Below are 121,896 nucleotides of genomic sequence, written 5' to 3' on the forward strand. Positions count from 1 at the left end.
AGTTCTGCGCCTGGATGAATAATGAAGTTAGAGATTTTTGCTTAATGCTGTTTTTTCTGTGAAATTAAGTGTCAGTGTTTTTCATTGTGCACCCAATATGGATAACTGAATTTGCATAGTGTAGTGTTTAATGTTTAGAGCTTTTACTCAAAGCTACTGGTTTGATTCCCAAAAGGAACAAGTAGTGATTTATCATTGATGTGCCTTTGAGCAGGACACTTAACCTTGGTTGCTCTAGGATGATTGTGGTGCTAGTCTAGCGTGACATGCAGGGTCCAAAATTAATCATCAGTTAAGCATGTGGTGTTAAGAATTATAGCATAATATAACATTGGAAAAATAGACTTTCTTGAGGTTCATTTAAGCAGTTTAAAAAATTTGGAACCCATTAAGGAAATATGTCAGATATAGACTAGTCATTGTTCCAAAAAATGTATTCTTTTCCTTTTCTAAGTTTAAAGTGTATTGTGAGATACAGATTGTACAATGTCAATTTTTGATAAGCCACATTCAAATGTACCTTTTTATTTATTGATATGTGCACAGTGTTTTAGTGGTTAGTACTGTCACCTCACAGCAAGAAGGTTGCTGCTTCGAGTCCCAGCTGGGCCAGTTGGCATTTCTGTTTGCATGTTCTGCCTGTATTGGTGTGGGTTTCCTCTGAGTGCTCTGGTTTCCCCCACAGTCCAAAGACATGCACTATAGATGAATTGGTTGAACAAAATTGGCTGTAGTGTTTGACTGTGTGTGTATGCGAGAGTGCATGTTTTCCAGTGCAGGGTTGCGGCTGGAAGGGCATTCTCTGCGTAAAACATATGGCGGAATAGTTTGTGGTTCATTCTGCTGTGGCGACCCCTGATAAATAAGGGACTAAGTGGAAGGAATATAATTATTTATGTAATTATGTATTTTTGTCCTTTTTTACCCTAATTTGACATAAAATATATAGATAATAGATAAAAAATGAGTTGTAGCATTGTACAGTTTCACCACTGTTCTAAAGTTTGAAGTGAGTTAATGTTTAAAAAGAAGCATTGCATCCTCACTATTGGGCTGATTCATTTTATTTGAACAATACAGTAAAAATTAAAAGTCTTTTAGTCATTCTATTTCAATACTTTTGCTACTATGCGATTTGACTGTAGAGCTACTTGAATTTGATAACTTCTAGAAAGGCCATTGCAGTCATTCTGACTAAACTAAATTGTCATATTTGCATTCAAATCTTCTATTAAAGTATATTTTCATATGATCTTTTTTGTCTTATGTAATTATGTAAAAGGTACTTGACTGGCTCTGAAAATGCATTGCTATTGCTTTGGATCTGACAAGCAGTATGTTGTTTATGAAAGTATAAATGCCAATAAATATGGATTGAAGCTGAATACTTTAGTAGATAAAAACATGCTTTGAATTTTGAAAATAATTGCAGCTTTCTTTCTTTTTTACAGATTTACTTTTAGATTTTATGGGGCCAAGATGCAAATACACAAATAGCTAACGGATACACAACACAAAATGAAAACTATTTTAAAACACATGATTAATTAAACTGTATTTAACATGTTCTAATTGCATTTAATGTTTAGGGTTTTTTTTTTCTTTGAATATAGATTATTATAATTGTGTTTTTGTACTTTCAGAAATGGATACAATCAACTATCCCTAATTAAAGTTTGTATTTTATTATTTGATGGTCTTTTTGGGGTGACACTGTTGCTCAGTGGTTAGAATTGTCACCTTACAGCAAGAAGATTGCTGGTTTGAGTCCCGACTGGGCCAGTTGGCATTTCTGTGTGGAGTTTGTAGGTGTTCCCCATGTTCTCCGGGTGCTCCGGTTTCCCCCACAAGTCCAAAGACATGTGCTACATACTGTTGGTGAATTGAATAAACTTAATTGGCCACAGTTTATGTGTGTAAATAAGAGTGTATGGATGTTTCCCAGTACTGGGTTGCAGCTGGAAGGGTATTTGCTGTGTAAAACATGCTGGATAAGTTGGCTGTTCACCCCTGATGAATAAAGGGACTAAGCCGAAGGAAATTGAATGAATGAATGGTCATTTTGACTAGATGTGTATTGCAAATGTAAACTGGGTAATGTAGTTTTTTATTCTAATTACTCTTACCCAAATCATAATCCCTATTATATCACACATTCAAACAGTATGACTTATATATATATTATATTTATATATATATATATATGACCATTTTTTTTGGGGGGGGGGGGGGGGTCTCTTCTCAATTATCAATGAGTTCCTACATTTCCTTAATAACACAACATTCATGCGATTTGTCTTTCTAATCCCTGATTTTGGACACTTTATAATAACTACACACTATTAATTCAGAATTAGATGAGAATTAGCATATAGTTAATTCATAATTTGTAACGCATTAACTCTACATTAATAGACATTAGTAAGCAGTTTATAAATAAACCTACAAATGCTGTAATCTTGACTTAAAAGTACATGTATAATGTGCTTAATTATTGTGTTTGCCGCTCAACTATTACTACTGTATGTACCTGAATAATATGATGTATAAATGTTTATTTAAATAGTTTATTAATTATTTACTTACACATTCTGAATGATCTTTAAAAACCACCAACTATTTTTTAAATGACTGGTTTGTAAATAATGCAATATACAATTTAGTAATGAAAAATGAACCAACAAAATATGAAAATACAATCATAAAGCACATTATGTGTGCGCTTGTGTCAAGGATAGAGCATTTTTTCATGCATTTATAAACTGCTTTCTAACATCTATTAATGTAAAGTTAATGCTTAACAAATTATCAATTAACTAAATAAATGATTCATAGTGTGTTATAATAAAGTGTTAGCCTGATTTTATCTGTTCTCCACTTTCAAGCTGTGAGTTTTCGGATAATACGCTGCATGAATCACACAGACAACACACATCCAAAGTCCTGACCCTTTACTTTACCATACAGTCATGCCGATGTTTACTGACATTGGATGAAACGGCAGCCACACTGCAGCGCCGGTTCCTGTCAGGTGGACGCATGCAAGTAATCAGAACATAAAACCTGCTAAATGACAGCGTGTGGTCTGTGGGCTTTGTAGCACTCAACGTGACACTCGGGTCTGAGCTGTAACAAATAGGGCTATTATTTAGCTATCAATTCTCAGGAGCTGATGTCAGCTCATTTCAGGATCCTGTGCCACCATCAGTATTGGGGAGAGACAGGTACTCGTTGATCATGTCAGGATGTCTTATACATGCTGCGCGTGGTCACTAATGTAGAGACCAATGCGACAAAGAAGCCTGTCTGAACTATACTGGGCCTGCTTTGTTTGTGTCTTCACCAATTCTTGACGGACTGGACAAAACAAATTCTACTGTATGTTCATTGTTGATTTTGACATTTTTTCAAGTTTATGTAGAGGTGATCACTAGAATAGTATCTACAGTTGAAGTCAGAATTATTAGCCCTTTTCCCCAAATATTTCCTAAATGATGTTTAACAGAGCAAGGAATTTTTCACAGTATTTCCTATAATATTTTTTCCTTCTGGAGAAAGTCTTATTTGTTTTATTTCGGCTATAATAAAAGCAGTTTTAATTTATTTTATAATCATTTCAAGGTCAATCTTATTAGCCCTTTTAAGCAATATTTTTTTCTTACGATTGTCTATAGAATAAACCATTGTTATTCGATGATTTGCCTTATTACCATAACTTGCCTAATTAACATAGTTAAGCCTTTAAATTGCACTTTTAGCTGAATACTATTATAGTTATTAAAACTATTATGTTTAGAAATGTGTTGAAAAGAATCTCCTGAATCTTACATTAAACAAAAATTGGTGGAAACAAGGGCGTAGGTTTGCACTTGACGTTGGTGGGGATGGGTGATTATATTTATTTATATATATATATATACATACATATATGGTATATATATATAAATATATATATATATATATATATATATATATATATATATATATATATATATATACCATATATGTATTCATCTGGCACTGGCAACCTTTAAAATGAAATGCCTTTAGATATTGCTTAGATTTTTTTTATTTGAGCATTGTGAGTAAATCACTTGGAAAGCATCTTTGTTCCCCTATACCAGGGGTAGGAAACCTATGGCTTACGAGCCACATGTGGCTCTTTGACCAAAATATGTGGCTCTCCAGCCGTTTCCCTTCAATAAAAAATTTAAACTGTCACAAAAAATCAGTTTCCTATTGAAAATAAAATTGAAATGACCTTTTTATTGTATATTTTTACAGAAAAATGAATAAGAACAAAAGAAATAAAAGATTTTAACCAATGCGCGTGTGCGGCGCTATGGATTAACTTGAATCACGACACCAATAAAGGGCATGCCACTTACATTTCTATGGTAACCTTGCGCCATAAAATTCAAACAAAATGTTCATGAGTGGTGAAAAGAAAGCAATTCTATAAATTGTCCTTTATTAATGCATGGACTTGCTCAACATGTGATGCTTCATATATATATATCCAATGGCTCTTTAAAAAAATGCATTTGCCAAAAAAAATCCGAAATGGCTCTTTGCTGAAAAAAGGTTCATGACCCCTGCCCCGTAATGATGCTCAGTTTGAACTTAAGCATATTGTCTTGACCATGTCTACATTTAACCTTTGTGTGGTGTTCAAATTTATAACTCAGCCAGTATTCATGGTTCTGGTGGAACTGCTCCATTTTTGGGTCAATTCAACAAAATACTTTTCATACCGTTCGTCCTAATTTGAAGCAAAAAATAAATAAATAAAATGAAGCCTAGTATTTTCCATTTACCCTTGTTAGCTTTCATACTTGAATGAAAGTGCTACTCGTTTTTTGCTCTATCAGCCCTATTGCCCCAACACATGAGGGGCAGATTTTATTGTGGAACGGGATGTGGGTCCACACATAAATTTTGACACTTATTTTAACCTTGGGTCTATTGGACCCAAACATCCTCTGTGTAATGTAAATGTGTAGGGGGGTGTACAATGTGTGGTCATTGAAAATGTATTCTTATTTATGTTTTTCATTGAAAATGAGCCAAGGCCAATCAGTATTATAATGACTACATTTTCATTCATTCATTTTTCTTCGGCTTAGTCCCTTATTTATCAGGGCTCGCCACAGTGAAATGAACCGCCAACTATTCCAGCATATGTTTTATGCAGTTGATGCCCTTTCAGCTACCATACAAGGGTTAAATGCTTTAAGTTGTTGCCACATTATTGCCCATTATAAATGCATTGACTAGTAGAATATGTGTACCTAATAAAGTGGCCTCTGTCTGTACACAGTATATTTGGATTTCTTTGCTGCTGACTCAAGTACAGTTGAGTTTGCGTCTATATTTCATACAGGATCTTAATCCACTCTTCTGAATGTTTGGCTGTGTTCCCCTGGAGAGCCTGGTCATTAATTTCACGCCTCTCAGGAAAATTGTAAATGAAATGTTGAGTTGTCATAAATGGGTTTCTTTATATAACGGAGGTGCACAGGTTTCAAAGCTCATTTATCTTTTGGTATACAGTAGCATGAGACAGTTTGTGTGAAGTGTTGAGCATTGTGATATGCATACTAATGATAAAATGCTTTAAAGTCCTTCCTTTTTTGTTGGCTAGTGTTATAGAGAGATGGAGATTTCTTATTGTCTGGAAATGAAATGATTTTCCTGCATTTTTATTTGTGCCTGTTTATCTTTGTCTCTTCTCCAGATTTGGACCTTCGGTATTTCTGGAGCTGGAGTTCTTTTGAGGATTATCTGATGTTTTGCTTCGCCTTTACACTGCTGTGCGCTTTCATAACGTTCCTCTTTTTGGATTGGCTGCTGTTTGTGGAGGCCCTGGGCTCTCTGGCTGTAATGTTTGAAGCCATGTTGGGTCTTCCTCAGCTGCTGCAGAACTACAACCACCGCTCCACTCGAGGCATGAGGTAAACAAAGCCTATATACTGCTATTTATTTTTCATTAAATTGCCTGATTTGGATTGCTAATTTGCCTAATTTTGCATTTAAAAAACTATACAGTAACATGCTTTATGTCAGACTAAATTGGAAGTAAAGTTTGCTGTAAATATTAGGGATGCACAATATAATAATGTGCAGTTGTATGTTGTCATGATTGTAGTTTTTATTAATAGTTTTAGTAATTTCTAGGTACATGGAATCTGCGCACGCAGATTTTTAGGCCATCATTGAGTCTATTTATTTACTTGTGTAAATGTGTGTTAACGTATATTTATTCAGCTTTTAAATTATTTCCAGTATTATTATTATTAACGAATATGAAAATGTTTATATGATTTAATTACAGTACAGTTTGTAAAGTAATATGTTCTGTCTTTTGGTAGATATATTATATGAGAGACTTTACTCCCTAAATTTGCACATTTTTACAAAATTCTGTGAAAAAATTGCTAAAAAAGTCTACAGATTCTGTCTGGCACTAGTCATTTCCTATGTTTATTTGAAAGTTTTGTTGTAATCAATGTTTTTTTTTTTTATTACAGTTGCAATCAGAATTATTACCCACTTTTGATTTTTTTTTTTCTTTTATTAAATATTTCCCAAAGTATGTTTAACAGAGCAAGGACATTTTTACAGTATGTCTGATAATATTTTTTCTTCTGGAGAAAGTCTTATTTGTGTTATATAGCTATAAGTAAATTTTTTTCAATAGTCTACAGAATAAACCATCGTTATACAATAACTTGCCCAGTTAACCTAAGCTTTAAATTGTCAAAAAACACTGTATAGAAGTGTTTTTAAAAATATCTAGTCAAATATTCTTTACTGTCACCATGGAAAACATAAAATAAATCAGTTATTAGAAATTAGTTATTAAAACTATTATGTTTAGAGATGTGTTGAAAAAAATCTTCTCTCCGTTAAACAGAAATTGGGGAAAAAATAAACAATGGGGCTAATAATTCAGGGGGGTTAATAATTCTAATTGCAACTGTAGCTGTAGTTTAAATTTAAAATAAATGAAAATAAAAAATACTTTCTGTGCAACTATCTAAAATTATAATAGAGTAAAAATAAACATTTTATTCAAGCTGATATTAATATTATATGAATATTAGATCCAGAGAAACTGATAATTTTATTGCAATCTCACATATACTGTGTATGTGTGTACATATATATATATATATATATATATATATATATATATATATATATATATATATATATATATATATATATATATATATATATATATATATATATATATATATATATATATATATATATATATATATATATATATATATTTTTTTTTTTTTTTTTTTTTTTTTTTTTTTTTTTTTTTTTTTTTCTCACATATATAGCATTTTTTCTTTTTTAAATATTGCCCACGGATAATCAACAGGCCAAGGAATTCTTCACAACATTTCCTATTTCTTTTCTTATGGAGAAAGTCTTGTTTGTTCTATTTTGACTACAAAAAAGCAGTTTTTTAAAACCATTTAAGGTCAATATTATTAGTCCTCTTAAACAATACTTTTTTGATTGTCTACAGAACAAACCATCATTATAAAATGACTTGCCTAATTACCATAACTTGCCTAATTAACCTAGTTAAGCCTTTAAATTACACTTTACTTACTAGTGTCTTGAAAAATTATCTAGTAAAATATTATGTGCTGTCATCATGGCAAAGATAAAAGATATCAGTTATAAATTATTAGTTATTAAAACTATTATGTTTAGAAACGTGTTGGAAAAATATTTCCATTAAAAAGAAATTGGGGGAAAAATATACAGGGTGGCTTATAATTCAGGAGGGCTAGTAAATCTGACTTCAACTGTATATATCTTTTTTTTTAAACCTCAGTCTGAATTAAAACGTTGCTTCTTTATTTCTTAAACAACCATGTTGGAAGGCCTCGCCCATGTTCCAGCAATACACTGATTCACTGGCCTCACACTTTAAAAGGAGGCTTTATTTTTACAGTTGAATTGACCACCAATTGACCTGAACCCAAAATATCTTGAGATGTGTTCAAGAGTGGTTCAGTCAATGCTATAAGTCTTTGCTTACTTAAATCCAAATAACTACTTTTTTAGACTAGAGAGCAGACGTTGAGTATGTTTACATGGACACCAATAAACTGATTTTAATATAATTAAGACAATACTCTGATTAGGAGTCTACCATGTAAACAGCGATTTTTGATTACCTTAATTTGACTTAAGTCATAATCAAACTAAACAGAAATCGAATTAGGACATGTAGAGTATGCTGATTTTAGTCGCATTATTGAAGTGCAGTATAGACATGTAAACACCACAATCAAACTATTACTGTTTTGTAGGATTTTCCCCACTTTTTGCGACAAGATAGTCTGTACACACATGGCTGTTTGACACTATTCTCTGCACCTACTGTGTCAGTAAAGGACCACAGACACCTACATTGCGAAATTCTGAGGGTTTTTTCCCATACGTGTGCGGTATCAAGTCCCATTAAAATTACACTCTTCCAGCAGTTCATACTCGCATAAAATATCTCGTTTGTCATGGGGGCATGCATGAAATGTTCCTGAATGAAAGCGAAAGTGCCAAACTGCAGTTAAGGTCGACAAATTAAAAATGAAACACCCAAAATAACATGAAACTCTGGAGGAAATATGGATAGCGTCGTTGATCAGGAAAGGAACATACAAAAACAACTCATGTAAACACCTTAATCATATTATTGTTTTGTTCAGATTAAGGCAAATAATTCGATTACTGATGTCCATGTAAACGTAGTCACTGTCTATTTATTACAATATATTTTTGCCCATGTTGAGCAATCACAACTTCACCCCCGTCTTTGCATGTTAAGTTCCACGTATCACCCAAAACACCTATCCCAATCTCTCGTGGCAGTTTTTGCTCATCGATTGCCATAACACAAGTAGAAGGAGGGAAGGTTAAATTCACACAGAGTGCTTGTTTGCAAGACATGCCTAACCCGAGACATCACTCATTACAGGCGCATCATGACGATAATTAATATTAGACAGCTAATGAGCTTGTTAATTGATGTTACAGCCCACTCTGCTCAAATCTGAAGACTCGATAAAACAAAGTTGACCTTAGTGGTACTTTCTGAAACAAAAAAAAGCCTGAAATGGGAGCCAGAGAGAATTTAGAGTAAAGCTAATATCTTTAGCCCCGGGCTTCAGTCAGCATAATAATCACAGCTCAATATCAGCTTCACTTCAGCTGAAGCCAGCTCTTTTTATTTAAAAAAAAAAAAGAGAAAAAGCCCTTCATCTCATGGTCTGCTCCAGAGAACTCAGTGTGACACACGCTCCGGGCTCGTCTTTATGAGCCAAATTAAACATTGTGAGCACAGTTTAGGCCAAGAGAGGGAAAATGGGAGCTAATGTAAATGGCATTTCTGCCGGAAATCCATCTTTTCTGAACACAATGAATGTGTCACTGCCATCGTGTGTAGTGTGTAATGCATTTGCCCTTGATGTGATTTCAGAGTGTCCGCAGGCATCGGTGGCCCTCGACCGATCACAGCACTGACATCTGTGTTTCTTTGCCTATGTGTGTGAATATATTGTCGCCAAAGCCTTTGGAGACTGTATTTCAAATAGCCGTCCTTCAAAATCTATGAGTCTAGATATCTTTCACTAAGACAGCATGCCAGTGTTTGTGTGCCTACAGGTTATTGTGTATATACATCAGCATATACATACACTCACCGGCCACTTTATTAGGTACACCTCTCCAACTGCTTGTTACCGCAAATTTCTCAGCCAATCACATGGCAACAACTCAATGCATTTAGGCATGTAGAAAGGGTCAAGACGATCTGCTGCAGTTCAAACTGAGCATCAGAATGGGGAAGAAAGGTGATTTAAGTGACTTTGAAAGTGACATGGTTATTGGTACCAGACAGGCTAGTCCGAGTATTTCAGAAACTGCTGATCTACTGGAATTTTCACGCACAACCATCTGTAGGGTTTACAGAGAATGGTCCGAAGAAGAGAAAATATCCAGTAAACAGGAAACTGAGGGTACAATTCGCATGGGCTCACCAAAGTTGGACAAAAGAAGATTAGTAAAACATTGCCTGGTCTGAAAAGTCTCTATTTCTGCTGCGACATTCGGATGGTGGGGTCAGAATTTGGAGCATGGATCCATCCTGCCTTATATTAATGGTTCAGGCTGGTGGTGGTAGTGTGATGTTGTGGGGGATATTTTCTTGGCACACTTTGGGCCCATTAGTACCAATTGTGCATCGTGTCAACACCACAGCCTACCTGAGTATTATTGGTGATCATGTCCAACTCTTTATGACCACAGTGTACCCATCTTCAGCCATGTCATAAAGCGCCAATCATCTTAGACTGGGTTCTTGAACATGACAATGGGTTCACTGTACTTAAATGGCCTCCCCAGTCACCAGAACTCAATTCAGTTGAGCACCTTTGGGATGTGCAGCTGACAAATCTGCAGCAACTGCGTGATGCTATCATGTCAATATGGACCAAAATCTCTGAGAAATATTTCTTTGTTGAATCTATGCCAAGAAGGATTAAGGCAGTACAAAAGGGGGTCCAACCCGGTACTAGTAAGGTATACCGAATAAAGTGGCCGGTGAGTGTATAAATATCTAATGAACCACAAGGCTGCACTTTTTATTCACTAAAATGATTAAATGCACCATACTAGACACCAATATTAGAAGAAGAACTCACCCACAAATTATAACTCTGTCAGCATTTATTCATCCCGAAATAAAACATGCATTGTGCTAGCATTGACAGAATTGGTTTCGATCTGCTAAAGTCTACAAGATCTTCAGTGGGTGGAAAAAAGGGGGGTTTTGAATAATTGAGAAATTACAGAGTTATCGTTTGACTTCAGGGCACTCTAAATGTAATTAACAGGCTTAATAGACCACTTCTCTACCTAGTGAGCAAGATACAATAGGCAGTGTCTTAGATCTGAACGAAACTCAATTCATAATTTAACCCTTGGATTGAGTTCTTAATGAGGTTATTATTAAATGCACCAGTTCAGACAGAGGAGAAAAGTAATACAAGCTGTTGGTGTTACACTGCAAGAAGTGTTAATATGTGCTGCAATCTGCTCTGATTTGTATGTATATGTACTTTTTGGGGTATTTTTGCTGTCAGACAAAGTCAAATCAGTGACCCAAGGTTGTACGATGGTGTCTACGTTAGCAGTTCTTAATGTTGTGTGTTTGTGCTGCTGTGCCCTTGTAGAGAGAGTTTTATGAGGTATCATGATACACATCAGTACCTTCACCAATGACATGTGCGGCATTGTCTTTAACAAGACCGACCATCCATTCCCCCCTGCAGTCCTTAATGTGGGTCAGTGAATCTGGGAGGGTCCAGCACTGTGCCCTTGAGCCAGACGGTTATTGAACCTGAAGGATTTAAATGGTACCACACCAATCTTGATGACCTTGTTTGAACTTCGGTGATCCTGCTTTCACTTGTGCTGCTGGTTAAATTCGTGTTGCTCCAGTGGAGAGACTGGGATGAAGTGAGAAGTGTGTGTCTCAGACTGTGACTGACATTAATGGACCAGGTATCCAGTGACACACTCACTCTCCCATGAGGCTTTGCCCCATGTTTTCAGACCCTCAGAAATCTTGACAGGGGCTTTTTTGTGAGTTAACATTGGTATTTATACACAAAATGACTCCTAATCTTTATGTTTCAGCCTGAGGGGTCTGTTGATGCATGTTAGCAAAACTAGCTCAACCTATTTACTGTATCCCTTAAGCTGTATCTGACAGCCATATTAAGTACGATTTTTTTCTATTCTATTCTATTCTATTCTATTCTATTCTATATATTTGTATTATTAGATAATCTAAAAGTTTGCGTAAATTATTTTGTTGCTTGTTAGGGATCGAGCACCGGAACGATGCGTTATTGGAATTGCTCCGTTTCTTATTATTGTTCTTTTCTGGAACAAATGACGATTTTGAGGGTCTAAAAATGCCCGAAAACTCACAAAACCCTGCACACATCCCAGAAATGCGAAAATGTATGTTTGTTATAGGTTTCGGAAGTGGGTGTGGCAAAATGACTCGACAGCGCCAACTATGCACATTAGACGGACTGGCCCCCGAGCTACGTTTCACGCACACGTACAAAAATTGGCACACATGTCAAACATGCCAATACCTACAAAAAAGTCTCATGGAACGAAATCTCAAACCCAACAAGAAGTCGGATATTTTTTACTTTCTGTCGTTTTCGCCATTTCCAGGCGTTCTATTTTAACAAACTCCTCCTAGGAATTGAATCTGACCAACAACAAAATTGGTAATTGTCATCTAAAGGCCTTGGCGACGTTAAATTGCATAGATCTAGAGTTTTCGTTGGAGGGCATGTCCGTTGCAGCCTCGCAAACTTTGATTCGCCACGAAACAGGAAGTTGTTATAACTCAGACATGCATCGTCCGATCTGCCTCAAAATTCACACATTTGATAACAGTCTTGACCTGAACACGTTTACATGCAAATATCTAGTTACAGTTATAGAGCCACCTGCTGACAGAAGGAAGTTTGGCTTTTAACTCAGCCACACAATGTCTGACCTGCCTGAAAATTCATGTTCGATAACATTTCTCTCCTGGAGGCATCTACATGCCAATATTGAGTCACATTCATAGCGCCACCTGCTGACAGAAGGAATTTTGGCATAAATCTGTGTTTTTTTTATATAGATCAGCTTAAATTATTATTGTTTGCTGTTCTCTGTCATCCTGAGGCCATCAGGTGGCGGTAAGCCCGGGTGCGAGGTCCCTTTCATCACTGCTTGCAGCTTTATTTATAATTATTTTTCTGCTGGTTGTGCATTACATCACAATTACAACGATTAAATTATCTTCAAAATGTGATAAAAAAGGAATCAAGTGACTTTTTAGACTGTTAATTAATTGAAATCGCCTTATGTACTATACTCACATTACACAATGAGAACCAAGCTGTTGTCTTTCACCTCATGTCTCTCACTTCTCCCATTTCAGACACCTCCACAGGAGCTCTAAAATCTTTTCAAAAGTTAACAACAAAAAAAGTTTGCAGCACTCAGCTCAAATGTCAGCTGAACCCAGTTTCAGGGGTCTGGGCTCCATGCTAAGTCAAGAGCGTAGTTAGCATCAGGATCCTGCTGCGTTGATGAAGCCGAGTGCGCTGTAATCTGTCTCCCTAACAAGCAGGGACATGCAGCCAGATTCTCCCATGAGACGAGCTTCACCATGGGCCTCGCTGCTCACACAGAGCCCTGATCGGCCCTGATTACCCCTGGGAGTTTCGCACTCATCGGAAACGTTTCCAGTATTTATAAAAATAAGGAAGCAGTGGATGTAACTTAGCTGTACGGGGTGTCTGGGGAACGGAAAGTGTCTTCTCTAGCGTAAATGCAGTTCTGATTTGTTGTTGCTTTTGTTATGACAACTGGTGGGAGCTATTTGTCTTTCTGTGGTCTGCTTGTGCATGTGATCTACCTTATATTTGCTTCCAATGGTGCTCGGTGATACACCCAGGTGGCAAAAAGACATTTATCATAGCTAGCGAAGCAGCGTCCATGAAACTAGACACAAGCAGAGTGAAAGAAATGCTTTATTAAGCTCAAACAAGTCAACAATGGACTGAAAGATGCTGTTTATTTTTCTTAACCTCCAACAAAGCAGGTTAGGATGGAATACTAGAAAGCATAAGTACACCTGTTTAACTGTTTGTTAATGCATAAATGCTAAATCAGTCAATCACATGACAACAACTGACTGCTTTTAGGAATGACATGATCAAGACAATCTGCTAAAGTTAGATTTTTGCTTTGTCAGGGTCAAACTTTGGAATAAGCAGCATAAAGGCATGAATACATCTAGTCTAGTTTCAGCTGTTCTGGTTGTTACAGTGGTCTAAAGGTGTAGGGGTTATTTTCGTGGTACTCTTTGAGCATCTGTGAACATTCTTTAAATGACACATACAGTGAATATTGTTGCTTACCAAGTACATCCTATTATGACCACAGCGAACCCATCTTGTGATGGCTACTTCCCTTTATGCACCTGGTTAAATCCAACCCAGGCTCATTCTGATTATGTACCCCTATATATATTACCGGAGAGAGCAAAATGCATCCCAGGAGCAACATTTTTTTACAGTTTTTGTTTTCGCGAATCCTCCAGAGGCCGCTGTGTATGCATTTTCAGATCTCAAATTTCTCTTGCGAGTGCCATTTCCGCCTGCTGTTTTCACATAAATTCACCAGAGGCCGCTGTTGACTGACTGACTTACTGACTGACTGACTAATCCATTCCCCCACCCTCCCCCTTCCCTAAATAGTGTTTTAAAAAGCACCGATTCACCCGCCCACCCCTTCCCTAAACCCAACCACAGTGTTTTAAAAAGCAATCTAGAAAAAGAAAAGCCTTAGCCTGATTTTTACCACGTTTTCAGATCTTACCACATTCTCACCCTGTTATTTACTTTCTTATTTAATTTTTTAGCTTTTGTTTTTGTCTTACGGTTGCATTCACATGCAACCGTTCTTCACTGGACTCGAACCTCATTGTTGCGATCAACTCTAATCTGCTCTCAAGTCTGCCAACATACATGTTGAGCTATCTGACATACTGGTAACAGTGGGAAAGCCATCCATATGGAGGTAAGAGGCCAGCTAGTTAGCAAGAAAAGGAACAGTATCATACCACCCTGTAGCGTTCTTTTTAAAGACAAAATGCATCCATATGTAGCTCTGGCTACATAATTCGCGATCTCCAGAAATGTATATAGGGCTACATTTCAAGAATGAGCCTGTGTTGGTTAAATCTGTGCTGTGAAGTCTTTAGGAGGTTTTTGTTAGGTGAAAAAAAAGTTTACAAACGTAAAAGTTTATGTTCACTGCCTTCGACAGTGTGGGTAATGCAATTTCTGAATATAATTGACCATACTTTGTATATTTTACGACTAGCTACATGTACCTAATTAAGTACATAGTAATGTGGTACATCCTGGAGAAATAGTTGGGTTGTATACTATTCTAAATATAGCCATTGACTTTCTGAGGCCTGAAAGTGATGCTTCACCTCAACAGACATTAGCAAAGTGTCTACTTCGATCTTTGAGTTGCGATTGCTTAGAGGCATGCAGACATGGAGAACTTTGTCAGTAGAGTTGTTGCCCTCACAGTCATTGGCTGTCATGTCTGGGTTAATTAGAAAAGAAAAAGCTATTGGAGTGGATCCCCACATGACCCAAGGTGAGCGGAGCCACACCGCCTCCCCTGCGCAGTCCCCATTGATCAGACTGAGCCGTGTGATTGAATTAGAGAAGCCGCTAGCAGCCACGGCTTGCCAGGACCAGTACCGCAACAGAATTATTCACATTCCCTCTAGGGCAAAGCACTGGAGTAGAGGAGGAGAGAAAGAAGAAAAAGAAAACAGCAGTGCTGGTGTACTGGGGGAAATACAGAGGGGGGGAAGTAGAAACCACTTTTCAGATGTCATGACTATTTGTATAACATAATCATAACTCCTAATGGGTTTGTGTTTACAGAAGTAGAAATGTAGCACAGGGGATACTGTAATGTCCAACCATACTTGGACTCCACTTTATTTCTATCTATATGTCCGTTCATCCATCTATCTATCTATCTATCTATCTATCTATCTATCTATCTATCTATCTATCTATCTATCTATCTATCTATCTATCTATCTATCTATCTATCTATCTATCTATCTATCTATCTATCTGTCTGTCTGTCTGTCTGTCTGTCTGTCTGTCTGTCTGTCTGTCTGTCTGTCTGTCTGTCTGTCCTTCTGTCCTTCTGTCGTCTGTCTATAACCATACTCAAACACCACTTCCATCCAATCTATCCATCTGTCCATCCATCTGTCCATCTGTCTCTCTGTCATCTGTCTATAGCCATACTCTAACACCACTTCCATCCAATCTACCTATCTGTCCGTCCATCCATCCATCCATCCATCCATCCATCCATCCATCCATCCATCCATCCATCTTCTGTCTATAACCATCCTCTAACACCACTTCCATCTTATCTATCTATCTATCTATCTATCTATCTATCTATCTATCTATCTATCTATCTATCTATCTGTCTGTCTGTCTGTCTGTCTGTCTGTCTGTCTGTCTGTCTGTCTGTCTGTCTGTCTGTCTGTCTGTCTGTCTCTGTCATCTGTCTGTAGTCATACTCTTACACCACTTCCATCCAATCTATCCACCTGTCCATCTGTCTGTCTACCCACCCATCCATCCATCCATCCATCCGTCCGTCTTCTGTCTATAACCATACTCTAACACCACTTCCATCCTATCTATCTATCCGTCCGTATGTCTGTCCGTCCATCCGACCGTCCGTCCGTCATCTGTCTAAAACCATACTCTAACACCACTTCCATCTATCCATCCATTTATCTATCTATCTATAAATAACCATACTCAAACTCCACTTCCTTCATAACAGCAGTGCATCTGGAAAGTATTCATATCTCTTGTGAAAAATGTATTAAAAATAAAAACCCTGAAAAATCACATGTACATAGAAGTTTGAGGAAATAAATGAATTTAATCCGTTTTGGAATAAGGCTGTAGCATAAAAAAATGTGGAAAAAATGAAGTGCTATAAATACTTTCCGGATGCATTGTATTTATCTGTCTGTTTATCTGTCTGTCTTTTGTTCTATTCTATTGTTATTCTATCATTCTGTCGTTTAGCCTATCTATTTGTTAATCTAACATTCTATCTGTCGTCTTTCATTCTATTTGCCGTTCAATCTATCTATCCTTTGTTCTATCATTCAATCTGTCCTTCAATCTATCTACCTGACGTTCTATCATTCTATCCATCATTCTATCATTCTATCAGCTGTGTTCTTTTATGGCTGTTTTGATTGGCTGTGTTTTCATTGTAAGGCACTGATCTGTGTTAGACCGTTTATTTGCCATATGGTACACAAACATAATTCGATTTGCAGACTTTAATGTCTCCATCACCTTTTCTCTTTCTTCTTCCTTCCAAGTTTATTATTTTGTGTAGACTGGTTGCTTTCAGAAAGTGTGCAAACTCCCCTGTGTTTAAGCCAGATGGATCGATCTACATGCATATTTTATATTCTTTTTGTTAAGGAAGGCCTGCCTTTACCTTCACCAGCTGTTTGATTTCATCCTTCTTTAAATGTGCCGAGTTTTGAAGGACTCGCTTTACCTGCAGCCCATGAATGCTTCATACCACAGCTTTCTCAGATAGAGTCTCAAGGTTTTGTTTTCATTTTTTATTTCCATGGGTGAACAGCGACTAGAAGCAGATTATTAAACTATTTTCTCTTCATTCCCTTTGTGAGCATTTCTTTTAAGTTTTTTAGTGCAGTTCTGTCTTTCAGAGGCTTCTCGCTAGTCATGGTTTATCCCTCCATAAAAGTGAACTCGCTAGAGATAAACCATAGAGACTGTGATGAAGGAAGATACATCTGTGTCAATACATCTGTCTGGAGCAGATCTTCAGGATGTTGCCCTTTCTTAGATGTCTCTAGCAAATGTCAAAACCGAAATCTCATCACAAGTCCAGGAGGCTTGCCTTGCTTCTTATATGTCTGGTGTCTCTGTAGCCTCATGCAGAACTATCAACATGGAGTCTGCTCCACTGTGCAGGTTATTCTGACCAGGTAGATTGGAAGATTGGAAACCTATCTATCTGTCTATGTTGGTCGATAGATCTGTCTGTCGTATTGTCCATTCATTCATTCATCTTTTGGTTTCAATTTCAAATGAGTTTTATTGGCATGACTGTGTGTTATCTAGAATGTTGCCTAACTTTCTGTAATCTATATTTTTTTGTGGTTCCATTTTCCAACCGTTGTTCCATCCATCAATCCATTCTTCCCATACATCTCTTCAATTCATCCATCTGTAATCTGCCTGTTGTTCCATTTATCATCTAACCATCTGTAATCTATCTGTTGTTCTATTTATCATCCATCCATCCATCCATCAATCTGCAATCTATCTGTTGTTCTATTTATCATACATCCATCCATCAATCTGTTATCTGTCTGTTGTTCCATCCATCCATCCATCCATCAATCTGTAATCTATCTGTTGTTCTATCATCCATCCATCCATCAATCTGTTATCTGTCTGTTGTTGCATCCATCAGTCCATCTATTAGGGGTGGGCGATATGACCTAAAATTAATATCACGGTATTTTTCATCTTTTGAACGGTGACGGTATAATATCATGGTATTACTTTAAATTGCAAAATAATATACATCTCAAGGAAGAACGAACAAAAGAAAGTCTCACTTCTATCTTTTAACTCTTTAAAAGTTTGGGTTTGGGTCATTGTAAATGCTCAGTCTCGTTATGAGCTGATCTTCATTTCTCTGTGTTGGTGGAATAAAGCAGCCAATTTATGAGTAGACAGAGCAGGATTCTCGCGATGACCACCAGCGCAATTCCGCTCTTTGTTATGAGCCGTAGTTTCAGTGTAAACTTAGTAAAGGTGAGTTTCTTTCGCGATGATGTGTACAGTGTTAGATTTTATATTTAGCGGACATTTGCGCTGAACACGCGGTGAATGCAACGCATCGAGATTCGGGCACCTTCTCCGAAAACACTCGATTGATCTTTGGCGGATCAACATTTACCTCATGTCATGATCGCTGTCATCTGCGCCATTATTATTATTATAACTTTAGGTGAGGTTTGCAAACCTGTGCACTTTTCACTCTGCAGCCGTTTGCATTTCCTGCAGTAACAGAAGCTCCCTGTTATCTGACAGCGGGAAGCGTTGAGTGACTGACAGCGCAACCCGATCTCATAACTTTGCGTACAAATAACACGACTTTCCACCTTCACAGCAGCAGGGTAGAGCGATTCAGCAAGTTTTTAGAGAAAATCAAATCAGATTGCACTACAACCATTATATTCAGACACACAAATGCTCCCAAATATATTATGAGGGCGCATAGATTAAATTTCGGGCGTCATGCGACCAAAATGGTTGCATATTCGAGCCCTGTAGTATAAGGACATGTATTCAGACCACAACTGAACGTTTGAAGAAAATTGAATGCCTTATTATTTAGAATTAGCTATTATTGATGTAAATGCAGCCGTTCAAGGCGCATAATTGATTTATTACAGTATTGACGGTATTAGAAAATCCATGTCGTGGCGCAATGTCACACCGGTGATGACTATGACATCGGTGTACCGCCCACCCCTACCATCTATTTGTAAATAAGTCTGTCGTTACATCCATTCATTCTCAATCCTTTCAAAATCTGTCTGTTGTTCTATCTGTCCGTTCGTCTGTCTGTCTCTATTATTAGGCTATTAGATGTTGTCTATCTGCCCGTTTATTCTTTAAGTTTCGTTTTTTAATGTTTGACCATTCTAATTTTAAATCTGTATTTCTAATGTTTTAGCATTTATTTTTTATCTTTGTACTGAATATTGTTCTATCTTTGTCAGTTTTTTTTTTTGTCTATCTTTCCACCATTCTGTCATTCTGTTCTATTACTCTGTCTATCTATCTTTCTGTCTATTTGTTTCACTCTCATCATACTGTATATGTTACCGGCAACGTATGAAATTCCTATATTGTATAGAATGCCTTGGAAAGTATGGAATGCCTGATGGTTTTAGGGAAAGTATGAAATCTCATTTTTTCTAAAGATTTCGCAAACTTTTCCTAAGCATTCTATACAATTCCTATTATATAAAATCTTACTGTTTTCCTTTCTTTCTTCCTTCCTTCATTCCTCCCTTCTTCCTTTCTTCCTGTCCGTCCTTCTATACTATTCTTTCTTTCTTTGTTTCTTTCCATCTTACTCTTTTCCTTTCTTTCTTCCTTCCTTCGTTCCTCCCTTCTTCTTCCTTCCCTTCTTTCTTCCTGTCTGTCTTTCTTTCTTTCTTTCTTTCTTACTTACTGTTTTCCTTTTTCTTCCTTTCTTCGTTCCTTCCTTCTTTTTTCCCTTCTTCTTCCTTCCTTCCTTCCCTTCTTCCTTCCTTCCTTCCTTCCTGTCCGTCCTTCCTTCCTACTTTTCTTTCTTTCTTCTTTCTTTCTTTCTTTCTTTTCTTTCTTTCTTTCTTTCTTTCTTTCTTTCTTTCTTCTTACTGTTTTCTTTTTTTCTTCCTTCATTCCTCCCTTCTTCTTCCTTCCTTCCAGTCTGTCCTTCTTTCCTACTTTTCTTTCTTTCTTTCCATCTTACTGTTTTCCTTTCTTTCTTCTTTCCTTCGTTCTTCCTTCCCTTCTTCCTTCCTTCCTGTCCGTCCTTCCGTCCTACTTTTCTTTCTTTCTTTCTTTCTTTCTTTCCTTCTTTCTTTCTTTCTTTCTTTCTTTTTCTGTCGTTCTTTCTTTCTTTCGTTTGTTCATTTATGTCCATCTTTGGGTGTAGAGCTGATAGTGTCAGTTTGAAGTGGATCAATTGAAGTCTTGTCAGGGTTGAGAGCAGAGCTGTTCAGCGTGGACCGAGAGTGCTGTAACCGTGGCCTTAGTTCTCCTAATCAATGCAATAATCACTTCTACCCCTCTCACAGGCCCTGAAGCTCAGCTCGCTGTTTGCTGAGCGTTTCTTTCATCTGCTGTCAATCCACAAAGGGCTTGGTGTGGGAGAAGATAGCGGTTTGTTTTTGTGAGCGAGGAAGGGTGTGTTTGTCTGAGAATGAATATTTGAGAGCAATTGCAAGTGTTTCTGTTATCCAGATGGAAGATGGAGAGCTTTTAAGTTTTTTTTATTATTGTATTGTGTAGCATCACTGTTACCAGTGCTCTTGTGTAGATGACCCAGTCCCCTTAATTACCTCATTAATGTTTCATCCTCATTAATGATGTTTGAAGAAGGTCTCTAGAGTAAACTAATGCAAAAGACAAATGAAGGAGGAAAAGAGAGAGGGATGTAACTTTGAGATCAGATGTAGAGGACATTTTCTCTCCAAGCTCATTTTTCTCAGACAGGACATTTTAATGGAGATTTCTGTGTAAGGAAAGTAACATTTAATGAACGTTATTTCAAATAGATATGATAATTTTCAGGATCTATATTTCTATTTTTTTAGACTGTGGAATAAAAAATAGTTTCAACATAATATTGTTATTTTCTACTCTATGAAATGCTGTGGTAATCAGTTTGGTTGCCAGTATTGTTCATCACTCTTAATTTTCTTGTTGTTCTATACAATTCAATTCATCTTTATTTTTATAGCACTTTTACAATGTAGATTGTGTCAAAGCAGCTTAACGTAGAGGTTCTAGTAAATTGAAACTGTGTCAGCCCAGTTTTTAGGGTTGTAGTTTAGTTCAGTTCAGTGTGGTTTAATTTTCACTGCTGGAAGTACAAACACTGAAGAGCAAATTCATCTATGCACAGCTATACAAGCCAAACAGGTTCTGAAACAACATAAGAGGGAGCAAATAATGGCAGATTTTTGGGTGAACTAACCTTCTAAGGTTTGTTTTTAGGAAAGAAGTAAATAATTCATGAGTAACTAAAAAATGTTATAATAATTTTTTTAAAGATATTTCTACTGCATTCTGGATTAGAGGAGAAAGATTTACCTTCATCTCTGTATTTATTTTTAAAGTCCAACTAATAAATAATAAAAGCATTATTTCAAATGTCCATTAAGGAAAGTGATGCATCTTTTCAGTAGTTAATGGGATTTCCCATAACAATACTGGTTTTAGTCCCTTTCGATATAAAAGTCTTTATGACTGATGGAGAAACACTGTAACATACACCATCAATCGCCAATACAAACACAGACCATTTTTGTAATACAAACAACTTTTATTTAAAAGTTTTATTTTATAAAATAGTATTTATTGAACTACATTTTATAAAAAAAAACATTATAAAGATGCTCAATATAAATCAGTCAAAACCAAAATAACAAAACAATGGTCTTGTATTGATATTTAATTATTATAGTTGTAAAAGCATAACCCCTGTGAATATTTTGTCATGGTCAACCATGGTGAACACACAGAGAATAAAGGCTCTCGCTTTTGCACTTCTTTATTTCGGACAGTGCGAGAATCAGCTTCTTTTCAATGGTGCACGACCAAACTGAAAATTCTGTGCGACTGCCACGTGTGGGCATATTCAGACAGTCGTGTCTAAATGTCATGCGCAGTGGAAAGGTGGCTTAAGAAACTTCAAAAATATGTTATGACATAACAGCATATGCCAAACTATAGTGTGTTTAGTCCTTTTCTCCATGAAACTCTCAGTGAGTGAAACAGAGGTGAAGCAGTAGGCTGTTATTTCTTCACTGCAAAAATAGCAGTGTTATTTTAAATCTAACAGTTCAAATCAACTCAGAATGAGTGAACATATTGTCCCAATATTTTCAGTTAAGACTAAATTCTTAGGAGAGTTACTTGTACAACACTATACATGAGTTATATTTACACCGAGTTAAAAAGTAACTCTGATCTACACTACTGGGAGTTGATTGTTCCCTGACTCTAGTGTAAAGAATGAAAATTCAACACTTTAACAGAGAGAATTTAACTCTGAATTTTTTAAACTCTAGTTTACCCTGTCAAATTACAATACTCATGATTGACAGTTAAAATAACTGATACAAGACAATTTTCCAAGAATGATAGAATAAATATACAAATACAATTACGTTATTAATAATTTTTATCAACAAAACATGTTAACGTGACAGCCCGCACTAGAAAATTTACACTTTTTACAAATTAATCTTTTTAAACACTTCAAAAGATCTTAAAAATGGCATGACTTTTATGTTCCATTTAGATTTTTGGTCAAATGTATTTGTCCGGATGTTGGAAATAAACACCATCAAGTGTCAGTTAGCTGTAACTCCATGATTTTACACCGGATCAAATCAGCTTTGAACTCTGATTGTGTTTAATTTATCAAGATATAACTTTATAATGTCAACACTTTACTCTGAAATGCTTTAACACCGAAAATTTAACACTGATGAATTTGATGTGTAGAGCATTAGAGTTGAGATTCTGAAAGATCTGTTCTATATATATATAAAAAACATCTAATTCTGTCTTTTTAAATGCACTTTTTTCCTAAAGTGGCATCTTGTGCTACATTTTTGTTTTCTTGGAGCAGAAACTAAGAAATTTTCTGTTAGCTTTTAAGTTATTTCGGACTTGTATGTATCTAATCTTTGTGATTTAGTAGGGCAGTGTCCATAACAAACCCTTGTAGCACCGTAATGGATCTGAGAGCCAGATAAATGATATTTCACGCTTCTGCTAACAAACACAGCTCCTCCTGCCAACAAATGTTCCAGCATCTTCATTAACAATCACCAAAGCAATGCACAAACAGTAATAAGGAAGAACATAATGCACTAGTCAATGTCATGTCAAGACGGGTGGCTTTGCAGCATCAAAAAGACAAGCAGGCCATTGCATTATTGTAGAGTTGTCTGCTTCGGCTGCCCTGTGGTGTTTAAAAGACTCATTTCTCTTGTCAGGACGACCGCCAGGAGTGTGAAAAATCCACTGCTCATCTCTCTCTTTACACCACCTTTCCATCCATACACCTGAATGAAATGAATGAACTCATTCAGCATAAATACCGCTGAGAACGCAGCATCTATCCTCTTGCTCAGGAACATTTTGGCTGCCTCCAGGAAGTTTTCAAAGCTTAACTTTTCTCAGCTTTTCAGAAAGGAAAAGTAGGTTTTGACATTTGCAAAATACTGTACTTTGGTGGTTCCCCCAAGCATCCCGCAGGTGACCCAGTCCTTTCTCTGACTAATAAAAGAGCAGGTTATGTCCCAGGATGCACTGTTCCTCCTGTGTCATAATCTCACATGAGCATATTGATATTTCAGTGTAAATGCTGCTGCATATAATGAATAAATGGATCTATTTATAGCATTTAAGAGCCATTATATAACTATAGTTAGACAAATTACACTCAAAAAAAATATTTTGCTTAAGGATGCACCAAAATTAAAATTCGTCTAAACCAAAAACCGAAAAAGAGGAAACAAGGCCAAAAAGCAAAGCACCCAAATAAATTATGCCAATTATTAGTACCATTGCATTTATGGCTATGACTGTGTAACCTTACTAAAATCAAGACATTGGATTTGCATGAATTAATATTAATGTTTAAAAGAATAAATCCATTACAAATTATTAAAATATTTATGTAGCACATTGGAACAATGGGTTATCACTTCTGAGGATGGGGACGTATTATAGTAAAAGGTTTACAGTAAATTGTATTTTACCCAATAAATGCATAGATAATATCCACAGATTTTTATATAGTCAATCAAATTAACTTAAATGATTAAAAAATGTAACAAATCTTTGCTTGGGCCCGATCTACAAAACTAAATTTTAAAAATTTTAGTATCATCTTTGCTTAAGTTTAATCATGTATAAATATCATTATTACTATATTGTATAAATATTTCTGAAACTATAGGCCTACATCAAGCTGACAATCAAAATCAAAATTACATGATATCACTGGCAATTTTTCTGTTGTCTAGATAGATTTTAGAACGAAAACGATCCACGTCCACACTGATGTTTCACCTAGCATTTCTAAAAAGATCTCTCCTTCCACACTATACCGCTGAAAACGCACAACACGTGACCACACACACACAAACTGTGTCATGTGCAGCAGCGTCTGAGCTCCAGCAGTCAGCCCAGAGAGCAGTGCATGTCGGACAGTTTATCAAGGATGTACCGGTGGATTTCGTCTCACTATAGTTGTTAAAGTTGATATTTAATTAAACTTGTCTCTATTTAACGACTCTTCAGTCTTTTGAATCTATCAGGTAACTTGTCAAAGCACCAGTACGCAACTTCAATCTTTCGCTTTCACGCTTGTACTTAGTAATTTTAGTGAAAACCTCAGATACTGTTGGTTGGTTGCTGTTGGTTGTGCACCTTTTTTACCAACCAAGTTTGTCGACGCCATTATAACGGCACAGATCACTCTGCCTATTCATGCCAGAGTCCTGCGGAAAAAGTGATTGACTGGTGGTAATTTGTGTGTAGCTCATCTGTATTTATTTATGATTTGGTTATGGGTAAAACAAAGACCATGCGAGTCAGGTAGTTGAAACGGTAGGCTACGAATAATTCATTTGTTATGAATTTATTAAATATTTATAAATAATTAATTCACCGCCGCCTACAATGATGCCATCGTCCATCACGATGCTTCACATTAGACATTGTACGATGCCAAATTGGTGGACATCGCCCAATCTGATAGATAGACAGACAGACAGAAATAATAGACAGAGAAAGATTGATCTGTGCAATAGCTGCCTGTCAGGTGCGCGCTGCCGGTGTGATAGAGAAATGCCTGGTCTACCTATGTGAAACCCCCCAGGATCTCGTCATCCATCGTAGTCCAGATCATTTTGCGTGCGTGCTGCTTTATTTCCATCAAGTAATGGTCTTTATATCATGGACCAAGTACAGTTGCGATAAAGTGCAGAGGATCAACACGTGCAAGCTGCGGTTTCTGTTTGCATCATCACAACATACTGTTTTGGCCATGTTGTTTCGATGATAAGTCTTTTAAAATTTTTGGTGGCTGAATATTCGGTGCATCCCTAATTTTGTTGTTTGTTCTAAACACTTATTTAAAATGAGTTGAAACAGCACAATACTTACATATTTTATGGACTACTTAATTGTTTTATGTTCAGTCCACTTAAATTTGTCAAGTTAACCTAATCGATATGTGTACTGGGACAACAGGAATTTATTGTGTGGAACCCTGCATTTTTCACCTGTCATGGTTTTATATAAATTAATGTGTGTCCTTTACATGGTTGTTTTTGTGTCACTGAGATACTTTTGTACCTTTTATTAACAGTTAGAATATGTATATTTTTATTCCTCCTATATAGTTAAGTCATTTTTTTTTTGTATTTTGTTTTGGGACAACCACTTTTTCTTTTTTCTTTTTTTGTGGTTTTGTTTTAACAATAGTTTTTACATTATTTACATTATGCATCTATACTTTTAGGGCTTTATTTTCAGTTCATTAATATAACACTGCCTCTGCAACTAGCTGAAACCAAAGGAAGCTTACTAGTTCTATACTTTTGCTTATGCTTTAATTTATTTCAATTGACAAAACTTGAAATATTATCTATACATATTTATTTCAGTTACCAAAATACTTTATGGTGTTTATAGTTTTAGTATTATTGCAATAACCCAAGTCCCCTAGATTCAATTTAGCTGAAATCTGCACTCCACTTCACTCAATCGCTTAAGACTTCAGTGACTTGTAAATGTGAGATATACAGATATACGACTTTATCAAGGGGGTGAACAGGTCTTTGTACGTAACATTAGTCTGATGCATTGGCGACGCCTTTAAAAGGTTTGGAACGAGGTTCATTCATCAGAACTTTATAGCTGATCTGCTGAGACTTTTAAAATACAGCATACATTTCTGAATGCTTCAGTAAAACGCTCTCATTTTCTGTCTGTCTCCTTCTTTTTCAGCGTAAAGATGGTGCTTTTATGGACTGCCGGTGACGTCTTTAAGACCACATATTTTGTGATCAATGAAAGCCCTGCCCAGTTCCTGGTTTGTGGTGCGGTGCAGATTTTAATTGACATTGCTATCCTGCTCCAGGTGGGCTACTATGGCCAGGACTCCAGAATCAAACTTGGCTAAACGAAGTGTGATAATCATGGTCATCAACTCTCCTAAAAGGGCATTATACATGATGTATATGAAACTTTATGGGATTTTTTATAGTAAAAATACAAAGTGGGATTCAAAGTTTGAGTACTTTTCTGTCATTTATTTTAATGAGTATTTATTCATTTTTTAATCACATATTAGTCTCAATCTTTTGAATCCCACTGCCTATTTATGTATATTTTTTATCTTTAAGTTATTGTTTAAGTATGCAGTTTAAACAAAAAAAGCCTTCTATTCATTAACTGGACATCATTATCCCATTTTTTAATGTCGATGTGGCCAGGAAGACATTTAACCTTACCACATCCTTCTAAATGAATGATCCTTCACCTTGTTATTTCTGCAATATTTGTCTCTTTGCTAGCTTTTTTGAATGCCAGTATGCTCTTAGTGCTATTAAAGTGCTGGGAAATGCATGTGCCAAATGCATCTGCAACAAACTGAATTCAAACCGCTAGCTCATTTATCAACCATTTGAGGTCCTTTTTCATTTCAGTGCACTTAAATCATTGTTACTCACATAGTTGCATATAACAATCCATATTTTAAGCAGCAGATTAATGTAAGACTTTCAAACCTAAACCTCTGGGTCAAAACAAGTTGCTGATGAATGTTTTTGTTACTTAACTTTAATTACCACACCATATGCGCAGAAATGCTTGAGGGAGTATCATAAATATGGAATATACAACTGATTAATCACATCTGATTGTTTTGCAAACTAGAAAAACAGATGGATTTGTTCGGTTTCATTATGATAGATCAATACTTCCTTTTCAGCAAAGTAATTCCGGGAGGCAGCTATTAGGTCAGCCTCACTCTCCCGGCCTCAAGAGATGCACTGCCAACTGATGCTAGAGGCTGCGGTCTTTAACATTAATGTAACCATCCCTGCCAATGATATGCCAATGATAGTTCAAATCCTGCTCAGAGCAAGGCAAGTAGAAGTGGAGGGGTTACATTTGTGCTGTAACCCAGCTGAGAGCGAGGGCTAATTTATATTTCTGCATCGAGTGCACGCAGTAGGTACAATGTAGCATATGCAAATGTTCGAAGGCTCCACTGTACCCTGATGCAGACTCTGATGTGCAGCTCTCGAAAAATGTAAGTTAGATTTCAATGAGTCCAAAGTCCTGCAAATGAGCTCCGTATGAAAAGTTTCTGCTATGCACCCCTCTGTAAAGTTTGTGTTTATTATCACACACTTTTGATATTCATCACCTGCCTCACAAGCTCTAAACACTGGCACGGAAACTTTTCACCGTGGACGAAACCTCACTTCCTACTAGTATTTCTAAAATTGCAGATGAGGACAGACAGAAGTGAGAGTATTAATGCTTATAATGACGTCGGCTACATACAGGGGATGTGCCATGGGGGAAGGGGATCACTTGACGCCAACACAATCTCATGGCAATTCATAACTTTTTGATTTAATGGCTTATTCGTATAAATTTGTACAATCTGATTCGTACAATTGAGTATGATTTGGGTTTAGGGGGTGGAGTTTGATGGTTAAAACCGTACATTTTCACACGGCTGAACTCGAATTACGAAATACGAATTAGCCACTAAACTGACAAAACATAAAATAGTTACGTTTCCTTGTGAGATCAGGCTGCTTGACGCAGAAGTATACATTGGTCTTTTGGTAATAAGTATAATGGAGGCTAGTAATTAATAACTTCCCTCTCCTCAAAAGGCACAGTAGCCACTGACATTAAAGTCATTTACAGAGGTCTTTAGAGCTAATGATCTTTAACACTGGAGCTACCAGAAATCTATAACTACTAGACTTACCATAGCAGTCATTCTGACTGTTCTCATATAAGACGTCATATTGTCACATCATATTTACATTCAAAGCATCTATTGAGATATTCAAATAAGCTTTGAATGTCTGTTGCCATATTTAATCAAGTCATTACCCTGACAACATGATCTTTTTGGTAATACGGCTGTTTAGTATTTTACCGTTACATTTCAGGCCACCACACTTCACTCTGGGCCATCCAATCCTCTGGGCCCTGTGCATGCTGCCCCCCTTTTCCCCAACTTTGTACAACTCTGCTTCTCCATGTTGGAAATGTCCCACTCTTAGCGTATCAGTGGAGTTAGAATGGTGCTGTGACACAGCTGTGATTGAGGTTTAGCTGCTCCTCTGCGGTGGTGCCAATGGTGGACCTTATGCACAAGTGTCTGCTATGTGCCCCCTCAGTAAAGTTTATATGTTTAATCTCACCCTCTGTGCCCTGTTGAACTCCAGTAGAACTGAAGGGGTTATGTTGCTGCCTTGACCTGGAAGGAAGTACATTTGGAGGGTTAACTTAACACAAGTCAGCTCGTAAGAGCTGTGCAGGGGTAAAAAGAGTTGCACTATTGACTGATGCTCGAGGCGGTGGTCTTAGCATCCTCATCAGAGCACCTGCCTCTCATGCCAGTGGTGTTTTGAATTCTGCTTAGAGCAGTTTGAGCAACACTGTAAGTTACATGACCCAGATGGAAGTTACGTTTACAGGCAAGTGTAGCAGATGCCAGCTAGTATGGTAAACCCACTCTTTAAATGGTGGACTAGAGATAGACAATAGAGGCAATGGTCGATTAGATGACTTTGCTTAAAACAATGAAAGTAAACTCTTTGCCTTATAATTTTTAAGTAAACAAACTTAGTGCATTATTATGATAGTTAAGTTAGGTCAATGGATTTACTTACCTTTTTGTTAAGTAAAATTAACTGGTTGCTTTTAAGGCTGTGGGTTTACTCAGTTTTAAAAATGTAAAGTAGTTAATAGCTTTTTTCAGTGTAGCATCCTAGTTGTTACACCAGCCTCAATTGCTTGAAAAGACAATTGAATTCTGCACTGTGCAGGTTGAGTAGAACCGAATGAGAATGAGGCTTTAGTAGCGAGTATAACAGAAGCCAATTATTAAGAACTGTGTAGGTAAAAAATGAATTCAAGATGCACTCAAGTGATTGTGACAATATCAACTGTGGTCTTGTTAGTATGGATGCATCCTGTGCCAAAGATGCATCCTGTGCTGGGCGATATATAAAAAATAAAGGTTACTATATCATGTTTCATATCATGCAGTATTGATAATTATTGAATATTTTTAACAATACATTGAGAAATAGGATTTTTTAAAACACTTTATTTTAATTCAACAACATTACTAAGGCAAATAGTTTTAATATTCAACAACAAAAATATTTAAACAAAATATATTTATCTTGTATCTTTATAATAAAATAAACATAAGTGTTAAAGAGACTCTTAAACTTGATAAATAAAATGTTACAAAGTGTGTGCAATGGTAAAGTGTAAATGCTGAACAATCAAAGCTAACTTTAAGGTAGATCAACATCTGTAAGGTGTCAAAAATATTGATACAGTAGCCTAAACCTCTCTAAAAATGTTATATATATATATATATATATATATATATATATATATATATATATATATATATATATATATATATATATATATATATATATATATATATTTGCTGCTATACAGCACTCATTTTCGTATATGTTGTTGTTCTGACCTGAAGTGACAAGCACGTGCATATAGTTTCCTTGATCATATACAATGATCTTTGCACTCGCATTCCCCAGGCATCTCTCGTAATAGGCGACCATCAACCCATTTTCTAAGAGGATGACAAACAGACAAGCCATTGCTGCAGCTTCGATGCAAGTTTATGAAGAAAAGTAAAAACCGCTGCAGTGTTTGGATGCGCTGTGTTTGTCTGAGGTAATTAGTCTTTTGTTATTACTGAAATGTGTATATTCCATACAAAGTGTGAAGCAGATTGATGTTCTACTTGCATGAATCATCGTGCGCACGTGGCTTTCAGAAAAGTTGTGATGTTTTTCAACAATGGGCGCCTGGAAAATGCACGCGCGTCACATACAGTATGTGCCACTTGCACACCATGTGCGTGTCGGTCCCGTGTGCACGTCGTTGTGCGCCTCCATTGGAAATGACAAAACTTACAGCCTAAGCTTATTGCCATTCCTTCCAAAGCACTCACTCAGCAACCTTTCTTTAATAAAACTATAGCCTTCTTACCAAATATATATTTTTATCATTACTTACAATAGTAATTGCTCAATAAATACCAATTTTATCATCCCTCCCTACTTACTCAATCATTTCCCAAATACAGAATTTTTTATCTGTTGTTTTGATTGGAAAAGATAGAATGATCATTTGTATTGATCCAAAGAAAGGACTTTTGCAGTTCATCATAACCGCACCAAGCCAATGATGGACAAGTTTGAGTCTTCTTAGGTCTGCTGTGTCCTTTAAAGATGGCAGTGATTACCTCTCCGCATGACCACAACCTGTCATATATATCGTCCACGTTTACCCATGCACATCACGCCAAGATGAAGGACAGTCTGCCCGCAAATATTGACATTTGGACTGTTTTTATGTCCAGGTTGATGAGACTGGTGGAAAAAAAAGTGCAGTCATCTTAGCTCAGATGCAGCTGCTGTTGATCAGCTATGAGGACTCCATCATAAAATAGTTCCACTCTATTAAGCTACCGTTCACACCGCCACTGAGTTATGTACTATTTATCACTGGAAAGAAAAGGTCGCTATAACTTTAAATCCCGCTATAGCGCCAGACTGCTCAGGGAGGACTACAGATGTGGCCTTAAAAAGCACTTTCAGATTCCATCTCAGTTTTGTCTATCTCACTACCTCTGTTTAACTGTAGGGATTTCGGCATGGCAAAAAAACTGATTAAGCCTGGTGGCTCCTTTGGCATTAACTGAACATCAAAGTTTAGCCGTTGGTTATTACAGATGGTCACAAAGCCACAGACTTTCAGCTGTTTCCTCCCTGCATGGGCAGGTTTATTGGCTTTAGCTCCCATTGTGATGAGACTTTGTTTGGGGTAAATCTTTGTTCTGTTGTGCTGTTAATCGCCTCGTCAACATATCTGATGCCAGTAAAGGTCAAAACAACATTCACAGGGTGACTGATTGCGAACAAGTGCGAAAAGTCCCTTTCATTAAAGCAGTTCTATACTATATGTATATTTGTTGATAATGTATACGACCATTTTCTAATTAAGGAAGACAAGGTAGCATCAAATTCAGATTATAAGTCATACTCAAGTTCAAAATTGACAGTAAAGACGTTTGATTTAAGGTTTTATAAATGTTTTTTTTATTTTCTGTTTATTTAATAATCCTAAATATTTATATATATATATTGAAAAAAGACATTTCCTCAAAAACACAAAGCACATATTTTGTTCAACATAGATAGTTAAGTGTTTCCTAAAGAGTTCACCCAAAAATAGCTGTTTTCAACCAAAAATGTGAATTAACTTTATGCGCAAAGCTGGATCATTGCACAAAAGACATGCGAATAAAGAAGCGTTTTCATCCAATGAGTCAAAGCAAACAAAATTGTCACTCCCTGATTATCTGGCGCCAAATATCAACAGTTAAAAACGTAATTTGCTGCGATAAGAGAAACTGTGTCAATCTTTTCTTCATTTAATAAATGACTTGTGCCTCAGAAGGCAATCCTGACACGCAGTGAACGTGGGGTGGCGTTTAAAGGCGTGAGACGCGGAGCACAGACGCTCTTGATTCTGGAGGTCATTAATAATATAATAACACTAATACTGGGATGGTTAAGGCGTTTTAGAATGGCCAAAACAACAGTTCAGATGTTTTACAACGTTCTCAGCCTGCTGGTTTATCCATTCGCACACATTTTAATCATCACATGATCTCTTATAACAAAATCACATGACCTTTTTTAATGCGCACACTTTAATTTGTTTGGTAAAAGTGTTTCCATCGCAGTTTATGCCCATCTTTTCTTATCGAATAAAAAGTTTATCCTACTTATGTGCAAATGTTTTTTATGAGCATTTTCAAAGTTTATGCGCATCTTGCCATCGACCGTTTTTTTATGCGCATATCCTAAATGACATAAAAATATGTGGATGGAAACAGCTATTGACTTCTATGGTAGGAAAAACAAATAATTTTGAATGAAATCTTTACAGGTTTACAAATATTTTTCAAACAATTAATGGGTGAGTAAATGATCATTTTCGTAGTTGGGTGAACTGTTCCTTTAAACACAAATCAGTTCATTAAATTGATGTCTCACATACACACACACACACACACACAGGAATATGTTAATTTTTCAAATTAATTACAATAGGAAAGGGTTATATTCAACTATAACAATATTTGCTGTCTTTTCTGTGCTAGTGTTTTTTTCAATGGAGGATGAAACCTGCAAAAAAATAAATAAATATGTAAATAAATCCATACATTCCTGCATAAATAAAACATTGAATAAATAAATATGCAAATAAATATATTAGTGTATATACAATCCACAAATTCCTGCATAAATTAATTAATTAATTAATTCCAACTTATTAAATAATTAATAGTGCCGGCAGGTAAATAAATAAACTACATGAATGTTGGTGGAATAAGGCTAATGAGGGGTGTCTGTCAATCATCATGAGGCCAGTCAAAAAATCAAATGCGAAATTTTTCTAATGATCAACCAGTCTTCGCATAAAGACCGCCTTCTAATGATTAACCGACAGACTCTCATTAGCATGTTGAGCTAAGGAAAGTAAATACGGAACTAGGTTTAAGAATGAATAAACGTTTTCTATATTTCTTTAAGCAAAGTCAACGAAAGCTTGGACACTTAACTATCATCTGATACTATGAATGTCAAATTTAAATGTAATTTATCTAACAGCTAGGCTAATAGCTAATAAACATTTGAAGGAATAGGGGAGGGGTTTACCTGCCCGCACTATTAATTATTTAAATATTTCTTTATACAGCAATTTGTGGATTTTTATATACATTTATTTATTTATTTATTTATAAGTATATTTATTCATTTATTTATTTATTCATTTATTTATGCTGAAATTTATGGATTTCACTACTAATTTATTTATATATTTGCTTATTTATTTATTTATTTATTGTTTTTGCCGGTTTCGCCTTCCCTATTTTTCCCCTTCAAGTGAGGAGAGATTGTATTGATTAAACATTGCTGTTTCATACAGTAACTCAGGAGACTTATTGTTATGTAGCTATCAAATTTTTACTGTAGACACAAATGAGACAAATGCTGATGATAAACTGTTGAAGTCTACAATGAATGTGGATTTTCTTTCTGCTGAGATTTGTGTTAATGTTTCTATTGTATCTCGATGGTTGACTTCTATTCTGGAATTATTTTGTACAGTTTGTCACGTGTGTGCGATTAATAGGGTCTTTTTCTGAGAAACGGTCTCTAGGAGAAACTACTGAGATATTTTTCACTCATTGTATCCAAAAGAACTGTGCGGTTGAATCCAAAGGCATCTTGTTTTGTTACAATAATCATGGATATGTTTCTATTGTTTCTGGTGTTTTGTTAGTTGCACATGACTGATACAGTAAATAGCTTCAACAAGCTTTGTAATTCTCTCATCATCAGTGAGGAAATCACCCTGATGAGCAGGATAACGCTCTATTATGTGTTTAATGTTGTGTGATAATGACCGTTTAATGTTGCCTTAATGGTTGCCATTTTTGTCATTGATGTCAAAAAGGTGCCTTGAAAATGACATGATAAAGGCTTTAACTATTGTTTTTTCTTATATATGATATAATATTTTTTCTTTATGTTACTGAGAATAAGTATATATTCATAGCTATATATGGTCAGCTGAACCCAAAGCTTCAATTCTTAATAGTTTCCTATTTTTTGACTGGTAGTGCATGCGTGCATTAATGATATGTATGAAAGAATCCATATGTTTCTTATGATAAAATATAATACAAACAAACAATACTCTGTGCTTTTGTCCTGGCTTTATTTTGTGCCTTTTCCATTTTCCAAAATGCAGTCCTGTTGTGTGAATACTGAATGGACCCACGTTGTCAGCATCTTATGCAACAATATCCGTATTGCTTGTTGAATTATTTTATTTACTGTATTCTTTGTATTTGCAAAGCTCGGACGACATTCTTGATTTAGTAACATCGAATGCATGATTGCACATTTGAAATGACATGTAAATTGCTTGTGTGACCAGTGTAGTGAGGTGTAAAATTGAAAATCCTTTCCAGATTGTGTTCTGAGCACGTGTGACAGGATACAGCAAAAGAGTTTCACAAATAAAGAATGGTCAGGGAGTCAATTCCATAAAGAAATGATTCTTTGATTTTGAGGCTTTGAGAATTGATTCCAAAGTTTAGAATCAAATTATTCAAGGTGAATCAAACTTTGAGTCTTTTTCAGTAAAAAAATAACTAATTATTAATTTGAATATCACTTGCTAATAACTTTCCATCAACAGGTTCGGTTGTACAGTTCACTTTAATAAACTGCATTAAATAACCGTTTTTATGGCTTAGTTTATATGCCATGCTGAACAAATCCAAATCCGTAGGCAATGTGAAATTACTGCTGATTATGACATTATTAATGGTTTTTGTTTTCATTATTTTAATCTGTAATATAGTTGATTAGCAAACTGTTGACAAACTGATATCTTGAACAATTGTCCTGTACTTAAATGTTGCACCTAATGCACATATTAACATTGTTTTACATATCTTTTATACTCACCTAAACAGTTGCGGTTTATTATTTTTTAATCCATTCAGCTTATACTCAGGTATAGTGTGGGCCCTTTCAGCTTAGTTTTGTAGTTACATAGTTTACAATTTTTTTTTTTTTCAAATCAAATTTCTTTTTACAATGTTGATTGTGTCAAAGCAGCTTAGCATAGAAGTTCTAGTAAACTGAAACTGTGTCAGTCCAGTTTTCAGAGTTGAACTTCAGTTTAGTTCAGTTCAGTGTGGTTTAATTTTCACAGTTGAAAGAGCAAATCCATCGATGCGCAGCTCCACAAGTCCCATGGAAAAGTTAAAAGTTGCTATTTTCCAGGTAGATATGGCTTGAAACTTTCATTCTTGCTTAATAATCAAGGAACTTTGCAGCTGTACCATGGCTGCAGCAGGCGCAATAATATTATGCAGTGCCTGGAAATAGTCCCAGCTAGGTAACAATATATCTTGGTTATATTTATGGAAGTTGGCCGATTTTGAGGTGCTTTAATATCATTGCAACTGCTGGAGCTATGGCACAGCTACAAAGTTTCTTGATTCTACAGCAGAATGACACACATTGGCCTAGAAAATAACAACTTTCAGTATTCTATCAGTCTTAGTACACGATGTAACTACAGAAGAGTCAAGCTTTAAAGAGGAAAATTATTGAAACTCTTTGGTCATTTTCGAGCGAGACGCTAATGGTCTAATCCGATTCAATAATCAATGCTAAGCTAAGCTAAAAGTGTTCCCGCCAGACTTGAATGGATTTAAAAATAGTAAAACTCAACTGTTTAACTCTAGGGGAGTTGTAAAATTAGTCTATTTTCAAAAAAGTGGAGTGTTTTATTAAGCTGGCTTATAGCAGGTCATGAGCTGGTTTAAACTATTTGCCGGTCCTAAGCAACTAACTCCAGCTCAGGACTAGCTAAAACCAGCAACCATTCTTCCAAACACCGAACAATAATGTTTATTTATTTATATTTATTTATATATATATATATATATATATATATATATATATATATATATATATATATATATATATATATATATATATATATATATATATATATATATATATATATATATATATATATATATATATCAAGCATTATACTAGTGGAATTTAAGAAAAGAATCACAATAGAAGTGAGGAATTGATTCTCGGAAAAGGAATCAAGGAGCCCTGGATCTACCGCACAGCATCGCTCCAGTCCTGAACTTCACACTCCAGCACTTTACATGCCTCTACATTCCTTTGGTGTCAGCTGTTAAAAACACGGCATGAAATATTCAGGCTTGTGGGGAAGACTGGATTATGGATGAGAGATGAAGCCTGCAGGATACCTGTGTCCCTCCATTAATCGAAGTGCCATACATTAATGATACAGTACAGGATGTCACATTGATGACTGCAGGAATCCTTCAGTTCAGGATCTCGTTCAGTTTCAGGTGGGCGGTTAGTGAAGCCTGATGGGGGAAATGGGAAATGACGGATTGAGTTTCCACTTTTGCACGTTTTTATCTCCTTCTGTACTGTAGACACTGTCCATTACAAGGAGGAAAGCAGACAGTTCGAGTTTCAAATGCTTCTGCAGCACAGAGACCAGCAAGGACCAATAGGCAAGGATGTGACTGGCAGATCAGGTTAGATTTAAGGGCAAAATGCACTGGGATGTTGCACATTATCAATGCTGGTTGAAGGAATTATTTGTAATACATGGTTATATGCAGTGCTGGGCAAAGTTACTTCAGAAAGTAATGTATTACTATATTGAGTTACTCCCCAAAAAAGTAACCAATAATCCATATTATATTGAATCGTAGTAAAAATTTGTGTCAGTAACATTGATAAGCTCTGGACTTTTTTTCTCTATATTGATCACACTGCAGGAATGTGCAACAATGAGAATTTAAAAGTGTGTTCATATTAGAGAGAAATTTATCGGCCAAAAATGTTTTGCCATTTAAGGGTCCCTCTAATTTTTGTGAATTTAGTCATTGTTGAGGTACTCTTTTAAATCTGGAAGCATTAACAACCTATATCGAAATGTATATCATTATCATTCAATAGGGAAAATAATTATCAAGATTCCATTTTTGCCAAATCGCCCAGCCCTATTACTGAGTTACTTTTTATGGTAGGTAATTCGTTAGGTTACTTTTGAGTTACTTTTAAATAGAGGAGTTACCAACACACTATATTACCTTCATTTACCTTTAAAAAAACATTGAAAAAAAATTAATGTTGTCTTCGGAGTAGTTCCTGACGGAAGAGCTACACATGCCGTATATACAGATTAATAAAAGTTGAATGACGTTTTGTTTTCAGATAATCCTCTTTTCCTATTCTTCAATGCGCTCAAAATAATTAGAATAATTCCATCATGGAAACGTAAAGCTCTGCAGTCTTCATTTCTGTCTGTTCCTGTATTCTCTCGTGTGTGGGATTTAACGTGACTACTTTCATTTTAATTCAGCAATTTTTTAAAAGCAGATTAACTAAGCTAAAATGTAACTTGCATTACTTCTTTTTTTAAGTAACTCAAATATTATTAATTAATTTGTAATGTGTTGCTTTACTCTTTACTTAGAAAAGTAATATTATAAGTAGACTTATAAGTAAGTTTTGGTTTTGCACATTTTTTATCGTGAATTGGTTTTCTGTCAGTTTTTATCAGTTCAGTATGTACTGTAAAAAATACATGGAGTTAAGTTAACCTATTGGTTTCTAATTACTAGTGGATTGAACATAAAACAATTAAGAAGTGTCAAAAACCTCAAGAACTGTGTTGATTCAGCTCATTTTAAATAAGTTCTTTGAACAGCAAACAATTTTTTAAGAGTGTTGCTGAATATATATTTTAAATAATTAATGTTATTAATATTATATAAATAAATAAATTATAACACATATACATTCTTATTTTTTATGTTTTATTAATATTTTTATATAAATTTTACTACAATTATTTTGCATTTATATTATTATAGTAACTATGAAGTACTATTATTTAGTAGCATCATGAAACAACAAACACATAAAAAGACAAATCACTTACAAACAATATTAAAAAACACAATCCAGCATGCTTCATAATAAACATCATACTAAAAATAAAGAAAGAAAGAAATTTTTAAAAATTACAAAATTGTTGCCTCACAGCAAGAAGGTCGCTGGTTCGAGTCACGGCTGTGTGGAGTTTGCATGTCCGTGTGGGTTTCCTCCGGATGCTTTGTTTTTACCCACAGTCCAAACACTTGCACTATAAGTGAATTGAATAAACTAAATTGGCCGTAGTGTGTGTGTGTGTGTGTGTGAATGAGTGTATGGGTGTTCCCAACTACTGTGTTGCGGCTGGAAGGGCATGCGCTAAGTAAAACATATGCTGCAATAGTTGGCGGTTCATTCCGCTAAGGTGACCCCTGATAAATAAGGGACTAAGTTGAAATAAAATGATTGAATGAATTATTATTAATAATATTTATTTTATTTAATCATCAGGGTAATATTAGTTGCATCTTTTATTGATGCAAATTTTAATTATTAAAAAACCTCAACGGATAACTTTTTAGTTTTACTCAATTTACTTACAGTAACATTTACTTAATGTACAGTATAATGTATAACACATACATAATGATACATACATACATACATACAATTATACATACATACAGATTTTTACATTTCTTAATTTCACTAGACAAAAACAAAGGGAAATTACAATAAAATGTATGTCTTAAAAACAGATGGTCAGAAGGTCATTGTGTTGTGACCTGTTTATGTTTTCACTGCTGTTAAATAGGAATTTCAACAGGAAACCGAATATGATTTCTCTAATATCTCTAATGACAGATGATTTGTGCTCCGCTCTCTCGGTGGATCATCTTCAGTCACATTGAATGCTTTGAACTGTTCTTGAAATGTCCTGGTAATTGCTCAACTTGACCAGATGAAATATGACCTGACCTGAATTATAGCACATTTGTGCTTTCTGCCGTCATATGGTTTCTCCGTTTTATATAGTTATGGCATTTAGAAAAGGCTTTTTTTGTGGGTATCATACAGTACATGACACACATGATATTTGTATTAACTTCTTTTTATAGACGCAATGAGCAATCCTTCAGCATGATGTGTATGTTACCCAACTATAGTGCAAGTGTCATATTTCACAGGACATTAGCCAATCTGATAAGGTCAGCATGTCTGAAATAGTGTACTGTAAAATAACGCAGTAAAAAGAGCAGTGTACGTGTGTCTGTGCATTGCAGATGCTGTATGAAAATATGTGGGTAACTGAAGATTTTTCCGTTCCTAATTGCAGACCATCAGCTAATGGGGTCAAAGAGTTGTGTGGTACTTCAGCTCTTCGCTGGAGATAACATTACAGATATCATTGCACATATGTGTGTACGTGACAGACACGATGTAGCTCTAGAAGTCTCAGGCGCACAACTAATCCATAATCAAAGTTGTGATGAGCAATGCATATTTGCAACACTTTCAGGAAATTATATTTAATATATTCATAAGTAAATTAAATGGATATATGAAGGATTTGGAGCCGAATTTGTATAATGCACATATTCTATGCATGCCATAATTCACCAACATATATAATATAATGGTGAAAGTAATTGTGTGATGCTTCTATTTTAATTACTACTAATGTTAATATTTTAATATTAATTTTTCATTTTAACATCAAAAAGTTAATTATACTGCTATGTGAATGATTTGGGGGCAAACTCTGTATACTGCACATGCACTATGGATGTCATCATTCACCAAAATATATAATATAATGGTAACAGTAATTTTGTGAAATGTAATTACAATTAAACAAATTAATACACTTAAAAAATACTCATTTTAATTACTACTAATTTTAATATTAATATCAATTTTTAATATCAATAAACTCTGGATGCCATCATTCACCAAAATATATAATATAATGCTAAAAGTAATATTGTGAGATGTAGTTATAAGTAAACAAAATTATCCACTTAAGAAAACTACTAATTTTAATTAATACTAATTGTAAATATTTTATATTAATATTTCATTTTCATATCAATAAATTAATTATATTGCTATGTGAATGATTTGGGGTCCAAATATGTATAATGCACATGCATTATGAATGCCATCATTCACCTAAATATATAATATAATGGTAACAGTAATTTGGTAAGATGTAATTACAATTTTTAAAAAGGAATAAATGAATCAAATAAAACTATTTTAATATCAGAGCTGTTGATTAATTGTGCAAATGTAATTAATTACATATTTTGACACAATTAACATGCATTTTACAGTTGTTTGATGAGAAACATGATGAAGAAGAATAAGTCACTACACAGAAAATAGTTATATGCTCCTAAAAGTAAAGATATTAGGAAAAATGCTTGTTAATGTATCACTGATAATCCACAAAAGTGTATAGCTCTCTCAAAATTACAGTTATACTATTATTTAGACATTTCCTTACAAAACTATATGCTCTTCACACACACACACACACACACACACACACACACACACACAAAATGTTTTATGCCATATTGTGAACAAAATAAAACTATGATACTGTTTCTAAATATCTTCTTTTGTACTGCATAGAATAATGTTTAAAACAGGAAGTAATTATGTGTAAACTTTCACTTCAATTGGTCTTAATTAAAGGATTTATTCACCTCAATTACTTTTTGCCCACCCTCATGTTGTTCCAATCAGCTTTGTAACAAAAATGAACATTTTTAGATGAAATCCGAGGGAGCACGTTTTTAAGCAATTCAACATATCGCTATTAGCATCATAAAAGTGTCGTATTGCCCATACTAAATCCGCACCGTCACATGAAGTTGTGGCAAGAACAGTTGTTTATATCGTTTTTTTGGTGCACAAAATTGTTCATGGAGCTTCATATGATTATAGTTGAACCACTGAAGTCGCATGAAATGTTTTGACATTGTTTGGTTCTTTCATTTGCTGTCTATGGAGGACGAGAGAGCTCTAAATTTTCATCTAAAATACCGTAATTTGTTTTGATGAGGAGTGAAGGTGTCAGGGAATTGAAACGACATGAGGATTAGGTTAAATTTTCATTTTTTGGTGAACTAATCCTTTAAGAATCTCAATACATCGTTTCAAATACATCTCTTGTTGTTTAAGATCCCACTCTGTATTTTAGCATATTTCCTTGTTTTAGTCAAACCCACATGTAAGTCATGTAAAACCTGTTGTGAGTAAACCATTTAGTTGTTTTTACCTCTTTTTTTGTTCTTTTTTTTTTTTTACTTTATCCATCTTCATCTATTCCTGAGTGTGCCTGAACAATAATAACTTGAACAGACTCTGCGGAATCAGGCTTCACTCTGATGCAAATGGCCCCTGTGATCCTATTTGTGTTAAATGTTCATAAATGACTCTTTTACTCTACCCAGGCTAAACTCTTCAATCTGTTAGTAAAATGAGAAGGTCTCACGCACCACAAGAGGTTGAAAAATCTTCCTTGTCATTGCGCTACATCTGGCTGACTACTGCACAGCTCAGCTCAAACTGCATAAAGAGGTATTTTTATTTTATTTATTTATTTATTTATTTATTTATTACCCCAGCATCACACTTTTGCTCACAGAATTAGAAAAAGTTGAATACCTGTTATTATAAAAAATATATATAATCATTTAAAAAGGGGACAAAAACAGGCAGCTAGAAATGTGTTAGCAAAAAGATAAAACCTACAAGTACTGTGCTAATCATGACAGAAACAGACCCATTAAAACATGTTAGCATTATGTTAAATAATGTTAAAAACATGCTAGAAATGTTCTAAATCATGCTACCAGTGAGTTATGTGAATAATTAGTATTAGTATCAGTTGTTATTTAAAAGCCATGTCAGTAGTGTTAAACAATGTCACATTAGCAGCCTGCTAAAACATGTTGACGTTGTGTAAAATCATGTAAGAATCATGCCAACAAACTGTTAAACTGGTTACCATTGTGTTAAGTCATGATAGAAACATTCTAACATCCTGTCATCATCCTAAAACATGTTAGCATTGTGTAAAATCATGTTAGAAACAGGCTCACAAACTGTTAAGCTGGTTAGCATTGTGTTTATTCATGATAGAAGCATTCTTCTGCCACCATCCTAAAGCATGTTAGCATTGTGTAAAGTTGTATTATAAAAATGCTCACAAACTGGTTAGCATTGTGTTTAGTCATAAAAGAAACATTCTATCATCCTGTCATCATCCTAAAACATGTTAGCATTGTGTAAAGTTGTGTTATAAACATGCTCACAAACTGGTTAGCATTGTGTTTAGTCATAATAGAAACATTCTATCATCCTGTCATCATCCTAAAACATGTTAGCATTGTGTAAAATCATGTTAGAAACATGATAACAAACTGTTAAACTGGTTAACATTGTGTTTATTCATGATAGAAACATTCTATCATCCTGCCATTGTCCTAAAACATGTTAGCATTGTGTAAAATCATCTTAGAAACATGCTAACAAACTTTTAATTGTGTTTAGTCATGATAGAAACATTCTAACATCCTGCCATCATCCTAAAACTTGTTGACATTGTGTAAAATTGTGTTATAAACATGCTAACAAACTGTTAAACCAGTTAGCATTGCTTTTAGTCTTCATAGAAACATGGTAACATACCGTCATCCTGCTTAAATTGTTGAAATTTACCAAAAAAAAGTTTCCAATCACCATGACATAAGTGTTCTGAAAATATTAATGACCCATACAACTATATTAAGTTATATAAATGATGATGATGATGCTGATGTTAGACCCATACTAGCAATCTCCTAAAACATGTTAGCATCATGTTAAATCATGCTAAAATCACCCTGCTTGCAATGTGTAAATATTTCAACTTAATAACATTTTTACAACACATTATCAATGCCATTTTATAGCATTTTTCTTTCTTTCTGTGTAAGGTCAGACTGTCAGTGGAGACAAACTGCAGAGCCAACGCTAGTCAACAAAATGACTCATTCACTGAGCTCTGCTTCTGCGGTTCCAGATGATTATCAGAGTGGCTGCACTTGTGGACTTCCCTCAGTGACTTCCTCTCAGTGCCCTCAGCCTCCTTTACTCCAGCAATTAGCCCTCAGTCTGATTGAGGGCAGTCTCCATCTCAGCCGGAACCACCATATTTAAATCAATATCACTTTCCCTCCTACCAATTACAACTTTTTTCTCATTACTGGCGATTCAAATGAAACAATCACTAATCGGGGCCATTTGGCAGTGGAGCTATTTTCTGCTCACAGGTAATTATGATCCATGTTAAATTACCACTGTAATTTTATAATGCACAGACCCCTTTCCCTTACATCCCCCATTTAATAGAGGGGAAATATCGATTTAGGTTTTTAGCATAATTGTGAGGCATATATTACCGTGACTGATATAAATCATAACTATCATTGTCTTCTCATCCATGTTATAGGCAGGCCGAGGGATATGTCTGTCATGGGAAAACTGTGGAAATGAAGCGTAAATATGGTACAAAGGCATCTGTGTTATTATGAGAGAGGAAAATCACTTTTGTTTATGGATCCACACACCTCTGCTTGCTTTTAAAGTGACAGTACACACATAGAATACACTGTAAAACCTAATAGTCAGATTAATCAAATGAAATGAGTGCAGTTGACTTAAAATTTACTGGAAGTTAATTCTACTTATTTGAAAAGAGTTAATGAATAAATTAAGTGATAAATTAAATATTGACTGAGCGTTAATGTTGAACACTGCATGTTAACAAGCAGAATTACTGAAGACAACAACCCGGCTCATTCTGAAAACGTACCCCTATATACATTTCTGGAGAGTGCTAAATATGTCCCAGGAGCTACGTATTTTTGCAGTTTTTGTTTTCGTGAATCCACCAGAGGCCGCTGTGTACGCTTTTTCAAATCTTAAATTTCTCTCGTTAGTGCCCTTCGCGCCTGCTCTTCTCCCGTAAATCCACCAGAGGCCAATGTTGACTGACTGCTTGACTGGCAGACTGACTGACTGACCCACCCTCTTCTTTCCCTAAACCCAATCAATAGTGTTTTCAAAAGCACAGATTGACCCGCCCAACCCCTTCCGTAAACCCAATCGACAATTTTAAAAAGCAATCCAGAAAAAGAAAAGCCCTCGCGGCTGTCTGATTTTTACTACGTTTTCAGATTTTATCACATTCTCACCCTGTTATTTACTTGTTGATTTAATTGTTTGGCTTCTGTTTATGTCTTACCTGCTTTCTGGAACCATTCTTCACCGGACTCGAACCCCATCATCGTGGTCAACTCCTCTCTGTGCCTCAAGTCCACCGACACACATGGCGAGCTAACTGGACAAACTCAGGTCAGCTGGTAAGCGCGAAAATGAAATGAACTGCAGCCATACGTACTTCTGCCTACATAATTTGCGATCTCCAGAAACGTATATAGGGCTACGTTTTCAGAGTGAGCCTATGTTGGAAGAGAAACATAAAACTACAGATGTCTTACTTGATCACTTACAGTAAATATCTCATTACTTCAACTTAAATGGAGTAAGTTCATAGCACTCATATACTGTAGATTTGTTTAATAACTTAAATGGTTTGTAGCAATCGGTTTCTTTGAGTTAACTTACTGGGTTTTACAGTACTCAATTGGTTTGAGTTCTCTTCATTTATTGAGTTTTATAGTTTTAAATTGTTTAATCTACTCAAATGGATTAAGTTCACAGTACTCATTGGGGTTAAACAGTTTGATGCCATAGGTTTCCTCAAATGGTTTGAGTTTCCTTAACTTATTGGGTTTATAGCGTATATAGTTGCATTGTTAGTTAGTATCTTGGTGTCATTTTACAATAAGATTTCGTTGTTGCTGGTTAGGGCGGCGCAGTATGTAGTGCTGTCGTCTCACAGCAAGAAGGTCGCTGGTTCGAGCCTCGGCTGGGTCAGTTGGCGTTTCTGTGTGGACTTTGCATGTTCTCCCTGTGTTTGCGTGGGTTTCCCCACAGTCTAAAGACATGTGGTATAGGTGAATTGGGTAGGCTAAATTGTCCGTAGTGTATGCGTGTGAATGAGTGTGTATGGATGTTTCCCAGAGATAGATTGCAGCTGGAAGGGCATCTGCTGCGTAAAACATGTGCTGGATAAGTTGGCGGTTCATTCCACTGTGGCGACCCTGGATTAATAAAGGGACTAAGTCGCAAAAAAAAGAATGAATGAATGTTGCTGGTTAATGCATATACTAAGATTATTGAGCAATACATGTGTTACAGTGTTAATTTTTTGTGCTAATGGAAATACAGTTTTTCATTGTTAGTCCTTGTTTAAAGTGCATTACACCACTTGGATTTTAATCATGCATTATTAAATGTTGATATTAATGTTAACTATGATTAATAAACACAATACTTATGAAGTGTTGTTCATTCGTATTTCGTGTTTAGTTACATTAACTTACATTAACTAATGCAACCTAATTATAAAGCGTGACTTACATCTCTATGATGTTTTTAACAAAAAATGTCTTCAGTCCTCAGAATTTCTGAGCTCCTTTTTTTCATAAAATTATAATGAACTAACAAAAAGTCAATGACAAAACCACCCGGATGTGCAATAATTTAAATATCAGGTCGTCATTTTTTCACCAACCTCAGTTTTAAAGATGTTGTTAATACGCTTTAGCTGTCTTTTTAGGACTGACCTCCCTTAACCTGCCACGAAGAGTGTTCAGAGTGCAGAGGACACATTCTGAGTCACACTGACGTGGTGTTTCCCAGCTCAGAAAAGGCCCAATGAATTCTGGAATAGAACCAAGTACTGTTTTTCCAAACTGTTCCCAGACTTATATAAAGATACGAAAAGCATTGCACAGTGTCTGTCTGTCTGTCTGTCCATCTATCTAATTGAAATTTGAACCCTGTGTTACCTAACGAATGCTTATAAGCATCTGCTTGTTTATTGTTCTGATCATGTGCGTAACCTCGCTTTGTGAATGGGAAGATTTATCTGTTGTCCTTGAAACCTCATGCATTTGTCTGTACTGAAGCTGTGCTCATGCTATAGCCACAGCCTCTGGGAAATGCAAATATATGAAGCTCGAAGGCTAATCATTATTTCCATCCACCCTTACTGAGCTGTATCTCCTTGTATCAATCACTGCTCCCATCTCTCTAACCTCTACCATACTTGTCCCGTATGCCACCTTTATTTCAAATCCGTCCCTTTGGTGCCTGCCTGAGTGTGCCCTTGCTATACATTGCTATACATGGGCTCCCCCAGGATAAGACCCCTTTGTTAGGCATGACATTCATTCTGTGGCAAGGACATCCTGGTCCACCTCATGGCCTGCTTCATCCACCTCCCCCTTGGTGATTATTATTGCCCATCCCATGGGCAGTATTCCCACACAGACTAATTAAACAGGGTCAAAACCATTACAGAGCATAGTATGGGACCCTCCTTGCCATTACTGAAGGTGACTTTAGTTGGTACTTTAGGATGTAGATAAAGTTACCAAATGTATCATTTTCTTCACACACAGCAGCTCTGCTTGTTCATATATGTTTAGTTAGGCCAATGTATTTTTGTCTTACGAGGAGGTGCTATATCTTTCATTCATTTCATTGATATTCACTCCTCGTTTTACAGTCTCAAATAGAAATGGAGTCATATTACATGGTATAGAATTCATGATTAAGTTTCAACAGGGCTCTCATAACTCACAAAGCTACATAGTCTTCAAAGCAAAATACATCATTAAGAATAACAATAAGATCAGAGTAGTAAAAACCTCTAAACTAGGCCCTTTAATTAAAACTCATTTCAAGCAAGTTCGTTCAACATGACGATGAGAAGAAATACAATCACGAGAAGCCAAAACCGCTTCAGCAAAGTTGCTGTGCATTTCAGTTAATTCCAGCAAATCTAACAATGTCAACAGAATCAGAAGAACAGAATCAGAGTCTTTGTTTATTCTTAGAGTGCACTCACAGTAGGCTATCCAAACGATGCCAGGGCGCATTTCCCAGTTCAGTTGACAAGTGTATGTGCTCCGAATTAGGCCCAGGCGCGGTTCAGTTGGCCAGCCCTGGCCCGGTTGTAAGAGGTGTGCCAGAGCATGGTTTGGTTGGACTTTGGCATGGTACACTTGTAGCGTTAGTGCAAAGTGCGCAAAACTGAAGACACAACGTCACTTTAAAGGGACTGTTTCATATGGATTTATTAATAATTCTTACTTTTAAATGAACGAGAACTGTCATAGTTTATTAAAGATACAAACCTCCAAATGCACGACAGCTGTACCTTTAACAACCTCCTAATACGTGCAGCACAAGGACTTTATAAGAGTTTATGAGCTTCAAAAGTTGTGAATCTGTTCGCCAAAATATTTGACTGTGTGTCACTGCGCCCCAAATGACTAAAAATAACACAAAACAATATAACTAAAGCAATCTCCACTGTGCTGAGCGAGAGCAATTCTCTTCCTGTTAAACTGAACAGTTGCATCATCGATGAAGTAAGCGTGTTCCGGCTCGGAAGGTAAAGATGCAGTGTGAGTGCAGGGAGAGGGGAGGGGGGACAATCACACCTGGGCACGGTTCAAGACAATTGTGCTTATTGTGAGCACCCCCTTTAGACTATAGAAACTATAAGACTCATTAGCATAATTTCTTTGTATGATATATATTAAACATAGTTAGCCTGGGAACATGCTTAAAGATCCCTATAAAGTCTAACATGTTTTTCCAAATGTTCAGGATTTCACAAAGGCACTGATACTGGTGAACTGGTTTGGTTCACCATGGATTATTGTTCTAAAATCTGCATTTGGGCCTGGGTAAAGAAAACCTGGTTTTCACTTTTCACCGCTTCATACAAGCTGCTGTTAAAGGCTCCCCTTTTCCCCATTTTCCTGCATCAGTGATGTTTGTGGTTTAAAGCAGGTTGGTGAACAGATGCTCAATTATGTGCATTATATGCAAAGCATATTAGCTGCTTATGGGAGTTCTTCAGGGATCAGTCCTTGGACCTTTCCTCTTCACTATATACATTACATCTCTGGGTTCCCATCATACAGACAACATGTTTTTTCTTTCAGTACCAAGTCTATACCATTGACATGCAGCTCTATTTCTATATTTATTTGTTTCAATTTCATTTTAATAAGACAATCCAACTGTAGCTGCACATTTCTCAGACTGTCTGGTGGGCTTCTCAGCATGGATCAAAGACCTTCACCTGCAGCTCATTTTGACACATCGGCTACAGAGCTTCTCGTCATCCCTGCCACTCTTGACAGTACAGCACAATTGCACCATCCAGCGTGGTTCAATTATCCCATCCAGTTCAGTCAAAAATCTTGAGATAATCTTTTATGGCAAGCTGACATTCAAAGACCACACTGCTAAGACAGATTGATCATGCAGGTTTGCATTGCGCAACATCAGGAATCCTGCCGCTCAACTTCTGCTGGCTGGACTTCTATTATATACATTCAAACCTCTACATGTGATTTATAACACAGCAGCATGATTGGTCTTCAACAAGCCACATTGTCACACTGCTCTTTGTGTCTCTGTTCAGGCTACTGGGTAAAACTTGGCTCGAGTTCAAGACATTGGTGCTTGCATTCACTCTGCACGCTTCACTCACTCCTAAAAGTCTACATTCTCTCCAGAAGCCTGAGGTTGGCAAGATATCACACTTTACTATCGCAGAGATGCACAAAATCCCTTTCCAGAACATTTTTGTTCAGTGTTCCTTACTGGCGGAATGACCTTAACAACCCAATTGTAGATCCTGTTTTATTGCAACATTTGACTAATCAATGACACTGACTCTGTAGACATGCAAATATGGATGTTAACCTAAGTTTTATGAATGTTAAACATTAGATTATGAGTGTTTAGGAGTGATTGTTAACAAAGGTAAACTACAGTATGACCAACATAAGACTCGATTGGCTCAGATTCGGGTAAATAATGGCCCAGTGTTGTCTGTTTTTAGTCTAAAAAAGCCTATTTTTCATTTATAGTAGTGTCAAAGGTAGTGTATTCAGACTGGCATCATTGAGGTGAATGGGAATTCTACTGACAGATCATTTTTAGCAGGTATTGTAGACTTCCTTGGGCTAAACAGTTGGGGAGAGTTTGGTGAAATCTTGCCAGGATTGAAGGAAACCTTAACCCCCTTTGCCCTACAGACGTTGAAACACATCCAAGCTGTTTTCAGAGGACTTACATTTGCTCTTTTTCCAGGCCATCTCCAGGACACCTCATGAAAAATTCACCAGTTGGTTGATGCTACATCTACAGTAGTTCACTCGGTTGACCTGATTCACTTTGCATGTTGTTTTAAGGCAGAGACACACCAAGGTGGCGATTGGCCATTGGTCAGCACTGGGCTATCAGTGAGTATGTGTCAGGCTAGTTTGTTTGATCTGTTTGTTGTTTTGGCTAGTTTGTTTGGTCTTTTGCAGGGCTCACGTTGTAAGTAGTTTGCCTGAATCAACATGTAGAACTGGTGTTGGCCCCCAGTGAATGAGAGTGCTCTGATTGGCTATTCAGATACGAATCAGAGGACAAAAGCAAAAACTGTAGTGACAAAACTAAGCAAACCATCTGTGGTGAGCAATAAGTACTATGAAGATTGTATAAAAATGCAGCATTTTTCATGTTTTTTATGCATACAGCACTAGTTTAGGTGTTCCTTTGTAAAAATGACAGTACATATACTGCCACTTGCAGGTATGGAAGATGAATCCTCATTTTGGTCCAAACGGGACCAAAACAGTTGCTTTTCATTGCCACTAGTTGTTTGATGTTGACTTGGTGTGTCCTGGGCTTTATGTTCAGTCCACTGAAGTTGGTAACATTGAATGTAGAAAATGTTTAATGGCTGGTTCCCTCTTCCGTCTTTTCCTTCTGTCTTTCTCCCTCCCCCTTTCTGATTTTAAATAATGTATGTCCTGTGTAAGAGAATCTGAGCCTGGGAAAGACTGAGATCATTGAAAGGGATCCTGAGCATTGTGGGTTAAGTTTCTGTGCAGTTTTAAGCACTGGTCAGGATAGCAGAGGAAAAGTTACAACTCACTTGGTAACAAGTGATCTCTATTAGTGAGTTTCTGGCTTTTACAGCTTTGAAGAGAGAAATAACTTTACTGATGTGCTGTGACACATTCTTTCCATCTTTACATATTTGTGGCTTGTTTGCCACAGTAGACTTTATTTTTGAGATGGCTTTTATTGCTTTTTAGGATTGATAAACCATTTCTTAGATTTGTGGTTATCAGTGGTGGAAAGAGTACTGAAAAATCATACTTCAGTAAAAGTACCTTTACTTGCCTGAAAATATAGCGAAAGTAGATTAAAAGTTCGGTGTAAACATTACTCAAAGTATGAGTAAAAAGTAGACCTTTTAAAAGTACTCAAGCGTAGCGAGTAGTGAGTATTACGCTGTAAAATGCAGATGCACTTATATGTAATTTGTGCATGTGTGTAAACGTAACATTCTGTAGTGCATTTAGTTATTGCCCAGCAGGCACACGACGTCATAAGATGTTAATATAAGGTTAGATTTAGGTTGTGATGTCAGGTGACCAAAATTCAACATCTAGTCTAAGGCTACGTTCGCACTGCAGCCAAATGTGGCCCGAATCAGATTTTTTTACCCACATGTGACTCAGGTATTGATAGTGCTAACAGCCCAAACCGCATGGAATCTGATCTTTTCAGGTCAGATCTGTGGCACTTTTATATGTAGTCTTAAATCAGACACAGATCTGATGTTTTGCAATGCGACTGCAGTGTGAACGGTTATGTCGGATTTCAAGTGACTTTTACATAATCTTCGAGCGACATGCGTCATCATTCTGTGCTGCAAACATCCTCTACTCCTCAGCAGCATAGTAGAATAGCACACATGGCAATTGCTGTACCACAGAAAGTTGGTTGTTCATTTTGAAAAAGATTTTGGAGGCAAAACTGGTGCTTGTTAACTATTGGGCCACAGGTTGATGGTGAAACTGAGGAGCGTTGTGCGTGTTGCGGATAGGGGATCCGTGCGCAAAGGAGGGAGAACTTTCTCTCGGAGGGAAAAAAGGGCAGGTGCTCAAGCACCCAAACCCCCCTTCTGTACATGTCTGCTTTAAATAACGAAGTAAAAATAAATTCAAATGGAGATAAAACAACTCCACCTTCACAGTTCAGTCTGCGGCTGCTCATTAACCCTTGATGAGTTCACTACACCGGTGGTCAAACAAACGTGCACCGCAGTTGTCATAAATCATAAATGATCAGTGTTTTCAATCACAAGTGACTTATTTTAGATTTAAAATGCCGAAATACACATTAGTAGTAGCAGAACAATCATTTACAGTTCTTAAAATACACTATGGTTGTCTGTGAAAATGGCAATAATCATATAAGCATGATCTGACAACGTGCTTACTTCATTCAGTATCACGTGTACATAATTAGACATTTTGTGCTGTCTGTAACTGTACTTTTGCGCATGCGGGTCAGTTTAGGACCATGATCTGTTCACACTGCAAATCTGATATTGGCCACATTTATAAGAGCAGTGTGTACAGCCATGCAAAAAAATCAGATCTGAGAAAAAATCTGATTTGAGCACTAAGCCTCGCAGTGTGAACGTAGCCTAAGGAGAACATTATTTTGATGTCCAATAATGACATCAAATGACATTGATATTTGGTTGATTTTCGGTGGTGTTGGAAAGTAACCAATATCTAACGTCGAACCAACATCTTAAACCAACATCATATTGACGTCAAATACTGACATTTATTTGTCAGGTATGGCAACCAAAATCCAGCATCTGATAGACGTCATAGTGGTAACGTCAACACAACATCAAGCTGTAACATCATTAGACGTTGATATTTGATTGATTTTAGGTGAGATGTTGGACATTGATGTCAGCCTGACGTTGAGTTCTGACGTCAACCTGATTTTCATTTCCAAACAGAATGCAATGTTCCCACGAAGTTGGGGTACATCAATCTGATGTCATGTTGATGTCTTGTGCCTGCTGGGTGTTTAAGGCCATTTCGTCATCATACAGTAAACATCTGTCATCTTCTCATCAGTGACGTGCATCTAAACAGTCTCTGAGTCATTGCGTGTGACAGTTTTAGACATCTTCTTGGACACTTTTAATGCTTCCAAACAGTTTGCCACAATTATAAATCGATGTCTTGAGGTAGTTTGTTATGATGCGATTTACCTTCTAAGTGCGATGTGATTGAACAGGAATCACAGGACTGATTTTTCTAATCCCCATAGACAAGAAAAAGAAAGTATATAATATTGTGACCACAACCCTTTGATGTTTTTGACAACTTTAAAAAATCCTAACCAACGTTTAATGTGCTGGTCTTGCAGCCAACATTTTCACAGCCTTACAACTTGGAGATTCACCATATTAAGGGGAAGGATACAATTTTGGCGGACACTCTGTCTCGTGCACCAGTCTCTTGAAGTGATGGAGGCATGTTTTTTTTATTAAATTTTTTATTTATTTATTTATTTTTTAATAATTATTTTTAGTGGTTTTCACCTTTAATGGACAGGACAGTAGAGAGTATTGACAGGAAAGCATGGGGGCAGAGAGAGGGGAAGGATCGGCATAGAACCATGAGGCGGGAATTGAACTGGATGCACCGGCGTGCATGTGTCTACGCACTAACCACTTCACCACTGGCGCCGACTGATGGAGGCATGTTGATTGCTGTCCTGTTGTAATTGTTTGACTTGGGGAATGATGATTAATTTTATTTTTTTGGGGTAAGTTGGGTAGAAGTTTTCTTTTTCTTATTTTTAGGAGGAAGGTGTGATGACCCTTTGTGGTAATTTTTCATTGGGGTGTGTGCGTCTGTTTGTGTGTCTGTGTGTTACAGTTCCATCTGATTGCGCTGGGATTGAAAACAAGGGTGTATGGTTGATTTGCCCTGCTATAAGTAGCGTGTCTGTCTCGTACATGGGAGGGGGGCGGGGGGCTGCCTTGAGTCGGTCTTGGACCTGAGTAGAGCTAACAAAATGCTTATTGAAATAAGTTAAATAAATATAGTTTTCCACCGCAAACGCACACGTCTTCTCCTTATTTGTGGTGACCAGTTTAAGGTCATAACATAATATATTTACAGTATAATACAGTATGTACCTTCATTTTGATTTCGTCCACTGGCTTGTTAAAAATTGTTCATTGGCTTGTTAAAAATGCTCTGTCAGGAAGTTACAGAGTTATTTAGCACTTTGTAATGACAGACAGAGCAGTGGGGATTTAGCAATAGCCCACTTCATTTTATAAATGTGCAGAGATGATCATAAAAAACCATGAGCTCTCTCCTAAAATTGATCATGGGACGGGTGACTCTCTTTTCCACTTCCTCTCACCTGTCCCTGACCCTCTTCACAGTGCAGCGTGAACACTGAAAGCGCATTAAACAAACCTGGTGATTTATCACAGGCTGACCTATGGTGACACTCAGGCTAACCCACACCTTAGGGGAGATTGATGGGACCACCAGCATGAAGCCTGTAAAGTTGTGACCTTTCAGTGTCCTTTTTTTATTTTTACTAAAAGTGAGGAAAGTGTTTGGCCATTTTACACTTATGAAAACTTCTATCAGTAGGTATACATGCTTGCCGAGTCCAACAGGTGGTCACTTACTGGTTTTAACAAGCAAATGTGTATTCCAAATACTCCTAAGTGAATTGTATTGCATTTTGAACATGCAGAATGCTGATGCGAGTTTGTAAGTAAGGTATAATGTTCAGTCAGACAGTCATTATCAGAAAATAAACTCTGACTGGGGCATTTGTTTTCCCAAAGGGCTTTATTTTCTGCTAATGATTGTCTGAGTGCGCATTATGTATGTGGATTATTCCATGGCCCCTTATCAAATGATAATAATAAAGTATTGATTTAGGCTGGAATTATGCTGTTATTTGAAGGGGAAAAATAGGAGGCTGTGGAGTTTCTTGAAAATTGTTTTCAAGTACAAATGTCAAAGCAAAATGATGCAACCAATTAAGACTTGTTTTTTTGTTTTTTTAATGATCAAACTTAACTGAGTCGATGCTTAAAAAAAGGACAAATAATAAGGCCCAATACCCATTCTTTTTTTTTAGCCCTTTCCCCTTGGCTCTTGAAACAAAATGTGTAAAGGGGAAGAGCTTCAAATTTTACCCCTAAGAAATGGGACAGCACAACAGCACCTGCACACGTCATCATATGCCATCGCAAGCTCTTACTTCATATGAGATCAGACAATCGCGACTGCTGTAGTTATTCCAGTTGCGTTATTTTTTGGTATTTATCTTCAACAAAGGCAACGATATCATGTTCTCATAATGATATTATGTGGTAATAAATCGTAACTGTACTGCGCATTTACACAGTGGCCATGTTCATCTATGTAAACACACAAAAAAACATTAACATTATACCAGACACTGTAAAAAGGTCAATCCCAAGAACTAGACTTTTCTGACAGGGTATTTGAGTGTCATCGAGTTACAGATGTGAAAGTAAGTAGTGTGACTGCTCTGCAGTAGTTATTATTATTATTATTATTATTATTATTATTATAGAGAGCGAAATTTAGCAGGTTTTTTAATCTTTTTTTTTTTTTAAACCTGATGGTAAAACACGAACACCATTATGAATATATTAAAACACATGCTTGTTTGTTGTAAAAAATCATAATAATAACAAAAAATACTAATTTGTGCATCTCCTTACTTCCGTGTGCAGCCATTCTGCCATTGTGGCTGGTGCATTCTGGGAAATTTTCATACCCCTTGGTTTCGAGTGTGGTCCTTAAAAATCTCTGCTTCTAGGGCTATCTAGTCCTTCCCCTTAGCCCTACACCTTCCAGCTAAAGATAATTGGGACACCCCTACCCCTTCACATGAACACAAAAAACGAGGGGTAGGGCTAAGGGGAAGGGCTAAGGGGTAGAATTGGGATTGGGCCTAACTAACTGGGTAAGAAAAACTAGATTATTAAAACTCAGTTTTCAAAAAAAACTATTTATTTATTTATTTATTTTTGCTTATGAAGGACAAAGATATCATTTAAGTTGGTTTGTTTATTTCAGCGCAATTAGATTAATAGCATAATATATTATTGGAATACATTTTAAACAGAATGTTATCTTATGTATTTTGCTTCAAGATTTCATATTTAATTCAATATGTATTTTCCAGTGATTTTTTTCCCCCTATTGCATTTATTTTCCATTTGATAACTATCAAAACAACCTGTTGAAGAATTGTTGATTTTTTTTAAAACATTACAGTTATTTTTATTCATTTTAGAATAGAATATATTATTTCAGCACATTAAGGCCCAATCCTCATTCCTTTTTTGTATTATAGACATAGATTCTATTATAGATGGCAAAATTTACCGGTTTTTATTTTAGCGTTCACATACCCCTTACGCGCAAAACAATGGCTAAGGGTAAGGAGAAGGGCTAAGGGGTAGAATTGGGATTGGGCCTATCTATCAAGGCAAAAGTTGTATAAAAAACATACATCATTCATTTTCCTTCGGCTTAGTCTCTTTATTCATCAGGGGCCGCCACAGCCAAATGAATCGTCAACTTATTTAGCATATGCTTTATACAGCGGATGCCCTTCCAGCTGCAACCCCATACTGGGAAACACCCATACACTACAGCCAATTTAGTTTATTTAATTCACCTATAACTGGAGCTGGAGCACCCAGACAAAACCAACTTGAACACTAGGAAAAACATGCAAACTTCACATAGAAATGCCAACTGACCCAGTCGAGACTCAAACCAGCGACCTTCTTGCTGTGAGGCAACAGTGCTAACCACTGAGCCACCGTGTCGCCCCACAGTTATAGCTGATTTTTCGTTCCTATAATACTAAAAGACCTGCTTTCATAGACCTTGTTTATTTATATTTGTTGGCTATGTTTGTTTGTTTTCAGAATACCAATGAAGGGATTAATATGAGTCCAGAAGGAAGAAAAGAAGAAAATGAGCTTTTGAAATGAGAGATCTCATTAAAAGCCCCCCAACTCTCACTCGCTTTCTAATTTTCCCTTCATTTTTCTCTTCACACCACCAAGATTTCTTCTTCTATACCACTTTATAATAACAGCTGGCTATTATGTGGGATCTGAACAACCATATGTGACTTTGTTTACACTCTTCAGTATCTGTAGGCGAATCTGCTCTAGCACTCATTTCTGTCCACTCAGTTTTAGTCTCCCTGATGTGACGTCAAAGTGGACCGCCTTTACATTTGATAGTGGTAATTATGTTGGGAGTGGAGGTGAATGCACTGTAACCATATCAGCAACGGATTAGGAAAAGCTCTCCACTTCGGCCCTTTGAGACTTAGAGCTGTGGATTCAAGTTATTTTCCATTTGCAGAGTTTACTTAATACTCCAGTATACCAGAACAGTTTATATACAGGAAAATAAGAGTCTGTACCTTATCAGAAATTTGCATTTGGTGAAGCTTCTGCAGCAATTATGTTGCTCCACTACATTTTGTGAAAGGATTCACTCCTCAAAACTGGCTGATCTGATTATATATGTTCTCAATTGAACAACTGACTCATTCAGTGGTCCAAATCTCTAAAGTGCAACTCACTGATTCGAATGAACCAGTTAGAGTGAGTCTAGAGTTAAAAACTTATTGATTCAGATGAACATGTCACAACGAGTCCACAGTTAATGACTCACTGAATCAAATGTCAAGGTCAGAGTAAATCTTCAGTTGACAGCTCACTGATTCAAATGATCTGATCGAAGTGAATCTCCAGTTAATGGCTGATTGATTAAAGTGATTGAGTCAGAGTGAGTCTTGAGGTAACAGGTCACTGATTCAAATGATCCGGGCAGAGTGAGTCTTCAGTTAACAGCTCACTGATTCAAGTGATTCAGTCAGAGTGAGTCTTCAGTTAACAGCTCACTCACTTATAAAAATGATCCAGTAAGAGTGAATTTTCAGTTAATGACTCACTGATTCAAATGATCTAATCAAAGTGAATCTCCAGTTAATGACTCACTTATTAAAGTGATCGAGTCAAAGTGAGTCTTCAGCTAACAGCTCACTGATTCAAATGAACCAGGCAGAGTGAGTCTTCAGTTAACAGCTCACTGATTTAAAAGATCCAGTCAGAGTGAGTCTTCATTTAAAAGCTCAGTGATTCAAGTGAGTCAGTTAGAGTAAGTCTTAACTTAACAGCTCACTGTTTCGAATGATCCAGTGAGTGTGAGTTTTCAGTTAACAGCTCACTGATTCAAATAATTCAGTCAGAGTGAATCTTCAGTTAATAACTCACTGATTCAAATGATTCAGTCAGAGTGAGTCTTGAGTTAACAGCTCACTTTTTCAAATGATCCAGTCAGAACGAGTCTCCAGTTAATGACTTATTGATTCAAATGATCTGGTCAGAGTGAGTCTTTGTTTACTCATTTAAATTATCCAGTCAAGTGAATCTTCAGTTAATGATTCACTTTGTTTCAAATGATTTTTTCAATTGACATAAAATGACTAATTATTCATAGTATTATTAATGTTTAATAGGTTACTTAATTCATTAAAGCTTCAATGCATACTGTAGAAATTAATCTGCACTTTTTTCTTTTAACCAAACAAAACATACTATAAAAACTAAAGTAAAACTGAAAGAAAAAAAAAACTTAAAATGGCACAAGAATTATGGCAGCAAATCACAAGAAGAAGAACTGTAATATCACAGTGTGTTTCACTTTGATATTACAGTAGTAAAAAAAGAACATCACAGCGGATGGGAAAGCCACATTTATTCCCTCAGATGGAGTTTAATTAAATAGTTCTTGAAGTTCTTTGTCTGGTTTTGGGTCTGAATGAAGAGATCAGATGTTACTTTTTTTCTGCAAGACCAATGAAATATACACTGTACATTTTAGCCCTCAGCATATAAAATACATATTATAATTCCTATAAAGTGCAGTTCTTTATAATTCATTTTTACATATTAATGGAACGGTAGACTTTACATATGCAAATAAAAGAGACTTGTTCATTTTTTAGGCGCAAAGATACAATTGCTATACTTCCATTTTTGCAAGATAGGCTAAATTAATCCTGCAAGAAGCAAAATTTCAAATGTGATCCATCCTGTGAGATTTGTTTACTGTAATATTCATAACTGCTGTTCCAATTTAGAGAATGTGACTGGTATTTTTAAAATATTGTTCAGATAAAAGTTCAATTTAACACCCTCATTTTGTTGCAACATTACTTGCTTTTTTCCATGTGACACAAAAGTAAATAGTTGCCTTTAATTCAGACATTTATTGATTGATTGTGTTGCCATTTTAATAGTGATAACTCAAGGAAACATTTATCCCATATAAAAAAAATATATCTGGCCCAGCTCTGGCCCACACAATCAGCTTTTGCTTGACTCACATGCTGCAGTGAATTATGGTATATGACTGGGCCAAGTCTGGCTTCCAGACAAGGGCCAAACATGGACCATATCTGCGCCAAATCTCAGCTAAGTTAATAACCCATAACTGAGCCTGAATCGGGCCAGATATGTTGGCATGTCATGACTGCAATGAAATTGATAAAACCATGAATCATTGCTCTTTAAAAATGTATTAAAAATGTGGGTCAAGATAGGCCAAACTTACACGGCCCAAATATCAATTATTAATCTGGGCCAAATACTACATTTTACATCTGGCCCAAGTATTGTGTGTCCATAAGGACGGTGCCACCTCTTTCAAACCAGGGCCATGTTTGGCCCACATGCTGTATGCCAGTGCTGGATGAATGCCTGCTGTGCCAGATTAAAGCCAAAACTGGGGCAGAATTCTTTGCTACCTGGGTATCAAATACAACCAATTATAAATTAATACAGTTTTTTTGTAATTATCAGAATTTCTATCTTGACATAAAGCAAATCTTTTTAAAGTTTGCAAAAAAAAAAAGACACATTCATGCGTATGTTTGTATGTCGAATATATTAAAAACTCATGTTTTTTTGTTTCATTGTGTTCAGCTAAAAACTATATAATTAACTAAAATGACATTTTCAATTGACAATGGTGAAATCTGTGTAAAGAATATTACTGAAGGTCAGTAAAAAGTCCTATTGGTACTTGAATCAACTTTATTCTTACCTTGCTCTCTTTTAGTGTTAAACCATAAATCCAGCCCACTTTAATTTAATAGACCTTCTCAATCATTTCGACATTGACAAGCACTGTTAGAATACTAAAACTGACCGGACTATAAACATAACTTGGAACCTTTTTTTTTTGATTCATTATTGCACTGCATATTGGAGTGCAGCAATTTCTATTGTTCTTCGTCTTATGACTTAAGACTGAAGGGAAGAAACAATATGGAAAACCAATAACTCTTTACATACATTTTACATCTCTTTAACCTCACGCACCAACAGATCTGTTTAATCGCTAGTGATGCGTTCATTTTGTTTTCTTACAAAATCTGCCTTGTCATTTACAAATATGCCATTGGTGCGATTGCATTGAATTGTAATGAGAGATGAGACTCTCACTGATTTACTGGAAGTTACACCCATATCTCAATTTACAATTTAACTGCGGGGTAGGGTCAGTGGTTCGCAGATTGCTAAAAAGCACTGCAGTGTTTAGGTGTTCTGTGTGTTGTCTGAGATAAATAGTCAACCGAAATGTGTATATTCCATACAAGCTGAAGCTGATCGGTCAGTTCTTGTCACGTAACTCACGGTGCGCTTGCAGCATTCATTCAACTGTGTGCATCTGGAAGGCATGAGCAGGATACCTCCAATGGAAATAACGAACTTGCGCGACCTCTAGAAAAGACACCATATGTGAATGACCCCTAAAAGGTGGCCCGTCATTTGCGATCTCCAGCAGTTGATCTTTTTGCACAGACATGGTGGATTCACCTGACTTGTTGAGAAATGGGTATCAGATCTATTCCTTGGCGGGTCCTATGGGTCTTTTTCCCTTAGCAAAGAATATTTCTAAAGACATCTGTTTCTTACTCATTTTTCTGCTTGTGGGTTAAATTTGGGCGCTCAAGTGACCGAAATGTAAGCGAGAAAATACTGTCATTTTTCAAAATAAAAGATTTTTCAAAATAAAAGATCGTTCAGACTCGGATAATAAAATGCAAATAGTTCATGATTTCTTGTGTGGCCCAGTACCAATTGATCCACGCACCGGTACCAGTCTGCAACCCAGGGGTTGAGGACCACTTCTTTAGATCATGCGCTTCGATTCTTAAAATAGGGCCCATTGAGGAGACAATACCAGTAAATTTTGACCTTGTGGGGACATTTTCTTTTTTTGGTCCCCAAAAGGAAAATGGCTCATAAATCACACAGAATGAAGCATTTTGAAATATAAAAATGCAGATTGTTTCCTGTTTGGTTTAGAAATATTGGAAAATTGGGGATAGAATATAGAATATACAGTTTGTACAGTATAAAAATTATTACATCTATGGGAAGTCCCCCATAAAGCTTTACAAGTGTGTGTGTGTTTGTGGTCGGGGGGTGGTCAGAGGGGGATTATAAGCACAGAAAGCTTGAACAGCACATGATGAAAGCAGAAGAGTGAGCCTGGCCGATTCTGACCTGCATTTGATTAAGCAGAATGCCAGAGCTTGTGCTGAGTTCTGTACTCTAGAGAGAGAGGTGTGTGTGTGTGTGTGTGTGTGTTTCAGCATATTAATCTGCCTGCTACGCTTCAGAGTCCTTAAATACAAGGCATAACCATTTATCGTCATCCTAAACACGTTTCACAACACTGCTATATTACATCAGCTAATTATGGCTGAGATGATTTGAAATGTTTACCAAAGATCCCTTTACGCTCACACAATATTAAGAGGCGTTTATTAAGTCAGTCTAGTGTAGTGCATAGCATTTTAATCTGAAAATTGTCCACATTTCTTTGATTTGGACAAAAATTAAGCTTTATATGCTGAAGAATTGTTCAGTAATCAATTCTGAATATGTTTGGTGATCGTATTATGACGTTCGTATCAAATGAATTTACTCAAGTGTCTATTTTAATGTGTCAAACCGCTTTTGTAGGAAAAAGATGCCAGAAATTTGTAAAATTATGTTTCATTGACATTCAGTGCAACAGAAGAATTAATTTAAAAATAAAGCTGTATGTTTATTGCTAAATGTCAATATATTTTACATGATTAAAAATGTCTTGCAACATTTTATTTATTAAGTATTTTGGGGCTTTTAGTATATCATCAAATAATCCTAGTTGTAAATATGCAGGACAATATTAAACTATTGTTACACATTTTCTGCAAATTGCAGTATATATATATATATATATATATATATATATATATATATATATATATATATATATATATATATATATATATATATATATATATATATATATATATATATATATATATATATATATATATATATATATATAATTGTCATTATTTTTGCTCACAAAGTCAAAAAGAATTAGGATTAATTGTTGAATTAATATTAGAATTAAATCTTGCCTTTCTTTTGATGCTAAAAATAAACTTGTTGCCGCAACTTTTATGTCTGTATTGGGCTATGGTGATGTTGTTTATATGCATAATACATCTTCGCATAGTTTGCACGCTTTAGACACTGTTTACCTAGCTGCACTGAGGTTTATAACAACTCTTAATTCCCTCATCATTGTGCGCTGTACACTTGGGTAGGATGGTCTGCTTTGTCCACTTGTTGGCTCAGGCATTGGCATATCTTTGTTTCAAGCTGATGATTGATTATAAAGCTTGTTTGGCATGCTGTCTCAGGAGAGAGCCCTGAGCTCATAAGATCCTTGAGACCAGGGCTCCCTCCCGTTTGCAAGGCGAGAGGGGAGTTTGAGCTCGGGTAGATCTCTAGAACTCCCCTGCTGTAGTAGCTAATGAACAGATAGTGATTGCTCTTAAGAGATAACTACTTACTAGGAGCATGTCTATGGTGCCGATTTGGATTAGTCAATTAACTTAAGTCGCATGTTTTTGGATGGTGGGAGGAAACCGGGGAACCTAGGGGAAACCCACATGAACACGGGAAGAACGTGTAAACTCTGCAAAGAAACGTCGGCTGGCTTGGTAAGGACTAGAACCAGTGACGTTCTTGCTGTGAGGCAACAGTGCTAACCACTGGGCCACCATGTCACCCATCTAGGAAAGCAGGAGGAGTAGGGGTGGAAGGGGGGATTCTTCAAAACGAAGATGGCTGTTATATGGAACTTAGGGTATTTATAGTGGCTTAGGAATCGTCTGATTGGTGAATCATAGATTGAATAATGCAGGACCAGCCGCAAGCAATCATAAGCATGTGATCCTGTTGAAATTAGTTTATAAATAAACTTCACTTATAAAACTATTCTGTGTTTATTCCCCTCATATCTCCAAACTTACATTCATAAAAAAACCTGGCTCTAGCTATAGCATTCAGTCTCAGGAAGTTTATTTATTTTCTGTACCAGTGGTGCATACTGAAATGGGGAAAAAATACATTTACTGTACATGCGCAGCACCTTTTACGTGGAATAACCTCCAAACAACGTTGCAGTTTAAAGAGTTGGTTTCACTACACTGTAAAAAATGTATATGATCAACTAGTCCTGCCAGCAAATGTTTTTAGTTCATTGTAACTTATTAAACTAAGTTACTCATGTTCTAACTTAATTTTATAAGTTATGCAAGCTGTGTTAAGTCAGTTTAACATAATATACACTGTAAATAAATGCTGGGTTCCACACAATCAGTTTGTGTTGGGACAACATGAAGGAATTAAGTTAACTTATTTGTTTGTTTACAAGTTTAAGTGAATTGAACATAAAACAATTCAGTTGTCCCAAAAACCACTTAAGAATCGAGTTATTTCAGCTCATTTTAAATAAGTTGTTTGAACAAACAGCAAATGTTATTTTTTGCGTGTAAGTTCAATGGACTCATAAAGTTAATTTGATTCAGCTGAAAAATGTAGGGGAACCAGGCTTTTTTTACAGTGTACATGCTTTTAAAAGATTTGAAATGATTTGGAGTTTGAAACATTGGCCTGTAGATGATCTGAGTAGTTCTTAACTGGCATCGTATGTGTGTTTTGATGGATGAATGATGCTACCTGCTATTTGTTTTTGTTTGTTAAATTCATGTGAACTGTATACTGCCTAATCTTGGCCAGGACACTCTTGGAAAAGAAATTTTTTATCTCAACGTGCTTTTTCCTGGTAAAATCAAGGTGATAATAATAAAAAACAGGACACATTTTAATGTACTTAAATTAAAATAAAAACACTGCTCTTATCGCTCTGAAGTTCATTGTTATTTACGGCACGGCTACTTCTTTATTCCATTCATATCAACTATCATATTCTGCTTTTTATTTATGAATCTGCAAGACCATTTTAATAGCTCACAAAAAAAAACCTAATCATTAAAATATCACATTAATACTTCATGGTTTTTTGTAACTTAATAACATTCTCCAGTGGTCATTCATGAAAAATAGATTTTCTATGTTTTTTTAATGCTCCTTTCAATATCAGCTTCAATAATATATCAACTTTATTTTAATTACATTTCTATGTGGACAAACTTAAAAAAAGCATGAGGTTCAAAGAATTGGATTTATGTAGGTGTAATTTGAAGTAAGTGAATTTGATCCATTTTGTGTCTTTATGATTTTATCAGGCTTTCGATCACTGAAGGTGATCACGTGACTCAGACATGTTTTTTAAATGAGGTTCAGCTTTGACATTTGCCCTGTTGCAGGTCATTCATTAACCTTATTCTGTTTGTCTTGAGTTTTTCTCCTTGGGGTTTGGCAGTGGCATTTAACATAGATGGTTTATACTGATGGAAAATGAAAAGGCAAACAGTTTGTGAGTGTGTGTGCTTTGTTGCTTTATCAAAACAAAGATTTATTTTTTATTATTCAAAAAAAGTGAAGGGAGTAAAAAAGAATCTTTGCTATATATTCAGTGTTCTGAAATTTACTATACATTTCACTTAGAAAAAGACATTTGAAAAGCATTATTTTATTATTATTTATGTAATGTTTTTATTCATAATTTGAGTTAGCATTCATTTGTGTATTTTAGCTTTGGTAATAAGTCTTTTTAATAATTATTTTATCATTAGTTAATATAATAACACATTTTTAAAATGTATATATCTTAATTAATTGAAAATTAAATTAATTTAATTACTTATTTTTTAATAAAGTGTCAGTAATTTCGTACTTTACACAAAAAATTTTTTTTTACTGTTAATCAAATGTACACAAAAAAAAAATCCATAATTTTATTTTTTTTTTGCGACAGAAAATAACGGCCATTACATTACAGAAAACGTCCGTCATTCTATGATAAATTTCTGTTATTTAACATCCATTATTCTACGATAAATTTCCTTAATTTAACATCCATTATTCTACGATAAATTTCCTTAATTTAACGTCCATTATTCTACGATAAATTTCCTTAATTTAACGTCCATTATTCTACGGTAAATTTCTAGTATTTAAACGTCCGTTATTCTACTGCAAATTTCTGTTATTTAATGGCCGTTATTCTATGATAAATTTCTAGAATTTAATGTCCATTATTCTACCGTAAATTTCTAGAATTGAACGTCCGTTATTCTACTGCAACTTTCTGTAATTTAACGGCCATTATTCTACAGTATGTTTCTGAAATTTAACATCCATTATTCTCCATTAAATTTTTGTCATTTAACGTCCGTCATTCCATGATAAATTTCTGTAATTTAACATCCGTCATTCTGTGATAATTTTCTGCAATTTAACATCCATTATTCTACGATAAATTTCTAGAATTAAATGTCCATTATTCTACGGTGAATTTCTAGAATTGAATGTCCATTATTCTATGGTGAATTTCTAGAATTGAATGTCCATTATTCTATGGTGAATTTCTAGAATTGAATGTCCATTATTCTATGGTGAATTTCTAGAATTGAATGTCCATTATTTTACGGTGAATTTCTAGAATTAAACATCCATTATTCTACAATAAATTTCAGAAATTTAACATCCATTATTCCACATTAAATTTCATTAATTTAACGGTCGTTATTCTACGATAAATTTCTGTATTATAGGTTACTATTATAGTATTTATTAAAAATGTATACATTGTATTTTTAATTTATACATTATTATTTTTATTTTCAATTTTAATAATTCTGGTATGTGTTTCATCTTATTTATTTACATTAAATTAAAATGTAAAATAAAGAATAAATATATAATTTAGTTTTTTTCAGTAATTTAGTACTTAGAATTAAAAACCTCATTATCATTTAGGTTTTTCATTTAATATTTATAGTATTTCAGTTTGCAGGAGCAATTTTAATAGTTTATTTGGTTATCTGTTTGAGACAGATGTATAAGCTATAAAATATTCACTGCAAATGTCCATATTCATAAGAAGCTTAAATATTTATGCTCCTCTTTTCCATTTAATGAAAGCATTTTTGATCATCTTCATCACAGTAGATCAAAAACTCAACTAAACATCCTCTTTCCCTCCTTTGTTCCATGAAAGACAAAAATCTATTTGGAAGGGAATGTAAAATTTGTAAATGGCATAATTTCATATTCAGGTGAAGTATTACCTATTACAATATTACCTAAAAAATGTTTTTAGTCTAGCAGTTTTTTATGTTTTTTAATCAAAATCCTACAACTTCTTGTTTTGTTCAGCATATTTGATGGTGCGCTGTGCTAAAATACTGTCAGCATTCCCCCTGTAAGCAGTGTATTGAGAGAGGAATGAGAAAGAGCTCTATTAACTGCTAGCTAGCAAATACTTCCTGACAAGAATATTGAATTCTGTTGCAGTGCGATGATTAATTGGATGCAATGTACCAACCCAGCACGTGTTTGCTTATCAAAATGAGTTCTCCCCTTAAAATGAAAATATATCATTCCTGCTGGGTTTTAATTATTGAAAACTCAATTTTTCCCCCCTTTTACTTGCCTCTGGGCATGGAGAGGTGTGCAGTGGATAGTCTGACTTATTCTCTGCCTATCGGGGGCTTTGTTGCGATCCGTGTAGATTCATTTGAAAGCTGAGATTCATGCTAATGAGTTAATGATTCTTTTGCAGGTTTGGTGATTCAATTCGGATGCTTGTCCTTGTGCTTTGGGAAGATGGCCAGATGACTTATATGTCTTGGGATTGCGTGGTCCATCAGTCCACATGCAATGATGTAGCCGCTGGTAAGCGAGTTGCAACAGAGAAATATGAGGCTACTACGTATTTTGCCGGAAGCTGTTATCTCCATGACTGCCCCAATGCCATGTCTCGGTCTATTCATTATTCTTTGAAACCATTTTGACACATCGGGGTGTTTGGGGAATGTTGAGAGCCTCTGATTGTTTTCGTGCTGTCTACAAATTCAACATGAAATCTTCTCCTTTTTTTGTGCCATAGAACGCATTCATGCAATATGTTAAATTGTTCCCTGATGTCTAAGTAGAAAGTGTGTGGTTTAGGTAAGTGCAAACCTTCACCAGAAATGTTTTTACAGGTCCATTTCCAAGCCTAGGAATTAGCCCTCATGTTATATGGCTGGTTTTGATCTTATTTGGAAGGGTCGTGAATCTTTATGAGCTCTGGTCTGATGCTTCAACATCTCATGTCAGTGTCTGATGCCCTCACACACACAGCAAAATAATAATACTTTAGTTGTCAAAAAATATTTTAACAAATTAAGTAGATTCCCAGTTTTCAACTGAAGTGGAAGAGAGGTTTATTTTAGCTAGAAGGAGTGATTGAGCTCTTTTTAAGCCACAAAAGTAATCTAGTTTGCCCTTGGGTTGTGGATGATATATAGGCTAAATTATAATTATACTCCAAAAAAGGGGCTGACAGAGATGTAATTACAGTGGTATTTTTTGGTTTTAACATAAATAAAGAACACAGGCAGGTATGATTATCAACCTCCATAAACAGATTACACAGTTTATAGACTTCCCTTCATACAAGAAATGAAGGAAAGAGCTGAGTGATATGCTAAGTGAAATTTGTTTAAGTTAAGTGATTGTAAACAACTTATTTGGGCTGAATTTAAACGAAACAAATTAAGTTGAGCATTACTGAATTTAATTTGTTTCTTTAAATTCAACCCATATAATATGTTTGCAACAATTTTGCAGAAATCATTTTTATCAGTGTATATAAAAGTGATTAGTTACTTAAAGTGAGTAAACCAGTTGCCTTAAAAGCAACACGTTGACTTTACTTAAGAATAATGTAAGTGAACCCATTGTATTCTGAAACTGTTAACTTGACTTAACTTTTTATTTTACAATTATGTGATTTTACTCACTTTTTTAGATACAGTTAACTTACGTTAATCGCTTTTTACAGTGTAAGTATAATACAAGTTAAGATAAACAAATAAGGAATAAAGTTATCATTGTCGTATTCTCACTAGGAATCATCAAACAAATGTTTATGTTTTATATGACGTGGTAAAATAAAAAAATGAATACATTTTAACGTAGAGCTTTATCAGAAGGATATTTAATATTTTAAATCATAATTATGCTTTGGGGAGAATCAGTCTAGATATACCATTCTGCCGGAACAAGGATGCTGTAAAAAAACTGATTATTAACGGATAAATTTAATAAATTATTAACGGATTATTAACGGATAATGTAATAAATTATTAACGGATTATTAATGGATAATTTTAATAAATTATTAACGGATTATTAACTGATAAATTTAATAAATTATTAACGGATTATTAACGGATAATGTAATAAATTATTAACGGATTATTAATGGATAAATTTAATAAATTATTAACGGATTATTAACGGATAATGTAATAAATTATTAACGGATTATTAATGGATAAATTTAATAAATTATTAACGGATTATTAACGGATAATGTAATAAATTATTAACGGATTATTAATGGATAAATTTAATAAATTATTAACGAATTATTAATGGATAAATGTAATAAATTATTAACAGATTAATAACGGATAAATGTAATAAATTATTAACGGATTAATAATGGATAAATTCTGTGGTTTTATATTATGGATGGTGTGCTGGGTCATCCTTCTGTTAGTGGTGAGACCAGTCGATGCACGATGCCAACTGTCAGCTAGTAAACAAATATAATGAATAAAAACACAGAGGCCTATGTGTAGACATAATTTAATGCTGTACAGTAATGTGCAATTGTTTGTTTCGGTTTTCTTCATTTTAATCTTTTCATGATGATGAGATGGTGTGCTTTATCTGCCTGATTCCCGATGAACTGGGCGGGTTGTGTGACGTTTGATTCGTGGGGCGTTCTGGGGGTGAGTTTTGGGTGCCCTGCCATAAATTATTTGCCTGACAGTGGAAACACAACATGATTTCGTTCACACTGCTCAACCTCCCGGTCGATTGGCCTGGCCTGGCCTGGCCCGATAAAAGCTCTAACTTGCACTGGCCCGACAGTGGAAATGCAGCTATTGTGTTCAATCAAATGGTGCCTGGGGTGTGCATATGGATAATCTCATGTTGATTGACAGAATTTGTGTTTTGTTCCAATTGGCCTGTTTTTCACACACAGGATTTACATGAGAACAAGGAAACAATGGTGTTTGAGGTTCAGGGAATGTCATTTCCAGGTGTACTGAACACTTCTTATTCAGCTATGCTTAGGTATATCCTAATTTTTATTCTATGGCACCATTAGCTGATAAATGTGTAATTAACTATAAGCCCATTCTTCATTTTGTTCAGCTCATCCTCAACCTAACACACATTGCACTCATTGGTAATTCTAGAAAACTTTGCATTAAAATAGACAAATTTAAATCCCAATATAAAAGAAAATGTATTAAAAAAACTCAGTTCACTCAAGTTTTCATTTTCAATACACATTAGAGATTAATAATATAATGATTCATAAAATACTTCAAGTTTGGTGAAGGAAAAATCATGGTTTGGGGCATGCGAGAAATCTGCAGGGTGGATGGCAACATCAGTTATCAAGACAATTGTGCTGCCCATTACATTACAAACCACAGAAAAGGGCAAATTATTCAGTAGGATAGCACTCCTTCCCATACTTCAGCCTCCACATCAAAGTACCTGAAAATAAAGAAGGTCAAGACATAAACATTATTGAGCATGTCTGGGGTAAGATGAAGGAGGAGGCACTGAAGATGCCTCCAAATAATCTTGATGAACTCTGGAAGTCCTGCAAGAACGCTTTCTTTGCTGTTCCAGATGACTTTATTAATAAGTTATTTGAGTCATTGCAGAGATGTATGGATGCAGTCGTCCAAGCTCATGGGAGTCATACACAATATTAATTCTTTTTCCACTGCAGCATGACTTTATATTCTATACTGTACATTATTTCTGTTAAGTGACAAGACTTTTGTCTAAGCACAGTCAGACCTCACTGACCTAATAAAATAATTAAAAATCAAGGCATGGTCATATTTTATTTTGGTAAAATAAGCGTAATCTAGAGGCCTTTGCCTTTCATATTTGCCACTTCTTATACCAAAAGATCAACTAGAAGTCAACTCATTATTTGTTGTTCCTAAAACTTGGACAGGTGGCAAGACTTTTGGCAGGTAGTGCATGTGTGTAATACATTTTCAATGAAGTGTATTGTGTATTGCTTAAGATTTTGTGTCGTCATGTCAAAATAACAACGTTTTCCAATGTTCAGATTTGATTCATGATGAGCCAAGAAATGGAGCTGTGGTGCCCTGTAAGCTGATCCGAGATCAGAGAAGTGAGATGATCAGGTTGAGTGCTCAAGTTCTTATCCAGGTGTGTCATTACAGGTAACCGGAGCAGCACGGTAAGGGCTGCTGATGTAAATAGACTCAATTAATGTGGAAATAAAACACTGCACGCACAGCAGAGACCACAGAAAGTCCCTCACGGTGAGACGGACGCTCCCTTGTTAGTTTCACTTCTGGCTGCAGCTACACCAATGTCATGCGCCCTTGTCATATTCATCGCTTGATGTTGTTGACAAGAAGTGCACACTACTTTGAGTTGCACGCAAGAGTTGATTGATAGGCAGATGGCTTTATTCTACAGAACATGAGGATTGTTCAAAATGCTGATGCGGCACTTTTCGTACAGGAAAGGCTCAGATGTGCTTCACCCTGTGCAGATGATGAAGACCATGCTATTTTTGGCCCTCCAATATGGGGATATCCGGTCTGCAGCTCACACACATGCACACTAGACAGACACACACAGAGAGAGAAAGAGAGAGAGAGAGGTGGTGTGACTGCGAGTGAGTTCTACTGTACTTTCCTGGCTGTTCTCAAATTCCAATTTAAGCTCAAAGGGAGGTTTGATGTCTGTATAAAGGGATAGGTCCATGCATCCCATCCGTCAGCATTAATGTTTAATATGGAACACCATGGAAGGCCTCAGTCTGCTTATCTCCTTCTTCCAAAAACTCCAGTTATACAGGTTTTACTACTGGCCCAAATTCCAAATGACTGACATCTGCTTCCCCCCCCCCCCAAGAGAACCTGCCTCCCTCAGCTGCCTTCGGGATTTGATTACAAATTTGAATGTTATGTAAATCATCCAGGACTAGGATTTCCATCCGGTAGACAAAACAGATTATGGTAATGTGCAAACCAGTCTGCTCTGTTTTATCAAGTTATGATGCTTTTCGCGGCGTGAAAAGTCACGTCTTTGATTGTAGTGGCTTAATTGGCAGGGGAGGGAATTAATCAAACACCTATTATTGGGATTGAGAAAGTCTCGCAGCACTCTGGCAGGCCACCGGTTGGCAGTAATCTAGTTATTCACACATCTGCTTGAGGAGCAATTATGTTGATCAGAGCACAGGCTGGATCAAACGGATGTCAGTGGGACACACAGCTGCCCATCAGCTGCCAGAGCTGCTCTCCGTCCCATCTCCAAACCCGATTCTCTCATCAGCCTGACCCCATCTCTCTGTCGCTGGGGATTACACTTTAATCCTTCGACTGATTCCTGTGCTTTTCCCCTCACTCTCAAACAGTCGCTCTCTCCTAAATGTTAAAGAGTCATCACTTCTCTTCTTTATCTGTAGAAATCGCAAAGAAGAGGCAATCTGGGATATTTTTCAAGGGCGATCCAATTATAACCTGCTCATTAGACTTGTGAGACCAAATAATGACCCTGAAATCAGATGTCAGAGAAGGGTTGAAACAGCTAATCAATAAAATCAATAACATCGGTGATGAAAATAACCAAAGAGATATTTCTCTAAGCATTAGTTGAGCACACATCACTTTAAAGAGGCAATATGTGGAAATTAGAAAGCCTTGTTATTATCCATGACACTAGTGGTCATTGGGTGAACTGCAGCTAGAAGTGTATTGCTACATGTGTATTTTTTCACAACTAACATACTAGAGTCAATGACAGGATGTACTCAAGGCTTCGTTTCTGTGCTTTGCTTAGTAGTTTGGGGGGAATTGACCCCCTAATTAACGCTTGATCCCCCTGAAGGACATCAAAACAAGATGTATATATGGGTCAGCCCCTTTAATAGTAAGAAATAGCTTTCTCTGATCTATATCTTAAATACTAATAATTAAAAATGTATAATAAAAATATAAATTTGACCCACCCATAACGATTTATACCATTGTGAATGCATAATGCGCCAATCAATGCTAAGAAAAATATCATTCAAAAGTCTGAAACTGGCAGTTTTAGAGCACTGATAGACCTCTTAAGTATCCGCAAAACATGTTTCTTGTAAAATAAGTGTTTATATCTGCATGTAGCCTAAAAAAATAGACATAATTTGTTTAGTTTGACCTACAGTAACCGCTAAAATAGTCACTAAATATCCCTCAAAGCACTGAAAACATATACATTGTATTAATAAATTAGATGTAATTTAAATACATTCATAAATTTCACTGAAGCATGTATTACCAAACCACTACCGGAAAAAGGTTGATCCCCTGATCGTCAATGTATAATTTAATTTAGTAGTAAAAATAAATCAGAAATACTTTTGTAACTATATATTGTAAATAAACATCCTGAAATCACCCAGACTGCTTAGTGATGTTTAGATATGGTTAGATGAATATATGCTGACCTTTCCTCTTAATAAAAAAAAAAAACGCACATGAAAAATGACAGACGTGAGAGAACTTAAAATTACACTCTTATTCTTATATTAATTACTAGAATTTACTATGGATCAGGTTAATCTATGATCTAGTTTGGATTAATCACCTCTCTTTAATAAAACAGTATAGAATATCTCATTCGGCATTATCTTGAACATTATAACATCATTAAAAATGATCACCATTATTATAATTTAATGACATCGAGTTTTGTACACAAGCAAAAAGCACATTGTTTGATTTGCCAGGCAAATAAATAAATAAACGATTAATAATAATGTCACAAATTCGCAGTGTTTAGAAAAGTGTAGGTGTTCAGTGCATTCCAAGTGGGATATATTGCCCTCTGAAGGGATCTTTGGAGTAAAAAACAATTATGGCTGTTATAATGAAGTCTGCTTTCAAACTGAGGTGCTAAAATCTCAATGACACACTGTGTGCACATGATGGACACTTACTGTCTGATGTGGCCAGGATTTGTGACACAACCTAGCAAACAAGTTTGTATTTAATAAACGTCTAACACACATCTAAACGTAGACAGCTTGGCTACTAGTTGTCAAATAGACAGATTAGACAGACTGTAGTCATTCATTTCTGTTCATTTGATGACTAGTTGGCCTATTCTTAGACCTCTATTAGATTTTCACTGACACCCCATGTTTAGCCTTGTTTAAGCCAAGACGACTTTGTTTAGACGTCTATTTGACATCTATTAGACATCTTTTAAAAATAAAAAATGCTCGTCAAAAAAGTCATGTTAAATGGTTTAGATATATTCATACTGAATGTACATGCATTTATACTATATAAAACAAACATTTTAGTTCTTATTTATTATACTTATAATTCCTTTTTTATTCTAAATGAGTAATCAAGGGAGTATACAATTTTAAATGGTTTCATCCAAAGATTATATATCAACTTTAGAGTAAAAATTTAATTCCACATTGTTTTTTAAATGGGCAGATTAACACTAAATCTATTAAAGTCGGTATGGAGTAGGCAAACATTGATGAATGTGTGTAGGGGTACAAAGAAAATTAGACAGTCAGGAGAGGAGGCATTGCATATTTCAGCAGTCATTCGTGGGTTTTATGTGTGCAGACCCTTGGCATCAGTGATGGAGAGTGTGAGTGCACAATGCCAGCTGTCTCACTTTCCATTCACATGCCACCAGGACCTGCGCAAACTGCTAGTTATTTTAGCATTTCCCTAGGTATATGCGACCTAATGAGTACAGTATGCACACTTTGTTTGCGTCTGTTTGTAAGCTTTGGACGCCATAATAGTGCTGCCAGGTGAACATCGTGTATGCAAATACTGAATCAAACTAATTGGGCTGTCCCGGGGTGTTTACTCTGCGTGCAACGCATAAATAGACATAATGATTTCTACTGTGTGCACAGCAAACACAGATTCTAAATGCGCTTACCTGAGAGATTTATGAATGGGCTATACGTTTAACTCAACCTCAACTTTAGATATTACAAATGCAGACTATTTTGCCACAAACTCATTTTCCAGATGGAAAACTGTCACAACGTAAAGGGTTCAACTGGAAACTCGACTGTCCTTTGCGGGTGCAATAATTCATCATGTCTCAGTCGCGTTGACGCACAATGACGTGCACATCTCAAACTCGTTTAAAACAGGAGCCCGTGATAAATTAATTCAATGTTTATAAGGTTTATTGTAGCAGTTCGAACAGTACGTGACCATGGCTTGCATTCAGCTCGTCCCTGCCATGATTTAGACTTTACTTTAAACTTACAGTGCGTCTCTGAGGCGCGCGACCGACCGGCGTTTGTTCACTCTCACATACGCACACACAGAGACACACACTCAGGATCTATGCGGTGATAGTGACGGAGCGCGCGGGACAGCGATGATGTGTCAGCGCAGAATATTCGCGCTGTGATCATTTTCCCGCCTCTGACTTCAGCATACAGACAGGACCCGATAAGTAAATTCTGAAGTGAGTTCGTTTAACCGGTTATTGAGCATTATGGAGAGAAAATGTTTCTGCTGAAGAAAGTGAGGACCGGAGTCGTGCCGAGGGGTGAGTTGGGAGTTTCTACTTTAATGCTCTTGTTGTATTTGATGAACTTGCACTCGTTTATATTTCTTTGACTATCTGTTTCATATGTGTCAACTTTTCAGTTGTCACTGAAGTATTTTAAATGCGCTTTTGTTTTAGGCTATTTTATTTATGTGTGTTTTTGCATTCATAAAGGCTGCTGACTCCAATGTCTGCAGGACGATGTTATTTGAACATTATTACTATTTCAGTGTTAATGAAGTTGAATTCGAGTTTATACTTTAAGTTTAGCCTATATTGAGTTGTGAATGTGCGAGGTATTTTCCTAAACTTATTAAGTAGACTGCATTATGTAATTATGACAGTGACAGTAATATAAGCTAATGTTTCGTCTTATCGATTCGATTCATCTGTATTACAAACGATAAGCTATTATTGTGCTTTTGAGGAGAAATCGATAAAAAATTGCTATTCTGTGCTTCACTCAGATGTCAAATTATGATATAATTTTAGATGTCAACAGACCTACCGGTCAAAAGTTTGGAGGCAATAGCCTATAGGCTTTTTTGAGGTTTTGGAAAGAAGTCTTCAGCTCATCAGATGTGCATTTATTTGATTATAATTAAAATCAAAAGTTAATTCATTTTATAATGACTGTTTTAAGTTATTTAACTGTTATAATAACTGTTTTATTACACCTGCACTTTAAGCAGAATGTTTAGCTGCCTTTGCTGCAGTTCTCAAGGTTATATAAGCCTTCAAAATTATTCTAATATGCTGATTTGCTGCTCAAGAATAAAAAATGTGAAATGTGAAAACCCAAAACTTAAAAAAAAGTTTATCAAGGACACATTTCATTTATTGAAAGTAACACTTAAGACATGCTTGCTGTTTCATATTTTCATTATGATATAACTTTCTATTCATCACAGTGCCATTAAAAGTCAAATAAATCACAAATTATGCAAAATTAACATTGATAATAAGTACCCGTACTGATAACTGATAACATTATTGTAAATTTGATCAAATAATTCAGCCTTGCTACCTGTATAAGCACAAGATGTTTTTACAAAAAAACATGAACAAATCTGTAATGTTTCCTTTAATTGTTTTAGCCATTATTATATTTATAAGAAATCATATTGTATGAAATAATCAGAAATAAGTTGAACATACAGAATTAGTGTGTCATACATACTTTTAGTCAACTTTCACAGTGTTACTGAAATATTTGGGATTTAAAAGTTGGACTTAACATTTTTAAAAGGTAGTCCATGGGGAAAAAATCTCATTACAACCAGATGACAGACATGAGAATTGTTAGAAAGATTTTACAATAGTTTGATGGAACCTCCTCTGAGTTAAATTTGATCAGTGATCTTTTATATATTTTGAAGTCGATAAATCACTAAGGCGTACATTGACTTCATATATAGACTTTCTAAAATCGATAAAAAGTATGCCCATTATTGTGCCATTGTTTAGACGCATTTGTAATGATCATGCATTTTCTGCTTGGTTCGCATCCTTCCTAATTTCCACCCTATTTTAACACCTGCTTATGTGTGATTATGAAAAATCTTGCTCCCCTCACTTTCTGCTCATCAGCCTGTACTGGAGAGAATGTTCTTGATAGAGCCACTGCCACTGGGCTGCACAACACACTTCCCTCAATTAACTTTCCACACAGTAAAGCAAGCATCGCTTCCGATGGGAGTACGCTTCTATTAATAAATAGTTTATCACTCTAACCCCCACCCTAGCATAATGAAACACCTTGACAACAGAAAATTATTCAATCTTTGTTAGGAGTTGTGGGATTGTCTGGCTAATATATCAGCCACCAGAGACCGGTGCCAAACTATAGTGTCCTTCTTTATTGAAATATGAAGTTCATGGATATTATCAAGTTCGTGCAATTTTGCCAAAGTCACAATGGTATTGCAAACTTTGTACAATTGTGAACGCAACTGTTTGACCTCTTTGACTTTTGTTGTCTTTTTGTCTCCAACAGTGCCCAAAAATGTGGGCTGTTTGGCTGTGCACTGAACTGTGCATGAGATCCTATGGGATCAACCTTCGAATAAACACCTCAGTGCCCAGCACCAAAATTTCAAGCTAACGGTGAGACGACCTAAGCTTCATCCATCCCGTTCATCAACTTTCCTCTTCAATGCCATCATGCCAATCATCAGCAATGCCAATCATGACTTCAGCAACCTCTCGGTCAGTGATGACAGCAGCTTGGACCACATCTTTACCGAGATCCCGGAAACCGAGACCATCAAAGGAGTGTATTACCAGAGGGCTCAGTTCATTCGCCGACCCGAAGACCTTAATTTGGTTGATCACGGCCTGCAGGCTCTCATCAATGTGGGGGGCAACCGATACACCTTCCCTTGGAGTACGTTGGAGCAGTTTCCCTTGACACGTTTAGGACGTCTAAAACCCTGCAGCAGCCCTGAAGAGATTGCTCGCGTCTGCGACGATTACGATGAGGCACGCCATGAATTTTTCTTCGACCGTAGCCCCAACGCGTTCCGTGTAATCCTCAACTTCCTAGCAGCCGGAAAGCTGCGTTTGTTACGGGAGATGTGTGCACTCTCGCTGCATGAGGAGCTCAACTATTGGGGTGTAGAGATGACCTACATGGAGCGCTGCTGCAAGCGCAAGATGTACACACGCCTTGATGAGGTCGCCGAGCTTGAGCGGCGAGAGGAGGAACGCCGCCAACGTAGTTTGCAGCTGCGCCCTCCTGTCGTGGAGACACGTTACCGCAAGTTCATGAACCAACTGAGGGACATGGTGGAGAACCCTCAGTCAGGCGTGCCTGGAAAGGTGTTCGCTTGTTTTTCTGTGTTGATGGTGGCCATAACAGTAATCAGCCTGTGCATCAGTACCATGCCGGACCTAAGAGAGGAGGAGAATAGGGTGAGTTTCTGCTAAATTTCTTGTGTTCTTGATCATGTTGTTCTAAAAAAATATGACATCTTATGCTGAGTTCAGATTGCAGGATTTTTTTTTTTAAAGATTTATTTTTGGCTTTTTTGACTTTATTAGATAGCACAGTATTTAGACAGAAAGCGAAGTTGGAGAGAGAGAGAGTGGGATTCGAACTCGGGACGCCCTGACATGCTACTGCAGCATATGTCGGCGCGCTAACCACTAGGCTATTGCGCCGACATTGCAGGATTTTGAAAGTCACGTTGATCGGTCAGTCAGTCAGTCATTCATTCAGTCGACAGTGGCCTCTGGTGGGTTTATGCGAGAACAGCAGGCACGAATGGCACTTACGAGAGAAATTTGAGATCTCAAAAAGCGTACACAGCGGCCTCTGGTGGAATCGCGTAAACAAAAACGTAGCTCCTGAGACATATTCGCAGTCTGCAGAAATGTATATAGAGGTACGTTTTCAGAATGAGCCTGGGTTGAATCCAACACACTGGTAAACTGGAGTGTTTTGTATGTAAATCCATGTGCAGCAATTAACGTTTTTCACACATGTTTGTATTCACCTGTTTACACAAGATGTTAGCAACAAAAGCCAAACACATGTTCAGCTGTTCTCTTAGACCCCCTTCTCCTCAGTTGGAATGTGAGCATGTCGCTAGAGGTGTGTTTCCGGTCTTCAAGCCGACCTGTGCGTGCTGTTCCTAGTGTGAAATAATGAATGCATCTCAGCAGGGCTCCCCAATGTCAGTAAATACCCAGAGAGTAATGAACTGGACCAGCAATGCCTCCACAATGTCAGCAAACACACATCGAGAATAATGAACCAGCTCCGCAGAGACCTCTGGAATGTCAGCAGGCACACAAGGGGGTCCGTTTGAGAAGACTAGACCTTTTTCTGCTATTAAATGATTATGCATTTTAATCGCCTTCAGGCAGACACCTCACACCGTACCAAAGAAGTGGTAGACCGCTGGTTGTAGCTTCATTTGTTGTAGCTTCAAGTTTCACTCCACATGCTTTCTTTAGAAAATCAAATACGTTTGCTGTGTGATTGGACATGTTTGTGCGTATGTCAAGGCAAGACTCTGGCAGTGTCTAGGCAGTTATGCTGGCATGTAACGTCCAACAGGCAGAGTCCCGCTGGAAGCAGCAGGACTGTCATATTTAATTCAGACTGCCGGGCCGTTTGTCAACGTCACCGGCACGGTAGAAAAGGAATGGCCTGTGCATGGAGTCATTCATCTCTGCTCATAAATGTGTGCGCGCAAAGATATGTGTGTGTGCATGTGTACATTGAGTGATAACAAGATGACCTCCTCTATCTTTCGCAACACTTTCAATTCTTTCTGTGTAGTCGAATGTGAAGATGTACAGATTGATGTTTCAGACTTCTCTGTGTTTACAAGCATAACTTTTTGCTGTGAAGTTTTATGCCCCTATAAATTATATACAGCGTGGTTTTAGCTTAGAGCTCAATATCAGATCTGAAAAGACAAGGCAGCAAATATCTAGTAAACAGGAAACACAAACAGAGGTGAGAAACACAGTGTGCAAACTCATAGTTATCTGATAGCAAAAAAAAACAACGAATAAATTCAACAACCTACAGTCTTATCTGAAAGTTTGACGTCAGTGTGACCTGCAGTAAACATGCTTTAGAGTGTGCCGTAGGCAGTCTGGCTCTCACTGAATCTATATGTATGCATAGCAGTCTTCGGAAAATATCTGGACACTTGAAGGATCTATAAATATGTATGAAAGGCATTACATTCGATGACAAAATGTCAAACTAAGTGGCATTTAAATGAAGTTGCAGTTTTCACCTTTTAATATAACTTTTTAAATTATAAAGCAATTGATAGACTTAAAATAAGACAAAAAGTGTATTTGGTGTGAGTGATGTAACCCGTTAACACTAGTATACGGATATGTTTTCATATGTAAATGATGCTAAATATACACTACCTGACGAGTCTTATTGTCGATCCCAGTTGTAAGAGCAACAAAAATTAACTTAGATCATTCTGAAAGATCATTTGGTAGTAGATCATAGAAGATAATTTGGAAAAGTGTCAGAAGGTAGATGAATCATCTGTTGAACTGCATCCCAATCATCACAAATACTGCAGAAAACCTATTGGAACCTGCATGGATGCATGATTCTCACAGAAATCAGTCAACATGCCTGAGGTATCAAGACATTTGTCCTACCCATTACCTTACAACCCACAGAAGAGGGCAAATTCTTCAGCAGGATAGCGCTCCTTCTCATACTTCAGCCTCCACATCGAAGATCCTGAGAGCAAAGAAGATAAAGGTTTCCCAGGATTGGGCTGGCAGTTAACAGATATGAACATTATTGAGCATGCCTGGGGTAAAATGGAGGAGGCATTGAAGATGAATTCAAATAATTTTTATGAACTCTGGGAGTCTTTTGGTAAAAATAAGTGTAATCTAGAGACCTTTGCCTTTCATATAAACTACTTTGATTCCAAATGATCAACTAGAAGTCAAGTTATTATCTGTTGTTCCCAAAACTTGCCACAAGACTATTGTCAGGTAGTGTACATGCATTCAGACATGTTAAAGAAACACTCAATGTTTTTTTAAATGGGCTTAGTTTTACAACTTCTCTACAGTTTAATAGTTGAGATTTACTATTTTTTAACCATTCAGGCAATCTCCTGGGTCTGGCGAGAGCACTTTTAGTTTAGCTTAGCATAGATCACTGAATTGGATTAGACCATTAGCATCTCACTCAAAAATAAAGTGAAAGAAAATGAAAATGTCTGTGCAGACTCCTGAAGTGAATCCTGATTTAAAATAGTAAGAGATGTTTAGCATCTGAACTTGTTTAATCTGACATCAAAAGAATCTTGTGGGTCGGAGGATCCTCATAATCCCAAGTAGCACCTTTTTATTTATCATTTAGATAACAATGAATATGTTATTTTTCCTTCAGGGTGATAAGATGAGCTTTATCTGAATTCATATGCTCTAAACCTCTTTATCCTTGCGGCAGTAAGATAAGACAGAAGGAGTGCTACTGGAAATGGTATTAAAGGAACACATGGGTGTACTTTCAGTGGTTTTGTAACAATTTATTATATATTACCTATAAAAAAGTTCTGAGCTCCATATGATCTGCTCTATAGATTTGTGCTTCAGTTCTTCCTATTTTTTTGTTCTGCAGTAGATACACTCCAGCCCTGCTTTCTTTTGTTTCCCCCCACTTACTTAAATATTCATTTCTACCTTTGTTTTTCTTCTTTTGGGCTTCTTTTCCCTCTTATCTGCTCTCTGGCTTTTCTCACCTTTACTCTTGTTTACCATGCTCTGCCCCTTCCTTCCCCCTATGCTGTCTTATGCTCTTTCTCTTTTTCTCCTCCCCGGGGCTGCAGGTGTAAATTTTGCTTTGTTTGAATTACAGCAGCTAGGACTCTGAGTCTGAACCCAGGGTGTTTGTATACCATGCACAGCTCTCACTCATCCAGTGCAAGTAACAGTATCCAATGAAAGTAAAGCTGTTTCATTGAACAAATTAAAGTCCTATTATGATTTCAACTTTAGTACAATACGCTGCTGTTTAATGCAAAGATGTGCAGTGCAAAAGTCCACTCTGAAGGCATTATTCTCTACTTTCTCAGCATATTTGAGTACACCCCCCACAAATCTCTCATTTCAATGAATATTTTCTATAGGATGCTTTACAATATTATATTTGTGCATATACATTAGATTAGTCAGTACTGAAGCCAAATCTGGAGCTAATCTAATATAACTTACAATAATGGTTCAAAAATTTGCAGTTCAAATTTATGTGTCTAGGAAAAATATTAAATAAATTTTTCAAAAATACCAAATAGCAAAAAATATATACAATTTTGTTGAAATGTTGTTGAACTGTTTTGCATAAATTTAATTGTATTATCTTTCCATTTCTAAATATGTTCTGTGACAAAAATATTATTGTAATAAATATATCTGTTTAAAAAATCTGTTTTGTTCAAATGCACCAAAATATATAACCCATATTCACTGAGAAATTGATGATAATGTTCATTTTTAAAATGGGGTGTACTCATATATGCTGAGCACTGTATCTCAGTAAGAAATGTTTCTGAACACCCTCAATCTAACACCTTGATTGCAGTCTCGAGTTTTTTCTTTTGGGGACTTGCACATCACAATCGCCTGAATTTAAATTATTCCCGCTCAATTCATGCCCAATATGCAGAGGACAGGTAGTGTCAGTAGTGTGTTGACATCGTACCCAAGAGTAGCTGTTTCATTGCTATAAACCCCTTACAACTTATACACTAATACACTTATAATACATATACAGTACACTTAATACACAAATAGCCTGTTTCCAATGAGTGGTACGGGTCGGGTCGGTACGGGTCACCTTTATCAGGCTTGCGTTTCTACTGCTAAAAGGGTACCAATGGTACTATTTTGGTGGCCGTGGTGTAAGACAGAAAGTTTCAGTCAACGTCATTCTCGCTCAAGGAAATTCCAAAGTAAAGCTGTACGGGTCGTTCACATATCATATGAGAAGCACTTCCCACAAAACAGATGCTTTATACACATAAATACTTGTGTATAAACGTTCATTACTAACCTTTCTATGAACATCATTTGATTATATTTTATATAAATTCTGGCTTGTTGCACAAGCAAGTGACGTATCTCTGTAAACCAATATCGTTCATTTGTGCATCTAGCTCCGCCTTTTGGTACCCTTTTGTTGTGTCAGGTACCCTTTGCAAAGGGTACCTAAAAAGTGGTATGGTACGGTTTGGTTTTATGTACATTTTGATAGTGGAAAAGGCCATAAAAGTGTACCAAACCGTACCGTACTGTACTACTCAGTGGAAATGGGCCAAAATACACTTCATTGAAAATGTACACACAGATCAACTATGTTTATATATAATAACTTCAACTGTGGGGGCGACACGGTGGCTCGGTGGTTAGCACTGTCGCCTCACAGCAAGAAGGTCGCTGGTTCGAGTTTGCATGTTCTCCCCGTGTTCGTGTGGGTTTCCTCCAGGTCCTCTTGTTTCCCCCACAGTCTAAAGACATGCGCTATAGGTGAATTGAATAAACTAAATTGGCCGTAGTGTATTTGTTTGATTGCAAAAGTGTATGGGTGTTTCCCAGTACTTTGTTTCAGCTGGAAGGGCAAGTTGCCGGTCCATTCCGCTGTGGCGACCCCTGATTAATAAAGGGACTAAGCCAAAAATAAAATGAATGATGAATGAAATTGCCCGTAGTGTATGTGTGCGAATGTGAGTGTATATGGGTGTTTCCCAGTACTATGTTGCAGCTGGAAGGGCATCCGCTGTGTAAAACCTATGCTGGATAAGTCGGTGGTTGATTCCGCTGTGGCGACCCCTGATGAATAAAGAGATTAAGCTGAAGGAAAATTAGTTAGTTACTAGTTAATTAATTAAATTAATTAGCAACTAATAAAGTTATGGTAACTAATAAAAATACAATAATGTGCAACTTTTGCAAAGCTGCTTTAAAACAGTAACTATTGTGAAAAGTGTTATACAAATAAAATTGAATTGAATTGAACAATATACTGATAAACGTGTGGTTTCTTTCCCATCTGTTTATATTGACAGACATAACCAGAAAAATCTGTGTGAAAAATCATTGTGGAACCTTTATTTTAAATAGTATAAAACACAGCACAGAATAATCAACCCCATGCTCTAAAAATATCAAAATTATTATAAATGCATAAGAATAAATCTATTGACTAGTCAAAGTCAACATTAGAAGACTAGTCAAGCATTATGGCCCATGGTCTGCATGAGCCTGTTCTGCCGAGACAGAAGATGAATTGGCGCATTCATTCATTTAAAATGATACACTAATGCATGTTTGAATTAGCCTGAACTGAAAAATGTAGTGGGGAATCAACTATTTAGCGTGATGTCATGAACTCGCTGTTTTTAATTTTGCTAAAAGTCTCCAGCCAATACATCAAGCAAAGAGTAGATTTGCGCTTGCAACAAAAAAGACAACATAATCAATTTGATTTGATGGAAAGCTTCTAAAAGAGCTCACTTGGCCTGGAATCTTTCATACTGCAGGTGTATTCAATGGATTACATGCATTAAAAGATAATGAACAGCCTTGTTTCTGAGACTGCCGTGCATATGCTAGATGAATGTGCTTAAAAAAGTGAAGGGGAAGAATCTGATCAATTAAAAATCATTGCTGTACTCAAGCAAACAGAGTGAGAGAAATTTTAAAGCTGTTATCACTTTCAGTTTTGCGAGGTTCACAGGACATGCAGAGCCCTTCTCTGAACATTTAGTCAGTGCTGCAGTTTCATTTTCCTCTTGACTGATCGCAGTCTCCACGCGCTCATAAGTGACAGACTAGCTCTTGCTCTACATGTCCAGCTCATGCTATGTTGGACAGAGTATTAAAGAGAGCCAGATGGTGTCGGTACAGGTGCAGGACCTGAGAGTGGTTTTGGTGTTAGGTTCCAGTTTTGCATAATGCCAGAGTGGGAGTTCCTGGGACAGGTGGTGTTTGGAGTGATCTTAGCAACTGTTGTTTGGCCTGGGTCTTTAATGTAAGGCAGGATAAAGTGAACAATTCACAGCACAATCTGGACAGGGTGCTTTGGGTTCCCTTTGAGTGGGCAGATAATGCAGAAAGCCAGCATGGTGAAGCCAAAGTGACTCAGTGAAGAAACAGGAAACATGTCTCTGAAACATGTACGTGCAGAGACTGAGTCTGCAAAATGGCAAAACAAGACACTGATGGAGGGTTAAATTAGAGCTGAAAATTTATACTATAACATAATAATTGAATATTTTGACCAGTATTGCGATCCTGATTTAATATGCAATTTTTTCAAATCTCTTTTTTTTTTTGTATTGTTCAGCAAAGACAAGCAATAAATCCTTATGTAGTTTGACCAACACAATATTGGTGTGCTGTTATTAATAACTATTTTCCTTAAATTAATATTTCACACTTGGCCACAAAAAATAAATGTTTATAATTGTACGATTATAGTTTCAGTTTTGGCAGTAATTCATTACAGCAGTCATTTGTGTGTATTAACACACAATGCTTGGATTGCAATGGTGTGTGTACAAAAGAAAAATACTCTGAAAGAGAAAAACAATCATTAATAGGCAATTTCATTGCACTGCATATACATAGCAGCTTCCTGGCGCATGTATTATTCACCTTATAGGGCAATTACCGGTTCAACCGCACATACCGGTTGCAAAAAAAGACCGGTTGCAATAGCAAACATGTCGTGTTGTGCGATAGGATGCCAAAATCGAAAGTCCATAAATAAAAAACTTAAATTTTACTGTACACCACATGGCTTTTAATGCCAACCACAGACGTCTTTGGCTAACAGCCATCAGAAGAGCTGAATGGAGTGAGGACCTAATTAAAATGCTTGACTGTTATATCAGGCAAGTACCCGCTATAAGTACCCGCTTACATTTTATGTAAAAATGTAAGTTCACATATCCAGCCATACAGGTGCAGTTCACTGTCAGAATGCAGTTGTTTTGCTTGTTGATGATTACTCAGTCCTTGTACAGTTCCGTCTTCTTTCCTTGACTTTGGCAAGGCAGAACCTCGGGTTTTAGCACTTCATAGTTTTGAATCTGATAATCATGGAACATTATTTCTTGCACATAACCACACAGAACAAAACTGGGTGATAAGCTGTTATAATACGCTGAAAGTATTATGTAAATAATACATATAATATGTTATCAATATAACGCATCTCTAATACAACAAACTCTGTACTGCATCGGATGTCATTAAATGCTAGCGCTCCGCTTTTTTTCTGCAACCTCGATGCACGCGCATCCTGAATGTTTACAAACCGGTAATTCACCTATTTTTCGCGTACAAGCGGGCGCAGCCATTTGAATCCCTTTGGCTCGAGACTTTCAATCTCATTCACATTCATTTTTAGATGTTCAAAACAGCTCTTTATGCTGCATGATGTTGAAAACTCACATTTTCTTATTATATGAATCTGCTGTGTTTGTATAATCAGACAAACGTTTGTTTGTCGAGCAAGTAGTTTAACCGTTGTCCGCGGTTTATTATTCCTAGACATTTCTCCCATAGGCAGCTGAATCGGAAGTTCTAAAATCGCAAAAATGAGCGCACTTCCACATTAAAGAATAAGGTCAATAGGACAACACAATATGATTATATTACAAGAGTTACAGATAATTTTTCTGCAATTTTCCATTCTGCGATCCTGTCAAATTAATTTATATACACCTATTTTTGTAATATTTTGAAATATTTTTTCAAAATGTTTTCAATTTTTATATTTTCTTATATTTTGAAACATATATTTTTGTGCCTTTGAAATCTAAAGATGAACTTTTAGTTATGGATTTGCATATATTGTCATATCTCAGATATCTTTGTGTGTGACTGCGTGATCATCTGGGGCTTTCGCATTATTTCCTCAATTTCGAACTTCGGACTGATGCCCATGCCTATTAATTAAATCTCCAAAGCCTACACTATCATCGCTACTTTGAAAACAAATTAGTTTAGGTAACGAAGATAAGTTCAGTATTTTACACAACTAGCAACTAGGGTTGAGTCGATAGACGATGCCATCGTCCATCGCCGATGGTCAATAGACATCACGATGCTGAGCCGGCATCGCGATCCTCCACCCCGCCCCCATCGCAGCAGCAACCTGCTCATGAAAAAACACACACTTAGGCCCCATTTACACTAATACGTCTTGATTTTAAAATGGCATTTTAGAACGAAAACGATCCATGTCCACACCACATATATTCTGTCATGCGCTGCAGCGTACACTCACGTCAGGTAGTTGAAATGGTAGGCTACAAATAATTAATTAGTTATGAATTAATTAATTATTCATAAATAATTAATTCACCGCCGCCTACGACGATGCCATCGTCCATCTTGATGTTTCACATTAGACATCGTACGATGCCAAATTTATCAACACCGCCCAACCCTACTAGCAACACACATTTGACCAGTTTTTTAATTGTTATATTACCATTGATGGATGGGGGAACTTACCATCATAAAAATACCAACAGCTCTGTTATTCAAACGTGCTTCTCTAGCACCATATCTGAGCCACATGTTTTATTTTAACTGCACATGTGCTGCTGCATACCAGTTATGTGCAAATTGTATACACATAGTGCATCCAAACAAGCCTGTAACCTGATTCCTCCTCTGCAGACTGCTTTACTCTTGCATGTTCCATGACCATAGGGTATTCACTGCTTTTGAGGTTTCAGAATGACATTTTATAATCTTAATACATATACATATAAATCATAATACAATCGCAAATGCAATTAATCATTCAGCCCAAAGTCAAATATGACACTTTCAGATTACCTCATGTCTCATCCACCAGTGAGACAACTTTGCTCCACAAAGCACCAGGGATGTGCAGAATACCTACAGGTATTACGTACACCTCTAAAGCACATACCATTACAATAATTAAAAAAAAAACACGGTTTATTGATGATTATTGTTAAATCTAGCTGTTGTTAGTGTATAACAAATTTGTAAAGGTGTGCATTAGCTGAAAACTTCATTATATTAACAAAATGAAGCCAGGTAATTACCAGTCTAAATGGAAAAACTGCTGCCGTGGCGTAATTTTTTCAACATTTTGAGACCATGCATAAAAAAGCTGAACATTTACATGTATAGAAATCAATTTGTGATGAGAGTTTTAAGTAATACAATGAAAAATATCTTTGCAATAATAAAGTATTGTGTATTCTAGCTTTAAGAAGCAAAGTTTGCAAAAAAAGGGAGCACCTCTAAATAATTGGGCTTTGTTTTATACTTAATTAGGATAATTTATATATTTTCAGTAATTGGACCGATTTAAATAATGCCTTGCAGACAAATTTGTATTTATAACATTGGCTTCCAGATTTACATGTTAGACAGTGTTTTTGACTTCTCAGCATTTTTGACTTCAAGGCCTTCAGCATTTTTGACTTCATTGTTCACAAAGATATTCATCACCAAGTCACTATGACATTTGCAGTTATTTGTGATTTACTGGATATTGATTTTGGAGCCTGTGGAGCTTTAATATTGTATTCCTATAGAGAACGTTTCCAGGTCTATGAATCATACTTAGGGTATATACAGATTTTTCAAGGTTCTTCAATGAAAACGTTGAAATGATTTAAGGTAAATTAGACAGTCACTTATTTTACATAAACATCCATAATGTGTGGTTTACAAAAGTTAATTTGCTTGTAAAGAAGAAAGTACTGATTTAGCTGTGCAACAATTGAGAAAAACATTTGTTGTTTTGGTTGTTATTTGCATGTCTACACTACCTGACAAAAGTATTGTCGTCAATTCCAGTTGTAAGAGCAACTAATAATAATTTGACTTCTAGTTGATCATTTGGAAAAGTGGCAGAAGGTAGATTTTTCCGATGAATTATCTGTTGAACTGCATCTCAATCATCACAAATACTGCAGAAGACCTAATGGACCCCACATGGACCCAAGATTCTCATAGAAATCAATCAAGTTTGGTAAAGCAAAAATCATGGTTTGGGGTTACATTCAGTATTGGGACATGCAAAAGATCTGCAGAGTGGATGGCAACATCAACAGCCTGAGATATCAAGACATTTGTGCTACCCATTACATTGCAAACCGCAGGAGAGAGCAAATTCTTCAGCAGGATAGTGCTCCTTCTCATACTTCAGCCTCCACATCAAAGTTCCTGAAAGCAAAGAAGGTCAAGGTGCTCCAGGATTGACCAGCCCAGTCACTTGAAATTAACATTATTGAGTATGTGCGTGGTAAGATGAAGGAGGCATTGAAGATGAATCTGAAGAATCTTGATGAACTCTGGGAGTCCTGCAAGAGTGCATCATACTTTATTTTGGTAAAAGTTTTACCTTTTCCTTTTAAATAAACCACTTCTGATACCAAATGATCAACTGGAAGTCAAGTTATTTGTTGTTCCATATTAGCCATTTGTTGTTCTTGCAGATGACTTTATTAATAAGTTATTTGAGTCATTGCAGAGATGTATGGATGAAGTTCTCCAAGCTCATGGGAGTCATACACAATATTAATTCTTTTTTTCCACTGCAGCATGACTTTATATTCTACACTCTACATTATTTCTGTTAAGTAACAAAACTAAGCAAAGTCAGACCTCACTGTCCTAATTAAATAATTAAAAATCAAAGCATGATCATATTTTAATTTGGTATTATAAGTGTAATCTAAAGGCCTTTGCCTTTCATATTAGCCTCTTCTGATTCCAAATGGTTAACTAGAAGTCAAGTTATTATTTGTTGTTCCTAAAACCTGGATAGGCAACAAGACTTTTGTCAGGTAGTGTATATTGTTTGTATATAATTTTGTAGGATAATTTTTTTCTCTTTTATAGCACTCAATTCACACTGTAAGTTTAAATCAGCTAAAACCTAAATTTGTTTTGCCATGAGGCAGGAAGTTCAGCAGAGGAATAATGGTGCAGGAAACACTGTCTAAGTGGGTTGGAAGGGTCGATTACTAATTCCATGGCTTTAAGTGAGTCGAGTTTTAGTTTTTCCATTTTACAGGAACTCTCTACTGCAAATGGACTGACTTTTTTTATTCTGTGTGCTTTCATTTTTAGTAAAAGTGTATTACAAGTAAAATAGCTGGCAACCTGGCAGCACTCCAATATTGATGCAGGAGGAATTGGGGGGTCATTGCCCCCACATGCACTTTACAGAATAGGTTTTTTTATGACACTCAACAGCAAGAGTTTTCAAGCCACAAAGTGTCAGTGTAGGTCAAAAGTGTTATTGCACCACAATCACCTTTGTTTAAAACTAGAGCTGAGGTCCTGAACGAATTGACTTGCTTGAACTCCTTAAATGAGCAGCATGACTTGAAGGAAAATGTTCCGAACTGAAGCTGTGCTTACGACTGCCTGCTGTTTACCATTCCAAGCACTAACAGCTTTTCAGTTCCAAGGTTGCAGGGTTCGCAAAAAGATAGTCTGGAGTATTTCACAGGTGTATGTATAAACAAACAGAGACATGGCTGGCGTTATGCGGCAGTGTTTGTCTTTGCTGGTGATATACAGTAGTGTAGTGGTTGCAAATTATGGGTAACCGGAAGGTTACTGGTCTTAATCAAGTCAGGCAAGTCATTAAAACCCAGGTCACTTCAAGAGTAGCTAGACCTAGATTGCATCAAAAAACATTGCATAGATTTTTTTTATTATCTTATAAGTTATTTAATGGGCTTTTCTGCTTTTCATTTAACACAACAGAAGTAAAGCAACTAGAAATGACAGTGAGAAAAGAGGCATGGTGCAGTGCTGTTAATGTATGTGCGCACATCTGATCATTTTTCCTCTTGAGCTCATTTTTGATTCAGCAGATGCAGAGAGATAGTAAATGGAGTAAATAGTGCCATCCATCAGAAGATTCATTCCAGAAGTAGCTTCATCTCGGAGTTAAAATGCTTTTTTAATGCCCATCCGCTTGTTATCTTCCCCTATAATTTTCTTGAATTAAATTTGCAGGATACTCACAACTCATCTTGGGTTGGCCACACTTTGTGGGTGTTTTGCTCTTCCTCTTCCTCTCTTTCTCTCATTCTACTTTCTTGTGCATGGACATAGTTAAAGTCAGAGTTATTAGCCCCCCTGAATTATTAGCCTCCCTGTATATTTTTCCCCAATTTCTGTTTAACAGAGATTTTCTAAACATTTCTAAACATAATAGTTTTAATAACTCATCTCTGATAGCTGATTTATTTTATCTTTGCCATGATGACAGTACATAATATTTTACTACATATTTTTCAAGACACTAATATTCAGCTTAAAGTGACATTTAAAGGCTTAATTGGGTTAACTAGGCAAGTTAGGGTAATTAGGTAAGTCACTGTAGAATGATGGTTTGTTCTGTACATTCGGGAAAAAATGTAGCTTAAGGGGGCTAATAATATTGACCTTGAAATGTTTTTAAAAAAAATTTAAACTGCTTTTATTCTAGCCGAAATAAAACAAATAAAACTTTTTCAGAAGAAAAATATTATCGGAAATACTGTGAAACATTCCTTGCTCTGTTAAACATCTTTTGGGAAATATAAAAAAAGTATGATTCAAAGGGTCTATTAATTCTGACTTCAAAGGTATAAACATGGGTTTCATTGAACTTCTGTATATTATTAGTATTAGTATAAAATTAATACTTTTCATTATGTTTATTAAAAATCTGTGTTTGTCTCTCTTTGTAGACTTAATACGAAACAGGATCACCTTTGGCCGCAATTACTTTGTCTATTGACAAGCAACTGGTGTTGGACTTCATTAAGTTAAGCAGGAACTGTGTTCAGACTGCAGTGTTTAAGTCATTTCACAGATGCTTAATTGGAATGACTGGGTCACTCCAGGACACCACTGCTCTGAGTTTTAAGTGTGTATTTTTTAACTGCTTCAGGTATCTGAGCCGTTTGAAGATGAATCACCCTTGAAGTCTGAGAGCTGTGGAGGACTGTAACATGTTTCTTTCTCTTTTTTAGTATAATTCATTGTTCTTTGTGTCTCTCTGAGTTTCAGCCCCTGCTGTGGAGGAGCACAGAATTATGCAGCCGTCACAATGCTTTACTTAAAGGCCTAAATCACATTCTATACAAGTGCATGCATGCAGACTTTTCTAGCTTGTGGGTTGTTGTGTAAAAATGTGTTCTGAAAGATGCCACAGGGGGCAGTATAACAAAATTAACTTAAATGTGCCCTATAAAGAAATCTGAGTACACCTAAGCGTAGTCGAATAATAAAAGATCAATATACTGTATGGAAATGGGCATCCCATGAGCCTCAGACACCATTGTTTCCTCACTCTCATGTAAATTCGACAAGTGTAAAGCCCTGGTGAAAAAATAGGCCTATCAGAACACAAAACAGACTGTTGCGTGATTCACAGGGCACACCCTCAAGATTTGCATGTACTTTTAGGTCACATTCTACTCATCCGGACCTGATGAGCTGCCAAATAATCAAGAGTTTAGCAGTTAGAACACAGACTCGTTTGTTGCTCTGGGATCATTACTATGCATGCCCCATTCTTCGCTTGATAAGCCACCACATTTCGTAGTGAGACAACAATGACCATTTTCCTTTTATTTTCCAGTTATTTTTAGGTTTATCTTTATAATAAATTTGCTATACACTGTATATACGCTGTATACACTGTATTATATGCCATCCATTTATGCAGAGATTGATAATAATCAATATAAAGACAATTTAGTTTCAAAATACAACACAATACATCTCTGTCTGTCTTTTTTGTCAAGTTTAATTATAATTTAGCCTAAATTGTATCCACAACCATGTGTGTGTGTGTGTGTGAGAGAGAGAGAGAGAGAGAGAGAGAGAGAGAGAGCAAGCTGCCAGTCAGAGCATAGCTTATTCATATTCACGACCCTTCCAAATATGGTCAATATGAACCTTCTGAATCTAGGGATATTTTATGGGAAATAAATGAGCATATGAAACCATTTCTGTAGCTTACCCAAGCCACGTACCTACAATGTAGATCAGAGAATAATTTAACTTACTGAATCAATGCAGTATACAGTAAGGCACCTCTAAATAGCTTTCAGGTATCTGTCTAGTGTGTTTAAATGGAAATAACTTACTGTACATGCAGTATTAACAAGACTACTTTAAAAACAGAATTAATGAATTATTGGTTTACATTAGGTTTATGGCATTTGATTTTCAAAAAGAGGTTATAGGCTAAGGCAAATGAGTGTGATAATGTGGTAGCATTGGTTCCAGATTTGCATGTTCGTAATCCTTATGTGAGACTGAGAAATCAAAGCATTGTTGGTCATTGGACATTTGTTTTACTTTTTAAATTGAACTAGAATAAATGACCATTTATTTTGACTGAATATTACACCTAATATTCAGTCAATTCAGTATTTTTATTTCAGATTAATTCTGCTAAATAAAATATTTTCAATACAAGATTGTGAAATGTTTTCCAATTCATAACAATTCTCATTTAAATCAGTTTTTTAACACAATGAAGTGAGAAAGCAAAATATATTTGCACTGTAAACAAACCATTTGGCTCCCACTGACTTCTTTGAGGGCAAAATTGAGAAAATTCTCAAAGTACTTTCTCTCGTCTTCCACAAAAGAAAGAAAGTATGGTTTGGAACACTATAAGGTTGATTTTCATTTTTGTTGATCTGATCATTTAGAAATTTCCACGATTGTATGTGTCTTCTTCCTTTCTCTTTTTCTCCTGTACAGACCAGGAAGATGAAGAAACCCATCCATTGACCTCTTGTTATTTTCCATTGAGATGTTTGTGAGCTTGCTGGTGTATATCCGTGTCTGTTCAGTATCTCCTGGGTCTTGGCTAAATCTACAGATGCTTTTCTGAAAGGGAAGGAGAGGATGTTACAGTGCCATTTACACTTAGCCCAGAACACACACTTGAATGCATGGGCAACACAGCAAGCAGACTATCCTGTTGTGCATACTTTCCATGCATTGTTTTATCACTGCAGTGTTAACAAGTAGACCTTTACAACAGGTACAGTAGCTATAAACGTCAGTTTGGTGTGAAAGCCATTGTTTTATGTAGCCAGCTGCAGTTTTTTTCTTTTCACTGCAGCCAGGTAAAAAATCTCTATCAAATGAGCAAGGGAACAGGCATTTTTTTTTAATAAAAGTTATAATGGTTGCAGTAGCTACGCTCATTTCTACAGTGCAGAGATTCTCTGGCAGATGGAGACCACAAAACTGCTGGTGCAGGACTAAGGTAGTAAACCTCGCTTGACAGGATTTGCAGTAACGCGCCATAAAGGACAGATCAAGTGGGCCGAGTGCAGCATCGGTCTCCAGGGACTAGGGGAAGCAGGACTCTGACGAGAGTGAGTGGAATGAGAGCGATGCAGTTAGATGAAAGATGTAGGTGGGTGACCAGTACCTCCAAAGGTCATGTGGGTTCAGACACAGGTACAGTAGTTGCCAGCGGATTCATTTTTGTGTTAGAGATATATATATATGTGTGAACTCTGCAGCCTTTTTCCACACATAAACATACATGTTTGTTGTAAATTGTGGGGACATTCTATACAGTAGGTTTTAGGGGTGTCAAAATTTCCTTTGGCGCACCCCAATGCAAACGCGGACAATTTGGTATTGATTCAGCAATAATAACCAGTTATTATGTACTGACGTCATTTATCTCATATGCGATATATTGCGGTAGCTTACTATGGTAATGGAGGCAAGTGCAATGTGTGCACAATTTCACTGTGTGTGTGTTTGTTGGACAGTCTTTCACTGACACTTACAGCAAAAGCCCCTATTTCACTGTGATTGAGAAAATGAAAGTAAACTCCATTTCTCTTTCTCACTGTGGACATTTGACCTGCTGTCATGACTTTTTCTCTCCTCTCGGCTGTTATAGCGATACTTCTGGTTACATAGTGAGTTTTCTCCTCCGTGTCTTTGATGGATCCGCTGTGATCATCGCTGTTGTTTATCAGTGTCACTCATTGAGGAACAGCGGCAGAGCATTAGAGCCAATTGCAGCCCTTTCTGTTGAGCGCGTGACCAATCATAGAGCTGTAAGAAAGAACTCGCTAGACAAGGCTCAGAAAGCGAGTGGGATATTTGTATTTGTTTATTTGCTATAAATGCCCATGTTGTACTGTGCATGTACTTGAGTTTTTAAAGGTAAAGTTTATATATCTGACTGTATTAAAATTGTATTAAAACAGAATATAAATATATTTATACATTTTAATACAAGAATTGCTGTGCTGTGAAGAAAATACAAAATTGTTTATGGAAAGCATCATCAATGCACCGAGATATCGAATTGAACTGAAGTCAAATTCATTGGGCACTGTGACAGATTCTTCTGTGACAGAAGACTCAAAAGATCTGCAATGACTCTCTCAATGATTACAGACACCAATAATCTAATTATTTTCCTTAATCTGAATAAGACAATAATACATGAGTAAGAATAAGACATAATACGTTTAAAAGTGTTTACATGAGTTGCCTTTTGAATGTTTCTTCCATGATCCCGTTTTAAATGTTATACCACATTGTTCGATTAGCGTCACCACGCTATCCACATTTCCTCCAGAGTTTTCTGTAATTTCAGGTGTTTTGATTAAAATTTTTAGATTTTAGCTGCAGTTTGGCGCTTTCATTCAGGAACATTTCATGCATGCCCCCTGTGACAAACGAGATATTGGATGAGAGTATGAACTGCTGGAAGAGTGTTGTTTTAATGGAATTTGATACCGCATGCCATATGGGAAAAAAACTACGCATTTTGCGATGTATGTGTCTGAAGGTGCAGAGAATAGTATCAAACTGCCGTGTGTGTATAGACTATCCTGTTGCAAAATGCGGCAAATATCCCACAAATCGGTAATAGTTAGATTGTGGTGTTTACATGTCTGTACTGCACTTTAAAAATGTGACTAAAATCGGCATACTACACATGTCTTCTTCCATTTCTGTTTAGTTCGATTATGACCTTAGTTGGATTGAATTAATCAAAAATCGCTGTTTACATGGTGGACTCTTAAGTTAGAGTATTGTCTTAATCGTATTAAAATCTGATTATTGATGTCCATGTAAATGTACTCAATGACTACATTTTTATGGACATCAGTATGTATGTAATCAGTGTAGCCTTAATCTGAATAAGACAATAATATGATCAAGGTGTTTACGTGAGTTGTTTTTTTGAATGTTTCTTTCATGTTCTCGTACATAGTTTGATTAACAAACTTAACGATTGTCAGTGCCTATGGTGTTGTGGAAAGTGTACCAACACATGCATTCTGGTGTTCGCGACGACTCAGGTTTGATTCCCACCTCGAGGTCCTATGCCGATCCTTCCCCTCTCTCTGCTCCCCACACTTTCCTATCAATTCTCTATACTGTCCTGTCAAAATAGGTGAAAACCCCTAAAAAATAATTATATATATTAAAAAAACTTAACGATGAATTTATAATTCGATGCAACAACAGTTTGTGTTCGTCATGGCACCATATGGGATTTTGGGTGTTTAGTTTTTAATTTTGCGACTAGTTTTACTGCTGTTTATTTCTCACACTGTGCGTGCAGATGACGGCAGATACAAATTCTCAGGCAACAGGCCACCTCTAACATTTCATCCACTAACTTTTCATTCATGCCCCTGCGATAAATTCGAAGATATTGGATGAGAGTCTGCAAAAAGAACTGGTGGGAGAATTCTCAGCATAGTCAACATTTCCTGCTCGCACCAAAAATGTGCTCTCTTGCTTGAAACCATTTGTTTGCCTTCAAACGCCTGACAACTGCTGTGCGTGCATCAAAATGTAGCGAAAAGTACTACAAAATGGTAATAGTTTGATTAAGGTGTTTAAATGTCTTTGCTGCACTTCGATAATGTGACTAAAATAGGAATACTCCACGTCTTAATTCAATTTCTGTATTTTTCAATTATGACATTAGTCAGATTCATGTAATCAAAAATGAAATGTTTACATGGTAGACACTTAATCAGACTTTATAATGCCTTAATCGTATTAATATTGGAGTATTGGTGTCCATCTAAATGTACTAAATGTAAGGCCCTATAACTAGGATAGCAGAATTCAGTTATAAAATTGTAATTTACTGTTTTTTTTTCACAAGATTTTGGTAAATATTGGTAATTATGGTAAATATTGGTAAATATGGTACCATTATGGTAATTTGGATTGCAGACTAGGCAAATCGAAGTATTGACTAGTGACTATATATTAGACTGAAAGACTGCCATTTTAGTTTAAATCAGCATCTTTTCTCTACTACTTTACTACTACTATTACATCTGACTCTTGTCTTGTGTTTTCAATGAAAACATGAACACATGAGCTTAATCTCTAAAGCTGTTATTTCACCAACATTTCACTTATCATTTGATAAAAACAATTTTGATATATAAACAAAAGCAAGCACCATTTACTTCACCTAAGTGTAATTTTATTAGTGAAGTACATGCGCCCAGAAGTGGAATGGCACTTTGTTCAGGTGTACACAGAGTATAAAACGTTTTAAGATTGTCAACTTTCTAGCACTTCCAGAGGCAGTCAAATACACATTAGGTGAGATTGCTTTTCAGATATGTTTCTGTGGTTGAATATGTTTGAACATTTACAAAAGACCTCCTACTGACCTAACACATGCTAGATATAATGGGAAAAAGTGCACCAAAACAAGATATTCATATTTGCTGCATTGTACCAAACTAATCGATTGCTGCTATTGAAATCACAGTTAGGATCCACATTCTTTTCATTTGATTGTTTTGCCACTTGCTGGTAGGCTGTGCAGCATGGGTTTGTTTATTCAGTAGCACCTGGCTGTGCATTGCATTGACCGCTCCCAAAAAAGTGATATAGAGCATGATGAATCGAGGAACGGACTCTCTTGAATTTATTAATATACACTACCTGACAAAAGTCTTGTTGCCTATACAAGTTTAAGGAGCAACAAATAATAACTTGACTTCTAGTTGATCATTTGGTGTCAGAAGTGGCTTATATAAAAGGCAAAGGCCTCTAGATTACGCTCCTTTTACCAAAATAAAATATAATCATGCCTTGATTTTTAATGTTCTGCAATGACTCAAACAACTTATTACTAAAGGCATCTGGAACGGCAAAAAAAGCGTTCTTGCAGTACTCCCTGAGTTGGATCCACAATGCAGTTCGGCAACACCTGACATCACCCATTCAAAGTGAATGGGAAGCGTTGAAGATAACGCCCCGAGTAAATCTGGCATATCATGCTGAAGAATTTGCCTTCTCCTGTGGTTTGTAATGTAATGGGCAGCACAAATGTCTTAATACCTCAGGCTGTTGATGTTGCCATCAACTTTGCAGATCTCTCACACACACCCATACTGAATATAACCCCAAACCATGATTTTTCCTTCACCAAACTTGACTGATTTCTATGAGAATCTTGGGTCCATGGGGGTTCCAAAAGGTCTTCTGCATTTTGGTGATTGGGATGCAGTTCAACAGATGATGCATCTGAAAATATCTACCTTCTGACACTTTTCCAAATGATCATTTAGAAATCAAGTTATTATTTGTGGCTCTTTACAACTGGGATCGATGACAAGACTTTTGACTTTTGTCATGTAGTGTATATATTTATTTAAACTTATATCACTATTTTTCTGTCAGGTTTTTAATTTTTTTTGTACTATAAACCTACTTTAGCATCACATTGTTTGTCTTATCTGTACTAGTTCAAAATAGATTTCATAGGGTGCTACCTATCCCATACACACTCTCCTCATCGACATCCATCCCTCCATCCTTTCATTACTCTCCATTATAGGAGCATAAGTGAGAAGAGAATGAGTGTGTCTTGGTTAAAAATACGGAGTGCTTAGCAAGCGGGAGATGGAGCGGCAGGTGTTTAAGATTCAGAGACCGTCTCGCTGTGTACTTTAGCTTGAGCAGAGCTGTGCTGTACCATCCCAACCTATGCTTCATATTTCTGACACCCGGGCTAAGAGACAGAGAAAGCCAGTAAAATGTCTTGCTGTTTGGAGAATTAATATTCAGGAGGAAAAATTGAGTGGAGCGCATTTTGGGAGGATTACACAGATTAAAGCATCAGGCTAAAACTGTGTGTGTGTGCATGTGTGTGTGTTAGGATGAGATCAAGAAAAAGAAAGAGTCTTTAAAAAGTAAGGGAGAGATGATGTAAACCAAAAAGTCATTACGGTGCAAGCTTCTACATTGTGATTAAAGATTATGAAGACAAACGTCTATTTTTTTTTACTTTGAATTAACAAACGCTGATGCACCGAATAAGATCAGGAACATGTATTAAGAAAATAGGATTAACTTTGACTGACTTCGTATTGACTTTATTGTCTTAACTATTTCTCCCAGACAGTAGTGATTAAATGAAAGCATTGTTTAAATCTCTTGCAGTGTTTTTTCCACTAAGATGTAGCCCATGGTAATCTTACATGGATTATTCAAAATACTGAGGTCTATCATCAGAAGTCTGAAATTTCGATACAAACTAGGCATGGGCCAGTTTATGATTCTGACGGTATGATAACCTTGGATAAAAATATCAGGGTTTTACGGTATTGTGTTTACTGCTCTAAAATACATTCTTTTTAAATGTCTAGGTAAAAAAACTAAAACTTTTTCCCCTTTGAACACAATATATTTTATATTGAGAAACTTTATATATTTTGGAACAGTAAACATGTCAGGCTAAATAATTCTAATGAATCAGTGATTCTGCTGTCTTCATTAGTTTCAAAAACACAGATTTCTTTACATTTTAAATCGCCATTTTTGGATATCTTTTCTGCTTGAGAGACTGTTGTCCTAAAGAACTCAAAAATGAAAACGTTAAAAATGAAATCTCACAGATATCGTAGGAACGGTAAAACAGAAAAATTTGGTGGTTTTAAAACCTTTCCAAAAAACATTTCCAAACCGTGTTATACCTTGAAAATGGTTATCGTCCCATGCCTAATACAAACTCACACATTTCTCATCAAATTCCTTTAAGGCCTTAAATAAAGTATAATGACACTTTCATGGCATCAATATGAAGATTTCAGTATATTTTGTACGGTATGTGAGTATAGTCACACACCTGTGTTGATGTATGCTTTTCGAAGTGCGCCTATAATGAAGCTTTTGTAAGCTGTTTGGACAGAACTGTCTGTATGTATAGTTTGCCCTCTGTCACATTGGAGTGATATAAACACAAGTCTAATTTTTTTAATTTCCTGACATTAAAACCCAAATCCCAGTGATTTTGAGCCCACCACAACGTGACGTAGTACATTTTCCACCGAATTGACTGACAGTGACTGATTTTTTAAAACAGAGCATGTTTATAATAAAGACAGTAAAATCACAGTAAAATGTAATTCTTAACCACTATAATTACCATGGCGTCAGTAAACGTGCATAGATATATATGCGTGTGTGTTTGTGTGTACTGCAAATGGCATTTGTGTGAAGTTGGATTTATACTTTCGCCTGGCGCTGCATCGCACACCTCCACTGACTGCATGCGCACCTCGCGAAATGGACAAGCTTTTATACGTGCCGCATTCGCCGTTGTGATTTTTTATAAAACGACAGGAGGCGGTCAAAAGAAACTGACCGTAAAATCAGACAGATAAACAGAGAAGTAGGAAGTTTCCAGAACTACGTCATATCATTAATATCATTCAATATTTTAAACTGATTATTTTTATTGTTTTTATAAATTATTTTAATGATTATAAGGATTTTTATAACATTCAAGATTTTTTAAAATTAAACTTTGATGCATCACTTGCTTTTGTTCATATCTATTTTTGTTCATATTTACCTATTAAGTGTATTAAAATATTAATGACAACAGAACAAGGGTTGCTTTACAAATATATTCTTTATTGTGGCAAAAATAAAAGCAAAAAAGCACACTTACTAAAAAATACAGATGTTTTTTTTTTTATTTAGCCCACTCCACAATTCACACATTACTGCCTGGCTAGTTTCTGTCCTATAACTATGCTAAAAGGCAATAATGGTCCAACATTCCTGACCACTATCACCAATAAAGACTAGATAAACAGGCATCAGTATATTGTAAACTGATATATGAAATATTCCTGTCCAGTTATCAAAGAAAAAATTTGTTACTTCATTATAGTTTTGTAACTATTAAATTGTTTTAAATTCAAAATTGTAACATATACATCAGTATAAAACCTATGACTGGTGGAGAAACATATTTCTGTAATTGTGTACCGGGTCTCCACCTTTGCCACAGCCTCTTTTGGCTTTAACAAACTTATCCCTCAGGTTTTTCCCAAACCTTTTAACAAAAACTTTCCTCCTTTCCCCATGGCTAGAATTATGGATCATCAGGTTATCTCTATGATCACGGATCATAAAGATTTCTGTACAGGCATACCTGTTTCAGACAGAATCTCTTCAAAGTGGTTCATATTTAAATGCGCCGCCACGCGAACTGTTCGCTCGAGTCTCAAAAAAACTGCGCTCCTCCAGCTGAAATCATGTCACGTGCACCCAAAGCGAGCCTCCACAAACTCCGCAATGATGCCACATTTGCTGCACGCACTCAAGCGAACTAGCGGACGCGTCGATTATAAACCAGGGTTGAGACTCATTACTTCAGAAAGGCTTGAATAAACTCCACCACAAAAACATGAAATAAAACTACTTGGTAATTTTGACCAATGAGCTGTATTTCAGCTTCATCCAAATCTGTCTCTGTCACTGTGCTGTTTAGCTGACGTAACACATAATGAGAAGCAGACATGCATGTGGGAACGGTGGGCGGGAAGAAGCAGCTCATTTGCATTTAAAGCCAAAGGCTACAAAAACAGCTACAGTATACTCAGACAGCAGAATGGGCTGATTCTTATGATGGGCAGAGGCTATAATAAATGATCTGATGGGTATTTTGAGCTGAAACTTTACAGACACACTCTGGAGGCACCAAAGGCTTATCTTACATCTTGTAAAAGGGGTAAAATAGGTGCCCTTTAACACAATATGCAAAAAAAAAAAATATGCATAAAATAATGTGGAGGGCATTTAAATGAAATAAGCCCCATTTTTTTCCATTTATTATGATTATGTAGTGTTTATTACTTGAATACTACAAATAAACCTAGCTGAAAATATATTTTATATTGTTTGACATTTTTGTTGTTGTTCTTGTATCTAATTATTAAACTAGATATAAATCGGACACTTCACCTGCTGAGTGTTCTGCCTGTAATTTTATTACACTCTAGAAGTGTATATGTGTGTTTGCATTTCCAGAGGGGAAAGTCGTGGTTGGTTGCCAGAAAGACCCAGATGATAGTATATCTGATCATCTGTCATGTGCCTGTCTGTCTCTGCTCTGTGACTGTATTAGTGCACACCAGTAAAGTGAGCCTTTCCAGTTACTGTGATTGTAGAACACAGAGTTCTTTCAATATTCTAATCACTCCATCTCCATCTCTGCCTCTCTCCCTCTCTCTCAATCCTGGGCACTGACCTCAAGGTCATTTTGACATTCGCCTTCATCAGCACACACAACCTGGTAAACACCCAACATGACAGATTGAGCACGCTGTTTCAGTTTTTTTGCTTACTTTATCCTTTATGTCTTTGAAACAATGTTCAGTCAGAATATTGAGCAGAGAGCAGCTGGGGGAGCTGAGAGAACAGCGATTTAAATGTGAGCAATATGCTGACCTGCACAATTTCCTGCCTGTGGTCTTTTTCTTGGAGCTCTCGGAATGACGTGGCATTATTGATTCTGTGCCAGGAAATGTTTGACAACACATATTTTGGCAGGAGAAAGTGGGAAAGGGTGAGCCGGAGAATGAATAATGGCTTTGGATGATGGAGGAGTGTGTAGGCTGATGTCTGATGTGCTTGAACAGGAAGACTCAGTGAGCAGCAGTAGCAGTGCGCTGGAGAAGACTTAATCACATTACATCATATCACACTGTACAGCTTCTGTCCCTGCAGGACTGCAGCACCATGTTAAACATCCTTTTTCCTCTATTTCAAGGTCTTTCATTGTTTTTATGGCTTTTTTCTACCCATTACTCATCACTCTTGCCTGTAGAAACAGCTCTGAGAGGGTACTCGGCTTCATATTTTATCACATCTGTGACAAAGTCACAAGCTTGAAAACATCAGAGACAAGACATCAGTCTTGGAATGTCTGTAAGCTTTGTGATAACTTCTTACTTCATAGCACCACTTCATCCTCTCTCTCTCTTTCTTTTTCTCTCTCTCTGTGCTTATTTATGCTTATTATATATCTAATTATTAAAAGAAAACAAATCTAAATAGTTTACAAATTAAGTCATTCATTTGTTTAATCAGTTTCTTTTTGGCTTATAAATCAGAGGTCGCCACAGCGGAATGAACTGCCAACTTATCCAGCACATGTTTAACACAGCGTATGGCCTTCCAGCCATAACCCAACACTTGGAAACACTCACACACTCTTGCACACACTCACATATACTACAGCCAATTTAACTTATTCAATTCATCTATACCGCATGTCATTGGACTGTGGGGGAAACTGGAGCACCCGGAGGAAACCCACACGAACACGGGGAGAACATGCAAACTCCACACAGAAATGCCAACTGGCCCAGCCAGGGCTTGAACCAGAGACCTTCTTGCTGTGAGGCGATTGTGCTAGCCACTGCGCCACCTAGCTGGCCAAATGAAGTTATGTGCAATAAAATGAAATGACACCGGAGAAAAGTATTGAACACACCAAGAAAGGGAGAAACTTAAAGACGACTCTTATATGTAGACCGTGTAAAACCTTAAATGTGTACAAAATCTTGATGATTCTGTGGGTCTCGTCTATCAATTTTGATCTTTATTTTGTATTTTCTATTGGATTTAAGTCAGGTGATTGACTGGGCCATTCTACAGCTTGATTTTCTTTCTCTGAGAGTTTCTTGGCTGTGTTTTGGATCATTGTCTTGCTGAAATGTCCACCCTGGTTTCATCTATCATCCTGATAACGTAGATGTTGGACTGAAGCAGTAAAATTAATTTACAATGATGAAGGGCAGAAAGTTGCAAATAACTATTGAGAAATTTCAGCTGCTGTCTGGGCTTTCCCTGCCTTTATACATCTCCCTTTCTTCGCGTGTTCAATACTTTTTTCTTTGTCATTTCATTTTATTACACATTACATTTGATTTGTTTTCTTTTCATAGATTTCTTGGGTTGTTATCAACATCTGGTGAAAATTTTTAGTCAGCAGCACCTTTAGAAATATGTTTTTTGAGAAAAATTGTGATGTGAATATACACACACACACACACACACACACACACACACATATATATATATATATATATATATATACATATTTACCAAAATAGTCATTTATATAATGAAATAAATTCATCAATGCCTATATAACTTACATGTACCGCCACTTACTAGCAGTGTTAGTTTATCATTTATTTATTTATTTTAAAAAATATTATTTATTATTAATTAAAACAATCTGTTCATGCAAAAATTTACATATAACAGTAAAAAAAATCATAACAAAACCTAGACAAAGAGATTAGCAAAACTGACTGAAAATACTGCATCATGCATGCCAGGGCAGTAGTTAGCAATGACATTCTTGTACACTGTAAAGCCCAACAGTTAACTTTATCAAATGAAATGAGTGTAGTTACCTCAAAATTTGCTGAAAGTTAATTCTACTCATTGAACTCAGTGTTGAAGGTAATGAGTTAATTAAATACCTCATTCAACTTAAATGGAGTAAGTTCACAATACTCATACAGATTAGTTTTTTAACTCAAATGGTTTGTACCAATCGGTTTCCTCAAATGGTTTGAGTTGCCTTAACTTATTGGGTTTTACAGTACTCAGTTGGTTTGAGTTCTCTTCATTTATTGGGTTTTGCTGTGCTCAAATTGCTTCGTTTACTCAAATGGATTAAGCTTAAAGTGCTCATTAAGATTTGTTTTTGAACTTAAATGGTTTGTTGCAATCGGTTTCCTCAAATGGTTTGAGTTACCTTAACTTTTGGGGTTTTACAGTGTAGGAAACATCACATACCTTCAGTCCTGCACACATTCAGTCATCATTTTAGCATTTTCTGAAAACCTTCACTATAAAACCCATTTTCAGACCGCTGTTATTGTGTAATGCGTGTCTAAAATCCATTATATATTTTTGTTGAAAAGTTTGTAAACAGCCCTTTTTTGTTTTTAAATGAGTGTGTTAGAGAAATGTGCCCACCTCACATAAGTACATCAGTGAAAGATTTTTGGAAAATAATCCTACAGTATAATGCCTTTTTTATGAACAGCTCTATACCAAACGTCACACTTTTTATTTGTCTTGTGTCCCTTTAATATTCAATAAAGCGGTTGCCCTGAGTAATAAAAGACTTTGCCCAAAGCCCTGCAGGGTTATCTGAAACTATAGAAACCAAGTTGTGAGTGTTTTCCATAATTGAATTTGAATCTCTTTATAAAAGCCTGAATATTAGATGTTCAGAGTAAAATAGTTTATAGTTATGCCTTCCGCTATATGTGCTGCACTTATGCATTTAGGTCTAGACTCCTGCTGGGCTTTCGGTACTCATGAATAATTTTTTTTTGATGAATATCTAATGCATTTCCATTAAAAATATAAGATGAAAATGTTTGAAGGTCCGAGTTCAAATTGGAATTTTAGCAAACATCTGACCCCCGGTGGTTTGTGTTTTGTACGTTTTCATATATGGAAGCAAGCGCTGAGTTCTGCACATGCCGGTAATGCGTTTGGTGTTGTTTATCAGAGCCTCTTGTATAGTATACAGTCAGATGAAAGCATTTGTGTGTGCGTAGCTGTAGCCCTTTCAATTATTCAACTCTCTGTCCGACCCCTCATCTCATCCTGACATCCCCACTCCCAGGTCCCCGTATCTCATTCACTAAGCAGCTCACAGATCGGATTATCCCGACTGCATTTCGTTTTCAATACATCCATTTATGCATTCTCAGACCCTCCCTCTAGATTCAAACAGCCAGCCAGACCACCTAACATTCAATCAGAAACTCATTGCGGAAAGATGGCTGTCAGTTCGTATAACCTGTTTAGTGCTAATACAAAGGCTGCAGTGGTAGCTCTGTTTCATTGTTGTTCATGTGTGGGACTGCGGCAGTCAAGTTGAGCCAAATCTATTCCACCCACCCTATTGATTTTAATTCGTCATCATTATACTCTAGTGCTCACCCAGAATGCACCTCAATCCCACATGTAAAGTCCAAGGATGAATGGTTTTGAAAATCATGCTTTGTTTAAAAAGTTAGATACCCCAAAAGTCATGCAAGTTTAGTCAGCCAAACCCATTTCTTTTCAATGTCAGATGGGGGGCATGTCAGATACTAGAAAGCATCTGATTGGTCAAGATTTGATGAGAAGCTGAAGTATGAGGTGACATGTATAAAAGTGTTTATTCATAGAGTGGAGGAACTATGAAGTCAATTTGTATGCAAAAACCCGGAAGCGAGTTAACATTTTAGCAGTTCTGGTTCCCTCGTCCCAGAGTCAATAGGGTTTTTTAATGGGATTTTGCTTAAATAATGTTCGTAGCTACCACAAACTCTAGGAACTTTCATGTTTTATTCTATGATATAAAACATATCAGTTACAGTTCTTATTTTTTTAATTAGTTACGATTCTTTTAAAAAACGGTAGCTATCAGGTTGCTAAATGGAACTACAGGTGGTGTCGGAGACATTATACGTCATCGAGGTGAACTGGGGTGCGTTTCCGAAAACCATCGTTAGCCAACTAAGGTCGCAAGTTGTGTCGTTTCAAACCTAGTTCGTTGATTTGCCGTTTCTCAAATCTGTCGTTCCAACGGACATTTGCAAACTGCGTCGCAAACTTCTATGCTTGCAACTACACCTCTGGAGCTGGAGTTACATCGTTGTTTGGGAAACGCACCCCTGGTCTGGAACACAGCCTGCTTGCATTGGACATTTGGATTTGTCTGTTATTTAAATATTTTTATAAATAGTATTTTATAGTTTGTAGTTTTTTTCTAATTGGAAATTCATATTGTGTGTAGATAATGCCTTTACTTGTGGAAACCATCATGACATTAATTTGTTGATCATTTATTTTAATAAAACGATTTTATGAAGATACTGCTTACCAGTGCACCCTGCCTCTTTTTTAATTAATTTGTAAAAATACATACATGTTAACTGTCATTTTAACGATCAATTGATTTTTTGATCATAACTGCAACAATTACACTCCTTCTTAAAATGTATAGCATATGTGACTGTATGGGCTGCTTTTCGCTGTACTTCATGACAAAAAAGAATATTGAATGTTGTTCTGTGTCCATGATGGAACTTGCAGGCATTTGATAGACCTGTCCCGCATGCCTCATCAAGGTAAGCGGGCTGTATGCACACACAATACACTTATTTTAAATGTCTCATGATATTGTGTAGGCATTTTTATAAATCATACAGTATGTGTTTTAAAAGATGTAAAAGCAAAACAAATGTATTTCCCACATAACAAAAACTATCCAAAAGTCACGTAGGTCTAACAGATGTGTTTTTTGCATATTTGTATTTGTTTATATAGCGTGGATTAAAGTTGTCTGTGGCAGGGTGGTGCTGATGTCACAGGCGAGCGCCCTGAAGGCACTGTAGTCTGTTTCTAGCCTAAAGTTAGCTTTTCAGTTCTTGCGTTTGCATTTAAGATCCAAAAGTGTTAAAAGTTGTGTTTTCGTGTGAAAATTATCCGGTTGGACAAAACGTGTAAGTGTAAAGAACTGTGTATGAACACAGAGCTTATTATTTGCAATCTTTGAAAATCCTCTGGGGATTTTATCAGTTTTATGCTAGCAGCCAATTGGCCTACAAGGTGATGTCATAGTTCCTCCACTCTATTCAGGCGGAAGTGACAAACTACAAGCCTTACATGTTTATATCACTTTTATATCTTCTGAACGCAAGTTTTATCATTGTTTTGTACCACAATAGCTTATAGATGTCCTTGAAGACTAAAATACTAATACTAACATTTAAATAATGTTATTTTAATTTCTCTGAACCTTTAAGTTAATTTTTAATTGTGTATTTTGCTGTGGATGAATGGTGCAGGTGAGCTTGTAGCATGTGACATTAACTGAAATACACACACAGTATGAGTTTAGAGTAAGCATTGTGTCTATTCTATTTGTTTGTCTAAAAATCTGAATATTTATAAAAACCATAAACAGATAGTATATTGTATGAGCCCTTCTCTGTTCAAATGAAAAGGTAATATTTCTATTTTTCTTTTTGTGTCATATATATATAAATATATATATATATATATATATATATATATATATATATATATATATATATATATATATATATATTACAGTGTTTCCTCTAGATATTTGCGGCAGGCTTTTTTTTACACAGATCTACCAACTACCTGTGGCGTTATTTCTATGACAAATGTCGTGAGCGCAGTATTAGAAGTCGAGATCCTATTTATGTAATAGCCTACAAGCATGCGGATCTCTTTGCTTGCGCGCCGATCTCCTCTGCTCATGCACAAAACTTCTTGCACGCCCCCTCACATATAAGCCGATTCAAGAGCGCGCAGATCTTCTTGTGCGCTCTCAAATAAACGCTGCTGAAGTGCGATTTAGTTCGTTTATGTAACGAGTATGTCTCCTGCATTTATTAGATTTGCTAGGAATATTTATGAATGTCTCCAATAGACCTACAGATTGGTATTAATGCGTCCTTAAGTAAAGTGAAACGGCTATACGTCGTGTTTACTGGCCTCACGCACCTGTCAGTCAGTCAGTCAGCACGTCACCTTAAAGGGTTAAACAAATGACGCACAGCACTACTACGGTTACAGAAAAGTTTGCGCTGTTATAATTCACTTACCTTTTAATACGTTTTGGTGCGATTATTACCCGCTATTAAAAAAACGAAAATGTTTTGAATGAGGAGCTGTAATGTAGCCGTGGTGGGATGAATTTTGGCGTGGCGCCCCGCCATGGAAGAATGAATGTAGTGGAAACCATGTATTATTAACTAATCACAATGTGGCTTCGGATAAAAGCTTCTGATAAATGCTAAGATGTTCATTTAAAATCTCATCTTTGTTGCATAAAGACTAAAAGAGTCAATATTTTGATTTGAATAGTTGTGGATCCCTGCTGCTATATATACTATTCTCTAAGTCTTCATTATAATGTGCTCTTCAGCTCTGTAGGTGATTTCTAAACGTACGTATACAGGTTGTATAGACACTAGAGCTGTGGTTGATTGGTTTTGGGCAGAGAGGAGGGGGAATGCCATTGACATTTCTAGTGGATTCACAGAGATAAGGTCACCCTAAGTGCATTAGTGCTGAGAAATTGACAATCAGCCTGACGAGTTGCAAATTGTTATCCTTTTTTAACATGCATAATGCCTGCAGCTGCAGCAGCAACCACTTCATCCCCACTGCAGAGAGACGGGGAGTAAAAGCCAGAGAAATGAGATGAGAGGAAGGTGTTGGAGTGGAAGGAGGGAATGAGAATGACTGAGAACTGTGGGGAGAGTGACAGAAAGAGAGAGAAAACGAAGGCTGAGTACGTACTGGACGGTGGAGGACAAATGGCGCGCAGAGCATTTAAAATTGCTGAATTTGCACAAATGAATCACCTCAGAGCTGCTGCACTTTGATAATTTGTCCATTCACACTGTGAGTTTGTTGCTTTTGATTGAGAATGAGAATTTACAAAGGCTTTTCAGACTTCTCAGATGAGCAAAAGCATGAACGATGTTTGAAAGGTTTTTGAAACATGACAGAAAGAGGTCGTTATAGGAAGGCAGGGTATTTATTGAGCAGGGTTTGCTGTGTTTGCAGCACAGTATTTGCTCTATTAGTAGTTGAATTGATGGTGAATTGACAGCCTCTCATTTAAAGGGAACCTGTGATGCAAAATCAACTTTTGGAAGCTGTTTTGAACAGAACTGTGTGTAGGTATAGTGTGTCCACACTCATATTGGAGTGATAAAAACACAAGTCTATTTTTCAAAGTTTCCTGATGTTAAAATAAAATCCAAATCCCAGTGATTTTGAGGCCCACTGCAACATGATGTTAAAGTGCAGTTTCCCCGCCCACCGAATTGATTGACAGGAGCGTATTAACATCTTCGTATCTCCAGAGTAACACATATAACATGTCCAAAAAAACTGAATTTGCAAAGAAACTGGGATTAAAAGATCTGTTCCAACTCTCTGTGATCAGCTGCAACTCAAGAATTTTGACAAGTTTAAAACATTTTTAAATCAGTGCATGTTTGTTATAAAGAAAAGACAGTCAAATCGATATGTAATTTATACACTGGAATCACCACAGTTGCATCAGAAGAACATTTAAACATACAACAGGAGTCTCGGTTTTTGGACGTTACATCTCTTGTTGTTGTTGTTGTTGTTTTTTTCGGTACTGTAGCAAAATGGATATAGCAATGTATATAGCAATGTGTATTAACTCGTATCCTGTCATATTTGCCTCAAGTAGACGTGCAAAAACAATGCAAAGTTAACTTGTGTGTGTGTGCCCATCTGTGTGTGTGTACTGCGAACTTTATAATGGCATTTGTATGTGACTCATCATAGCAGAAAGGCTTGAATAAACTCTACAACAAATACATCAAATAATGATGAATATCTGCTTCATTGCTGTTTATGCCCGTGACTGCTGACTGTTGAAAAAGATACGCAAGCGGCAACGGTGGGCAGGGAAAACCAGCTCAATTTTCATTTAAAGGCACAGGCAACAAAACAGCTACAATGTAATTTTACTCCAAAATTCACGTATTCACAGGGTATAATAAATGATCTGATAGGTATTTTGAGCTGAGACTTTACAGAGACATTCTGGAGACAGCAAAGTCATCTTAAATCTTGTAAAAGGGGTAAATTAGGAGCCCTTTAAATAGATAATTGATATCAGCACTGATGTGTGAGTGTGATCTTACTGGGGGAAATAAGAGTTTGTTGTTGCTAATATAAGCATTTGTGTATTTACTGGTAAAGTCATTCTGTTATTTTTCTGGTAATTTACTGTAGTTCTTGTGTAAAAGGGGCTTATTAAAGACTCAACCGTTCATTTTTATATGAGAGAGTACAGCTCAATCTTAACCAAAACTGCACGCTCACAAGTAGGGTTTAAAGATAACAGAGTGGCAGCTTTAACAAACTCAAAACCACATGTCCTCGAGATAAGACAATGGCTGTCACTAAACTAAAAATTAACCAGACCAAATGGAGAGAACCCTGACAGGGATATTTTATTTTATATTTCCCTTTCACATTAAAGTTTTCTAATTTATTTTTTATATGCTAAACCTAAGGCTATTGATTTTCAATTTAAATGCAAAGCATTTTTGTTAAAAATAAATTAATTCAGAATTAAATTTGTTTCTCACAGTCTCCCTCCGTTTTGTTTTGTTTTTAAAAGTAAGATTACTGATGACATGAAAATCATGCTTTATTTGTATTTTCGGAATCAACAAATAATCATCAGAAATATGATAAACATGTTTTATTACACCATTTGTTGTATTATTTGTATTGTATTTATTTAAATTGATTAAATATGTATGTATTATGTTTATTTCACTAGTTTAGCTGTAAAATAGTGTTTAAATTATTTTGAATTGCTTACCTTTTAAAATAAATAAGATTAATTAAAAAATAATCAAACAGTTATCAATCTCTACAAACTGTGCAGCTTTAAAAATTGATAAAGATATATGTTGAAACAATATTTCATTAATTATTCCTTACATATCTTGTTCTTTAAGGCTGTTGCACATCATAGATCATATAGCAATGTTATAAATATTTGTAAAAACACGTTTACATACACCCTGGGTGCAAATTACAGGGGCGTGTGTGGGGGATTGACCCCCCCCATCCCCTCTGAAGGGGATCAAAACAAGATGTATGGGGGGTTCTGCCCTTTAATACTGAGAAATAGTTTTCTCTGATTTCTATTTGAAAAAATAATGTTAATAATTAAAATAATAGATCATATAAATATACATTTGACCACCCCTATTATGGTTTATACCATTGTGAGTGCACAATCGTGCTAATCAGTCTATGCATGAAAGAAAATTAATTTAACAGTTTGAAACTGCAGATCTAGAGCACTGATAGACACGGTAAGTGTTCACAAGACTGTTTTCTCGTAAAATAGGGGTTTGTTTCTACATATAGCCTGAAAGTAAAGTCAAATTAGATTGCATAGTTTGTATAGTTTTTGCCTACAGTATGAAATAGCTAATCAGAGGATACTGGAGGTCAGAACACACTAAATATCCCTCAAAAGCACTGAAAAGTTACAAATGTTTTATTAATAAATTAGATGTAATTTAAATAAATACAAAAATGACTGAAGGATGTGTTACACAAACTAACGTTACCAAAAAATTTGACCCCCCTGATGGTCAATGTGTAATTCGCCCACTGCACACACCTGCTTTACTGTGAGCAAGCAATTGACCTTAAAGAAACTGTGAGAGAGCATGTACAAAAACAAAGCACGTTTTACCACCATAAGCACACATATCATCAACAAAACCATCACATCTCCAAGTGTCTTCCAGTAACTGCAAATTGCACAGCTAATTTGCTAACATACCATGACTGTGATACATTCCCTTGAGTTTTGCTTGAACTAATGCATCTCACCAAATATTAATTAAATCTGCTATCTCAGCATCTTTCCCCTGATTCTGCTCGCTCCTCCTCTGGTTTTAAAGATTTAAGCAAGACACTTACTGGCACTGAATGTTAACAACTTAAAAAAACCATGTGATGATATTCCTACGTTAACTACACAACACAGGCTCAGTCTGAAAATGTAGCCCTATTTACATTTCTGTAGATCGCGGATTATGTAGCCAGAGCTACGTATGGCTGCATTTAGTCTTTAAAACGAACGCTACGGGGCGGTATGACGCCATTCCTTTTTTCGCTTACCAGCTGACCGATTACCTGCATGTGGATGTTTTTTCCGCTGTTACAAGTTTGTCCGGTAGCTCAACACATACGTCGGCAGACTAGAGATGCAGAGCGGAAGAGCAGGCGTAAATGGCACTCACGAGAGAAATTTGAGATCTGAAAAAGCATACACAGCGGCCTCCGGCAGATTCACAAAAACATCGAAAAAAAAATGTAGATCCTGGGACATATTTCTCTCTCTCCGGAAATGTATATAGGGGTACGTAATCGGAATGACGCTGGGTTGCAACTACACGTGTGCTTTCAGGTAATACTGCAACATAAATATATAGCTTCAAGGATCACATCTGTAGGCATGTCATATGAGGGAAAAATCTCATCTGGGTCACTTCCAGTATGTTTCTCGAACATCCAGTATTTAATTCAGGCATTTCAAGGTCAAAGTGGTCTGGTTTGTCTTTTCTGTAAGCCATTCCTCCCCCACCGCTTCAATCTGACCCCTGACTCAGGCTAATTAAGTAATACAGCTTGACTTATCTGTTAGTGTGACTAGAAAACTAACAGTAAACACTGAGTTTTTCTGTCTGCCCTCTCCCTCTTATCCATTCCCCTTTCACTTTTGTGTATTGCTCTCCATTTTTAACTTCAAGTTCTAATATGCAAAGCCTAAATGCATTGATTTTAAATTGAAATGCAACGCAATGGTATTGGAAATAATTGAATTGGGAATTAAATTAGCTTCTTGTTCTTTCTCCCTCCACAGGGTGTGTGCTCGCAGAAATGCCACCATATGTTTATCATTGAGACGGTGTGTGTGGCCTGGTTCTCCCTGGAGTTTATGCTACGGTTCGTGCAGGCGCGCAGCAAGCTGCAGTTTCTCCGTGGACCCTTGAACATCATCGACGCCATGGCCATTCTGCCCTACTACGTGTCTCTGGTTGTGGATGAGAAACCCAATGACGAAAATGAGCGACCTTCTGGAGGTAAGGGTTACTTGGACAAGCTTGGGTTGGTACTACGGATCCTACGTGCTCTTCGGATCCTCTATGTAATGCGGCTGGCCCGCCACTCTCTGGGTTTGCAGACACTGGGACTGACGGTGCGCCGGAGCACCCGTGAGTTTGGCCTGCTGCTGCTTTTTCTCTGCGTGGCCGTGACGCTCTTCTCGCCACTGGTGCACCTGGCAGAGAGCGAGCTGACCGGAGCGCAGGATTTCAGCAGCATCCCTGCTTCTTATTGGTGGGCGATCATCTCCATGACCACAGTGGGTTATGGAGACATGGTGCCCAGGAGCATCCCTGGTCAGGTGGTGGCGCTCAGCAGCATCCTGAGTGGGATCCTAATCATGGCCTTTCCAGCTACTTCCATCTTCCACATGTTTTCGCGCTCCTATCAGGAGTTGAAACAGGAGCACGATAGGCTCTTTAAAGAGGAGTGTGCGGCGGCAGCAGCTGCAACCACAGGACTCGAAGATGAGCAGGATGGAGGATGGGTGGCCTTTCCTCCACCTAGACTAGTTCTTACTCCGGACACAGAGACGGCTGGCTCCTGTGAAGACCTTTCTCTACTTGGGAATGGTGGAGAGACTTCTGGGAATAACAAGCACCCTTTACCAGCTGGAGCTTTTTGAGAAATGCACATGCACTGCTCTCTAGGACAAACCTGTTCTTCCTTGCCCTCGTACTGAACCCTCTCGAAGTGAAAGGGGTGAATTTTCATAGACAACTCTGTCTAAAGAGTTGCAGGGCCTTGAGGATATTTTGTCTTCCGTCAGCCACACGCTGACTACAGCTCATGAAAGTACTATTTGCTTCATATTCACACTGTGGACCTAACTGCTATGCCAGATTTAGCACTCCATGCAATAGAAATAAATAAATAAACCTGCATAGTTGATCTCCAAAGCCTTGTTGAAGACCATTAGACAGATAGAAGAGAAATGTAGGTTCCTCAGATCGACCGCATTTTTGACAAATCCAAAGATGTGCTGCTTTGTTGACTGTATCAGATGCAAGATTTGCTCTTCCAGAAAAAGTGCACATATAATTTCCTGCATTGGTCGGGGTAGACATGCAGTGGCTCTTGTACAGCTCCAAATAAAAACAACAGTAATCTCTGTGCCCTGTATTGTTTATTAGGGTTCATAGAAGGATTTTGTAATCCTCTTCTTTGAAATGCTCAATCATTAGACCAGTCAGTCACTCTGTTCTCTTTATTTTACGAAACAGCACATGCCATCTGCCGTCTCTGACATGCAGCAGTTACTGAATGATGAATTTGAGTGTTTATTGCTAGAGTTGAGACTCAGCCATATTGTGACCTCGATGAGGTCAAAGCCATTTGTGTCGTCTTCATCTCTCCTTACTGAAAGTCTGCTGCCCCCAGGTGAAGAGCTTGTCTGTGTAAGGTCACAAAATTGTCCTGCTGCCCAGTGCTTGCAGGGTCCAGCTGGTAGGGGGGACAAATCTTGATGAGGCTGAGGATTATTAAACATGCAATAAATTCTCAGAGATATAAAAAAAAAAAAGTTCTTTCAGAACCAGACTCTGTGGCGGACATTGCCTTGTCAACAAATCAGAAATTTGCACCTCTAATCCAATTATTCAGTCACGTTGCGTCAGATACTCTTAAAATTGCCCTTCTTGTTCCTACTGCCGAAAGTCTCAGAAGGCTGAGTCATGTATCAGAAAAGGTACCGAAGAAACAAAAAGGCTTTGATGGACCAATCAAATTGCATGTGTAGCTTTTCTCTGGATTAACCAGATGGTTGAATCGTTAAAGGACCATCAGCTTGTTTTTATCATAAAGATTAAACTTGTTTATCACTTGTCGTTCTTTTATGATAGACATAAGCAGTGCCAAGTTCAGGTCTAGTATCTACATCAGTTAGTCCAACACATGCTCATTCTGAAAATATATATATAGCCCTATATGCTTTCTGAAGATTGCAAATTATGTAGCCAGAACTACGTATGGCTGCATTCCGTCTTTAGAACAAATGCTATGGGGCAGTATGACACCAGTGCCGCATAACTGCCTGAAGGGGCCCACATTCGTATGCTATCTGGGATATCACTTGTGCGTTATCTTAAGAATGTTTTATGGTGGTACTGTTTTTGTAAAAAGCTAACGAAGAGAAACAAAGTCAATAAATGAAACAATGGCATTCTCCAAAACAATGTTGTTTATAAATGTCAATGATATATTAATTAGTAATCAGTATCCCAATGTTTAGATTTATGTTATACTTATCTAAACTGTTATGTAATGACCTGAAAGAGAAAACCATATTCTTACCATCTTGTTGGAAATTTCTATGTTGCAGTAGCAATTTCAATGAACCTAATAACCATCTGCGCTATTTAATAGCATTAAAAGGGAGGAAGCTTTGTAAGATATGCCATCAGCTCAGCTATAAAGATGCTTTTAGCCTCAGTGCTTATTGAGGAATCGTGCTGAAGGATGGTTTGAAGGATGTATCGTATGCCATTATTTATCAAGGAAGGCCATATCTAGATGGCAAGTGTCTTCTGCTGGCACCAATGATTTATGTAGAAAGCATTGGGAAGGGTTTAACAGGCCATCCATCAGATTTACTTGATGGTAAGATTGACTGACTGTTTAAAGGGTAAGCTGCTTTTAGATTTTAATATATGATTGAGTTAAGGTGTAATTCTGTCTTCAAGTCGACCGATTTACAATGCAGTCTAAGCAACAAGTCAATGATTCTTGTGTGTGTTTTGTTTGTTTTTTGGGTATATGATGGTGGTTGAATGTTGTGTTTGTGACTGATGGGTAGATGGATGGTTCGTTCATTCAACATTCAGGACAATAATGTCTATCTGTCATTTATTTTTATCCAGTCTTTATCCTAACTGTCTGTCTGTCTGTGTTTCTGCCATTTCATACCCATATTAATAATAATAATAATAACTCCGCTGACTGCGTGCGCACCTCATGAATAAGATGAGGCCTTTATACTTGACGTGTTTGCCGTTGTGATATTCTTTAAAATAACAGGGGCCAGTCAAATGAAACTGACCGTTAAGTCAGATGGATAAACAGAGAAGTAGAAAGTTTACGGAACTACGTCATATCATTAATATTGTTCAAGATTTTTAAACTAACAATTTTTATTATTTTAATAAATTATTTTAATGATTATAAGGATTTTTATGACCATTCAAGATTTTTTTAAATTAAACTTTGATGCATCACTTGCTTTTGTTCATATCTCAGACAGTTTTACCTATTAAAGTGTATTAAAATATTAATGACAACAGAACATAGGTTGCTCTACAAATATATTCTTTATTGTGGCAAAAATAAAAGCAAAAAACCACACTTACTAAAAAATACAGATGTTTTTTTAGATTTAGCCCACTCCACAATTCACACATTACTGTCTGGCTAGTTTCTGTCCTATAGCTATGCTAAAAGGCAATAATGGTCCAACATTCCTGACCACTATCACCAATAAAGCCTAGATAAACAGGCATCAGTATATTGTAAACTGATAGGTTCAAATATTCCTATCCAGTTATTAAAGAAATAATTTGTTACTTCATTATAGTTTTGTAACTATTAAATTGTTTTAAACTTAAAATTGTAACATATACATCAGTATAAAACCTGTGACTGGTGGAGAAACATATTTCTGTAATTTTGTACCGGGTCTCCACTTTTGCCACGGCCTCTTTTGGCTTTAACAAACTTATCCCTCAGGTTTTTCCAAACTTTTTAACAAAAACTTTCCTCCTTTCCCACGGCTGTTGCAATATCTAGCCAGGAAATATTGATCATCTGGTTATGTCTACGTTCACGGTTCATAAAGATGTCTGTACAGTCGGACCTGTTTCAGACAAAATCTCTTCAAAGTGGTACATATTCAGCTCAAATCAAATGTGGTGCCGTGCGCACTTCTTTCGAGTTAAAAAAAAAATCATGCGCTACGCCAGCCGAAATCATGACATGCACCCCCAAAGTGAACCTCCGCAAACACAACGATAACGTCACATTCGATGCGTGCTCTCAAGCGAACTAGCGGATGCGATGAGTATAAACCAGGCTTAACTGTGTAGCAAATGCTGCTACATCTGAAAGCACAAGAATACCACATTTAATAGCATGTTTTTACTACAATCTCACTTCATAACTTAAGTCGAGCATTTGAAATCAATCATTAGTTACAGTTAGAAACAAATTATGCAAAAATCACTTTTATAAGAGGTTAAAGCACAGTTATGGGGCGACAGTGTGTGGATATAGCCAGCTTCTAATGGTAAAAATTAACTAATTGTATTTTTTATAATCACACTTGATAAAAACAGTCTACAAAAACAATTTGATTGACATTCTCCTTTTTTTATGTCCAGCCCATTAGTGACAATCTCTCCTTAACTAGTGTAGACAGCACTGAGAGAGAAGCAGCCATCTGCCATTTGACCATACCTGCCAAAGATAATATCAGTGACTAAGGTATTATAAATGTAAAGTTTTAGAATGCACAATTGAACACAGTAATCTCCATAGAGTGCCTTCTTCTGAGCCACTTCTTTTGACATTTTCAGTTTTTCACAGAGATACCATTAGTCCTGTTTTGAATCTGCCACTACGCTGATGCTCAGGCATTTGTAGCCCCGCCCTCTTTTCAAAAATAGAATATTCATTTGAATTTAAAGTGCCTTTTTGAGCTGGATTGAGCAGGTTGAGTTTATGATGACTAAATAGACATTCAATGTAGGTGGTTGCATGTTAATGATTTTCTTGTTGGTCAGTGGGCTTCTAATGGGCTGTCATCTGTTTTGGAGTAAGACTTTATTGTAGCATCTTTTCATCAAACATCAGTTGAATTGGTCATTTGTAAAGATACACCATGTTCACATGCTATTCTCAAAAAGATTAAGGAGAATTATATTTCTCATTACATGAATCATTTTAACTAATTATGAGTAGCACAACCTGTACTGTGCTGTCTGGATATTTCTATTAGCATTTCTCTGATGTTATCAGTGTACTATATTTGAGGTTCACTTGTGACGTTTTATCACTTCATTTAGCTGAATCGCTACATTCAGCAGCTTCTTGGCAGACTTGCTAGAACTGAACAGATGTCTGAGTTCTCAATATGCAGTTCAGTTTTGATCTGAAAAGTCAGTGAGTTTATAATTGGGCATTGGATTGTCAGTCAGTCTGTCTGGCTTACTCATAAAAGGTATTGATCTTGTCAACTTTGACAGATATTATAGTAATCTAGATTTATGTAGATATTGAATTAACCACAATGTACTGCCAAAACTCATAGCATGAGCTTTTTTCTAATATACTGTTTGTATTTCAGATTAAATTGTATTGTATTAGTGGTCATGTAACAAATCTTAGCCTTAATGACCTCAAGCAGTTGAGACAAGATTTACCCATATCTTATGTTGTGGGTCATATACAGTATGGTAATAGAAAAAAATTAAGAAGCCATTGGATTTACTGTACATATTAAGTATAATTTAAAGTAAAATGTAATGTTTATTATTCAGTACATTGGTGTTAAAATGAATATAAACATCTGAAAACACCACCTTTTTTAGAGATGCTCCAATCAGGAATTTTGTAGCCGAAACAGAGCACCGATTCCTAGTCATGGTGATCGGCCGATAACGAGTACAGATTTTGGTGCTTCAAGCTTTATAATGCATAAAGCAAGTTTCCTCTCCAAGTATGATATGTAAGTGGAGATCTCTCCTTACCTAAGAGAATAAATAAAGTATGCTGCATATAATCCCTTAAACACGTCTCTTAAAACAATTTAGTGTAGACATGTAATGGTCAGACGCAGGTTTACAGAAAAACAGCTAAAAAAATTGGTAAGGAAAATGACTGATTTAGAAACATTGCAAATGATGGAAGAAGAATTCAACATGTCTCAATGAAGATAAGGTTTAGACTGCATATTCACAGCTATGAATATGCTGGAGACTCTGAGCTTCTGGGAGAAGTCATGAGGTTGGATGAGGCATTAGATAGGTGCAATTGCTCAGCTCGCATCACAGCAGCTCAAAACGCTAGATATACAATGGTTGCAACAAAGAGACCATAACTTGAGTGAGTCGTGCCAATAAACTTTATAAACCAAGGTCACACCACATCTGTATATATTTTAGCTGTGTTGGGAACGCAGCGATCATCATTTACCTGCTGTTGTAGCACTGCCGGGTGCACGTGTGTGTCTTCCTCTGCTTGAAAACTCGTAAACATTTTTGACCGGTTCATGAGACCATCCAGGGGTGCGTTTCCCAAACAGCGACATAACTCGGGGCTGAACTATCATAGTATGTTGCATCGTTTGGGAAAAGAATGATGTAGTGATGAGTGTTTTCCAAAACCCGTAGTTTCTCGGTCGCAGATCCATCGCTTGAACCACGTTAGTTATAACATAAAACGCCCATAATTATGCTCTAAACGGGCTGGTGACAACTTCTTTAGAGAAGAACCCCATAATTTCTTAGTGCAAATTATATTGTTTTACACGCATAAAAAAATACAATATTAGTTTTGGTACAAAACATGCTTTCGTTTTCCATATAAATTGAAATATATGTAAATGGCAGATATAGGGCCAATGTTTCCTTTACAAATATTATTGAGAATATTACATATTCTATTTTAAAACATAAAATCACTTACAAAAGCTAACACGTATTCTAATATCATATATAAATCATATAAATAAGGCTATAATAAGGCTAATTATTAAGAAATGAAATTTTATTTTTATTATTTATTATGACATTTTAAAAAATCCTACTTTAATAATAATATTAATGATGATGATGATGATGATGATGATGATTATTATTATTATTATTATTATTGTTATTATTATTATTAATAATAATAATATTATTATTATTAAGTAGGATATTGTTTATTTATTTATTTATTCATTTTTTTTTTTTTTAAAGTCTACTTTTACAATTTGACACATGTAAACCACTGCAGAAATGTTCTAACCAACGGGGCCATGTCATATACAATACAGATACTTAATAAATAACCTACTATAAATTAAAACAATTAACTTATGCAATGTTTTTGTTTTCACAAGCTTTAAAGACATAACAAAAATTCCACTTTTAAATAATAGGACACCTATAGCTTTCATCATGAGCCATGGCTGTGTTCAAAATGACATTTTGAGTGCACTGCAAAGGGAGCGCAATTGTAAACATGAAGATTGCTAAAACTGAACAGTAAAAATACTTTGAAAGCAAATTACATCTAAGAGAGATGACTGTAATGCTTTTTTTTATAAATAATTCTAAGTTTAAATCTTAGAATGTTCTAAATGAATAGGGCATATTCTAGGGCATAGAATGTTTCTAACTACAGCTCCAGAGGTGTAGTTGCAAGTGTACAAGTTTGTGACGCAGTTTGCCAATGTTCGTTGGAACGATGGATTTGGGAAACGGCAACTCAACAAACTATATTTATAATGACAGAACTTGCGACCTTAGTTGGCTAATGATGGTTTTTGGAAACGCATCCCAGATTGGCGAATACAGATCGAGTCGTAAAATGCAATTATCGGTCGAAATTGATCTCTGGCCGATCAATTGGAGCATCCTTTTTTATTTTATTCCAAAAAGATCTAAATGTACAGAAGTCCTAAGAGGCCATGCATTCAAATATTTTTTTCTCATTTTCTCCTGATCTCTGCTTAAATTTTAAACTCAATTACTCACAACTTTTATTTTCTTGTGATCTCGGCATAACCAAATGGAATTATTTGTATTGTAAATTTTATTGTACTTCATCAGTAGTTCAAACCCTGAAACAAATAATTACAATACAATAGACAAACACATAACTATAAATCATAAATCATCCAGAAACACTGATAATATCCATGTCTCCTGATATATATGGGGCCCAGAAGCCCAATGATATTAGTATGATATTAGGAGATGATATTTTGCTCATAGTGGTCATCTTATAATGAAATGTCAATCGTTCCATCACATTTTCAAATAGACACTGTCCTTATAAATAAACTTTTTCAATCTAAACAACGGCGACGCTGTGGCGCAGTAGGTAGTGCTGTCGCCTCACAGCAAGAAGGTCGCTGGTTCAAGCCTCGGCTGGGTCAGTTGGCGTTTCTGTGTGGAGTTTGCATGTTCTTCCTGTATTCGTGTGGGTTTCCTCTGGGTGCTCCGGTTTCCCCCACAGTCCAAAGACATGCAGCACAGGTGAATTGAGTAGGCTAAATTGTCCGTAGAGTAAGAGTGTGAATGAGTGTGTATGGATGTTTCCCAGAGATGGGTTGCAGCTCTAAGGGCATCCGCTTGTTGGCGGTTCCTTCTGCTGTGGCGACCCCAGATTAATAAAGGGACTAAGCCGAAAAGAAAATAAATGAATGAATGAATATAAATAACTACATTCTCACCTAAAAAACCCTCAAAAGTACATTATGTTGTCCCACAGCTGCAATATTTGTCAAAATGTAGTGAGTTTAGTCTTTAGCTTGTCTCTATGTGGGCGTAGTAATACACAAGGGTGAAGAGACGGTGCAAGTGCTGATATTACAGAATAT

At 36.4% G+C, this 121,896-nt stretch overlaps 2 protein-coding genes across 3 annotated transcripts in view; both read left to right on the forward strand.

Annotated features, from left to right (window-relative positions):
* Positions 1–26,836, forward strand: part of si:dkey-246g23.2 (solute carrier family 66 member 2) — a 70,863-nt gene extending 44,027 nt beyond the window's left edge. Inside the window, exons 6-7 of the mRNA XM_056478060.1 lie at positions 5,738–5,954; positions 26,553–26,836. Coding sequence (XP_056334035.1) covers positions 5,738–5,954; positions 26,553–26,727 — 392 coding nt within the window. The 3' untranslated portion in view covers positions 26,728–26,836. The remainder of the gene's footprint in view (positions 1–5,737; positions 5,955–26,552) is intronic.
* Positions 26,837–74,209: 47,373 nt separating this feature from the next.
* Positions 74,210–114,428, forward strand: kcng4a (potassium voltage-gated channel, subfamily G, member 4a). 2 transcript variants are annotated; one of them, XM_056478318.1, is made up of 3 exons: positions 74,210–74,711; positions 76,708–77,624; positions 113,074–114,428. In XM_056478318.1, the coding sequence occupies exons 2-3, from the start codon at positions 76,875–76,877 to the stop codon at positions 113,938–113,940; spliced, it is 1,617 nt and encodes a 538-aa protein (XP_056334293.1). In that variant the 5' UTR covers positions 74,210–74,711; positions 76,708–76,874; the 3' UTR covers positions 113,941–114,428. The 2 variants fall into 2 exon arrangements, with proteins under 2 accessions (XP_056334293.1, XP_056334294.1); XM_056478319.1 differs by lacking the exon at positions 74,210–74,711 and having other exon boundaries at positions 76,556–77,624.
* Positions 114,429–121,896: the final 7,468 nt, after the last annotated feature.

This window comes from Danio aesculapii, chromosome 18 (assembly GCF_903798145.1).
Source record: "Danio aesculapii chromosome 18, fDanAes4.1, whole genome shotgun sequence".
In the NCBI taxonomy this organism is placed as follows: Eukaryota; Metazoa; Chordata; class Actinopteri; order Cypriniformes; family Danionidae; genus Danio; species Danio aesculapii.

Coding starts and splice junctions, on each gene's coding strand:
- kcng4a (XM_056478318.1), top strand. CDS start 76,875: ATGCCAATCATCAGCAATGCCAATCATGACTTCAGCAACCTCTCGGTC. Junction 77,625..113,073: donor TAAGAGAGGAGGAGAATAGG/GTGAGTTTCTGC, acceptor CTCCCTCCACAG/GGTGTGTGCTCGCAGAAATG.